Source organism: Vanellus vanellus (assembly GCF_965231255.1).
Source record: "Vanellus vanellus genome assembly, chromosome: 3".
Lineage (NCBI taxonomy): Eukaryota > Metazoa > Chordata > Aves > Charadriiformes > Charadriidae > Vanellus > Vanellus vanellus.
Window position 1 is genome coordinate 87854106 of NC_138907.1, and position 116454 is coordinate 87970559.

Below are 116454 nucleotides of genomic sequence, written 5' to 3' on the forward strand. Positions count from 1 at the left end.
GCAGTGATTTTTAAAAGAAATTTTAAAGAACCTATAAACTCCATCCATTTTTATATACATCATATTAATTTCAAGAAGTAAAGAAAATAATTCAAACAGGTCATCATACACAGTAGCAATTGCTTGTTTTAATGACGTGTTTGCTGTCCCTGTCATTTGCAATAGTCAATGCAGAATATTTTTTTCTTAAATTGAACATTGAGGTTTTTCCATTTTTGTACTGAATGATGTGCATGACATCAGTACATAGAGATTTTTATTGCTGCAGCTTTATCTGTGTCCTGTTTGATGGGGAAATCAGGTCATTAACAATAAAATTTCTTCTTCAGATTCTAAATATTTATCGATAGCCAAAATTGAATTTACTCAAATACAGACAAACACATCAACTTCACCCATTTCAGCTATGTGGAAACTGAGAAATAAGTTTGGTTGGGAAATTCTTTTGGGCTCCTCTGATACGTTGGCATATGGTTGGCATCCCACTTGATTTCCCACTGTATTAATATTTGCACATTAGCTCATACACTTATCTTCAAATGGCTACATTTAACTCTAACAGACTGTTTCTTTTCATTTGTTTTCTCTGTGATATCTTCTGTGTTACCTTTCTCATTTTGCTCTCTCTGTATAGATGTTTCATCATAAGCAGGTCAGATACCCAGTCTCCTTGGTTCCTGCCAGCTTATTCTCTTTGGCTTATAAGCATTATGAGCTATGGGCTAGGTCTTGAGAAAAAAGCTACTGAAAAAATACTGAGTGCAAAAATATCTGAATTGTATAAAAACCATTACATGCTACTAACACCCTTAAAAAGATATGACATATTTCTGTAATCTTGGTATGTATGTACACCATAAAATACGTGTTCATATTCAAGTTATAGTTTATACCGGCAGTCAGATTTTAAACATTTCTTATTAATCTCTAGAATATATTTTAAAAGAAAAGTTTCATATAGATAAATAAGTTTAGGGGAAAAAATTATTTAATGCAGCAGTTTCACAATGTCTCTTGGACTAAACTAACGTATTCTTGATAAGGTAAAAGATTTTCAGGAGACTATTAAAAGATGATACTCTACTGAATATTTTCCCTAGTCATACCAGGAGCTGCTACAAGAAGGAAGGATTATTGTGGAATACCAGAAGGTAGAGAAAAAAACACTGCTGTCCTTTTTAAAAAAACACAACAAACCAACAACTAAACATGGCCTAAATTGAGAAGGGTTAGGATTAAGTACCTTATAGATAAGTGAAAATGTGAGAGAGAAAAAAAAAAAAAAAGACCCAGAATGGCCTAGTGTGTAGGCCAGAACATTTCGTAGTGTGTTCCAAGCTGCTGCCTTTTACGAAATGCAAGGCAAGAATGACAAGGGGCTTATCACAAGATGCTCTCATGTACGTTGATCCATGGTGAGGTGGTCTGGTTGAGCTCAGTTGCAACAAGGTCCTCAAAGGCCCACGCAGCAGTGCCCTGGCAGTGACTTACAGGACAGTATCAGAGCCACCTTTGCTATTATGGCAGGATTGACCCTTTATATAGGTTTTAATCTCCACTCTGTGTGAACTAAAAGCCACTCTGGACTCTGCTGAACTGAAGGACAGTGTTCGTACAAATAGTATAAACCAGGCATGAATACATTCACATTGGAAATCAGAAATGGATTTCTAAAGCAAGAGAGCGGTGATGTTCTGCAGCCTCTGCTCAGCACAGGGAGGGCAATCACCCTCACTATGTCCAAGACGAACCTCAGCTTGTCAATGAAAAGGGATGTAAGTTGTGGTGAGCACGCCAATTACCTGAGAGTGCTAACATCAGGGAATGCTGTAGTCCTAACTCACTGTTTCATCAGCACTGCGAGTTTCTGACCCAGATGAACTCATGTTTGCATGTAGGTGTTTATATGGCAGGTGGCTGTCCACTCCGCCAGTACCAATCCATTCATCACTGCAACTTTATGTTCTTGGTCCTCCTAATTAGGCTGCCTCCTTCCTCCTTCCCACACAAAACCCACGTCTTTTTCCTAAATGTCCTGGTTTGAGGACACTGGCACAAACCACTCCACTGCCCATACCAACACACTAGTGTGTGCTTCCTCAATAGGACTGCTCTAGTCCTTCCTCAGTTTTCTGTTATTCCAGATAAAACAACCACCCAGCAGTTTGGGAGCCAGTAATGCTTTCAGAGTCCTTCTACCCAATGCTGCGAGTTCTGTTCTGCAGCTGGGGTTCCTCTAATGATGCTGATAAAACTGCCTGACCGGATGGAGTGGTGGATGTCCAAGCAATAAAGTTAAAATCTTTAACCAGCACTTCTGGGGTTTCTAGAAGCCCCACCATCCACTTTACAGTTGTATCATTCAAGGGGTCTGACACCTTTGATATAATTCCTACTTGTTCTGTGGTTAAATCAACTCATTGCATTTTCCCCTGTTGTTCATGCACATCCACATCAGTTTTGGGGACTACTTTGATAACAACCAGAGCCTTCTGAGCCGTGGGAAATGTAATCTGTTTCAATTCCTTTTGCAAAGCAGTAGACGGAGAGAACAGGGGTGTCCCTTCTGGCAAATGCAGTAGAGCCAAATCAAAAGGATTCAGCCAAATCCAAAGGTCACAGGGGCCAACACCTTTGTCTTTAAACCCTGCACTGACAGGTGGAACCATACTCTGCTTTTCCGCACCGCAGTGCCCTTTTCAGAACCTGAATCATCCTCTGGCGAGGCAAATGGTCTGATCCACAAATTGCTTTTCTTTCAATACTCCCTTCACAGCTGCTCAAACTTCTTTTCACTGCCAATATGCCGTTCATCATGCTGTCTGGTCTCAGATCCTAAGTGCTGAATGCAAGCTCTGCAGCAGAGGCACATGAATCGTCTCTCCCACCAGTCCTGTTCCCCTTGCTCAGCCCAGTTTCCAGTCCTGTTCCTTCAGCGATTTCATTTCATATTTCAATTCCACATTTTCTATCTATAAAGCAGCAGCAGTCATCATTCCAAGTTCTGCAATTCTTCATAAAGCCTGTTAGGCAGAAACTTGAGCATCGGCTTTAAATTTAGTGTTCCTTTGACAGACTGTAAATACCTTTCCTGCTTTTCTCAGTGCACCCTTTCCCATGAAAGCTTCCTGCTCCCGTGAACTAAGTGCATCCTTGAAAGTTCCTTAGGATGGGAGAAGTTTGTTCCCTTCTTCTCGCCCCTTTTTATATAGCTACCATTAATAGTCCACATAAAATCCAGGCTATAAATCTCTAATTTGAATAGTTATGACACCACCAGACTGCACAATTGTTTTCAGCTTTTGTTATTCCTCTTTCAAAGTAACAGAATTCCTCTGCAGCCTGCACCCCCTGCTAATCAGCACCCCTCACGCGTCACTTAGCTAGACACCTTCCACCATCTGCAAAAAAAACCTGCAAGCAGATACACACAATTTAAAAGTGTAAATTAATAATTTATTGATTAATACAGGTGGCTATGACTAGCAAGCTACTAGACTAAGCATTAACATGCTCACCTCCCCCTGCAAGACACCAGATGAGGCTTCACTGGCCAACGTCACCAAACTGCCATTTTCTGCCTCTCCACTTTTCCCTTCCAGCATTTTATACCTTTTCACATCAGTGTTTTTTTTCTGGACCTCATCTCAACAACCCTACCTCCATCTCTGGTTCTGCCTCACCTTGCCTGGCTCTGCTGCGCAGCCCGTTCTCAGGGTGCAGAGATCCCTTGAGCATGCTCAACCAAGGTGATGGGGCTGGGCCCTGCCAGGGCTGGGCTGTGGAGCCCAACCAGCTGAAGCTGCACAGGAAGGTGACTTGCTAGCAGTGGAGAGTAGGTTAATATAGTCAACTGGAGCCCAGAGAGCAACACAGTTTGCTAGAGGGTAGACATGTTCAGTCAGCAGAGCCATGCCCTGGGGTCTCCTGACTGTCATGATTAGGGGTTTAGTCCAGTTGCCCACATGGGTCCCTCATGTCATTGAAGGTGCTCTAGGCACTCCACCTGGCCTTCCTCTACTGCTTTGTTCAGAACAGCACCAGTATCCCGTATCATACCTTTCTGCTCCATATGGCTGTCTGGCATACCTTAGGATCCCTCGTATGGCATCAGATGCTCTTGTGTGTGCAACTGCATCAAGCTCTAGATTTCCACTAAACAATCTGAGAAACTCCTCGGTGTCCCAGATATCTACTGTCCCATTGCTGAGTCAGTAGGAGCTGTATGCAAGCAGCTGTACGCACCCAGGTACGCGCAAGTTCACATTAGAGTCGTGAGTAACATTTTTGGAATGGATGGGGTGGAAACAGTGCTTGATGGCAGTCCGACAGACGTAATCCCAACTGCTTTTCCTCTGGTTGCCGTGTAATTGTGAAGACAGTCTCCTTTCCCAGAAGGAAGCTTATGGGAGTAAGTTCAAGCAAAGGGGCGTGGGGAGCAACTCACATAAGGAAAAAGTGACAAAAAGAAAACCTGGGGCTTGAAGCCCTGAAGAGGGAGGATCATGAAAAACTGGCTGCATGAGTCAAAGGCTATGCCTGGCATTTTCTCCCTAAATAGTGGCACAGGAGAAAAATAATTTTTTATCAGAGTAGTTCATAATTACTCTCCAACTATCTAGCACGCTCTGCAATTTACACAGTAAAGAACATGCACCAGAGAAAATTTCTGCCATTATCCGTAGTTGCTAAAGATAGAGTAACGGGATCAGGGAAGCGCAGAGACACAAACAGCTGTCACTCACACAGCAGCTTCAGCTTTGATTTGTGCCTTTGCACGTTTCTTCTGAACCAGGGAACCTTCTGAACTATTAAAACGATGATGCCTAGAGGGGTGTGAGTCAAGTGACTGGCGTGACTCTTACCATTCTTCAGGTGGAAAAAAAAAAAGGTGAAAAATACGTACCTTTATTTTGACTTCATGTAGTGTGGACCACTGTAAGGTGTTCCACAAACTCTGCACTGATGCTGCAGATCAGGCACTCGCTTGCTTGGGCAGTTACAGCAATCTGGTAACTTCTTCCCTTATTCTCTTTCTCCCATTTCTGAAATAACGCTAATTAAAAGTCAGCTGGCAAAGCCGCCCATTTTGTAAGACAGGTTGCTTTAGAACTAAGCTTGAAAAAAAGACAGTCATCGCTTTCCTGAGAAGCACCATACATCTCTGCAATTGCTACAGGGCATTGGTTACACAATGCTGCGCTTGTTTGTATCAGCGAGGAGGAGGTGCACTTGTTGAATCCAGATTTACCAGGTCTGAATTCACATAAAGGATTTTAAAAGCTGAGACTGTGTTAGTCACCAAAGAGCACAATAATGATTTCTATTCCAAGTGAGTCATATCTGTTCCCACAGATAATACAGGCATATTAATAGTAGATTCCTTAATTCCATTAGAGTTCAATTCTGCAGCCAACTGTCTGTACTGAAAGGGTAGCATTATAAATGAAGCAAACCACTCTTCATTTTGTGAATTGGTGAAAGCAGGGTGTGAATGTTTTGTACAAAGAACTATTATATTTTCATAAGCTTTTATGATCGCAAACCTTCTTCAGAAGAAATTATTTGCAGCTGAATTTATGAGACAGCCTACAAAGCATACAAACCCCACTCCAATCTGACCTTAGGTAATCGCTTAACGTATAGTATACACTGTTGAAATGTACTTTACCTCACACAATTACATGACCTGCACAGAGAAATAAATAATAGTTCAACATCACCTTACCTAGCTTAATTCCCCAAGAACAGCAAGAATATACACTGATGCACCAGACCCAAATGCAAAACCCAAACCCCTGTGCCACACAGGTGTCCTGCCTCCAAGGGAAAGGGGAGGTTTCGGGAGTAACTCCCTCTTCGGGCGCTCCTGCTGGAGGCCTCCTGGTGTCCATCCCCCCAACTCCGCAGGCTGAACTCTGTCATTCCCGTTCCTACCTGCTGAATCTCCCCTCTTGCACCTTTAAAGTCAGTTCATCAAGAGTCTTACTGTTAAAATAAGAGGGTCTATCGACTGAAATGTTTGTAATTCTTTTAAACTGAGGGGAAATGCGTGATACATATGTATCAGATATAGAGAGCTATATATATCAGATGTAGCTATACATACATATGAAAATACCTAATTAGGACCGTCTAGAACATAGATGACTTAGCGTAATACCCCTTTGCAGCTGATAGAGAAATCCAGTAACTTCTAAAGCTTGATTTGTTGGATCTACAGCTAACGTTTATTCCAGGCAAGATGAACTCTGCTGTAAAAGCTCCTGTTTCTCTCCATTAGCTACAAAGTGAGCCCCTGGTAATCAGCTCAGAAATGTATATCCATAATGTGCAGTTGTCCAGCGGAATTCTGCCCCCATGTTTGTGCTGATTTGGCCTTTCTTTCACAGTAGAAATGGCTGCAACTGAAGAATTATGCATTTTATCAGACCTTATGATTGTCATTAATTTTGTAATAATTTTTGCAAGGGAGAGGCCAATATGCTCCTTTGCTCGGAAGCTAGGTGGCCGTCTCTGTTTTCATCCAAAAGAAAAAAAATCAGTATTCCACAACTGCAGAAAAGTACATAGAAACATGAGCAAAAACATCTTCTCGGAAACTAGAAATTAAAAAAAAAAATAAATTAGAAATTATTAGTGATTTTTTGGGGGGTCAATCTGAAGCCTTACTTCAGTATAAAGCAATTAGTAAAGCCACACAATTTTTAATATTTTGAGTTGTCAAAATTGATGATTCTTGCTGTCCTGCAACCAATTTGGTGATGTTGTAAAAAATCTTTCTGCAAGGATTCAGCATGGTATTAAATAATGAAATCTTTGTTGCAGCAGTGTACAGGCAAACTTTCAGTTTCTATATGTTTCAGCTGAGCATGTTTATTTTTTCACCAAGTTAGATCATATGACAGGATACACAAGCTACACGAAGTGCTGCCAGCATGTAGGATTTGACTGCAATTTTGCTACTATATTTGGTTTGGTTTTAAAAAAACAGAAGTTCTAGCACAAAATGGCTTCTCTGTGCAAAAGTCTAAACAAAAGGCAGATGGAAACACAAATCCAAAGGGCATTTTTGACTGGAGGCAGGAAAAGGAGGGAGGCCCCTGCTCCAAACTGGCAACACTGACTATGCAAGAGCTCTGCAGTACCTGCTCCTCGATGGCCGCAAGCAGCTGCTGACGTGCGGGGCTGGGATTTAATCCCCAGATTTCGACCGGTATGCTGAGCACCTCACGGGAATCGGCAGTTTCATCTGGCAGCATTCACCTCCTGCAGCTCTGACTTTTAACTAATCATATAGCTGAAAATCAAAGCGGTTTCGTACTGCTAGCTCTGCACAATTTCATGTGGTGATGACCCCAGCACCCAGCCAGGCCACGATGCAGCTTCCTTAAATGGGGAGAATGTACATGTCCTATCAGTGAATTTCTGTTACTTAAAAATTTAAGTCTATTCAGCTTATTTTCAGTAGTGCTTAGCTGTCATGTAGTTACAGTGACTGTGTATTTCTTTTTTTAGCTAAAAGCCCAAGTTTCACATTAACTGCAGGTGCTTCCTCCTTGAACTATATAAAATGACATTGTAAGCGTGGCCAGGGTCAAAGGCCAGAGCCCAGAAGGGAAAGCTGAACTCCACGTTACTCTTAACTAGTTCATAATAACTATCACTTCTCGAGTCATGCCATTATTCACATTATAATAGTATTTTTAAAATTATCTTCCACCAAAATAGATCCCAGATTTTTTTACACAGATATCCAAATTTCCAAATGCAAAATACTGCTCTCCTACTTCAGGGAAGGGCAAGATTTGGTCACAGATGTTCCCAGAGCCCTTCTCCCACTGCACATCAAGATGGCTCCGGCAAATGAGGAAAGATGGGACGTACCTGCTAAGAACAACCAAAATAGTTTGTAAACATGACACCCAGTGTCTGCAGTTCACCATCTCCAGTGGTCAGATCAGCCATTGTTAGCCAGAAATGCTGAGATGTCATCAAGAGTTGTTGGCCATTAAATGTACCCTGGGGTGCTTTTGGTGTAAGAGGGAACCCCAAGGTCTGATGCTGTCTCTTCCCTTCTGCTATGTACATTATGCATTATTTGTAGTGCTTTGTCCTGTAAAAAGATCACTTTGCTCCTTCAAAAATTCAGCCACTTTTTAAAGTGGAGTAAAGTTGCTTTATTTATTTATTGCTGTTACCACAACATCACCATGCAACAGAACAGGAAAGGGAAGAGTAATGCCTGGTTTTGCAATTCTGAGAATGAGGAGGTGAAAAAAATATACCTACTCAAATGTTTTTGTTTACAACTGTTTTCCATTGCTGTTCAATCAAAGAAGGAAAGAGAAAAAGAGAACTAACACATCAAAACATTACTTATTTTTTTTAAAGATGATTAGGAAGAATATAAAAATAACATAGATGAAATTAAGGACAATTCATGAACAACAGTTTCAAGCTTATGCTGTTGAAGACAAGCACATAAAAGCTCAGACATTTCCTATTTTATAGCTTGTAGTGAATTAAAGGAAACTGAGACTGCCAAGAATATGACCTCTTTTTTATGTATTTCCAAAGCTATAAATTGTTAAAAGTGCTATTCCAAGTGTACTGTGGCTGTAACTAGGCGGCAGAGAAACCAAAGTTGCAGATGTAAACAACAATTCCTCTGGCACTGTGGGATGGACGAGGGGATCTGCCCATCAAGTCAAGCTCTTGCTGATTAATTCTTGCCTGAACTAATAGTCCTGGGTGTATGACACCATTTCAGTCTGTCATGATCCTGAAAAACCAACAAACTAAGTTTTACAGCATGCTGCAGTCTTTTGGGTGGGGTGTCGGCAGGTCTGTGGGGTCCTGGAAGCCCCTCTTCTCATCCCCCAGTTTTCAAACCGATCTCCTTGTGCTATGATGTCTGGAGGCACCTCATCCCATCACCTCTGCAGTTCGAGGCAGAGACGAGACAGGGACGTGGGGGCATTTCCACTATCAGCGGCCATCAAGCAAAACTGTGGCCTACTGCTTGTAGCATGGTGTCCCGTCCCGGCTGCTGTGCCTGGAGTGATGGCTCTGCTGTGGGGCCTGAGCATCGCCCATGGCTGCTGGAAAGTGGCTTCTTCTTCCACGCCACGACAAAGAAGCAGGGGCAGCTCGTGAATTTTACTTCGTGCCACCCAACCATACCGATATTCACTCGCCGCCCTGCCTCGCCCTGGCCTGCCGTGCCCCGGCCGCCCCCCCACCCCGGGGCTGCGCGGCCTGCTCCGGGCCCTGCCTGGGCGGGCCCTGCCGATGGGGGCCAGGCCGCGGGGCGGGGACGGCGCGGCAGGTGCCTCCCTCCGCGGTCACGGCGGGGCCGCCGCTGCCGCTGCCACGTCAGGGGAGTTTCCCGAGGCGAGGCGGGCTGGGCCGAGTACGGCCTTCCTCCTCCTCCGCCCCCTCCTCCGGCCCCCGCTGCCAGAGACGCTGCGGAGGGCGAGAGCGAGCGGTGCCCGCTGCCATGGAAGCCCGCTACAACCTCAAGAGCCCGGGTAGGCGGCGCGGCAGGCCCCGGCCAGCGCCAGGGAGGCGGCCGCCGGTCTCGCCTGCAGGCCTCGGCCGGGCGTGGGGCGGCGGGGCCGGGCAGGGGCGGGGGGATGCGCGGCTGTGCCTTGCGGGCTGCCCGAGCCGCTGCCTTCGGCGCGGTGTGCCCGCCCCGGGGCTGCCGCGGTTCGCGGAGGTCCGGTGGGCCGCTGCCGGGGCGGTGGCGGCGGGGCCGGCGGTCGCCCGCCGGGGCGCGGCGGGACAGGTGCAGCGGCCGGGGACAGGCCGCGGTGGGGAGGAGGGAAGGATGGGGGCCCCGGGCCGCGGCTGTGCCCGCGGGTGCGGGTCAGCTGCGCGCCGGGGAGGTGGCAGCGTTCAGGCGGAGGCCGGCTGGGTGGCTTCAGCTTCCCAGTGCCATGGCGTTTGAAAACTGGCTCGGAGCTGTGCTTCGGTTCAAAACAGCCTGGCTGCCGGGTGTGTGTGTGCCCGTGCCCGCCCACGCGGTTTTGCTGGTCCGTGGAAGCGTACCTTTGAACTTTTCTGTCTGGTGGCTGTGTCCTGTTTCCCCGGGTGTCGCCTCCTTTCCAAGTAGGTGCGTGTGAGGGGACAGATTGCCAACGATGGCTTAGTCTGTTTGTTCTACAGAAGCGTCACTGTACGTGCTGTATTGACAGGCATGTGTGTGTGGTTTTTCATGGCATTCTGTGTTAAAATTCATGCCTTACAACTTCTAGACTTTCTTTTGAACCCTTGAAGCAAGAGGGATGCCTCAAGAGATGTGGGAGATGTCTTGAGAAACAGCATGTCTTGAGAAACAGCGCTGGAAGGGAAGGTTTTGCTCCCTGGGAAGGGAAACTGAGGACAGGTCGGTTCCCTCCCATACAGCTGCGTTGGAGCAGCGGTCCCTCACCACCCGTGCCAGGCGTCACCTCCTGGGAGCTGCACGCTCAGCTGGAGGCCCCTCGCTGCTGAAGCAAAACTTCTTCCACAGTTTGTGAGGGCTGGTTGGGTTTGTGTGTTGGTTGCTGTCCTGCCCCTGCTTTCCCCTAATCCGGTTTTGGGAAGTAGGTATTATCAGCTTCATGTTATTATGATGAATAGTGGCTTTATTCTTTAATCATACTGTCCTATTACCAGCATGGGAGGTGGGGAGAAACTTAACGTTATGATGACTTGTGCCTTACAAAGGTAAATGACAGGCTTATTTACAAAACATGCCTCCTGTGGATGATGTGTCTATTGCTAAATTATGTCCTTCACCCTCCACCCAAGTTGCATAACTGAAAGATAAGAAGGATCATAATGCAAATGATGTACTTGTTATAGTTTAAAATATCAGGAAGGATGATTTAATGTTTTAGGGACATATGCTGGATATGTTGCATATATGAATTCACAAGGCCACATGAACATGCTCACTAGTTGTGGTTTGCCACGTCACTGGAATGGTGGTGTGCTGTATGATGTGCCTCTGGGATCAGGGTGGAGAGAGCAAATATTTGTGGTTTAATTTAGAAATAGTCTTCCCCTGTGTTGTTACTAGTCCCCTTTGTTTTCAAGAGAAAATTATCTTTACTGGAATTGATTTTCAGTACCTGTGCTGTTCCATAGCAAAAAGAGCCTTACTTGGCAAAGATTAATGGTTCATACAATGGCTCAATATTGCTTCCCAAAATTAAACATGCTCTATAGCCTGTTAACATGTTAAATTATTTCTTTCCACATGGCTGCTGAAATTCTATAAATTATTTAAATCACTTTATAAACCTCTGTAATATGATATAAAACACTTATTTCAATAGTAACTTAATATGGATGAAATCTTTCATTAAAAATGATGGGCAAAAAGGTATTGAATAAACAGGCTGCCCAGGGAGGTTGTGGAGTCCCCTTCTCTGGAGATTTTCAAGACCCGCCTGGATGCAGTCCTGAGTAATGTGCTCTAGGCGATCCTGCTTTAGCAGGGGAGTTGGACTAGATGATCCCTAGAGGCCCCTTCCAACTCTGAGAATTCCATGATTCTGTGAAATACTAAAAAAATTGAAAATAAATATTTTTTCTTCAACAGTTGTTGTCCATTAAAATGAGTTAACTGCAGTTATGTCTAGCCACTGCTTTTAGTCTGGCACTTTTCTTGCTAATCAGGTAGATAAGCATATGAAATTATTTAATATTTTTTTGTATATTTTACAAATTCCTGTCTTGTTGCCATCACACGTGCACTTTAATGATGGTATCTTACACTTCCTATTCAACTCAAGGCTTAAGATGGAAGTGTAGAGTGTTCTAATACTAAGGTGGTTTTAACTAATGTAAATGCACTGAAATACCTAAAAAACAAGTCCGCCATATTCCCTATTTCAAACAGTTGTGTCATCTGTGGACTGAAGATATTTTGGTAACTGAGCCCCCTAAGGCTTTAGAACTAGTAGCTGTCCTCGTGCCTGTTGCTCTTGTTGTTCTGACTTGAATAGAGGAAAAATCCAGCTGCTAACCTTTACGTCCTGGTCAGCTTTAGGGATTTGGAATGTGCTGTCTTGAAACAGAGTGAAGAAAATAATAATTTTGTACCTGCGCAAGAGGCTTCTTCTGTTGAAACCTGCATTTGGACTTGTGCAAACTCTGTTTGCAGATGGTGACTTCCATCTGCTCGGTACTTTTAAAGACTGCAAATACTATTTACAGCTTTAATATAAGTTATTTTAATGATTATAGTAGGGTATATCAGAAATATAAAGGAAAACACATTTTAGATAGGAAAATGTCATTAGAAGAGACCTGCGCTTTTACTGATCTTCCTTTTAAGCTAAATTCTGCTGAAAAGCTATGACGGGAGCTGCAGTTCTTTTATGGTGATACATGGCTACATGGATCTCTCTTCTGTGAGTAGGTGTGCTAGACCACATTGATCAATACGGCTCTCTAGTGCCTTTCTTTTTTGTGTGCTTTTGTATAGACCATGTAAAGAGCATTATTGCTACACAGCTTTGTCCTGCTGCTAATTGCTGCTCGTCAATATATTCATCTTCCTCCTTATCTCAGTTTCTTCAGCTACTGTTAGTTCATTGCAATGTATCTAAAAGACAGTAACTCTCCACAATGTGAAACAAATTGTTTCCCTGTACGCTGTGTCTCTGTCGATGGGAGGCAGTGCAGCTGGTGCTCTGGCAGCTCTTGATTTACCATAGGTACGTGTCATGGCTGACTCAGGTCTGGGCTTGGTGATGTGTTAAGCTGCTGCTGGCTCCTGGCAGTTACGCTCTATAAGAGCAGGGAGGTATGGGGGCGTTTACCTGAAGCTGTCTCCTTACACCATGTATGAACATGGTTGTCTTTTGTTGTTTGGTTGTTTTTTTTTTTTTTATTTCTTCCCAAAAGACCATTAATTTTGGAAGGGAAGAAATTTCATACTCCTCACTTCAGGCTTCTTTGTATTGCTTCAATAAGGCAAAGCCTTTTAAGATGTTGCTTCATATTTTTATGTCTGGTCTCGTCACTTGTAAAAGGGCAAGCTATTTTCTATCTTAGGATTTCAAAATGGATTAGTCAATGTATATCAGCCTGCTACCATATGGCTGATAAACCTCTTCCATCAATATTAAAGCTCAGCTGACTAAAGCACAGACTTCATCCTCTTCATGCTTCAGGAACATCCCTATTTTCTAAAATTTATAAGACAGCTACTTGGAATAATCTCTTTACTTTTTTTTTCCCCAAGAGCTGTGACCCATAGCCTGCTGCAGGATCAGACACCAAATCTTGTAGTCACTGTTTTTGTAGTGACAGTCTCCCTCTTTCATGTAGAATGTTGTTAACAGTCTGCTGAGCGGGTATTAGCACAGACACACTTGAAGAATTATGAACAGCTACTTACAGTGACTCACATAGAGTCCACAAACAACAGTGCTTTTTTGTTTTATTTTGAGTGGGTTTTTTTGTTTGTTTTCAGCAGACCTCCTCATCTAGAATTTGACTAGTGAGGGCACTGGAGGACAGGGGAGAGCACATGGAGGGAAACATGGCGCATGTGTCCTGCATTTGCTGCCCGGGACAGTGCTTTTGGGTCTTGCTTTTGGATCTTAGACACACAGGGAATGTAACGTTCTGAGATTGTGATCCTCTTAGCTGTCATCTTCAATATATTTACTGCTTTTCCGAAAAACTATACTTCTATTTCTGATGCATACTTTTTACAAGAAAGAAGTATTCCTTGTCAACAAGCATGTATCAGTTCATTGTTAATAAAAAACAGTTAATAGAAAATAGCCAGTAGGTACTGTGCTGCTTAGTACCTTCCATGTATGAAATAAAGATAGAATATTTAAAAATAAAAAGTTGATGGATGTTAAAAGTTGATTAAAGCTGAAGACACTGCTTGATCTTACTGTGTTTAACAAGCACCTTACGTTTGGTAAGTTTTGTCTCCCTTTGTGTTGCCTGAACAGTTTTGAATTGTAACTACAGAAAGTCCTGTACTTCTGCTGCTCTGAGGGAAATGAAGACTAAAGGTCTGTCATTCCTAACAGTGAGAGGAAAGAGAGAATAGATTAATTAAAAATATTCTTGTTTTGGTTTTTGTTTGTTTGTTTGTTTGTTTGTTTGTTTGTTTGTTTGTTTTTTCAATACTTATATGAGTACAGCAGGCTTGTGGGCCTTGCTGAAGGATATATGTGAGGCTGTGAAGATGTAAAGCAGCTATTCAGGAGGCTTGTGGGTCTTGGGAAAGGATGTATCTGAGACCCTGAGGATGCAAAGCAGCTGTCCTGTCTCTTGGCAAATGGTATTTCCATTTGTTATTGTAGCAGAAGTCAAAGGAACCATCAAACTGAATTTTAAAATAAAAGCAGTTTTGGAACATATAGCTGCCCCAGACAGTTGTTAGAGTTCTGCAACTGCACATTTCCGTTTTGTAAGAACAATTGTTCTGTCTTGTTACATGAGATCAGCACAAAATGGGAACTTGACTAGTGGAGAACATCACAGAAGCAGTGAATGATCAGTAGTGTCATTGTCTCCATTTGCTTTTATTTAGACAGAGAAGTGTGCTTTCTCTAGTATGGAGAAATAGTGTTCCGCAGATTACCATGTTTAGAACAATGTTGAAACTAGAGTAGATTTCAGTAGAGATGACTTTAAAGTGGTGATGGTGCTCACCTGAGATTGAAGTTTTAACTCTTCTTCATTTTGCCCATTCCTCTAGCACTGGAGGATGTATGTTTCATAAGGTGGTCACTGGCAGTATGGGAAGGATCATTAGCATTATGGGTTGCTTCCACTGCTGGCTTTCTAGTTCCAGAGACAAAAATCTGGAAATCTTTGCATGGTCTGTTGCAAGTATGCCTGTTTCTGCATACTTTTGGTTGCTGAGTTGCCGGAGCAAAGATTTGTGTAGTTCACTGTCCCATCATAGACAGAGGCAGTAGGCAGTGCTTTGGAAAAGAGCTTGAAAGAAACAGAATATGTAGTACGTTTTCCTCATCAGTGGTTTAAGTACTTGTCCAACTGAAAGTTTCATGTGTCTTCCAGGAATTTTAATTTGGATAGATGTGACCGGGACGTGTGGGTGTGTGTGTGTGTTTTTTGTTTTGTTTTGTTTTTTTTTTTTTTATTAAGAAAGATCAGGTGTCTCAGTCCTAATGAAACTGTAAATGGGGTCTTGATTCAAAATTAAGTGACTATAAACTGCTATGCAGATTTTCATGAAAATATAGTCACGTTTTGGTAAAATGACATATATGCAGGAACTGAAAATTTATTTAAAGACAGATGTGAACTCTGAATGGTTAAGAAAGGTGGGGGCAAAATTAATAAACACAAGAAATGTAGAGGCTGAGGAGAAGAGTATTAGTAATGTGGAGCTCACTTGAAAGTGTGGTAACATGGATTTATTTCTTGAGTAGATACCATTTGACATTCTATCCTGCAAAACGATAGTAATTAATATTTCAGGGTACTTTTGTCTCAAGCCCCCTTTTTCCCCCCTTTTATTGTTTTTAATTCAGTAATGATCACATATCATTCACTGGTTCTAAACTGTCAGGGAAAATCACATCCACAGTGGAGTAGGTAACACATAGTTACCTAGTGACATGCGCGGGTCACTGTGAACCTCTTAGAGTCACTGTATTTTTTTAGATTTAATAAACCATTCTCTAGTGAGTACAACAATACTTAAATACCATTCAGCATATCAAAGAGCTGTAGTAAAAATATTTCATAAGTCTCCAGTCTGCTGTGACTCTTTGCTTTAAGTATGTTTTCTTGCATGCTTTAGTGACCACATCATTTAAAGTGATTTTTTTTTTGACTTAACACGTCAAAGTTTGTCGAGTGTGGTTGTCTTATGAAAAATCCTACGTACTTTACACGGAAATTTAATCCTGACCTTTTTTTTTTTAATAGCATGATGCAGTCTTTGTGCAGTTGAACTACTGACTGACTGATTCACTGTTATTTTTTCCCTTATGTGAAATTTAAACTTACCTTTAGTAAGCAGGGTTTTCTTTTGAATGCGAATACAGGCAGTTTGGGTGCTGTGAGCTCTGAAGTCGCTTGGTGGTTACAACAGCCATGGGTTGGGCGCTCTTGGCTCAGTGGTTGGGTATTGAGCAGAGGGGGGAAAAACCAGACAACTGGATTTAAAAAGACTTTCCCAAATGTCATCCATGATGTATGCATCGTCTAATTGAAAGGCCTTGATGCTTGTCTCAAATTGATTGTGCAGTTTCAGTGTTTTTATTTTTCTAATATTATCATCTAATATTTTTGCTAAATGACAATAGTAGCATCATTAATAGGCAAACATGTAATAAAGATAACTTGTATTTTACTAATAGTTTAAGTGGGGTGAGTAGTTATAAAACCCTTCATCCCAGAGAAACTTTGAGTTTTACTAATTCATTGGAAAACCTGGATTTGATAAGTCAATTACACCCTTACTAACTCTGCCTTGGTCAGCAGAACCATGGGGAAGAATGAGTACTTTTTCTCTATTTCTCCTGAGTAAACCTCTAAATCTTACTTAAAATAAAGGAAAAAAAAATAATAGCATCCATTAAAAAAAAAAAAAAGTAGAAAGCATTTGCTGAAGCACTAAAAGCTGTCAGATTGTTTTATTCCTTTTTTTCCGGATCAGATAAGTCAACTTGAAAGATGAGGTCTCTAGCTTTATGCCTGCTGTTTCAGGTTCCTTTATTTCTTTATTACGTACTTTCTTTTTCAAACAGAAGAACTGAAAATTGGCAGAATGAAAAGGTTTCTATCCATTTGAGGAAGATACTGTCACGTACAACCCATATCCCTTAAATATGAATTTGTTTCATTTATCGTGCAATCATGTTTGTGTGCACAAAGTGCTGTCTCTTCATGTGACGAACTACTAGGGGCTGAGCCTTGCTGAACTGAGACCACCCTCCTCGTGCTTCCTGACTCGGGTTTGATTACAGGGTCACCCACCTCACCTCTACCACCGCCCTCACCTGGGTCTGTTTCTCCTGTTGAGCTCTTGGACCTGAGTACTGTTGCCTTTTGTAGACAAGTTGTGGCAGATCTTCAGGAAGCTTGTAACGGTGTCTGGGTTTTTGGTTTTTGATTGTTGGAGGGAGTTAGAACTTGTATCAGATTTTCTGAACTTCCAGTGAGCAAAAGGTACGCAACTTTGTTACGCTGAAATAATGCACAACATTGCCAACAGGATTTATGTTTACATTAATTAAACCTTGATCAGCTCATTTGATTGTCACATGCACTGTTCACTGATAATGTAAAAATGAACTAAAATCCTTCCTTATTAATAGAGAAGATTACTAACAAAACAAAGCTCTACAAGGCTAGATATAATTGCTTTATTTTAAGACTCTTTATTTTCACAGTAACAGATTCTTTTGTTAAAATAAGGCATAATATTTTACAAAGAGAACACCATTGATGTTCAAATTCTGTCATTTCTTTAAGCAGTAATTTTGACATTTATGAAGACTGCTCACTTGCATTTTCTGTACACAGAAGGGTTTCCTGAGCCGTGAGGTGCAAACTTGTCTCGTTGGGTGTGATAGCAGGAGTACTTAAATGTGACTTCAAGACATATCCAAGAGAAGCAATTATGTTGAACAGATAGTTTAAAGTAAATGCATTTAAGAAGTAGAATTTGACCAGGACATAGTTTTTGATAGAAATAAATCTACAAATTATACATGCATGCATTACACAAATTTTGCTCATTAATTGTTATTCAACCACTGCTGAGTCTTAAAGCAAGCTGGTGGCTTTAAATTTGATTCTCGGATTTTTAAAATCCATGTTTTGTTTTTCAGAAAAATTTGGTAAGTTCAGTGTAATACAAGAAGCAGGTTATCAGGCAGAGCCTCTGGCCCGTAGCACCGCTCTTTCCTTTCCTTCCCTGAGCAGTGGAGAGAGCTCCCGTGCCTCCTGCCGGGGCAGGAACTCTCCTGTGCTCTCTAGAGTTAGACCAGAAACTTCATTTCCTCAGTATTTAATGTCAATGAGCATTATGATAAATTGTAGCCAAGTGTGCCTGTGAAAGCATGGTTATTTTTCATGCTGACAGTCATGCCACATTAAAAAATACCTTGATTATTTTTTCTCTAAAACTTGACTTCGACAAATTGAATGTCTCGATTAGAATTTTTGTTTTGGCTGAATTAGTGATACTTTTTGGTTTTATTGATGGTTTGCAATTCTTTATTTTGAATGGGCCCAAACTGTTCTCATTTTTCAGAATTGCCATTGCCAAACATTCACTCGGATGATTCAGTGTGATTTAAAGTGGGTTGAAATACCATATTTTGCATCAAAACTCTCTTAATTAAGTTTGGATAAGAATGTCGTGTACTTGTTGCAGGCAGACTTTGTGAATTATGTTTGTTTCTTCCATTGCGGTTTTCAGTAGCCAAAGGAAGGACTGTGCTCATGAATACCGCAGCCATGCTTAAAGAAGGAACAATTTAATGCTTTCTTCACTGGATCACACGTTCTCAGAATGAACCTTTATCGGTCCAGGCTGTTCTTTGTAGCTTGTCAGTTGGCAATTTTCATCAATGTGGAAATAGAACCACAGAATGGTTTGGTCTGGGGAGGCACCTGCGAAAGATCATCTAGTCCAACCCCCCTGCCATGGGCAGGGACACTTCCCTCTAGACCAGGTTGCTCAAAGCCCCATCCAACCTGGCCTGGAACGCTACCAAGGATGGGGCATCCACAATTTCTCTGGGCAACCTGTTCCAGTGCCTCGCTACCCTCGTTGTAAAAAATTTATTTTATGTCAAATATAAACCTACCCTCTTTCAGTTTAAAAACATTGCCCCATGTCCTGTCACTACAGGCCTTGGTAAAGTCTTTCTCCATCTTTCTTATAAGCTCCCCTGAAGTACTGGAAGGCTGCAATAGGGTCTGCCCGGAGCCTTCTCTTCTCCGGGCTGAACGACCCCAACTCTCTCAGCGTGTCTTCATATACATGCGTTTCTTTTTCTTAAGATACCCTTTTCTGTAGTCTGGCTTCTTGTTAATAAAGTAATTCTATGAAAAAATACATATAGTGTCACTATTAATTAAATACAAAAACATGTTAAAAAAAAAAAAAATCATGCTTTAAACTGCTTCTGTTTTAATTTCTACTAAACAGGGGCTTACCTGCTTGTCGTCCCCATCTGGCTGCTGTCTTGGTTACTTCTAAGGGCAAACCCTTGGTTTTTCTGTTTCTGCCTGTCAGCTGCTGGCACTCTGCGGCCAGGGAAGAGCTTTGGAGCTAAAGCGGTCAAAAGGTTGTTCCTTTCAGGTCAAATCTGAAGTGCTGATGTGTGCTGCCAAAGACACTGTGCCCGGTTTTAGGCTGGTAGGCTGAGTGTCAGTAGACTTTTGTACAACAGTCTTAAACTATTTTTTTTTCTCTCATAGCTTTCCCTCAGTTAGCATGGGTAACCGCACATGATGGTGATGTAGGGGGACTGTATTTCTTTTCTGTCTTGGTCCCTGGTCTAGGAAATCTCAGTAACACAGTTGTCTTTGTCCATCACTACTCTGTCTTTGTTAGGCTTTGTTCTATACGTTCTCAGTTTGCTCATGGTTACCCTTTTGCTTCATGGGGTGTGCACTCCTGAATTAGCTCATCTTGGTGCATGCCACTCTCCTGAAAAGGCAAGTGTCCAGGCTTGTTGGCTGTGAAGCAATGCTGGGTCTGAAGCCTTTACTGGTCCAGGCTGCTTTTCTCATTATTCCTTGCTAATGAACTGGTAAAACTTAACGCAGATGAAAGAGGGGAGCCTGGATGCTGCTGTCTGTGACGTGACCTCATGGGCTCTGCAGGGTGTTTTAATTGACACCTCCCCCTGGCAGCAGCAGAATTGGGACAACTGGCAATGGCAAATTTCCGCATAGTCTGATTGCTTTTTGGGTTGTAAGAAGTGAAGTTCTCAAACTTTGAGCTGTTGTTTATAGCTGTCAAGAAGTGCGAAGGTGCAAAATAACTTTTCACAGTAGATTGAAATAAAAATCGTGCTGCAGGAAGGTTAAGAGTAGTTTACGTCACAGCCTCATGAAAGTGAGTAAAGCCCTGGAGTCTGAGCATGCTACAGAGCCTACAGTCAGCTGGTGTTGCCAGGCTTTGTAAATCGAGGAACTACGGTTCACTTGCACCATATCTTTGTGCTTACACTGTAAGGGAATTTGGGCATTGTTTCTCCTTCTTTATAGTTAGAGAATTACATGAGTGGGAGGGACATCCATGGTTTGAACTGAATGCGCAGGATGGATTGATGGATCCTGTTCCTATGTAATTGCTTGAAGAGGTAACTGGTATTTACACTTTTTCCACTAAGTAGGAGGGAGTAAGAACTTTCTACCTAATCTTACTCGTGAGGCGGCATCCTTGAATTTCTTGTCTATAGTTCTTATGTTTAGTCTGTTCTTCAGTTTGGCTGAGTTCTTTATTAGGCATTAATAATGCATGATAGGCCTGAGGGCACCTGGCAGGACCAGTGATGTAACAGAACTTACTAAAGGGTAAGGAAGAAGAAGATGCAGAAAATACAGAAGAGGCTGGTGGTTCTGAAGTAGAAGATTGGAGAGGGTAACTAATGACTATCCTGAATTTGAGATAGAAAAATACCTGTGTACCCACACTCAGGTTCATTTACTGGGTAAATTTTTCTGGGTGGGCATATGCGTTTTCAAATCTGGTATAAAACTTCGTCTCCTTGTACTATTGGTGTGTTGGTTTCTCTCAAATGGTATTGTGACCCTTTGGAATAATTAAGGGAGTAGTCATGTAATAGTCATGGGAGCTGTCAAGATAACACTTTTCAGCAGTTGTTTAGAGATGCACATGATGTCCTTTATGATAAAATATTGAGGATATTAGTCTTGTACATCTTGTATTTAAAGTCTGAAACTCCATTAATGACACCTTTGGTTTTTGTTGTCTTTGGTGCAATTAATTATGTAAAACTACTTTAGCCCCCGTGTTTAGTGTTGAGAAACTCTGACCATATAACGTATTTTTCATAACTTTGTGCTTGTATAAATCATTTAAGATTTATTCAGCATGAGTAATTTATATTGTGTCTTGGATTATTAACTCCAGTGAAGAATCTGGGGCGTGTTGAAAAGATTAGTTAGCTGAAAGGAGGTCTTCAAGAAATGTTCATGTATTTTTGTATGCGACACATACTATTTTTTTTACTTTATTTTCATGTCTTACACTTTCTCTTTTTCAGCTGTCAAACGTTTGATGAAAGAGGCTGCAGAACTGAAGGATCCTACAGATCATTATCATGCACAGCCTTTGGAGGTTTGTTTCTCTATATGTTTGCAAGAGCTTGTAATTAGGCTGTGTTATTACTATATACTCTAAGTTCTCTGTATGCTTATGTATTTAAAAAATACATATTTAGATACTAGCAGACCTTTAAGAATTGATTCAGTTCTTTTTTTCCTATCACGGAAATCAGCAGAATTCCACTTTAATGGTATTGTAGTTCCAGGTTGTTAGTGAAAGTACATAATACTGGTTTTACATTGCACCTCAGTAATTTTATTGCACAGGTACAGTATGTTTATTCCTCCTCCTCCTCCCTGAGACTACATAAATGCATTATGTTGAACTTAAGCTTTTTCCACCCAAACCTGACATCTGGTTCAGTTGCTGAGTTGCTCAACAAAACACTTAAGCCTAGGTGATCTATGATGATTCACTATTTTGCATACAAAAAACTGTGAAAAATGTAAATGCGTGCAATTCTGGAAACCCCCTTCTGATTTCACTGGAATAATAAAAAAGGCAACGTTCTGTGGTATTCAATTTGGGGATTTGATTTAGCCATTCACAGAAACGCGTAGCATGCTTAACATGCTTACAGAAAATAGCATGTTCCTTGGTGCTATAAAATATACCTTGTTATCGACTAATTTCAGTCTATACCTTGTGTTTACCCTTGTGGTGAAATGTGAGGTTTAATTCATGCTATTACTTGTAACTTACATGAAGGTCTCATTTCTGGGTTAGAACAGTGAGTCACTGGGAAGAAAGCGGTGGCAGATGAAAGGAAATGCTGGAAATGTTGGCAATTACCTCCCATTCTTGAAAAAATTGTAACTAGGTGGGCAGTCACAGCCCTGTGATACCAGTGTTCAGCATTAGGTGAGAGATCTCATTCACTGACAGCAAGCCTCATTTGGACTCCTGTCCTAACAGTAGGAGTTGTTCTGCTTGTAAATATTGAGGAAGTTGTGGGCATCATGAGATCTGATATACAAAGCCAAACACAGAACCCCAAAGAAATAATGCTTGAACAGAAGTTATTTGTATGTCTAATGAAAATGATATTCCAAATTTCAAAGTGTACCTGTTGTGCAGTAAGGCACAGTAGCTATTTCAAAATTGTTTATTATGCTGGTTTGACCCTGAATGGGTGCCGAGTATCCACCAAAGCTGCTTTGTGACTCCCCTCCTCAGCTGAACAGAGGAGAGAAAATATAACAAAAGGCTTGTGGGTCAAGATAAGGACAGGGAGATCACTCAGCAATTACCGTCACAGGCAAAACAGACTCTAATTGGCGAAATTAATGTTATTATCAATCAAAATCACAGTAGGCTAATGAGAAATAAAACCTAAATCTTAAAATGCATTCTCCCCACCCCTCTCCCTCCTTCCTGGGATTAATTTCACTCCAGAATTCTCTACCTCCTCCACCTGAGCTGGCACAGGGGGATGGGGAATGAAAGTTGCAATCAGTTATCACGCGTTGTCTCTGCTGTTCCTTCCTCCTCAGGAGGAGGACTCCTCACACTCTTCCCCTGCTTGACTGTGGGGTCCCTGTCATGGGAGACAGTCTTCCACAAACTTCTCCAACGTGAATCCTTCCCATGGGCTGCAGTTCTTCACCAACTGTTCTAGCATGGGTCCCTTCCACAGGGTGCAGCCCTTCAGGAACAGACTGCTCCAGTGTGGGTCCCCCATGAAGTCACAAGTCCTGTAAGAAAACCTGCTGTAGCGTGGGCTCCTCTCTCCATGGGGCCACAAGTTCCTGCCAGGAGCCTGCTCCAGCATGGGTTTCCCACAGGGTCACAGCCTCTTTCAGGCATCCACCTGCTCTGTTGTGGTATCCTCCATGGGCTGTAGGTGGATATCTGCTCCACCGTTAACCTCCATGGGCTGCAGGGGGACGGCCTGCCTCACCATGGTCTTCACCGTGGGCTGCAGGGGAATATCTGCTCTGGTGCCTGGAACACCTCCTCTCCTTCTTCACTGACCTTGGTGCTTGTGGAGTTGTTTCTGCACATATTGTCACTCCTCTCTTCTGGCTGCCACATGCGGGTTTTTCCTCCCCTTCTTAAATTTGTTGACCCAGAGGAGCTACCACTGTCACTGATGGGCTCGGCCTTGGCCAGTGGTGGGTCCATCTTGGAGCCAGCTGGCATTGGCTCTATTGAACATGGGGGAGCTTCTTGCAGCATCTCACAGAAGCCACTGCTGTAGCCCCCCTGCTGTGAAAACCACACAAACCCAATACGTTTATGGAGAAGCAAAAGAGGATGGGAAGTTTCTTGGGTGTGAGTCAAGTCCTTGTGTTAGCTTGTGCATGGAAGGGGCTTTGGGGAGGTTGTCATTAATGCTCTTTCTTGGGGTGGGTCTCCCCTCTGTTTTCAAAAAAATATTATTCACTGGAGCAAAGACCCAGTTTTCCCTAGTTGACTCAGTTTTCCATCTCTCGGGTAATAAAACTTGTCATAATTGATACAACTCGAGTGAAGAGGTTGAATAATGAATTTGAGGGATTCAACAAGACCATTGTGTAAGAAAAATACTGGACAGCTACACTATTTTATTCTTTTAACCAGAATCTTAGTAATGTGTTTGTTGTCTTACTCTGTTTCTTTAGCCTGTCCCTGTTCAAGAAAATGGTGTTTAGTTGTCTACTTCTTTGACATGTTCTTTTTTTTTTTTCTTTTTTTTTCCTTCTCCCTTTGGTGGGGGCATTTTAGGATAACCTTTTTGAATGGCACTTTACCGTTAGGGGCCCTCCAGATTCAGATTTCGATGGAGGGATTTATCACGGGCGAATAGTACTACCACCGGAATATCCCATGAAACCACCCAGCATTATTTTGCTGACGGTAAGCATGTTTACTAATTTTTCCTTTTCAAGTGATCAATTTAACCGTGGGTGTCAGAGAGACATTCTTGGCATTTAAGGTAATGTTATTTTTGTAAGAAAGGTGGCATAGTACAGTTAATGCTGCCAATAGAAGACCAGAAGTTTTCCAAGGTGACTTTGGTGTTCTGTAACTACATGAAGCTTTGCACCTGATAAATGGAAGTTTTCTCCAGGAGTAGTCACATTGCTGATGTGATTGTCTAATCTGTTTTCTCCATGGGCCCTCTTGGTCTCTGTTGGAGACATTGGTCGCATATAGGAAGGCAGACCTATGGTTTGGGACAAAGGCCACATCTGTGCATAGTTTCATAAAGCTATAGCTTTTCAGGCTCTGCATGTGGTGTGTGGGTTACAGGAGCAACAGGTAAGCCACCACGTCACACTGGGGAATGTGAGGTATCAGTTAAGGGTTTCTTCATGCATGAATAGAGCCAGAGGGCAGACTACTTTGTTCAGAAAGCTGAATGCCAATTCTGTGAGGTTAGCATTAATATAATGATCAAGTATTGTTTGCATATAGATTTGTTTGGGTTTTTTACAACTTGTATCAAAAACCAAGCGTTAACTTCCAGTATGTTTTATTCTATCCTCCTCCTTTCTTTGAAGGCCAATGGCAGGTTTGAAGTGGGGAAGAAAATTTGTTTAAGCATCTCAGGGCATCATCCTGAAACATGGCAGCCTTCATGGAGTAGTAAGTAACAATTATTTAGAAAATGTTACCCTCATCAAGCAATTAGATTTTTACACTGAAAAATATCTCATAAAGAATGTTTATAGTGGAAAAGGAGACAGATTTTGAGGGTGTAAAAGTATGGGAGAATCTGAGAAATGTAAAGTCATGGAAGAATGACATAGAAGGGAATTGGGAGTGGTATTAAATAAATGCGGGGGGAAATGGTTGAGAAATTGAGGGGTTGATCATAGAATCATAGACTGGTTTAGGCTGAAAAGGACCCTGAAGATCATAGAGTTCCAACCCCCCTGCCATACGCAGGGACACCTTCCACGAGACCAGGTTGCCCAAGGCCACATCCAGCCTGGCCTTAAACACTTCCAGGGATGGGGCCTCAACAACTTCTCTGGGCAACCTGTTCCAGTGCCTCACCACCCTCAAAGTAAAAAATTTCTTTCTAATGTTTAATCTAAACCTGCCCTCTTGCAGTTTGATGTTAAGCTCTTATTTATTTGGATGCACAAACATAAAGAATTTTCAGACTACTTAGAATGTTCTTTGGGTTTGTGGTGTTTTTTTTTTTAATAATTAAAATATGAAAATACTTTAAATCATATTACTTTACCCTGGTTTTGTATAACCACTGAAACCAGCTTGAATATTGATAGAGGGGTGTGTGTTTAGCTTTTAATTCTGATGCTGTACTTCTGAACGCTCAAGAGAAAAGACAACATGGTCTGAGTTCAGAATAATTGAATGTTTTCTACCTTTTTTTTTTTACATTTCAGTATGACAGAAATTGAGAGTTGGCACAATTCATCCAAGGCAATATTTCTGCATTTATATAATTTTAGTTTTGCGGAGTACAATATTTCTTTGGATATCAGCTGCACTTTTAAAATATGTTGATAAGATCTTAGGAGTTTTCTAGCAGACCACTCTTCAAATTTTGTGAAATCTCTTATGTTTTTTTCAAGAGTAGAAAATACTGTCTTCTAAGTAGGAGGTGTAAATATCCTATCTCTATTTTCTGGTATTTAGCTTCATGTGATACTTATTTACCAAATCTACTAGCAAAGTGTCTTGAATTCTTAAATTTCATAACTATGTAAAACAAAATTGAAGGATAGATATTGTCAAAAGAGGTGTTTTAGATGACAGTGCTGTTATGAGCTGTTATTAGTATTTAAGCAAGCTCCTTCCCCAGCATGATGACACAAAAGGAACAAATTCTGCAGTATATTGCATGAAAGAAAACCGCTGAGCTTGCGTGCAGTAAGTTGCAGAATTCATGTCTCATAGAAAACACGCACAAAAGGAAGAATGCCTTATGAATCCTCCTCTTCTTTTTGTCCCCATTTATATGTTAATTCTGCCTTACCTTTATTTTTTCAGAAACCATTTTTAAAGTCTGGAACTCTAATCTTTATATTGATGCAACATTTTTGTGACAGCTTATCTTTTCTTCTGTGTGTTGGCTGATGGAAGAGCAAGGGCTTGCCTTTCATTTATAATGTGATGTTTAAAAAATGAAGAAAGCCTCGCTGTGTACAAAAAAACCCCCAGTGCTGCTTGTATGAAATTCAGACTACTCCTTTGGACAAAATGAAGTTTTACAGGCAGAACTGTAACTTTTCTGTACCAAGTGTAGAGTGAGATGAAATAAGTTGTTTCTGCAACCTTGTTTGTATCTCTGTTTTCCTGTTTCAGTAAGAACAGCTTTACTAGCCATTATTGGATTTATGCCAACCAAAGGTGAAGGAGCAATAGGATCTCTAGATTATACACCAGAAGAAAGAAGAGCTCTTGCAAAGAAGTAAGCACTATGTTACTGTAGGTACCAATATATGTACTCTCTTTTAGGGTGAGGCATTGAGTAGAAAGTAAGTCACTTCAGTCTGTTCTCTGGCATTTATTCCAAATATAAAAAAAGTTCTATGCCTTGTGTGTATGTATATATTATTTTTTTTTTCCTGAACATCATGCAAACTCAGAACTTATGGTCAAATAAAATACTTTGAGAGGGCTATATTCCTTCCAGTATTGTGTGGTCAAATTAGAAGTTCGTCTGAAATTCAGGCTTAGAGATACAATTAACATTGCGATACAGTGGTAATTGCAGTGTGGAGGAAAATGAGTATGATGGAATTGGTAGTAAGTGTAAGTGGGGGAGAAAACAACCAAAAAATGCTTCATCATTTCTCTTACGTAAATAATAATGAAACAATGACAAAAAATCTGAAGCAATGGGTTCTGAATGATTTTTAGGAAATTAACTTAAAATTAGATTTGTGACTATGATGAAACAATTAGCTTAGTGGATAAGGAGAAGGCAATGGATGTTGTTTTTCTAGACTTTAGCAAGGCTTGTGGTGCTGTCTTCCTTACCATCCTCAAAGAAACTCATGAAGTACAGCCTAGGTAAGTGGGGACAGTAAGGTGCATTAAGAACAGGCTGAGCTGCCGGGCTCAAAGGATTTTGTTAAGCAGCAAGAAGTCCAGCTGCAGGCTGGTCACTACTGATGTACTCCAGGGGTCGATACTGAGGCCAGCGCTATTCAGTGTCATTAACGATCTGGATGATGGGGCAAAGTGCACCCTCATCAAGTTTGCAGGTGATACAGAACTGGGAGGAGTGGCTGTTACACCACAAAGTTGTGCTGCAATCCAGAGGAACCTCAACGGGCTGGAGGAATCTCATCAAGTTCAACAAAGAGAAAAGCAAAGTCCTGCCCCTGGGGAGGATTAACGCCAGCCGACCAGCTGGAAAGGAGCATGGAAAAGGAGGACCTGGGGGTCCTGGTGGACACCAACCTGATCATGAGGCAGCAATGTGCCCTTGCAGCAAAGAAGGCTAATGGTATTCTGAGCTGCATTAGGAAGAATATTGCCAGCAGGTCGAGGGAAGTGATCCTTCCTTTGTACTCAGCGCTGGTCAGACATGTGGAGTGCTGGGTCCAGGTTTGAGCTGTGTCGAGGTCAGAGTACAAGAAAGATACAGACTTACTGGAGCAAATCCAATGCAGTGCCACGAAGGTGATTGAGGGGCTGGAATATGTTTTATAGCAGTAGAGGCTAAGAGAGCTGGGAGCATTCATCCTTGAGAAGAGAAGGCTCAAGGGATCTTCTCTGTGCATACAAATATCTGAAAGGAAGATCTAAAGAAGCCAGAGCCAGGCTCTTCTCAGTGGCATCCAGTGACAGGACAGGAGGCAATGGGCACAAACTGAAGCCCACAAAATTCGGTCTGAATGCAAGAAAACACTTTTTTACTGTGAAGATGGTCAAAGCAATAGCACAGGTTGTCCAGAGAGGGGGTGGAGTCTCTGTCCTCGGAGGTATTAAAAATGTGACTGGACCTGAGCAATGTGTTCTGCTTGACCCTGCTTTGAGTAAGGAGGCTGGACTAAATGATCTCCAGAGGTCCCTCCCAACCTCAACTATACTGTGATCATCTGTAAATGAAATCTTACATGTGTGGGGTTTTTTTGGTATTTCTCCTTTCTCCATCTGGGGAGAAGAAAGTACTTGAAAGATCTGGAAGTGTTCAAGGCCAGGCTGGATGGGGCTTTGAGCAACCTGGTCTAGTGGGAGGTGTCCCTGCTTATGGCAGGGGGGTTGGAACTAGATGATCTTGAAGGTTCCTTCCAACCTAAACCGTTCGATGATTCTATGACCATATCCCTGTCTTATAAGCAAAGTTACTGTATTCCAAATTGTAACTAGTATCTTATTTTGAAGGCAGCTGTGAGCTTTCGCTGCTTGTACTCTGAGCCAGTCAGAAGCTGAAACTTTCCTGTTAGCATGGCACTGAGTCAAAACTAATAAACCCTGTTGAGAGGTAGGGTTTAGTGGGTTGGTCTTGATAGTGTACTGTCAAGGCGGTGTGGTTTCTCATTGGCTTGGAGAGCTGCCTGTGGTGTGCCCTATAGGCAAATTATGTGTGCAAGGGGGGAAAGGTAATGCTCTCGTAGAAGATGAAATTCCTGGATTTGAGGTGCAAGCTCCTGGGTCCAATTTAGGATTTTTAATAATAGTTAGATCTTTATAATTTACAGTTTTAATTTGCTGCAGATATAAATTAAGTTTTAAAATGGTAACAAATTATTAATAAAGTATAGATAATAACAATATGTAAGTCAGTTGTTAATATTTTCCTAAATGACGTGAGAGAATATGTGTTTGTAGCGTACATAATTCTCAATGTTTTTTCAAGATAGTGTGGTTTGGGGCGGGGAGAAGTACTTTTCAGCTACTGGTCTTGACACCACTTCTCTTTCTGTGGATTGTTTTGCAAATAGTTTGTTTAAACAAGCACGCAAGAACATTATGAGAACATGCTATTCTGAGCTATGTCATTTGTGGCCAGGTCACAAGACTTCTGTTGTGAAATGTGTGGCACATCTATGAAGACAGCCCTCTTACCACTAACATCCGGACGTGTGTCAAGCCAGGCAGACAAGGAAGCTAAAGAACTTGCCAGACAAATTAGCTTCAAGGTGAAGTCACTGTTTCAACTTTTATCTCTGTTGTATAGAATTAAAAAAAAAAAAAGAGGAAAAACTTGTAAATTGTAGAAACATTTATCATCTCATAAAACTTTATCAATCACTACATGGAAACCTGTTTTTTGTAGGACAGTCTGCAAGAGAAAAATAGGAGAGGTTCTCTTGCAATGTGCCAATTAATAAACTGTGCATCTCAAGCACTGGTCAATTAGCTTTAATTTCAGTGGTGAGCACTGTGGTAAGAACTGCCTAACTATGTTGCTTTTACTTCCATATTTTCAGTCACTAATAACTTGATTAAATTCTCCAGAATTAGTCTTATCATAAAAGTGTTAGGAAAGTTTAGGCAAAGCTAACCTAATTTTTTTTTTCCTTTGTGATTTTTTTTTTTTTCTCCTTTTGGCTTATGGAAGGAATAAAATTTTCCTACTGGAAAATGGTTGCAAATTCTTTTGAACTACTCTGCAGCTGAAGATACTGAAAGTTGAACTCTGGTATGGAAGTTGCTGTTACCCAAAAATGTGTTCTCTAGCTTGTGTTTCAGTGAAAGTAAGGTTTGTTTAGCCAAATATGTGCCTTAGAAAATTGCATGTCTTGCATGCACACTGTTGTTTTTCACTGGGTTTTTCACTAAACTCTTAAATCAGCCACTAAGGAAGACTGCTGTGTATGAGACGGGGAACTACAGTCAAATATATCATGACAATGTGACATTGGTGCAGAGTACATCCTCACTAAGGTCAGGGATGCAGTCAGGGATGTCACCTTTTATCACCAATGTTCTCCTCCTTGTCCCAAAGACTACTTTTTTTGTGTGTGTGCCATGAGAGTAAAGATTTCCTCCTACTGAGCCTCCTACTGCCCGTTCTGCAGGACTCGTGTATTCCTGTGCAATCTCACATCTAGACATGTTTACATGGTTGGGTCTGTGTGTAATAATGCTTATGATAAAAACATCTCAAAATATTTTACAAAGATGGGGAGGTACAGGGACAGAGTTTCAAAGCTGAGCTACTCAAAGAAGCAATGGACTGCCTGCTCCTGGCTTTTTTACAATATATAAGGGTTAAAAAGGGTAGGATTGATTTTTACTAAAGAACTGCTAATCTTCATCACAGAAATTTTAGAAATATCAGATTATATTTTTTTTTTTTTTGAAAACTCTTAATTTACATTTCATACCTTTTTCAGTTTTAAAATGAAAGACTTAGGGACATCAATATCTAAAGAATATTGGTGCGTTCCATGTAACTCCACCTCCTAAGAGCGAGCACTCAGCAAGGGAAAAATGAACAAAAGCCTCAGGTTTCTACAGCCTTTTACAATCCATTGTGGGTTTTTTATAAGGTAAATAATTTCTCTCCTCTGGTTGTGCCTTCCCTCCCTTTCTTAAATCAAACTTTAGGGACTTTTTTTTTAAGCTTCACGCTTCTCTGCTTTCTATTGTTTGTTTGATTGATGTTAGACTGAGGCATTCGATTGATGTGTTTGTAGTAAACTAGTAGCACGAATTACTAGCAGGGAATACAAAAGTTTTTAATTATTTGGATATATTCCATGTCAATTTACAGGGAAAGATTTAACATCAGATTGATGATTGAGTGTGTAATTTGAGAGAGCCTCTACTAGCAAGCATACTAGCAATCTCTACATTATCTTGATCCTTAAAGAAGAGATTTCATAACTTTTTCTAGATGATCCTGGGATTATGAGAAATTATTTAATACCAGTCTTGAGCAAAATGTTAACTTTTAAACAAAAAACAAACCCAAACCCATATGTGGTATTGAGACAGGAATATGAAATCCAGGAGAAAAAAATAACAAATCATATTTTCACATTACAATTTTCCTGCTTCTGTGGGCCTCCACCCTTGTTTCTGTCTGTTTGAATAGAAAATTACATTTTTTTAATCAGCTTTACATTGACCTGCAAATTGTTTTGTGCATTTTAGGTGCTATATGCCATAAATTCAATTCCACTTGAAAAAAGAAAAGATAGATGACTAATAGCATATGCATTACTGTAAAACAATGTGTTGTCTACATGTTGCCATCATAAGGCATATTTTGCAGTAAAATTAATTTTGCACTCACCCTCATTAGTATTTTTAAATATGTTGATCTTCTGTGTTCTCTCCAGCTTTTCTGGAAGGAGAGGTAAGGGTTGGAGAAAAGAGAGACTAGGTGACAAAAATGATATTTCATTTTTGGGAATTTTCAAGTGTTTTATTTTTTTGAATATTAGTCTTACTTCATTCTAGCATACTAGACTTAGTACTTTCATAAACTAAAATAAATCAAATGCACATTTTGTAGAGTATGTGCTTTGTAGAGATTAACAGTAAAGATGAAATGAGCTCTTACTGGAAAAAGCAGAAGTATGAAAAGGAGTGGTCGCAGATTCCAGGGAAGGAACTTATAACTGGATATGGGAAAGGAAAATTCACCCTGCGGATTGTGAAATGCTGGAGCAGGCTGCTTAGAGAGGCTGTTGAATCTCCAGCTTTGTAGATGCTCAAAAGTTGACTGACCATGACTCTACTTTGAGGAGGGAGTTGGACCAGTTCACATCTAGAGGTCCATTCCAGCATAAATTATTCATAACTCTGTGTTGCTTTGTTGCTTGTCCGTATTTGAGTCAGAACTTGTCCTATCTAATATTAGAGTTCATAATAGTCAAGTGCAAAAAGAAAGCAGCGTTATCAGATTATAAGTGTTTTTGAATCTTTAAGTTCATCTTCAGGTTGTTTCAGTGATATATTTTTCAGATTCTCCTGAGATAATACACATCAAGAAACAGGGAATTTAATTTCCTTACACAAAAATAGTATAATGAAAAGGGATATTGTTATCTTTTGATCTTATCAGCTTATTATTACTGTAACTGGTTGGTTTCTAATATAGTGTTTGTATTTCTTACTACTACTACCACTACTTATATCTGCATTTGAAGACAGGTACTAGATTTGGAATTGTCATCTTTACAGTAAATTGAGATCTAGATACATGACTTGGGAGGTGACTTGCTTGCTGATAAAAATTGATCTGGTCATGACTTTTTTGGTTTTTTGATATGTATAAATTTTAAAGTGTTTCAATTCAGGACTATGATGCTATTTCTTTTTCTATTCCCAAGGGATTATTGCAGGCACATAATATAACTGTTTTAACAAGAGGTTTGTTTATGATCTTCTACATGTCAGTACTGATCTCTTGTCTAAAACGTCCAAAAGCGTGAAACCTAAATTCTGGGAATTGATGCTTATTAGACATTTTATAAATGCGTACAAAAGACAAGACTTGTATTTTTCCTTTTGCTCTGCTTGTGCTGAAATTTAAATACGGGAAACTGAGGCTCTTGTGCCTGACACAGTGTAGCGCTGTGCATATATGTCCACTCTGGCTGTGAGGCAGCTTCACTACTAGGACAAGCATAGCCACATTAAATTAGCACGTACTGGAGGCTCGTTCACCCTGCTGAGAAATGGGCTATATTAGTTCACTTGTAACAACAGTAGTCAGCATTCACTTAAAGACATGAGGAACAGAAGTTTTAAAAAATGGTGTTATTTCTGGCATAATGTCGTCCTGGATCTTCTAAAGAATTTTCTTTTTTGCTCTGTATATTTGTCCATTTTTTGAACGTTATACCTGTTGTTATGCGCAAACAAACTTAAAATTGGTTTTAAAATGATATTTGCACATCTCTACTCTTCTAAGAATTTCTTAAACCTGTTGATATGTAATTGAAATGCAGTTGGCATACTTGATTTTACATTACATTTCAGTAAGTATATTCATATTCTCCATATATTAAAATACACATTCCAAAAAAAGCCAAGTCTCCTTGGAGCAGTTTTGATCTCGTCTCTCAAGCATACATGTGTACTCCCTGTAGGCAGAAGTCAATTCGTCCAGGAAGTCTGATGCTGGACCCTCACACGCGTCAGGATTGAACCACTCTGCCGCTTCACGTGAGCCCCAGCAGGATGGCGCAGCTAGAGCGTTCCAGGATCCAACAAATGCAACGGTATGGTCCGTCTTTGAGCTTTATCAGGCATAGTCTGAACACGAAGTCAGCACTATTAAGCCGATTGGAGGCTTCATTAAGAATATGTAGTTCATACATTTCTTCTAGAGCTTCTGCATACTTTTATATAAAATCTATATATAAACTTCAGCAAATAGTATGCTGAATCACTTTTAGAAAAAGCAGTCTGCTTTCACTTCCTTCTCTTAAAAACAATAAATAATGTTCTTTTAGCAGTTCTTCTTCCTAGTAGTTCCTTTAATGTATGGGTTAACAGGCCATTAAAATATTATGGTGTCTGAAGTACTACAATTTACCATCTGCATAATATATCACAGGTTTTTGCAATAAATTCTTAGTCAGAGGCAAAAAATGATTCAGTGATAATTTGCAGCTTTGAAGTATTAATTAAGTGTATCTTCCTGGTTTTTATAACCTCTTCAGTAAATCTGAATAAAATATTCTTACCATTTGAAGTATGACACTTACGTTTTTAATACTGCTAGGTGTAGGGCTTACATAATGGTTTCAGAAGTGACCGGGGCCTGGTGGTGGGCCAAGGCAGCTGCTGTTATGACTGTGGCAAATGCAATCTAAATTCACTGATAAATTGCAGGCAAATCCCAGCTAAGCTGTCTTTTTTAGAGAGGATGGGGCTGCAGATCAGTTAAAACACCTAAACCACGTCAAATAACGTCAGACCATCTGTTGCGTGTTTGCAACATATTTTCGAGCTATGTAGAAATATAAACATGCTAATAGCATACTTTTTTCCCACAATAAGGATTTTTCCAGATTGTTCAGGATTTAATAAATCATTTTATTTTATTCTTCTTATAACAAATCCTGGCTAATACAGAACTATTCAAAATACCAAGGCATCGCTAGCATTTTCTTGAGGAAGAAGAGACTGGGTTTTTTTTTTTGTATTAATCCCATTTCTAAGGGATTTGTTTTAATCAATTATGCTGATTTAATAAGTAATGGTTAACTTAATTTTCAACAGAACAGTCCTATGTGAAATGAGACCTTTAAACTTATAAATGTATGTACAATTTTATGTATGTAATAAACTGTAAATGATGAAAAGTGGATTCATGTCTTAAGGGATCAGACTGTCACACTCATGATTGTTTAAAGTTTGAAGCAGTACCTGTGTTTTTGAGCTGTCACATTTAGAGTGTTAGGAATTTTCTGGAGCTGTTGGGGAGTGAAAACATACAGCCACAAGAAATGTGTAACAGGAAAGACTATTGTAAAGAATTTGAGCTTGCTATTTTTGTGTTCTTATTCATGCAAAAGTTAATAGAAATCTTCCCAAAGTAGGAGGCCAGAGGCCTTGAACTGCTAATAGGCGTGAAAGAGTATCCATGCAAACCTCAAGCCCTTTCTACTCAGCTGTGCTTCTTGCAAGTGTAAAATTGGTTTGTGGGGTTAGTTCTTGTTGTGTAATTCTACCTTACTAAGTTGTAAGTGTTAGATGTAGGCAACATCAAAACTATGTTTTTTTTTTCTCTTCTTGGATAAAATGTTTCCCCACTTACTTTACAAATGTGTGTTTAATTAAAGGTTATTGTAGAAAATTTGCTGTTGTGAACTTGAAATTTTATGCCCTTTGAGAGCGAAAAGGGCAGAGGTAGACCCAGTGCTGAGTCCTTGTATTAGCTTGCATAATTCCTTCTGGTATAGTAGATTTAATGTGCCTAAATCTGAAGTCATGGGACCTGGTATCCTGTTACACAATACAGAGACAAAAACATAGCAGTAATCATGCAGGAAGAAGGGAGTGTTACCTTTCTTCTGCTCTTGGAACAGGTGCAACCAGTCTTCATTAAAAACATGATGGTAAATAGGTGCTAAGGAAAGGGTCTACCTGTAGGTGGATAAGGAATCTGTAGGCTGTTTTACTATGGGAAAACCAATCTACAGAGTGCTTCATGGGGAATTTTGTTCTTTCCAGCAACAGTTGTCTATTCCATAATTTTTACCTTTAAGCTGCTTGAAAGAACAGAGATTTTTTGCAATGAATTAATGGCAGGACAGTTGTGAGTATAGTGATGCCCTTCTTGGGATAGGTTGAACTGAATTCTTATGTGAAGAGCTGGTGCAGAATGGTCTTACAAAACACCTATGAGGTAGACTCTCCCTCTCTGTCTCCCAGTGTATTTATTTTTTAAATTTGTAGTAGCTGTTGATGTCTACTCAGGGCATAGTAATGGTACATTACTCCTGTTTGAGTATTCGAATTGCAAACAAGGTACTGCTGAAAGTTGGCTTGATTAAAAGTAATTGCCCTTAGCATTAAGAAAATGAGGTTCTTCCACATCTGAGCGAAAAAATGTTGTTGAATGAATATATTGTACATGCTCAGGTTGGACGCAGGTCCAAATTAAGTCACCTGCAATGCCATTGGTCACCTAAATGTTGGTACCAAAGCTGTCATCACAGTCCATGGGACTAGTTAGTGGAGGCTGGAGAGCACTGCAGCTCACTGAGGAGCGGAGGCGGGTAGGCGGCATTGCTCTGTCCATCCCCCTGATTGCACTGACTAAATCCACATGGACTATTATGGGAGTCTGAACTCCTACCACGCCTTTAGCAACCTACATTTGGCATATTGATGTGGAATGATGCCCCACCTTGGTGTTTATAGTTGATGAATAGAATTATAATTCTTATCAAGTATCAAAATGACAAGCTAAAAACTGTGGTTAGACTTTTTTCTGATAAACTGGGAGTATATTAAACCTCAGTACACCTGGTATTAAACAGTATACTATAGTAGTGTCCTCAACTAATGTACTGGCCGGATGAAGTGTTGTAATGCGGAGTGATGAAATAAACAGTGTAACTGAAGTCAACTAATCGTGAACTAATGAAGGAATCTTCCTTGAGAAAATGAGGCTATGTTCTGATACATGAGATTTATAGAAGCCCTTATTTTTAATCATATGTTCTGAATGGTATATTGTTAAAAAAGTATTTCTGTTTATCACTATTAAGTGGTGTCTTAAGTTTTGTAATACTACAGCAACAATTTTAAATGTGTTGGCGATCAGGAGTACTTGGCTGACTTTGATTCATTAAAAACTAGACATATTTCTTATTAGCCGTTAGCCACGCTGTGTCAAACTTAAGCTGTTCTTCGGTTGGAAGTTACGTGGACAAACAAGTATTTTACCTATCCTTATATCTTCTTATTTCTGTATATCTCTGAGATCATGAGTATAACTGAAAGAGGCTTCAGTAACCCAGAGCATTTATATGGTTCTGAGTTCCTAGAGTTTGCTATATTTTTAAAACATTCCTTCCAAGGTGATTGTTTAATACTTCCAGCATTCTGATAAAAAATTTTAAAATAACAGCCTGGAGACATAAGTGATACAGTGAATGCTACCTACCATTCTTCAGTAGACTGAACGTAGTGTAGGTTTCCTTACTTGCATTTTGTTATACGATAGACTGTTTTGTTAATTCTAATATATGTACATTTTACTAAACTAGCCTTATTTATCAAACTCAGACGTCCTTGGAGCAAAGTTTTCTACCAGTCCTAACAGTTTCAGAAGCTTCAGAAATAATATGACACAGAAACTGCATATTTAATGACTGTAAAGATCAGATGCTAAAGGTGGCTACAATGTAGGTCTTATTAAATATTTTCATTTTTAGTCTATTAAGCCCTCATTCCCAACATTGCCAGTATGGTTTGACAGAAAATGACTTAAAATGGGATGTAAATTGTGTCATGTGAGGTGTTGCATTTATCTAAAAATTTTGACATTTTTGCTTAAGAATTTAAAAACCTGCTGTAAGTGAAGACAAGAAGATTGTGATTTTTTTTTTTTATTTATTTATTTATAATACAGCCCATCTGCCATTTTGGGGATTCTTAATTGTTAAGTCTTCAAACAAAAAAAATATCTTTTTCTAGATGTATATATTATTTAAGATACAGTAGCATTTGGTACCATTGCTTCCTGAATTCACTTTTCTTCCTCTCCTGTTCTGAAAGATGGGAGTGTAGATGAATCTAGGAACTTCATGTTCAAAGGCTCAACTTCCCTAAGTATTTTCTTTGGCATGAGGAGCTTTCAAGTAGGTTCGGTATGAAGCAGAATGACTTTCTTCTGCAGTGTAATGGAAGTCATGCCAAGCTGCTCGTGGTGTTCTTGGCTGTCTCTGCTGATAAAATAAATCTTTTAAAAACATTTTTCTTTGAAGGTACCCAAGCTGCTTGCTTGCTTGCTTAGGCAAGAAACCTACGCAAACAGGCAAGTTGTCAAATGTGGTGAGTAATTGCATCAGTACTTCCTTGCTGATAAAAACCAGTGGGAAATACTAATGATGAGGAGGTAGTCAAATCATGATGGGCTAGTCAAATCACTGACTAGATGAAAATTTGGAGATTGTTCTCCCACATACAGAATATGTGGCCAAAGAGTGATGGGACCAAGTACTACTTACTGTCTTGTGGATCATCATACTTTACTAATACACAGTTGAGGACATTCCCTATTGGGCCATGTGGAAAGAATATCTTTTGTGGATATAGGACCTGGCCAAAACAGTGCTTAGAGTTATGGATATTGTGTTCATTAACAGGCTTTTGCTTGGAAGCAAATGTAAAATGTCCAGAATTCTAGTTTTGTCTGCTGTAACGATGCTCAATCTTTTAGAAGAAGGGAGGAGGTGGGGAAAGCTAACTCTGGAAAAACTCTGGAAAGTAGCTGCAGGTTGCAGTGGGAATACCTGCAGACTGTTCTGAGAGGTAAAAAGATGACTTACAAAAAAGTAATTTTTTGTCAGAGCTACTTTTTCTTTTAAATGCTTCAAAATTGAGCCTTGTCAAAATGTTTATTTCCAACAACTGTGCTGTGTCACTGTTTTTAATATTGAAATGTTGAAAGTTGGACCTTTTAGTATTGCAAGCAGGATTAGGCCAGCAAAATATCAGAACCCAATGCTTCAGTCTTACAAACTGAAAAATTCTTTTCTTTAGAATACTCTCCCGAGCTGAAGATCAGTTACTAACGTTTATTTTTTTATTGCATATAATGGTAGACCAACGTTTGACCAGTAGAGGGCAATGGGTACGCGCATGCATAGGTACAGTGCTCAATAATTTGTGCTGGAATAGCTTGGATGTTTCGTGCTTGGGGGGTTTGTTTTGTTTTTTTCCAGTGTTGTTGTTGGTGATGAGGGCTGAATGTTGGATCCAGCTGTCCACAGGAAGCAGTGCAGCATTGCTTAATTGGAGTTACCTGCACTTCTGTCCCTTTTTTGCCCTTGCCCTTGTTTCCCCTTCAGTATAGGTGACATTACAAATCCTCAGAGACATAATTATCTGGAGGATTATTAAAGATTTCTTGAACTGAAAAGAGTTAAGCAAATCCTAGACAAAGGTATTTGAAATATCTTGATTTGGAATGCATCTAGAATTCAAATGTTGTTTGACAGACTTTCTTCAGACTTTTTGTGTCCTTAGAACTGCTGATTTGCAGCTTGAAATAGACTTCTCAAGGTAGTGTATGGACAAAAATGATAGCTATAACAATCTGGTAACTACTAGTGATATGTTTGATTAGGCTTTCAAGTATTAACAATTATCTGAAGCGTACATTTTAGTCCTAATGATTTTATGCCTTGCTAATTGTGTGTAGTCTTGCCTCACAACTCTTTGTGTTTCCTTTTTAGTCTGAAACTGAGAATAACAGTGCAGCGGCCAGTCAAGAGCATACTCCGCCTGTGTCCAGCAACACATCTATGAGTCCTCGGCAGCGCCGTGCCCAGCAGCAGAGTCAGAGACGGGCTCCATCTTCAACTGACTTTAATCGGGTACAGCAGCCAAGAGTCAACATGAACCACACTGGATCAACTGTTCTGATTGTCCTTCTGACTTTTGCATTGGCAGCTCTTATATTTCGTAGAATATGTTTGGCTAACGAATATGTATTTGAGTTATAAGGTTGTTTCTGTCGTAACAGCAGTGACTTGACTGCTTCATTGAACATTCTGTATTGGGTATGACATGAGAACTGTTTACAAAGGTTACTTTTTGTATTAACGCTTAAATCCTTATGAATGTTAATGTACCTACAGATACATTACTTGTAAGAAACGCGAAGTTGGACATTTAACTACAACAAGTGTTAATTGTGTGCCCACTAGATACTTGGAGAAACAGTGCAGTGGAATAGTAACATTAAGGCATGTGGGAGGGGAGTCATTTTGAGTGATTTATCAACTAGAAAAAGACAATTTAAAAATTAAGTGGTTGATTCACTTTTTTTATTGAACATAAATGCAATTACCCCGTCTAAGTTAGTACAAGATTTGACATTGGGGAAGGAATTCTAAAATGAAACAGAACTAAGCGAGTGTGTCCAGTCACCCCTTAATTTAGAGGGGATACAGTTTTGTAACCACTTTTATTTACCATGACACATTTCTAGAGGGACAACACATACAAATTGGCTGTGATGCTGCTTTGTGTGTGTGAAGGGGGGAAAGGAGTAGGGGAGGAAAGAAGGGGCCAGTAAACTACTTGCATTATTTTGATTTTATTTTTTGGAAGAAAGATTGGATAATCTTTTTGCAAGATTTGAATATCCTCTTCTAATACTCTCAATTGTATATCTTGTTTTTTTAGAGTTGAAGATTTATATAAAACATGTCTATTCTTGCAATAGTTATAAATATGTAATATAATTATTTACCCAGAGCTATTGTCTTTTAATTATACCAGGAATACACATAATGTGTTGAACTGACTGTTTCATATGTGGTTTTATTTCCTAAAGAAAATTTAAACCTTATTATACTTAAACTCTCATATATATGAACATGCTTAAGAGAAATATTTATTAAAACCTTGGTAGTAATAAAGAGTTTCAAGCCAGTCTTCCGTTATGTTTCAAGTATCACATGGCCTTTTGTTTGGTTGTTTGATTATTATTTTTTTTTCAGTTTCTTTTAAACCTAAAATCAATATTAGACCTGGAGGCTTTCTGCATTATTATTTTATTAAAAAAAAATAAACAGTTGGTAATACTCATGAATGCTGTAAAATCACATATACGAGCAATAGACCTACAACTGTTAGGGTTTTGAGAGGTTTTGTCTGTGAATGCTTAAGTATTGCAGTTGAGTAGAAGAAAGCAATCAGTGGGATAATATTCTTGTATTATTGTTCAGATTTAAATGTATTCTAGCATGTTTATTTCAAAGGCAATGAAATTTAGCTAAATTTCATTTCGTTGCTGTTGAACATGGTAGCACTGACTTAAGTGAGATTCTCATCCTGTTTTTCGGCAAGTATTCATCAGGCTACCTACAGCTTTCCTAAATTTTGTTAAATATAGTATGTATTAATGTTTTAAAGTAGGTATAACAACTTCTGAAAGAAGGAAAGCCCATTGTGTGTCTGAGGGGGATGTGGAAATTAAAAACAACAATCAAACAAACAAAACAACAAAAAACCAACCAAGACCCGAGTTCTTTTTTAGCATTTCTTCTGGATTGTTGATAATCTTGTTTGCAGGTACAACGGAACAGAGATCAAAAAATAGTTTTCTTGAGAAGTTCAGACAAAAGTGTATAGTTTGATCAGCTGGTTCAGCAGTTACTTCCACATTCTGCTGCAGAACAATCTGGTGTCAATATATTAATTGATGTGGGTTTACCTAATTTGTGTGTTTATTTCATTAGAAATTTTTTAAAAAACCCACAACAACGGGAAAAACCCACACCAAAAGCCAAAAAAGCCCCTCTCCAGATCCTGTAGCCACTAAAATAAAAGTACTGTGTTTCCGAGTTGGTATGTTGCTTGAATGCCTGTTCTGTTCAAGTATTGCAAACCTGGGCTCACAGAAGAGAGAGTTCTGGAAGAGGTCTGACCCACAAGACAGCTTTGCTGGGTTTTGACTCGCTCGCTCCTCCAGAAGCTTTGCTCTGAATGTGCGGTTCTTTTCCTAGAGACTCACCGCTGTGCCCAGCAAACTTTTGCTCTCGCACCTGTACCACACAGTGGCTGTTAAAGCAGCTCAGTCCTCTGCGGAGAGATCCTCTTTGAGTGGGCTATGAGAAAATAAGCTTTGAACGGTGTGTGAAAACAGCGTCTTCCTTGTGATTAAAGAAATAGCTGCTTTGTGGCTTCTCATTTTTATTTCCGACTTTTAAAATGAAACTTAAAATGCCTGGTTGTGCAAATGTCTGTTTGAAAAAGTAATTATTAATGGTGACTCGATTTATGTAAAGAGTCTATTGCATGTAGAGATGCTTTGGAGATTACTGTGTTTTAATTTTCCTTTAAAAGTTAACAGTCAATAAAATCATCATTTTCAGAGGAAATAGCTCATCTTTTATCTTCAACTGCATAAAGAGCCAGACTAAACTGGAAAATAAGATCTCAGCTGCTATAAAACAATCGAAATATGTACATTTTACAGTGATACGTGTGTCTGAAACATGGCATGGGCAGTTTCCAGTTGAAGACTATGCCATGCGAAGGAACAGAAAATCTGGAAAGTGTAATGAAAGGGGACAGCCTGGTTTTGCAGTCTGGCAGGAGGATAGCGCTGTCCTGAGATTAGGGGATTGAGCAAAAAGCCGGCGTGCAGAATTGCGGGTTTTTATATAATGGCTTTAGTCAATATCCTTTAGGACCCAGTGGAAATGTTTGGTGAGGGAAACTTCGTGAGTAATGGCCAATCGTTAAGCGGGGATGAGGGAAAAGCTTTGAGTGAGAAGCCCCCGAAAGCCTGTCAAAAGCATCACGTCGGGAAAGCAGCGTTTCTACCACCCATCGCCGACCAACATGCGACGCCGGAATTAGAGTTGATTCAATGTTTAAACCCAGGGGGACTTGTACTGCAGGAGGTCACTGGAGTGCAGAGAGCCTGGCTCCCGCTTCCAGCAGGATGCCTTATTTTGCAAAACTCCTTTTATTCATCTTTTGCTTAGTTCTTCTTGTGGAAAGCAGAAAGCACAGGAGGAGGAGGTGGACAAGCCAGCTGGAGGTGCAGAGGGCAAGGTAAGGGCTGATAAAACACACAGGTTTCTCCTCCTGGAGCGTACAAATACATAGACAGAAAGATCTGCCTTGTCAGTGTCTTTGTGTATATTGTACGTGCAAACAGCTTTATAGATAATGTTTTTTGAATAGTGTCTGATACTATATACTAAATGGAAACGTTTCGCGATAACTGTTAACGAGGCAGGTTTTGCAGACAGGTTCAGCTTGGTAAAAATATTTTTAGCCTTATATGTGAATTACAGAAAGAATTCAGAGAAGTTGCAATTAATAGAGATGTTCAAATCTGCGTGTTGTTCTGGCACTGGTTCAAGAGCAGGTTATTTACTCTGCTTGCTGCAATGTCTGTGATACTTACATTCATGTGAAATTACATGTTATTTTATAACAATTTGGGGTGGGGGTGTTGGATAGCATACGCCGTATTAATTGGTAACATATAAATCCCTGGAGGTTACCCAGGGATTCTAAAATGAAAAATAAATTTTGAAGAAATACATGGAAACTTTACAAAAAACGTATTTTAAAGTCAAGTAAAGGCACAAGAAAGAGTTAAAGGTCTCAGTAAAGTTTATTAGATTTACTGTTGCTAAGATTTGACCAGAGGTTTACATTAGAAAAGATAATCTTCCAAACCTGTCAGACAGTCCAAAGTATGTTATCCTTTTTTGTGGTTATGTCATCCTGTGGCAATTATGCCTTACAAGATTGTTCATTGTTTGAGGGGCTCAAAAATAAAATTGGGTTAATCCATCTTATTAAATGGCTTGACCACGGCTGTAAACCTTCATCTTTTCATTTATTTTGTTGCGGGTTTGGTTTAACACTCAAGGCTTCTACAGGGAGTGTTGTTACTTGAAAATTTTACAAAGAAATATACAATTGAAAGCAAAGAATACCTAATGTGCTCTCGGATTTATGCTACTTATTGGAAAATACAGTAGCATATGCTTTTAGTGACATAAATGTTATAAAGCTGAAGCAGGTGGGGCCTGATTGTGAAATCCTAAAGCCAGCTGAAGCTTTCCCATTGATTTCCACAGAATCTCCATTATTTCATTTAACTCAGAAATTTTTTCCAAGTCTGTTTCTGGGAAATATGGGGGATTCAACAGTAGCATTTTCTTGCAAACTGTTCACGTGTAGTAGAGGTTATCTTCTCTGAAGTGATGAAATAGTATAAATCCTTCTTTTAAACATGACTTTGCCCCAAAGTAGTGACATTCTCTGGGTTAAAAGTTGTTTGAATGTTTTGTGCTTAATTTAAACGTTGTGAAAATAATTTACAGTTTCTACAGTGTTGTTATATTTCTGAAGCCGTGATAGAGTGGAAGTCAAAGCACTGCTAAAATTATTTATATAAATGAGTTAACTGTAAAGAATAAAGTGATACTGTTTGGTTTCCTGTGGAATAATGGTTTTAATAAACAGTTTTCCAGCCAGGTAGAACCTGAGGAACTACATGCCTTTTATATATATATACATATACACAGACATGCACACACACGTTTCCTATGCATTGTACTTATTTAAAAGTATATAAGCTCAAGTTTTAGGGACTACCAAATGTGAATGATGTTTTAAACACAGAGAATTCTGCAATACTGGAAAAAGAAAAAGTGTATGGAGCTGTGACATTTTAAATTGTTTTAAATTTCCAGTTACACAGAAAAAATATAATTGACTCTAAACTAGGGATGAATATTGGACACTTGTAGTAAAAGGAAATTAAAACCGGTTCCAATGCTGGTTTGTAATCATGGAAGAGAAATGAAAACAGTGTCCTTTTTAATAATTTATTCACGTTTTCTGCTTAGTATTTCTTTTGCTGATTTATCATAAAAATACAGTAAATTTTACAGTAAATGTATTAGCCAAGAAAATCTGTTCCTGTGTTTGGAAATCTAAATTTGATAAGTTTGATATTTTGTGTCCGTTAAGGCGATACATCAACCTGATCAAGAGTTCTTTATGTTGATTTCAAGCAGGTAGCTTGGGTTGGGCAAGTGCAGAACATCTTCAGTTCTATTGTTCATGACTTGGACGTTGTATAGAGGTTCTTACCCACGGAGCTCTGAGGGATTGGGGTAACCGGTCCTGCTGGCGCCGAGGCAGCTCTCTGCCAAGCCTGTGCAGAGAAGTGGAGCCTGTGCCTTCATGGGAAAGGAAAATGCTAAAGCCAAGTGAGGGCTGTGGTCGTAGGAACCCAAATTAAGAAATGCCAGGTTAAGGATTGCCTGTGCATCCTTAATTACTCCCCTTGTTTTATGTTCATTTCGGATGTAACGTATCCAGTTGTGGATGTCCCATCCCTGGGAGTGTTCAAGGCCAGGCTGGATGGGGCTTTGAGCAACCTGGTCTAGTGGGAGGTGTCCCTGCCCATGGCAGGGGGGTTGGAACTAGACGGTCTTTAAGGTCCCTTCTGACCTAAACCATTCTGTGATTCTGTGATTTTTTCCAAGTGGTACCTCACTCAGCATGCTGAATGGATAACACTTGCTTAATTAGAAACTGTGTTGGGTTTAATTTTGCTCTACTCCTGCATCCCCCACCTCACTGATAATGCCGTCTCTTCTACAAATTGAGGTATGACTTAAAGAAGCAACTGTCTCTGTGCAGCACGGGTGTGACCATTGCCTGGTGCAGCTTCGTGTTATGCTCTGGAGAGCCCGGGCTTTGCGTAGGAAATTGGTGTGTGCTCACCAAGCAACAGCCTCTGGCTTGGTATGTCAATGGTAGGTCTTTTACATTTTCCAGGGGTACAGTCTCCATCATTTATATTGAGAAACTGGGAGAAAGATATTGGTGATACCTATTTGCGTGAAGTTGAGAGTGTTCTTGCTGATGTGCAAGCTGACAAATGGTGCACAAAACCAAGGGCTCATAACTAGCAGAATTGTTGGTTAAAATACTTTATGTTTCATTCTGTTTGAAGAAATCAAGTCATAAATGAACGGCAAAGTAAAACTTTTTGTCGGATTTACCTGGGTGACTGCTGGGCAGGGGATGTCGGCCCTGGCCTTACCTGTGCACCAGGGAATAAATTTCCAGGTGGGAAGAAAAGACGGGTGCTGAAGGAGAGGGTGGAAGTGTGGAAGGGTGCAGGTGTATGCGTTGGATGGGCCATGGTCTGTGCTGCTGTGTTGCTAGCCGGCATTTTCCAGAGAGCTGTGTACGTGGTCCAGGCTACTGCTGCTGGGGCACGTCAGACTTGCTGTGCATCGTACTGACTGTACAGTGCACGTGTATGTGTGCTTGTAGCTTCCTCAGAGCATCAGCCTTACTGTAAGTGCCAAGCAAGTGCTGTTGATGTGGCCAACACTGAGGTTCTCACACAGTTTGGGGGTACTCTTCAGTAGCTCTGCAGTGGCTGCATCTCAGGAATCACAAACAAATGCTGGCAGTCCTCCCGGGCTGTCCAGCTGGACAGAATTTCCGCACAGAAAAAGAAAAACTGAAAAATAGTGCTTTTTTTATTATTTATTGCTCTATAAAAGTTGTTGATAATGCTTCTGGTAATTTTTATTGCTCTGCATAAATTGTCTTAGAAGAGAGGGCTCAGGAGACGTTTGCCATCTCAATTGTGCTGGTGAATGCTGTGTTTCCAGTGGCCTCTGCCCATCCGGCTCTGAGTCTCCGAGCCTATTCCTCTCTCCTGCCAGTTGTGTGAAGCCTCTTGCTTCAACCAGCAGTAACAATGTGCTTTTAAAACAGAAGTGGCTTTGAGCTTCTGTTAGCTAAAGACTTCCTGCCAAGGTTTTTTGGAAGTGGTCAGTGATTTGGAGTATCTCGTTAGAGATGTAATTTTCAGGGCATGCTACGTGTCAGCCTTAGGTTGGGACCCAGAAGCAGGAGGCAACCATCAGGGCATGGCAGCACAAGGCTCTTTTTCGAAACAGTGGGCCACAGGGGCAAGTATCACAGAATCACAGAATGGTCAGGGTTGGAAGGAATGTCTGGAGATCATCTAGTCCAACCCCCCACCAGAGCAGGGTCACCTACAGCAGGTTGCACAGGACGGCGTCGAGGCAGGTTTTGAATGTCTCCAGAGTGGGAGACTCCACCACCTCTCTGGGCAGCCTGTTCCAGTGCTCTGCCACCCTCAAAGTAAAGAAGTTCCTCCTCATGTTAAGATGGAACTTCCTATGTTCAGGTTTGTGCCCGTTACCTCTTGTCCTGTCACTGGACACCACTGAAAAAAGTCTGTTCCCATCCCCCTGGCACCCTGCCTTTAAGTATTTATAGGTATTGACCAGTTCCCCCCTCAGTCTTATTTTCTCTAGACTAAAGAGACCCAAGTCCCTCAGTCTTTCCTCATAAGAAAGATGCTCCAGTCCCTAATCATCTCTGTAGCCCTTTGCTGTACTTTGCTGATCCCTGGCGGGTGTGCCCCATCCGTTGCCTTGCAGGGCTGCATTATTTTTCCCCCCACTTCTGGCCAGGTGCTGCAGACATGTCTTCTGGCCTGTGCTGCTTCCCAGCCCCTACTGAACCCTTCTGCTCTGTGGTGTTTTCTCAGAAAATTTGATATTGGTAAGTGGATCAGTGGTTAAAATGTTGAGAACCGCTTTTTTACAGGTGTGTGGCTTGCCTGCATTTCAAGTCAGGCATTTAAGGCATTGCACAGCCTGTAGTTGTGCAAGGTTTGATGTCTCCTCAGATATTTTTTTTTCGCCAACACTGCAGCGTCACAGCAGGGCCAAACAGTGGTGTGAAACAAAAGCAGGGAGAGATGTGCACACATGCAAATGGCAACAGCAGATGTGGGAAGTAAATCTCATGCCTTACCTTGGCTGTGTGCTCCGTGTCCTCGTGTCTGCCGCTATGACTTCTCTGCTGTTGTTAATGTTGTCCCCTCTGGCTTTGTAGTAGTTTTGTAGTTGTCGGTGTAGGCTGTGAGACGTTTAGAGCCTCCACACAGCTTCCTCACCAGCCCGCGCGCATTCAGCGCTGTCTCTGCAGCAGTTGGGGCTTCTCCTGCCTCTTCAGCAGAGCTGCAGCCTCTGGTCCCCTTCGCTACACCTGTTACCCTCTGCTGATGTTACTGCTGTTGGCTTTGGGCTGGCTGGCTGGATGTAGGAAGAAGCAAGGAGTGCAGGGTTCGGGGTATGGTTGCTAAATAAGTGGTTCCATTTATTGCTGTGAACAAATGTATTCTCCATTCATCTTTAATAAGCTGAAAACATGAACAACCATGGAACAGGTTGGGTTTTTTTTTCTGGTTAAAAACCTTACTTTATAAAAAACAAGCAAAAATGAGGGGTCCTAAGCAACAGGTGATAAGGTGTATTGGGTATATGACCATGAAATATTCCTAATCTGTGCGATAACAGTGATCGTGTGCATCCTCTGAGTTTGTGTCCATCGTTTCCCAGAATCTGATTATTTTTATTTTTTTTTCTAGAAATCTGGCAAGGAAATCACTTTCCTTTCTTTCCTGCTGCAGGCATAAAAGCACAGATGTACCCGTGGAGCATGTTACAGCCAGAGGAAGAGCAACAGGGTCTTTCTCCCCTGAGGCTCTGGGAACAATAGGGACTGGTGTGGCCACCCATGTAAACCAGGACAGACCCATCTTCTTGTAGAGCTACCAGGGCCTCTTGGGCAACTGGGACTTGTCAAACCCTTGAAATGGTGGCCCTAACAGGCAATGAAAGGAGACCTCCCCAAAATTGAGGACCTTGAGGTTCATAGCCTTGTCAGAAAATTCTCAATCATATTTGATCCCATGTGATCTGTGTACATTAATATTAAAGATATAGAACTATGTGGGATACACTCATAGAGTAATGGAGAGAATAGATATGGAATGCTCATCTAGGAGTGAGTTAATTGTTACAGCAGTCATAAACTGTATGTTATTGCACTTTCTCTTTTTTATTTATCTTCTTGGGCATCTTTGCAGAAGTTGTATACTTTGCTGGTTAGAAAAGCAGGAGGTTTTGAACCTTTCTTGGTGCTAGGTTTAGACAGTGTGCATCTCCTCCAGCTTGCTGTGGCTGCTACACAAAGTAAATGACACCTTCAACTAATGTGCTTTGGGTTTTTCCCCCAGAGAATATACTGAAGTGCAGTAAGATTCTCACTGAAACTGTAGAAATATTTTCCAAATCCCAGTAGGAAATGGGATAATAGCAGCCAATGTCCTATGACTATGAGATACCATCTTGTTGTGACCAAAGTCAATGCTGAATTCTCTAGAGGGAAGTGCAGAAACCTCCTGGACCCTGGTTGCCAGCAGCTGCGCTGTGCTCCGGCTGGGGATCACGTGTCCTTTCAGGCTCACCACTGAGCCATTGCCTTATGCCCTACAGCACGAGGATGGTTTCCAATTTTATAAGTTCTTTATCTTTCTCTGGAAAAGTCTGAAAGTCTGCATAGATACCCACTGCTTTTTTCAGTCCTGCTGAGCTGTTATCTGTGATTTCTTATGCCATCAGAATTTAATTTTCTTTGATATATTTGGCACTATTAAAAAAAATCTTATGCAATTGAGAACAATTCTGACTAAAAGCGGCTGGAAAGAAAAGTTAGGGCAATAATGAAGAAGCCTTTACAGAAACTTAATGTGGTACCTGTCCCCTTCTTTCCTCTGTACGTAGGAACAAATCATCACAAAAGATGGTTTTATCAAAATCATCCCACATGAGCAAAGTGTAAACAGCAATACATATATATGAAAAACATGGCAAAAAAAAAGAGATGCGTGGCATTAAATGAATAGTGGTGAATTGCAGAAAGTACATAAAGCTGATAGGAACCCTGGCAAATCTATGATCAGAACTGCTAAAGACCCTAAGTACATCAGGGAGGATTTACGAGATACCGGTGATCAGATTGTCAGTAAAGGCGCCCGATGGGCAGGAGTGGTCAGTGCATCCTTCAGCTCTGCAAAGGCACTGGCGGCTGTATTCACCTTTGCTGCAGATAATGACATAATTCCTATGCCAAAGAGTGGTGGGGGTGGCATTGGAAACCTGCCGGAGAGGATCAGAAGGTACAAGCACAGGCTGTTGTCACGCACTGTTATAAAGAACGGTGTTTTTTTTCAAACAGACTTGGTCTTGCTTTTGGATTAAATTGACAAAAATAGCTATTATACATTTCAAAGGCTGTGTAGACTGCCTGTTATTAAAAATAGCTCCATACAAAAATCTTTGTAAATGGATTAAATTGGTTAAAAATTAAATGACAGGCCTCTGTAAATTTGGAATTGTCTGTCATGTACCTGAAGGACTGGGCATGAACTGATGATTAAATTCTGGCTATTAAATGCACCCCCTGTTTCAGGAAGATCCCAAAACCCTCTATTTTCTCCCTGAGGCAGTGTTGGTGTCCCCCACCAGCCCCGTGAAGCCTCCGCAGCCACAGACTTGTTCTTAGCAGCTCTCTTGTGTGCTATTTGCTATTTGATGATTTTTAAATTGATTGATCAGAGCTTGGCGTTTCAGCGAGGCTGTGCCATCGATTTACAAGATGGTGCTGTAATACCATCAGCGTTTTCCATACTATTCCCTCAGACAGCATGCAATCCATAGTTTTATTGGGCAATCCCAAGCACAAATACAGGCTTGGTGGGGAATGGCTGGATAGCAGCCCTGAGGAGAAGGACCTGGGGGTGCTGATTGACGAGAAGCTCAAGATGAGCCAGTGACGTGTGATCACAGCCCAGAAGGCCAACCGTATCCTGGGCTGCATCAAAAGAAGTGTGGCCAGCAGGTCAAAGGAGGTGATTCTGCCCCTCTACTCCACTCTCGTGAGACCCCACCTGGAGTACTGCATCCAGCTCTGGAGTCCCCAACATAAGAAGGACATGGATCTGCTGGAGCGTGTCCAGAGGAGAGCCACGAGGATGATCTGAGGGCTGGAGCACCTCTCCTGTGAGGAGAGGCTGAAAGAGTTGGGGCTGTTGAGCCTGGAGAAGAGAAGGCTCCGGGGAGATCTTATTGTGGCCTTCCAGTACCTAAAGGGGGCCTACAGGAGAGCTGGGGAAGGACGTTTTACTAGGGCATGTAGTGGAGGGACGAGGGGAAATGGCTTTAAACTAGAAGAGGGCAGGTTCAGATTGAACATTTTCACTTTGAGGGTGGTAAGGCACTGGAACAGGTTGCCCAGAGAGGTTGTTGGAGGCCCCATCCCTGGAGGTGTTCAAGGCCAGGCTGGACGTACTAGACCCACCTGGTCTAGTGGGAGGTGTCCCTGCCTATGGCAGGGGGGTTGGAACTCGATGATCTTCAAGGTCCTTTCCAACCTAAACCATTTTATGATTCTATGATTATTGGATTTTTAATTTGATTTCCGCCCCCCCCCCCCCATTTTTTGAGTAGAGAGATTTGATTGAACATTCATTGGCACTTAGGCCTTTCCCTCATGGGTGAAGCCAAGAAGACACAGTAAGATCATTCTTCTCCAATTCCAGCTTTTGGGGAGCAGAGGCAATACTGTGGACTGCAAAGCAGACTGCTTTGTCAGCAGCCCCAACCTGTGCAACCTCCCCCTGCAGCCAGCGGTTATAAGCTAAACTTTTGCCTCCAACCATTCCCCTTACTGGCTGTGCTTGGGTTTATCCCCCTGTTTTTAGGTGATGGTTAATGCAGCTGTGTTGGGAGTGCGCCTGCTCCAGCTGGCTCTTTTTTGCAGCCAGCAGGGAGAGAGATGCTCCGACATCCCAATTTAAACAGGAGCCCAAAGTGAGGGGAGAGAGATCCAAATTTTCCTATGTAGTATGGGCCCTGGAGCATCAGGGCTTATACTCCTTCAAAACATCCATTTAATACAACTTCTTAAATTCTGTTGCTTCTTTTTCACCTCCTTATTAAAGTAAGCAGGTTATCCATGTCAGTAGCAGCTATCAACGCCCCTTAGCTTTTGTCATTTCTTTTCTGAATTGAACGCTCTGACGGGAAACTTCTCTTCTGATTTGCGATTTATGCTCCCTTTGCTCATACTCATCATGGTTTGTGTTTTTCATGACCCTAAAGCACATCCATGGCCCTTCCACAGCCACACTTATGTGTGTGATGACGGTTTTGTAAGCTCTGAATTTTTCACCAAGATTTCACCCTCATTTTTGTATCTACTAGAGTAGTCCCTTCATTTTTCCTCCAAGACTTTTGTTCTTTACTATCAGTAATATTTCTCCCACACAGGCAAATGAATCCAAACCCTTTTGAATAAAGTTCTTTCTGTTTATTATTATTCTTTTTAGTAAGTTGCTGACAAACAGCTAATTGCAGCTGTACTCACAACTTTGTCAGTTCTTGTGCTCAGAGCAAAGGAGTTGAGGAATATTAATGGTCCAAGTCCTCCTTCCTGCACTGCTGGGGAATGCCAGGGATGCTGATCTGGATTTCCTTTTCTGAAAGTCTATGCAGTATCTGTCTGTCTGCTGCTTAGTTACCCACACATGCCATTTTAGTGACTTTCTTACACTTTTCTCAGGTGTTTGTTGTCATCCTTGTTCTACTGTTCTGTATCTCTCAAATAAAAAGTTAGGACTTTTTCCCCCTTAATATTCAGAAAAGTGAAGGATTGCAGATCTTGCTGATTTCTTTAAATAAAACGCCTCTTTTCCTACTGCTGTGGAGGGGAATGGGTGATTTTGTCATTATTAAAAGTCAAAAGGCAAAGCGAGTCCACACAAACTGGTGTGGTACTCAACTGATGTTCGTGGCGCAGATAGTCTCAGAATAGCGTATGACATTGCGTGACCACCATCGGAAAGAGCTTTCCCATGATAAAGTCACCTTGGTACCCAGCCAAATCCTGGCTGGGTGACATGTGGGACAGTCAACTGCTTCTCCTGTTGCCTGTTCTGTCACATTTGCCGCATCCTGGCTCCTCCATGAGATGCTGTGCTCTCGGCCTCGTGCCTCCCTGGGAGCTGCGGTGTCCAAGGTGGAGAGAGCACCGTGTCCACCTTGGAGCTGGCTGAGATAGCAGGGCTGCCTGCAGTGGAGGCCAGGTCTGAGGTAACACTGCAGAGAGGCAGCGCTGGGGATGCCGTGCTGGCGTATGCCATGGTGCTGGCAGCAACCCCGCTTCCCTCCATGGGGCTGTGCCCACAAAGCTGCTGCTCCTGCGGCTCTGAAATTGGGCAGGCAGAAGTCAGCTGCAAAGTGTCACTTGGGCCACAGAGATGTCAGACCAATGCTGCTGTTGTTTTTTGCAGTCACATCTATAAGAAGAATCATGACGTGACCAAAACTTGGAAAGGAAAGACGGAGCAGCTTCTCAGGGTTGATGACCATGACTTCACCATGCGGCCGGCTTTTGGAGGTAAGAATAAAACAGTTCTCTTGATTTCATTCTCATCTAATTAAAAATTACCTAATTACCTAATTAATCATGTAATTAAAAAAACACAATCCTCTGTGCAGATGCACCAGTGTGAAGGGAAAGACTTGGGTGGTTTCAGGAAATATTCAAGGGAATTCAGAGAGCCCTCATCCTCACCTCATAGTCCTCTGTGCAGCTCCTACAGTCCTTCCTGTTGCTGAAGCTGGCGCTTTTTTTGGCCAGTGTTCCCCAGACTTCAGGATGGACCCTCCCAGTAAGTATTTCACTGCTGAGAAGATGAACAAACTACAGGTTTTAACGTTCAGTTGTAGTTGTGATGTTGCAATGACCTTTTCAGCTGATGTGATCAAATTGCACCTCATCAGGTGGAACACATCTCATCCTTGCTAGGAGAAAATGGAGTATTTTTGTCCAGATAAAATGTTGTCTTGAACTCTCTAAAGCAACCAAAAGAGCAGGAGGGGAGGCCTCTGTCACCTTCACTTCTGTCTTCTGTAGTACCTAGTTACAGGAACACGCTTGCCTGGTCTTTCTAAGCTCACTGCTGCAGAGGTAAAAGAGTACTTGAATAAAAAACATGCTGGTGTACCAGCATGGAAATCCCTCTTCTGATTAGATCCATAACCAAGCCCCTTCAGATCTAAGGACAGAGTTTTCTGCAGCTTTTGCTGAAAATATAATACTGCATCCTTTGTCAATTGGCCTTCTAGGATGAAGTGCAACATCTCCCTGTCCAGTGGGTCACGGGTATTTCGTATTTTGCACCTAGTCCGTAGAACAGAGCTCCTCTGACCTGCCCTCTCCTGGTGTGACTGCAAAGATGTTTCTGACCCCACAGTGCAGATGTGCTGATCTGACAGCACAGTGCTGTCCCTGTGCTCACAATTTATATACCTCCAAACTCCAGAGTCCAAAATGCATCATCACCAGTGTGTCTTCCACCCCCCCACTGCCCTCCCTCCACCCCCCATCCCACCTTGTAATTTACTAACAAGTTGGAGTCCAGCCTGCCTTTTGGAGGTAACTCTTGATAACTTGATCTGCTAATTCTAAGCTTGAAGAGTTTGCCTCAAATTGTCCTCTGGGTGGAACATAGGCAAATCTTCCTGGGGTTGGTGTGAGCACATCTGACAAGCCCAGGCATGAAGCTGACGTTCAGGGCTGAAGTCTGGGAGCTGGCTCTGGAGGCACAGGGCATGCCAGCTCCTTTTTGAACCAGCTGTAAAAGTGATGCTGAATCAGCTGCCCTTGGGCCCCTCACCAGTTCCAGGTGGGTATATTGTTGACAATGATACTGCTGCTCCACCTTCTGCTTAGGGAAAGGGAGATTATGGCTTATCGCTGGTATTTCCTCTCGTGCCATGTTGCTTGTTTTGGAAGGTAAGCCTTTCAGCAGGGTGGATTTGGGAAGGAACCTGTCCCCTGAAAGATGAGAAGACCAGGGAGTCGTGGCATTGGTTTAATGGACTGACCTAAATCCTTTTGGCTCCAGGAGGAGATGGTCACTGTCAGGATTGTCCAACCAGACACCTCATTGGCTCAGTCTCCCATTTGTTTGTTTATTTATTGGTCTTGGTTTTCTTTACCTGACTTTTTACGTTTCTTTTTTCCATTCTTCTGCTCTGTCTGCAAAGCCTGGATCTGTGAGGTGTTGGCTGGATGTCCACTGCCTGCAGTCTGGTTTTGTTTTGTTGGCGCACTGCTCTGTCATGGATATTGGTGATCGTGTACCATCCCACATGGCTTGTTCAGCACAGCAGTGCTTTATCACAGAATCACAGAATGATTTGGGTTGGAAAGGTCCTTAAAGATCATCTAGTTCCATGGGCAGGGACATCTTTCACTAAATCAGGTTGCTCAAAACTCTATCCAACCTGACCTTGAACACTTTCAACAATGGGATCAACATTTCATTGATTTTGATCAACACTTCATTGATTTGTGTCACTAGATTTTATGTTGTCTTCTGAAGGGGGATAGGAGGTTGCATGGTTTCACATATGTGAAGGTGGATTGCTGATTTGGAACGCTTCATCTTTCCTAACAGAAGACTAGACATTAAGAAGTAGATATTACGCTCTGTTGAGTGCGTTCACTAAAGTATACATACATCCCTAAATACCGTGTATGCCCTGTACTGCTATAAGCTCAGAGGGTCCCCCCCTACTTCCCACCCTGTAGGTCCTCTGTCCTTCTCTTCTTCCCTCCCCAAGGCCTTAATAGAGAGCAGTGTGGAAAGCTCCTGTGGCTGCTTCTGAACCAGCAACTTTTTCTTGACTTTATTCTTCTCCTATGTTCAGGTAGGAACCACTGTCCTATAATAATCTGGCTGCAAATACATTTTCCTCTGTCCATTTCCACATCTTACTGCAAGGCTGTTGCCTGTGCTGGAATTGTTCCTTTCGTCTCAGAGAAGAGAAGATGGTGTTTCTGGTGCTGAAGGTCATCCCTGCTCGCCTCCCATCAAGTCGGGAGGTGAGCTTGCTCATTCCGGTTGCTCTCCTGGAAAAAGTGAGAGGGAAGAAGCAAAGTGTAGAGTCAGGCTTAGATTTGAAAGCACGCAGGACCCCAGGTTGGTAGCCCCTAGGGCAGACACAGTATGCATCGTATACAGTTTCAGGCACTGAGTGGACAGGACCATGCCCAGCTTGCACATTATGGCAGTGAAAAGGAGGAGAATCCCAAACGCTTGCCTTTTGCCAGCTCATGAGACAGCAGTCACCACTAAACTGGTCTCACTGAGGGTGGCCATCCAAGGCATATTTAATCACATTAAAATGCGAGGGAATAGAACAAGCAGGGAAAAATAGTCAGCTCAGAGACTGAGTGCAGCTACGACGTTCTTATTTGGCTTGGTGACTCTAGGTTGAATAGAGTGGGTTTTAACAGTAAATGGTTTTCCCAGCCAGTGAAGTCGGTGACAAACTCTGCTGGTCCCAAAGGGAAGGGATCAAGCTTTCCCTTCAGTAGGCAAAAATCAGTGTCAGTGTCAGAGAAGGAATTTTACTAATCTTCTAGGTATCAGAGAAAAGCCTCAAAGCATATGTGTCAAAACCTTAGAAACCCAAATCATTAAAAATTGGGGTGACACATTGGGCTTTCAGATTATTTTTTTTTTAAGCCAACCTCTGTTTTTGCAGTTTGGCTGATGACTTCTGAATGTCTGATGTGGACAGACTGGAAGCGCCGCTCTCTCCTCGCTGTCACCACTCCGGCCAAAAGACCTGCTGGCTCCTGGGGTTGATGGGGTGGGATGCCAAGGCTTCTCTGGGAGGACATCTGGACTCCTTCCCTTGACTCAGTTGGAGATAGCTGGGGAGCCACTGGGATTTTTTTTTCCCCCTAGTTGGAAGTATGTCAGAGACATGATGCTTGTGCTTTTTGGGGAAGCTGAGGGGTTTTGTTCTGTTGTGCTGATGGTTTAGGTTTTGATGTCCAGTGTCACCACTGCGCTGTATTTCTGTAAACAGACCGAATTTTTGCTATTTTTGTCAATGTTGCAGAGCCCGTGAGGAACACCTCTGTGCGCAGTTCCCACCAGATAGTCACACAGTTACTCTTCCAGTGCTAATGTAACTCCATTTCAGTCTCCTTCTTGTCTTGCTTTTCCTCCCATCACAGGCATTAGGATACTGCTAGAGCCTAAAAACTTGGAGTAACATTTATAAAATAGAGAAATATCCTAACAGACTTTGGTGAGAAGGTGACTTTTTTGTAAAGGAAAAACACAGTGTTTCGGTAATTTTTGCTCAAAACCTCCTTATCTTGCAGTGATACCTGGGACAAAGGTGGGGTGTTAGGAAAGCTGCACTAAAGTTGCATATGATAAGTAACAAAGCACGGCAACAGCTTTGTTGAGGCTCCAGCCTTGGAAAGCATGATTCACATGCACGGAGATAGCTCAGGTGCTACCGGTTCTTGCACAGCTGCAGAATTATGCAGCGTATTTTTAGTGACAGATGATAAGCCTGATGGAAAAAAAAAGAAAAAGGAAAGAAAACAAAAGCTTGGTAAGAGGCGATCCTTATATTTTCTTCTGTAATGTTATTTGTCAGGCAGTCACAGTGATTTGCTATGCCCTGTGAGTCCTTCCAGTTTTTTGCTGTGGGAATGCCAGTCAAACTGATGTCATCTGACCTGCGTAGGATAAAAAGGCTTTTGTATTGCTGAAGCGGAGTAGAGGAGCCTGTGGGACACATGTGACTAACTGGTCACTGCCCTAAGATCCTCTCTGGTCTGTGAGAGCAGCTCAAGGACCATAGTCTAATGGAGAGTCCAGCCCCATGGCATTGCGTTGGCCCTGTGATGTTATGGTGCAGGTGGGAAAGGCAACTCATCTCTGGAAAGCATAAATAATGTCATAAGGAGATTGTGAGTGACACTAGACTATAAAGAAACCCAGTACCATAAAAAGGATGGTTCTCAAGCTTGGTGGAATAATGAGCAGCTGTTAACCTTCAGCATGTTTGGCGGACCAGTCTAAAACTTTAAGCTAAAAAGGGGATGAGCTCTGTAGCTGCTTTATTGTGGCCACAATGACTTTTGCTGGTCTGCAGAGGACAGTTAGCAACCTGCCAGCCCAACGCATCTGTGACCACTGGACAGAGCGGGCTGGGGTTATGCAAGGTGAAATGGAAGGAAAACATTAGAGAAAGGGGAAGGTTTTTTTCAAGTAAAAGTATCTTTGTAAAAAGCAAGCAAGCAAGCAAACGTTGTGTAAGTGGTGTTATTAACAGCCCAATAAGCATAGTTGTCTTGCCTGCTCTCAGCCCAGCAGAGACAGGCTATTGGCTACGGTGGTAAGGACAAAGAATTTTGCTTTGCTGATGTTCAAAGTAGCCTACATAAGCTAAAATAGACTGTGTTTGTTTTGACCCTTAGGGAGTTATCTCCATGTCAGTGACCTTGTTCTAGCTAGCAGATGTTCAGGTATTATTTACAAATATTAATATTTAAAGATTATGAAAATGTTTGTTTTGCTGCCTTCCTTCAACATCCGTTTTAAGCATTTCATCTTTGACATCTCATATTTTACAGGGAGCCTGTGAATAAGCAGCTTTAGCTGATACCTAAAATAGCTGTATCTTCTTTGCCGAGGAACAAGTTAGTACTGTACTTTTATTATATTTCTTCATAACCTAATAGCCTAACGTCAGCCAGTCCTCGTTGCCCTTTCTGGGCAGTATTTTTGTCAGGAGGGATGAATGGTGGGGTCAATGAAGCATAAGTGGTTCACTTAGGGTTAGTATCAAGGGCTTCTCCCTGGATGACCAGCCGTCAGTGAGATACAGAGGAATGAAGATCTCTGCAGTCGGGTGGCAACTGATGAGCACATCCTGGTGGTGGCTGCCTGGAAGTTGCCCACACCTCAGAGCTCCCAAACATATACATATACATTCATTAAAAAAAATTAAATATATATATACACACACACATATATGCAGAAACACTGAAGACTGTTTTGCAGCTTGCAGACGATAGGCTCTCGTACGGACATTTGGAAGCCTGTCTGGGTGTGCACAAAATATCTGGTAGCAAGGAAGTCTGAAACCTGCTTGTTTGCTATGTAGATATTTTTATCTCAGGGCCTACGTCTACCTCCCTCCTTCAAAGAGAGATGAGGGGACAGAGAAACTGTCTCGGAGAAAAACAATGAGCCTTTGAAATCTCTGCCAAACAGAAAAATTAAAGAGATGTCACAAAGCTTTAGTCTCAGAGCTGGAATGGAAAACTGGCTCCAGGCATTTTCACGGTAGCACGCTCTTCCCTATCTTCCAAAGCCTGCTGCAGTGTTAAAAAATATAAACCACGTTTGTATTCAGTCTCTGTTTCTGGCTGGGAACTGACTTGCCCTCTGCAGCTTTCCTGGCTGCTCCTCAGTGGGTGGTTTTAGGTGCTGAGACGCGCTGGCCTGTGACAGGCTTTAATGTTGGGCACCTTCTGAAGTCATTCCTGACTGGGGCTTGTGGAAGTCTTCTGGGTTCCCTGGACAGGTTAGCCCCAGACCAGATGTCCAATTCAACCTGGGACAGAGTTTAGTATTCAAACTGGAGGTTTTGCAAGGTGAAACAAGCTACAAGGTCTTCTTGGTGTCAGAACTCACCCAAAATGGAGACTTGTTGGGTTCATCTGTTCTACTTGTACAACCGCTGAATGCAGATGTGAAGTAAGGCTTCTCTAAAGGTAGTCTGTACAGCATCTTTTCAATATGCAGCATCTAACTCAAACATGTAATGGCTTTCACCGAAGAGCAGATCACAAGACAGACCAGCTCACTGCAGAGGAAAGAGAAACGTGAGACCGCTCTCACCACTGATTCTCAGGACACCGGGTTGTGAACTTGGAGAAGGAATAAAGACCTATAAAGCCACAAACACCTTGAAGGGCTGGTCCCTGAGAATCTTTTTAAGACCCAAGTTTGATTTGAGGCAAAACCACCAACATGCAAGAATTTACAGAGATAAAGTGTTGCTGACGCTTTTTCGGAAGGTAGTACCTTTTCAGTGAGAAGGTCCAAGGGTGCTTTATCGTATCAGTTGTAGATCCTATACAGAAATTGTGGGGCTAACTGACCAATACAAGAGAGAAAGTAGAAGTGCTCTCATCAGCCTCGGGTTGTGCTTCATGTCAATTAAATCCTCTCTTATCATGCAAATATCAATATATCCCTCAAAACGAAAAACTCCTACTTTCCATTTCCAATTTTTATACTGTCAAATCTGCCAATGACTTTGTGAGTGTCTTGAGCTTGCTGTGCTGTGTCTGAGATGCAAGGGGAATAGTTTATTGATAAGTTCGTTTCTGTGTTTGAAGTGGAAGTGTGTGGCTTTTATGAAGTTTTTTAAGAGTCCAGGTTTTGCTTTCTGGTTGCATCAGTCCTGCTGAATTAGGATTTGTGTTCTGCAAGATACTGCTGTGGACAGTGATGGAGATAATGGATGTTGACATGTTTGCTGTTTCTGGAAGAAATGCTTCAGTTGAAGGTTATACAGTTTCTCTCTAGACCTTGATCTATAAATACTTGAGCTCATGTTTAATTTGAATAATTCCATGAATTTGGCTGACACTTTTCAGACACCCGAAAGTATGAGCTGAAAAGCTTTGCTGGCCTGCAGTCTTTGAGCAAAGCAGCACTGCTTCCTCTTCTTAGCCAAATCCACAGCTTTCACATGGATCCATTTCATTTCCTGTCCAGCAGTGAACAACCTCGAGAGGAGCCTGAGCTTTGAGATTTCTCCAGTGTTACAGTATTCAGGTCTTTTCCTGCTGATCCTTCTGCAGTTCCTCTCTCTGAAGAAAAAAATGAATATTGATAAAATATTGTTTATGCCAAGGAAAAGCTAGCTGATGTAGACTTTTTTACATTTAATGCTATAATCTAAGTTACTTGTTCTCTATCTACCCGCTCAGTATGTCGGATACCACCTCAGCTGTTCTTTTCCCTTCCCTTTTACACCTTCCTCATTCTCTGCTCCCTCTCAATAAAGAGAATTTTTTCTGTTTGCTCATTCCTAGTGGCATTTGATGGGGAACTTGGCAAAGCATCTGGAGTCCCAGTGGTTGAACAGTTTAGTTTCTAGAGGAACAGGATTAAAAACCTAGCAGTTCCCAACTGACTCCAAGAATTCGTAAGACCAAAGATCTCTTGACAACTTTCTGTGACTGATCAACAACCATTTAATTCAATGGTATGTGCTGCAGACAAGATGACATTTAAGGAAACCCAGGGTTTTTTTCTGTGGTTTAAAGAGGGCATTTCTTTACAGGGTTTCTGTTTTGCTTCAAACACTGCATGCATTTACAATGCTGCTCGCATCAAGTGCCTCTGCCAAGCTGCATCTTAGTAGAAGTTTCGAAGAGTAATGGGCCAAGCGAATATACAATTACCATTATCAGTTATGAACATTGCCTAAAGCAGGACTTGGAGATTGTTGCATTCCGGCCACTAGCTACCAGGTAGCAACGTTTGGGCTGGTCCCACTAGCCCTTCACTCACTCTCCCCTGCTCAGCCCAACCTCTTGTCCAAGCCTCCTCCAAAGGGTCTCGGTGTCTCAATGTGCCCTCATTCCCATTTGAGTGCTTTCTCATTGCCTCAGCCCCAGGTGCTGAATGAGGAGCAGGGAGAAGGGAAAAGCAGTGATTGCTCCTGCTGATTGCAGTAGGATTTTGCCTGGGAAAGGCAGGGTAAATATTTCCACTGATAAGTAAGTTTTACAATCTCATCTTCACACTGTCTGTATTAAGAACTTCATGTTTAAGTCCAGAGTTCAAGTGATTTCTCCCTCTCTATATTATACTCACTGTTTTATCATCCCTCAAATTTGTGATTAACTGCAGAAAAGAAAAAAAAGTAAAAGCATTTTCAGGGATTTACAAGACACCTAACCCAACCTCTTTTCTCCAGGGCCTTCCAGACCATCCAGCTTTACACTGAACACCCTTTATTTTGAGTTTAATAAAGCTTCACGGCAGCTCCAGACTGAACCTTAGACTTTGTCCTTGCAATGAGGTACCTGCTGGTTATCTGGGAGCCAAACTGAGTGTTTGGTGCAGGAACATAAAATACAATGTCCATACTCTTTTCTTTTTCATCTTCAAGAGCAGATATGGAAGGAATAGGAGAGAGGGACAAATACCAATTTGGCAGTGATCTTCTGTTTGTAGTTTTGGGTTTTTGTGTTTCGGTTTTGCCTTTTTTTTTTTTTAATCTGCGATTAGCGTTCAGACAAGTGTGGAAATTGCAGCAGTAAATAGACTTTGGATGGCTTTTGATTTCCTGAATCAAGGCTAAATTAAGCGTTCATACACAGAGTGTGTCTCTTGCAGTCTGGAAGTTGAGGGGGACTGCCCAGCATGTGCTGGGCACGCAGCCCCTTGGCACCAGCGAGGCCCAGTGGGAAGTCCCATGGCTGACCTTCTTCTGGCACAACCTGATTGCTCTGTGAAGCTGTCCTGGCAGAGATCGTGTCTTCTCTGTTAGCATTGTGCCTACCACAACATGGCTGTTTGGAAGCACTGTGGGCACTACTGCAATGTCAACAGCTGCATGTGACAACAAATAGTATGAATTACAAATGTGTTGTCTGGCAAGAGCCAGAGGCAGTGCTGAGGCCAGCCTTGTGCCTGCCCTGACGTGGGCTGTGTTGGACCATGGAGCCTTTCTGAAGTGACTTTTACTCTGAGCATTGAGCCTTGCTGTAGCAGAGGCCTAAGTCAAGTGTCACAAACACAAGAACACTGAAGAGCTATTAGGTGTTTAAAAGCATTAGGAATAGGTAAGTATTTGAATCATTCCCCAGGCTCTTCTTGATGACCATGTATGACTTCATGAGGTATCTGAGCAAAGAAAGGCTAATTGGCTACCAACAGGGCACTGCTTATAAGCAGGCTTGTGTTGTCTCCCTGTTGATTATACTGCACATCAAAATGCTTGTTATCACTGCAGATACAGTGCCTTTTGCTACCTTGTTTAAAAAAAACCAAAGCATGTTTTACTGGGCTGAAGGAATGTCGTACAGAAATTCTTTCTCGTGGTGTTGTTTTTAACTTTTGTCTACTCAATGTCCTAAGTAATTAAAGAGAGTAGAAGGAAGGGTGGCTGCAACCAAGGCGTAAACTCAGAGTGATTTCAGATTGAAAAGGACTGCATTAAAATACTGTATGTAACACAGGCAGGGTATGTCATGAGATGTAGCATCACTTGTTAGGTCAACTGAAAGAACCATAAGTAACAAACCACCTCCTTAAAAACAGCACTCTATAAGCTAATTTTCTTGTTAGATCTTGTCATATTCCACAACTACTCAACTGATGAGGATGAAGGGGAGCAGAATACTGCAAAGCCATTGCCACGGTATTTCCACTTAATGAAGCCACTATTTCCTCTGGTCAAACCAGAAGATGATGCATTTGTGGGGTGACAGAAGGGCCACGTGCTTGTCATTGTCTGCTGGATGCTGGATTGCGCATTAGGAAGGAGACATCTGCCTTGGACATCAGCAATGTCTCCTCCCATAGCAAGGAGCCAGTCAAAAGAAAGGATGCATGACAAGGGTGACAAGGAAAAGATATCTGTGATTTTGCCATGGCTTTGCCTCTCTTTGATGAGTTACAATGGTCTGAGTAGGAATCTACTGCCTGATGAATGGTTGCGTCCTGTGGCCAAATCAGTAGGGACCATGTTTCCTGGCCTTGCAGGCAGGGACTGGATCATGAGGAGCTGAGCTTGTGCTACCAAAAACAGCGGGCCCTCAGATCTGCCATCCTCCTCCCGCCTGTTTCCTCTGGCCCCAGTGACAAACTTGGCCACCTGACAGGTTTCTCTCTGGGCTGATTCAAGCCACTGATATGGAAGAAAATAGTCCAATTGCTGCTGCTGCTGTTGGTTTTGGCTGGGTTAATTTTCTGTGGGTCAGTGAGCTGAACAGTCTTACAGAAGGTCCCATCATGAGCTCAGTCTACTCCTCTATGCAGCTTCACCCTTTGCTGAAAGTTATTGCCTGTGTAATTTGGGGAGGGGGCTGAGGACTGTTCTCACCTGCTGAATGAGCACACCTGTGTTGTGAAGCACTCTGTGCAAGAGGAAAAAATCTTTAGCACTTCTCAGCCCCATTGCTGGATGTGGTTGTGGCAGCATGTCTGCATTTCATCAGTGGGTGCAGACTGGGGATTTGTGGGTTTTCCCAGTTTCAGGGAATACCTGGGAGAAGGGGAACTGAACACCAACAGGGTGAGAATTTCCTTGGCCTCCTCAGAGTACACAAGCAACTGAAAGGGAGCAAGATGGGTTCATGTCGTTGGAGTGAAAAATCTTACTGGGGTCTCTGGCCTCCTGAGAAACATGCCCATGCTGATTAATTGGAATATCTCCCCCAGTAAATCTTCCTTTTGGCTTGGACAGACACCACCAAGACACAAATAGGAGTGAGCAAATGTTTGCTGGCATTTTTTTTAAGCATGAAATGCACAGCTGTGTGTCTGAATGTGACATGTAGGTGTCTGTAAGCATCTAGGAGTTGTCTAAAAGTGCCGGGTTAGCCATGTTTCAGCTTCATTGCTGGGGGCAACAGTCACTTAAATTGGAATTGGTGGTGCCAAGCAGCCTGGTCCTGCTCCACAGGGCTTGCTTCAGGGTGGTTGTACCCAGCACAGCCGCTGATGGACAGCATAAGTGCAACAGGCTGGAGCTGTGCATGCGGAAGGAGGACAGTGTCACCGTCAGCACTCTCTGATGTATTTTGGGGAGGCTGGCTTATCAAAGCCCTGGCAGAACCTGTATCAGGGTCAGTCGCAGTTAATCAGCTTGTCTCATGGGCTTTGCGATTACCCTTTCCCTACCGAAGCCGGGTTGGTGCTTCTTTCTCCTCCAGCAGAGGAAAATGTAAGGCTGTGTTCAAAAGCCCTAAAGATCTGTGTGAGACTGTGTGTGCTGCTGCAGGTACAGGAGCAGGATGGACGGCATCTTCCAAGACAGTTCTGCTGTCTTGTTAGGCTTACAGTGTATTCAGAGTTGGATGTGGTCTTGAGGAAGATGCTGCGGCAGCTAAATATGTGCATGCAGCAGGCCCTGCTGTGCATGGCACGGCACAAATACGGATCTGGATCTACAAAGGGATTGTGATGCCTCTTAAATATCATCCAACTGCCAGTCAGGTTCAAAATCTAGGTGCTAAAAATCTTTGTAAACCTTCATGAAGGCCACTATGGTGCTCAGAAAATTAATTTCTGCTGGGCAAGTCCCAGACATGTCTGCAGAGCTACTGCTTCCTTCGCCACAGTCTCTCACTGACGGTGCCCGGGCTGGAGATATCCTCTAGATACGCACATTGGCATGAGCCCTGTGGCATCCACTGCCAGACATTGAGCTAATACTCAAGGTAACAGTGGATCCACCTAGACTGTTCCTCAGCATTTCCTGCTGGCCTGTCTTGGTGGGTCGTGCTTGGTGTGCACATCTCTGTAGGCACTTACCTCATCAGTGCACTGGAAAAGGGAAAAAAGCTGCGTGAGGACACACTATGTGGAACTTGAATAGCCTGAGGAGGTCCTGATCATTAACAAGCAGCAGTCTACAGTGAAATTTTGATACAGGGTTTCTAGTAATAGAAGAGTATGCATTTCTTACGGAACGTGTTTTGCTTATTTATTCTTTGTGAATTCTCTCGTTGTTAATTTTAAAACTACTGTGGAAAACTAGTAACATCATCCATGAGTCATATGAATGAAAATGGTGATGGGCTCTTGAGAGTTTAATGCAGCTTGTCTTATTGATAAGAAATGAGAAACCCATAAGGAAGGCTTCATTGCTTGCAGTTTCTTCTTCTCGGTCACCTGTTCTTGGGGCCAAATTTGTTCATAAAGGCCTAAAATTCATGATGGGATGGCTCAGCTTTTAAAAACATATGCAAATGTTTCATCCAAGCTCTGGATTAGCTGGGCAGTGTCAACATTGCAGTATATGCCAAGAGGAAGATAATTCAGTGTTTCAAAAGGGGCCTTACATGGTCATTCACAGACTATTCCACCAGCCCCCTCGTGAAGAATCATGGACAGAAAAGTATAACATAAGCTCAGAAATGTTTTGCATGCTACCTTATAGTGCTAGTTAGATGCAGATGATATAAAAGAACAGTTATTTACATATCTAAATCTCATTCTCCTACAGGCCCTGCAATTCCTGTTGGGGTGGATGTGCAAGTTGAAAGCTTGGACAGTATTTCTGAAGTTGACATGGTATGTAATCCTCTTTTAAGCCTCAATTATTCCTAGTCATAAAAAGTCCCTCCCACTTGAAACCTATGGATTTCAAATGATTCGTCAGATGAAAGTAATTTGGGAAATTCAAAGAAGCTGATACTCAGAACTAGAGACTTGACAAAACCAGGTGATCAAAGGCTTATCTCTGTATCTTCAGATAAAGATTAAAAGTATGAAGGAAAAGGGGACCTTAAATGGGAGAATAATCAGTGCTATGAAAGATCTATCACAACCAAAAACATAAACAGCTGCTAAGAAAGGTTTGAAGGTATATGGTGAAGTTCACATAAGCCGTGCTTACTGCAAGAGTTTTCTTCTTTAGGGAACCGTTGAGTCCATTTGTTTTAAAAGCTTGATTCCGGGAGGCAGATTAGAAAATTAAGTTGGCAACGTAAATGAGAAGGAGTGACTGCTGCTTCTTTACCACCACTGGGAGTAACCTCACTGAGGTGCATGAGTGGGAGCGGCCGGGGGGAGCCTGAACTGCCCCTGCCAAAGTGGTGCGTGGGAATAATCTTTCGGTCACTGATGATGCTGTTCAGGAAATTTGCACCGCGTTCAATTGTGATTTAGTATCTTTATTTTTTCATTGATTAAAAAACAGGAAGAAATACAGGCCGTCGTTAACCCTCAACAGGTTTCAAGGTGTTCCCAGCGAAAGCGTGTTCACAAGCATTTTCTTGTTTGTTTTTCTGGTTTGTTTTGTGTTATTTTTGTTTTGTTTTGTTTTGTTTTTTAACTATATGAAATGGAATAAGAACACTAGAAAGAGAAGTGGAAAGGGGAACATAGAGGAGAAGAGGGATTCTTGATTCCTTCCTCCTTCTGCCCTTTTTTCCCTGTTTTTGGGCACCTTTTCTGATCTAGGCAAAACATGAAGACTTAAAGGAAGAGTTTTAGGCCAATTAGGGCAATCGGCTTTTATTCTGGTGCAATTACATATTCATTAAAAGAAGGGAGCTTGCCTCCCTGGGTATCAAAAGAGAGGGTTTGGGGGGATGTGTGCAATGAAGCACGTGGGAACTTTCAGCACAGGAAATGGCTGTTGCGGGGAGACTTGTGGTTCTAATATATCAAGATAATGTCGCAGCAGCAAAAAGACCTAATTAGTCCAAGTGGATAACTTGCAATGCTTTCTGTCAGGAGCATTTGATTTCAAGAAAAATCTTGCCCATCAGCTGTCTCTCCCTTCGCTGTAGACAGCTCCACAGTCCTATTTTCCCAGCACAGGACAAGTACTTTCCACAGCAGTTGCTGATTTGTGTTTGGGGTGGAAGGATGGTCTTCCAGTTCCGTCTGGGTTACGCTGGTTTGGTTTTCCAGCATTTTGTCTCAGCGTGGGTGTTGGCGGAGAGGAGAGCGGGCAGTAAGCACGGCCAGGGGAGCCAGGCTGGCTGTGCCTGCACCAGGCTGCCCTCCTGGGCTCCCCGCTGCAGGCAGGGCAGAGCGGCAGGCAGGGCAGAGCTGCAGGCAGGACTTCTTTCAAACTGCTCTGAAGGATTAGTGGCCTTGGAAATGGGTATCCTTGGTCGGGAAGCCTTTGCCTACCGCTGCTTGAACAGGCATCTGGTACCCCAAAGGAGCACCGGACTGGAGACGGCTGCTTCTGTGTGCACGGGTGGGGGATGCTCTCAAGGCTGCCCGGAGCGTGGCACAAATGTGAAATGTGCTGCCAGAAGTGAACCACTTGTCTATGCTCCTTCGCTGTGCCTCCAGCGGGTACTATTGTTCTCTCACTCATAAAACTTTTTTCCTAAGGGATTTTCCTACTCATCAATGGTGAAATAAACGCCTTTTCTTGGTTTGTAACTAGTGCATGTGCTGGTGAGAAAGGAACAAGTTGTCAGTGATTGCAAACCACCTCATTTGACTCACGCCGTGAGAAAACATCCATAATTAGGTTTTTGTACTTAGAAGCTGTCTTCAGCTGCCACTCGGGCTTGATGTTGGCAGCACTTGGTGCCTGTGTATTGGCCATTGGAGCCCTTTTTGGAGGAAGAAGGGTGCTGAAGGTGAGAGAGGAGAGGGCACCTGCTTGGTGAGGTGGGGAAAGGTGCGGCCCTTCCCAAGCTGTCCCCACCGGCAGTCTCTGTGCCCCCCTGTGGTGGCTGTAAGTCATGCTGGGGGTGCCTGGCTGATGACACATCCGTCCCAGTTGCCCTGTGGTCCCAAGTGTTGGGTCCTGCACTTGGGTCACAACAACCCCATGCAGCGCTACAGACTGGGGGCGGAGTGGCTTGAAAGCTGCCTGGCAGAAAAGGACCTGGGGGTGTTGGTGGACAGCCAGCTGAGCATGAGCCAGCAGTGTGCCCAGGCAGCCAAGAAGGCCAACACCATCCTGGCCTGCATCAGGAATAGTGTGGTGAGCCGGACTAGGGAAGTAATCATCCCCCTGTACTCGGCACTGGTGAGGCCTCACCTCGAGTACTGTGTTCAGTTTTGGGCCCCTCACTACAAGAAGGACATTGAGGTGTTGGAGCGTGTCCAGAGAAGGGCTACAAAGCTGGTGAAGGGTCTGGAGGACAAACTTTATGAGGAACGACTGAGGGATCTGGGGTTGTTTAGCCTGGAGAAGAGGAGGCTGAGGGGAGACCTTATCACCCTCTACAACTACCTGAAAGGAGGTTGTAGAGAGATGGGAGCTGACCTCTTCTCCCTGGTGACAAGTGATAGGACAAGAGGAAACGGGTTCAAGTTATGTCAGGGCAGGTTTAGATTGGATATTAGGAAGCATTTTTTCCCTGAAAAGGTTATTAAACATTGGAATAAGCTGCCCAGAGAGGTGGTGGATTCACCATCCCTGGAGGTGTTTAAGAAAAGGGTAGATGAGGTGCTTAGGGACATGGTTTAGAAGTGGTGGTGTTTTTATCAGGGTAGGTTAATGGTTGGACTTGATGATCTTAAAGGTCCCTTCCAACCTCACTGATTCTATGATTCTATGATTCTATGATGGAGCTACCCAGAGGCATTCTGCAACTGCGGCCTCAGGCTGCCTGGCCCTCCTCTCGCATCATGGCTGGAGGGCTGGTCAGGGCTGGTCACCCTGAATAGCCAGGCTCATTTTTTATCCCTTTTTTTCCTTCTGGTGTGAATGGCGCTGCCTCCTAAGAAATCACCAGTTATGCCTCTTCCTTGTTTTTCTTTTTCCCAGCTCTGATCAAGGTGATGTGCTTTCCTCATCCAGCCCCTGAGGTTGGCTTCTCCAGCCAGGTTGCAACCTAAGCCCTGTTGGTAGCATCAGTTGCTGGAAGAGTTTCTTTGGGACTGTAGCTGGAAAGGGAAGGTGGCCAGTGGCCAGTAGGGAACAGGAGCTGGCAGAATCCCTGGGGGGAGCAGGAACGGAGGCTGGGACCAGTCTGCCAAGGTGGCGACCTGCAGGTGGGTGAGGACAAGTGTCCCTCTGGCAGGTCTCTGCCATGGCCAGAGAGGGAGGTGTCCAGCCAGGTCTGCCTCATGCAGGGCAGCAAGGCGAGGGCTGGCACTGGAGGCTTCTTTGACAAATTCATGAAAAACCTATTGGCCATATGAGACTGTTGCCAGAGCTGCCCTTTGAAATGGAGAGTTGAGTTAACCAATGGTTTATCATTGGCAAAGCAAAATGAGGTTGTGGTAGTGGTTTTAGGAAGCAGTTGCCGAGAGGTTAGGAAGAGATCCCAGCCTGTGTTCCTGCCTGCCTGGGCTTGGCAGCTGCAGTTCCCGTAACCACTGGCTTAATTGGGAATATGAAGAAAACAAGTGTATTTGATCTCTCAGCACAGGAGAGTAGATTCAACTCTGAAAGCAGCAGCTGCCAGGTTGGGATCAACAAACATCTGTTTTCCTTTGTGTGACTGAAGCTCCTGCCCTCTCAATGAACTTAAAAGAGAGCTTTATTTATACACTTGTACAGTAGGAAGAACAGTTTTCTCACTTGGTTGTTGTGTGCAACAATTTAGTTCTTTTGCAGATAAATTGCTTTGTTTTTAGCCTGACCATTAAGCTAATTCTGAAAGTTTTTCCTCTTGAACATGTTATATATACCACAGCCCTTCAAGATAATTTTGACAGGATTGAAGAATCATTTCTGCAGGGCAGTGCTTGTGTTGGGGCATATTTATATCCCTTTTAGGGCTGAACATTACTGAGTACTGTAATACATTGATTGGGGTTTTATGTTTTATTTTGGCTGAAATTATTTTGTCAGGAAAATCTGTTCACGAAGAGCACTGGTCTAGGGAAGAAACGGGAGTTGCGAGGGGAGAGATTTCATTGGCCTGGTAGGAATGAGTTTTCTGTCTGGTGTTTCCTAGGTGTAGAAAGCATCACTGACAGACCTCTCTCTGGATCTCTTCCTTTTTTGTGAAGGATTTCACCATGACTCTGTACTTAAGGCACTACTGGAGGGATGAGCGTCTCTCATTTCCCAGCACCACCAACAAGAGCATGACCTTCGATGGCAGGCTGGTGAAGAAGATCTGGGTCCCTGATGTCTTCTTTGTGCACTCCAAAAGGTCCTTCATTCACGACACCACCACGGACAACATCATGCTGCGAGTGTTCCCCGATGGTCATGTACTCTACAGCATGAGGTAACGGCGCTGCTCCTAAACACCCCCCAGGGCTTCATTGTCAATGTTGCTCCCAGTGTGGCTTTGGACTACTACTGCCAACCCTCCTACTCTCACCACTGAAACAGAGCCCTGTTTCCAGCATGTCCAGTACAAGATGCTTTACAGGAAGCTGCAAGAAATCATGCTGTGGGCAGTAACAGGATAATCTTCTCCTGGGGGGAAATATTCCCCTAATTCTTTGCAGTCAGAGGAGGGCTTAGTTGAGCGGGAATGTTCATTACGGGGTCAGTGTGTGATTAAACTGGAAGCTGCTGATGTACCAGATGGTGACCTCTATAATTATCCTATTTTGCTTCCTGTTTGTCTAGAAAAACTTTTTTTTTTTCTTTTGTCATTTTAATGTTGCTGTAAAGGTTTCAGTTTAGTTTATTGAAGCTGAAATGGCAGCATTAAAGACACCCTGTAGTCCCTGATTTTCTAGCAGGTTTGTTGGCTGGAAGAATCCTGAGGCATGTCTGTCATGACCGAAAGGGTTACCCAGCCTGCGGGTGTACAGAGATTGTGACTGTGGGTTTGCAGGATTCTGTAATACACAAGGACATGGAGGCTTTATTCTCTAAACTTCTCTACCTTATTACAGATTCCAAAAATACTGCAAAAATCACCACTAGCAAGAAGTAAGCTACCACAAAATCACCACTAGCCAGTACACCTATCATTAATAATGTGAATATATGTGCAAATTGCTATCAGCGATCAACAATTTAGCATCAATAAATCATATAGTGACAGCCAATAACTGCAATAACCAAGTAGGTATATATTATTACATGTTACTACAAATTTATCATTAGTGGAGCAACTCATAAACAACATAACAGCAGATATACTTATGATAGATTGCTTATATAGATATATAATACTGGTATTAAGCTGTCATGGTTTAGGCCAAATCGGCTACTGGGGACCTGAGGGACCCCAGATGGGACCGACAGATGCTCCCCTCTACCCCTCTTCAAAGAGAGAGGCAGAGGAGGAAAAAGAGACCTATGAGTTTAGAAGGAACTAAACTACTTTAATGAAATATTAATAATAAAATAAAAAGAAATAATGAAAAATATATACAAAACAGTATCAAGCTCCCGAGATGACAATCACTTCACCAGCTGGCACTGGGGCAGTCCCAGGCTGGACTCAGTGATGGACAGGAACTGGATTCCGGATCTGGATTCCGGATCAGGATCACAGGCAGATGAACAGAATCCTCCTCAGACATCGGCCATTGAAGGAAGAGCGCTGACCCTTTGATGCCTTAGTTTTTATACTGAGCATGAGGCAGATGGGATGGAATACCCCATTGGTCAGTTTTGGGTCATCTGTCCTGTCCGGTCCTCCCTGCAGGTGGGACCCCTCTATGCTTTTCCGCTTCCAACCCTCCAACGTGGCAACTAACAAAGTTGGTTGGCCTTGGCTGTTATGGCAATAAGTATAAGCAGGAGCCTCTCTGCACACCATGCCTGGGCATCAGCTATAAACAATTGGTCTTATCACTCTGAGAGAGCGAACACTGTCTGCACAATATGCAGTTAATTTCAGTAGTGAGAAGAGGCCCAGCTAAGAAGCGAAGTTACTGAACAAAATTGGTTCTGTTTTACCTCAAACCAGGACATAAGAGATGATAGTGTCATCAGGTGAACCGCATCATGCCACAGGTGGTAGGACAAACCAAAACAACCCCAAAAGTGGGCCAAGAGAGGGACCAATGAGACAATAGACAGAGCCTCACTTCAGAGATGGTCCGCATCACTGAGTCTGGAGGCAGCCGGGTGTCCTCAGTGAGAGTCCACAAGCTAGCAGAAAGTTCATGCAGCAAATTCAGCCTGTTTAGGACTGGAAAAGTACATGCAGCATGGGAAGTTCTCAGAGAGAGAGGTTCCATTTTGGCTAAAAATTAAGTTCTCATTAATTACAGACACATAAGAGGGTATAGGACACCACCACTTCAAGAAGGCATTAGGTACTGTTCATTTCTGGTTTTCACCTGGAACGGGTAATAGATGATGGTGTTTTTTGTTCTTTCAGACCAATTTTTATTTTCCAGGCTGTTTTCCACTTTTTCAGACAGTAAGTTGCTATTACAGTCTCTTGGTTTTGCACTTATCGATGGTACCTTGGGATGTCTCAGGTTTCTAGGTACACAGCTTCACTTCAAAGAGTTTGGCTGCGCTTCTCAAGGATGCTGCAGGTTCCCAGGCTGGCAGGCCTTTCTCTCTCAGTATTTTTCAGCAGATATTTTCTTTTGCTCAGTGATTTTCCCCTTGTAAGCAGACCACCTTTATGGCTGCTCACATGGGCATTCCAGCAGATTTCATTTCCTTCAGAAGAACGCCAAAAGAGATGCAGAGAAAAATACACGACCAGAGGAGAAAAACTTGAGAGCTCAGACAGAAGAACATTTCCCCAGGACAGAAAACATGCTCTCAGTGCACAGTGACCTTTGAATGTTTTGTAACACAAAGATTTCTGTTCTAGGCTCTTTCTGGAACTTATTCACCTCAGCTACGGTAAAATAATTTTCAAAAACAAGGAAAGGTTTTTTTATAAAGTTTGATTCATGAGGCTATTTCTCTTTGAAGAATGAGCGTAGTGGGCGATGTTCCAAGTAGGACAGTATCCCACTGAAGCTGGGGGGTCTAAAGTTCACTGGTTTCATAGTCCAAATATAATTCTACTGAATTTGTTTAAAAAACCCAGGACAAATTATTAAAATCACAAAGAAACATGTGTGTGTGTAACAAAGAGAGTATGCACCATGTGGCCGCTTCATTTTGTGTCGTCTTAATGATGAAAATCCCTTCTTGACCAAACACTTAGGAACACTTTCCCTATTCTGAACGCATTTAATATATCCATTTATTGCATGAAAGGTCTGATTACTCACACCTTAACTGAGCACCTAAAGGCACTGTCTGTTTTATGAGAACTGCATGAGGAGGAAGGTGCCATGCAACAGGAGAGACAAGAAAGAGAAAGAAAAATGAAGAAGGAGGTTAGATGTAAGCTTGGGTCAGCATCAAGGGGAGAAGAGGAGGAGAAAGGTAGGCACCTTCTCTACAGATTGTAATTTAATATCAGTTTCCATTGCTTACATCCCAGCGTTCTCATGCGCTGAAGCCAGCATCATGCCACTAGTTACCAGTGCTCAACAGCCAAAATGAAGGAACAAGTATTTTTAATGGAAAACATTAGCACTGCTCAGGTCTCCTCATTTGCCCACATGCAGAGTTTTTACTTTCAAAGTTTTCTGTCAGCTGTTGAGGAGGTGATGTGACTTCCTAATGTTACCCCATGAGAGAGAAGGATGTGAGTACCCGCAGCTGACTGCACAAGAGTTAAATGGATAATTTGATTCATAAAATCCAAGGACAACAAGAATCTGCATGATATTGGGGCCTGGTGGTGTTTAGGACACTCAGAATGTGATCTGGCTGCCCGAGCGTGGGTGTCCAGTGGTGCTGGAAATGTCCTCCACAACATGTCAAGATGTCTTGAGATATCTGCATGGGATAGGCACTGGGCTTTGGTTGAGGAATATCTTATTGCTGAGCTGAGTTTCTGTGCTGCCCCCAACTAACAAATTGTTAATGACCACAGGTTGTGCCACCGTTTAAGTGACCTCAAGGAAAGAAAATAGCACATTGTAATGAGACTGAGTTATGCAATGTTTAAATGTTACACTACAACTACACATTGTAATGAGACTGAGTTATGCAATGTTTAAATGTTACACACAACTATGGGAGGTCATTGCTACAATACGCCTTCTGGACCATATCCCCCAAAAGTTTCTTTAAGTTTAGCTCATATGGCAAAATTCTGCTCTAGTTTTCTAGTCAAAATGAACAGCATGTGCTTTTCAGGGGCAATGAGTGTGTAGGTCAGAGTAGGATTTGAATCACAATCCCTTGAACAGAAGAAAAATTCTTTACCAACATCTGCAACGAATCTAGAAAATGGTCACGGCCAACGTAAGTCGGCCTCTGAAATGATGACTCACAGCTGATTTACCCCTACTAAATCAGGAGCTCCACGGCAAATTTGTCCACAAGAGAAAAGTTCAGTCACCCACTGGAAGACTTGTTATGTAATGTGCAAAACTGGACTCGTTTAAAACCAGGAGCTGTGATTGCTGCAGCTCTTTAGCTAAGACATGAACTTAAGAGAGGCAAATCTCACTTGTTGACAAACAGCTGCACCCATTTTACACCCCCTGTCCCAGAAAACCACCCCCCAGATTAAAAGAATTTGATCGAGGACTGCAAGAAACTGCTTTCGCCTAAATAATGTATATACTGGAGGAATTTTGTGGCTTGTAATAAGGTTGGTCATGTTCCTCAGGCTTGGGTCATGGTTGGGGTGACTGTGGAGGGAACTGAGCAATGGGGAAAATGAAGAAACCTTAATCAAACTGGACATAAGGAAATCTTCAAATGTAAATGGTGAAGTTATCTTATGTCATTTTCTTGTAGGGAAATGGTTGGATATAAACCACAGTGGAAGTATCCGTACAGACACTAGTATTACTGCAATATCCAAGATAGAACTTTAGTTCCCTAATAGGTATTGAAATTATAGCTTCCTTTGGAGTGTCTGTGTATCCATCTCACTTGGACTTGGAGAATTGGTAGGCATTTTCCTGGGGATTTTATGCTAACATTATGTATAATTGCTGGCTTTAAAGTTGCAGAATGATTTATCTGTGTTAATGTTCTCCCTTCATTGCTCCTCATAGAAACCAACTTTTCTCATTCTCAACTTCTAGGGTCACAGTGACAGCAATGTGTAACATGGACTTCAGCCGCTTCCCCCTGGACTCCCAGACGTGTTCTCTGGAGCTGGAAAGCTGTACGTTGTGTCTATGTTTCTAGCTAGACATGCTCCATGCCTGGCTGCACACACATAGACTAGACACATTTCAGATTACGGTCTATTTTAAAGCCCGAAAAAAATTTCACCAAAGTTACTGGGAGTCTTTCTATTGACTTACTGTGTTGTATATCTAGCCCTTATGCTGCAAGACAGGGGAATTTGCAAGGAAAGCATCCTTGTATGAATTTTAGTAGATGGCATTTTCAAAAAAAAACCACCGACAGAAATATTCAACGTATACTAGTTCTCAGTAGCTTGCTGATGAAAAATCTGGGGGAGAAGTTTTGCTCTGCTCATTGCTTCTGACAGAAAGGTGGTACTTTCAAGTGTCACAATAAAAAGCTCAGTATAATGATCATTAATTTTCTCTAAATTTCATCACCAATGTGGCTTATGTATGATATAATCCTGATCCTGCAAACACTGTGACTTGGGCTCAGCTTCTTTGGGAAGGAGTTACTCTGCAGAGAAATTGATTGCATCAGTAAGATTTTCATGGCTGTTCTGTCAACTTTCTCTAGAGTGTGCCAAGACTAACATCTAATTGTTTTGAAGTCCTCCCAGCTATTTAACTGAAATTTTCCTCTACAAACAACAGAATCATAGGGTAATTTAGATTGGGAGGAGAGTTTTAGGTTGGTCTTGAGGTCAGCTGCTCCAACACCCTGCTCAGAATAGGGAGCTTTAGATTGTGTCGTTCAGGGCTGTGTCCAGTTGGGTTTTGAACAGCTCCAAGATAATGGCAGCTCCACAACTTTTCTGTGCAACCCGTTGAAATGTTTGACAGCCCTCATCCTGAAAAAGGTTCCCTGTTACTTGCTTGGAAAAAAAATCCCTTGCTACAGCTTGCATCCCTTTCCTCTTGTCCTTTCACTCTACATCTCAGAGAAAAGCCTGAGAAAAGCCTGTCTCCATCTTCTGTATGACCCCCAGCAGGGCAGCAGTTGAACCCCATCACAGACTGCTCTTCTTCCAGCTGAACAAACCCAGCTTCCTCAGCTTCTCATCGTATGCCATGTGCTCCAGTCCCATGGCCATCTTGATAACCCTTTTTTCATTCCCCATTCCTGCTACCTAGTGTGCTAATTAATTCTTTAAGTTTTTCATTTACTGTCTTCAAATATTTCTAGATTTCTGCTTCAAATCACACTTGTCACTTTTGCTTCTATCATTCTAAGACAGTTTGAGGTCTCTGTGTTTCCTCCTTCCTCTGAATTCAGTCATTTTACCCACGAGTATTTCCTGAGTTATTCTTATCAGTTAGCAATTACTTGTCTATGATTTTTGATAAGTGATGCTCAAAAGAGTACTGTTCTAGCTGTCATTTCATCAGTGTGGAGTAAAAAGAGGGTGTGTTTCCCTGAATCGACCTGGATTTTTGCTGTTGTTGTTGTCATGGTATGTCATACGGCAAGATCTTTTCAACTCACTATTGTTAGCAATCTTATTTGTGGCATTACATCACATTTGTGTTTGTTAATTTTGTCTGGATCTATTAACTTTTGCTTCCCCTCCAAGTTCAAGTCACATCACATCGTGTTTCTTCTTTCGCTAAGATGCTTACACCGATGAAGATCTGATGCTATATTGGAAAAATGGGAATGAATCTCTGAAAACTGATGAAAAGATTTCTTTGTCTCAGTTTTTGATACAAAAATTCCACACTACATCGAGACTGGCTTTCTACAGTAGCACGGGTATGATCTTTTCTGATTTAATGCTATTGCTAAAGCTAATGCTGTATTAACTACTTGTGAGAGAACTCTTGGGATTATATGTCACTGAAATGTAGTCTCCATGGTCTGGAAAATACATGTTTTGAAAGATCAGTTTCTCTTTTCACTACCCTTTAGAAATAAAAAAAAAACAACAACAACCCAAACCCAAAAGAAAGATGTTGTCTCTCTGTGCCTACCATCCAGGCTTTTCTCACTAATTCTGGCTTTCCTCCTCTCTCAAAGGTTGGTACAATCGCCTCTACATAAATTTCACTTTACGCCGACACATCTTCTTCTTCTTGCTCCAAACCTACTTCCCTGCTACCCTCATGGTTATGTTGTCCTGGGTGTCCTTCTGGATTGATCGACGAGCAGTTCCTGCCAGAGTCTCTTTGGGTGAGAGCAACTGCAACAAGCCATGATTGCATGAAAAATCTTTGAACGTGAAAGTTTTGGCAGGAAAGGGAACTGTTCATTTTGATGGTTAAAGATACTGGGCAAGCAAATGTTTGTTTTATCTGACGATTAATATAATGTAAAACTTGCAGTTTGTTTTAAGCCCTTCATCACTAAGCAGTCCTCCTGATCTGTACTTACCTCAGGACAGAAGGGGCTTTGGTTTTAGAAATAAAATTGGGCAGAGAAGAGAGGTTTCAGTAATTATGAGTAAATGAATCAAGATTTTTCCCTGTTGTCCAGTCCTGAAGTTCTGAGACATGCATTGCCATCGGAGATGGCAGAGTTTCACAGAAGTGTAGTCACCTACAGGGAGCTGAAGGCTCTGTTAGAATTTTCACAAGTGCTTTTCATGAGCAGGATCCTGCCATGTCACAGCAGGTGCCCCAGCTCAGGCATGTGTCTTCCCAACCAGCTGGCACTGATGCTGTGGTTGATGGCTTTCACCAGGCTGCCTGGAGGGTGCCAATGTGGTACATCTTCACAAAGTTGGGAAAGAAAGGCAGCAAGTCCTAGCGGCACCTGCAGACTTAGGTGTCCCTCCATCTGGTGTGCCCCTGTGGACACCCAGGGCATCTCTGTAACATCAGGCCTCAGACAACAGCAGGGCAGTGAAGGCAATGTGGCTTTTCGCTTACATCTGCAGTGCTGTGGATGAGAGGCCACCAGCCCCGAGCTGAGTTGGAGGCTGGGTATCTCCTCACTGAGGGTCCAACGTTTCTGGGGTAGGGAGGTCTCTCATTTGAGGGAGTGGGAAAGTGAAGAAGGAGCTGTTTGAATGTCCTGCACACACAAATTTGCTGCTCTGAACACCTAACACCCATCAGGAGGAGCTTTGTCTACATCAGGACTGGAGGAAATTCTTTCAACTGAGCATAAAAATGGGATGCGGTTTAGTGGTGAACTTGGTAGTACTAGGTTAATGGTTGGACTTGATGATCATAAAGGTCTTTTCCAACCTGAATGATTCTATGATTCTAAGGAGAGCTGATTTGTTTATCACTCCATGCATAGCTTAGAGGAAGGCAAAAATGTAATAGAAAAAATCTCTGAATGTTAATATGTAAGGATTCCAATACTAAAAGCATAAAAACAATATTTTAGCCCACAAGCTTGTCTTGCTTAGAGAGCTATGCACTGCAGCAAACCCATGAGAAGAGGCATTCTGGAGCCTGCTCCACTGAAAGAAATGTGTTCAGTGGATATTATTTAAAAAAAAAAAAAATCCTGATGAAAAGTGAACAACAGTAGCAGTGTTTACAGTGGTCACTGTTTTGAAATGGCTGTAGTAGCTATGTACGCTTTTTGGCTCTGTTTTCTCTGTTTAACTGGCTTTGGGAACTAGTAAATATTTTTCTCTCTGTGATGATCCAAAGTATATATTCTTTTGCAGGAATTTATCTATATATGTCTAAATATAATATATATACACATGCATACATATGTCTTTATATATGCATATTCACACACATGTATGTGTATAAAAACATAAATGCATACATATAAGTTTATAAACACACATGCACACGTCTATATATATAATACAACGGTTGTTGTTCAAAACTTTTTGGTTCACACAGCTTGAACTGGAGACAAATATTCCTAGAGGTAAAAACATAATGCTTTGCTTTTGCATGGTTTCATGCAAAACTTTTTATCATTATTGCACGTCCCTTTTAAGATCAGTGATTCAGATCAAATCTTCTCTAGCTGTGACCAGAAGTCAACACTAGATTGCTTTCTGGCAGTGCCTGTAACACAGATTGGTACAGCTAGGAAACAGGAGTCCTTGTCACCGCTGGTCTTAGCAGACCTGACTCTAAGCGGTGTGCTAAAAGCCTAGAGGTTAAGGAGAGAGTTAGATGCTGTTCCTAGCAAAATGATGACTGCTCTGTTGCTCCTCAAAACTAAACCCATCATGCGCACAAAAGCACAGACAGTGGAACAGTTCTGCATTGGCAGGAGGGATACTTATCACAAATTTATTTCATCTCTAACATCTCTTAGAATATCACGTAGAGCATAATTTCTGTTTTTCTTGAGGCAAAAGCCTTGTGGGCCGTATCATTTAATAACATTTATTTCTCTTGGTTCTTTCCAGGGATAACCACTGTGCTGACCATGTCTACGATCATCACTGGGGTGAACGCTTCCATGCCTCGTGTTTCCTACATCAAAGCAGTGGACATTTACTTGTGGGTCAGTTTTGTGTTTGTCTTCCTCTCAGTGCTGGAATACGCAGCAGTGAATTACCTGACTACAGTGCAAGAGCGGAAGGAGAGGAAACTGCGGGAGAGGGTGAGAAAAACTTTCATTTTGTTCATCCATTTATTCCTTTTTTTTCTTACAGCTGATCTGGTCTTTATATTGACTGGTTTGTGTCTATAAATGGGAAAACTCTGACATTCATGTGGGTATAATTAGATATGTTTGGATTGCTCCACCTCAGGCTGAATTGCTAACACCAGAAAAACAGGAGATGGACTCATGTGTCTTCGCAGAAACATCAGAGAAGAGGAGAGTGTGATCTGAACTGGGGAAGTCTGCAACCTGGGACTGTGTGGGGATCACAAGAGGGGAAAGTATCAAACCTGATACTTCACTGCGGCTGCCATAATTGCTATATTTTTAAGCTAAAGGTGTTATTTGGAGAAAATTCATTTCCCCCCTCTACAGTCAGCTTTACTGTGGAAACTGGATTCAATGGATGTAATAGTGTTGTTCCCTACTACCAAACAGAAACAACAGTCAGCCAAGTTTATGCTTGTACTGTTTAATGTGCTATGAAGGGTCTTACCCTGCATCCTTGGAGGTTTTCAAGACCTGACCAGATACAGTCCTGAGCACCCCATTCCTGCTGTGAGCAGGAGATAGGACTAGAGAGCTCCTGAGGTCCCTTCCAGCCTGAATTACCCTACAGGTCTGTGATCCCTTCTTCTTTGTCATTAAACAAAACACCATCACCTTTTCAATATTAAGGCTTGGGACCAAATTTTTTCAGTCCGCCCACATCCAGAACATCACCATGTTTTACAGTTTCTTTCTTCTCATTAGGAACTCCCAACATTAGTTGACAGGTAACCATTGGTCACCTGCTGCCTCTGACTCCTGGAGAAATTTGTATCAGCCTTTCAGAAATGCCAATGCAGACATCATCTTTCATGTCATTTGACCATGACGTTTCCCTCTGTGAACTGCTCTCTCGGCATTGCATGTCCTTCTCTTCCCCTTGCACTAATTCCTATGACTTCATTGAAGTACAGAATAGACCATCTATCAGCCCAGTACCTTTCCATTTGACACCTCATCAAAAATTTAGTTACATACATTTTAAAAAGCAATTGGAATAAATTCAACAGACCCTTGTGACAAAATTTTACCTCTTTTCGAGGCCTTCTTAAAAATAGTGTGACTCTGGAAAGCTACTTGAACAGATCCTGGGTGTCTTGATTTATCTATGCCCCCATTCTAGGGCCCAGCAATTCTCTGCAACACAAGTCAGAGATGCTCTGTGCATGCACAGAGTGTGTCTGTGGCCTTTTAGCCAGCCCTGCTCAGGCTTCCCATGTCCAAAGACGACAGCATTTGTATAAAGTGCATCTTGACAGTACTCAGGAAATAACAAAAATCGTCCTTTCTAGGTTCAACCTGTCTAGAGTAATCCTCTTTGTTTGTTTGTTTGTTTGTTTGTTTGTTTTTAATGGCAAGAGAACTCTCCTTCTGTATCAGAGGGAATAAATGAAATTGAGAGGGTTTGTTACTGTTCTGCTAAGTTTTCAGGAAAGTTTTCCCCCACCCAGTGGTGGCATAGTTTGTTATTTATATCACAAATCTGCCCTTTATCTAGCCTTGTGCATTGGATTCTATATTCAGCAAATGCCTTTTTACTACACAAGGTAAAATATTCTATACAGTCTTCAGCACGTGACAATATTAGTCCTCAACAGTGGTAATAGGAACAGAGATAATAAGCAGCATTACTTGAGAGGATTGTGGCAAAACATAGGTGAATGCTCTTGAAGAAGCAGAAGAGACATTTCTCACTGTAAAGGTACACCTTGCCAGTCAATGCTGCTCCCCTATGAAAGACCTAAAGAATCTTAATACCATAGAATCATAGAATCACAGACTGGTTTAGGTTGGAAGCAACCTTAAAGATCATCTAGTTCCAGGCCCCCTGCCATGGGCAGGGACACCTTCCACTAAATAGGTTGCTCAAAGCCCCATCCAACCTGGCTTTGAACACTCCCAGGGATGGGGCATCCACAACTTCCCTGGGCAGTTCGTTCCAGTGCCTCACCACCCTCATAGTGAAAAATTTCTTCCTAATATCTATTCTAAATCCACTCTCTTCCGGTTTGAAACCATTCCCCCTCGTGCTATCATGCCATGCCCTTGTAAAAAGTCCCTCCCCAGCCTTCTTGTAGGCCCCCTTCAGATACTGGAAGGCTGCTATAAGATCTCCTTGGAGCCTTCTCTTCTCCAGGCTGAACAACCCCAACTCTCATAGGAGAGGTGCTCCAGCCCTCTTGTCATCTTCATGGCCCTCCTCTGGACCCACTTCAACAGGTCCGTGTCCTTCTTATGTTGCGGGTTCCAGAGCTGGATGCCCTACTCCAGGTGGGGTCTCATGAGACCAGAGTAGAGGGGCAGAATCACCTCCCTCAACTTGCTGGCCATGCTTCTTTTGATGCAGCCTAGGATGTGGTTGGCCTTCTTGGGCTGCAAGCATACATTGCCAGCTCATGTTGAGCTTCTCATCAATCAACACCCCCAAGTCCTTCTCCTCAGGGCTGCTCTCAATCCATTCTCTGCCCAGCCTTTATTTGTGCATGGAATTGTCCCAGTGCATGCGCAGGACCTTGCACTTGGCCTTGTGGAACTTCATGAGGTTTGCACAGGCCCACCTCTCGAGCCTGTCCAGGTCCCTCTGGATGGCATCCCTCCCCTCCAGTGTGTTGACTGCTCCACACAGCTTGGTGTCGTCGGCAAACTTGCTGAGGGTATACTCAATCCCAACACCCATGTGACCAACAAAGATGTTAGACAGCACAGGTCCCAGTACCGACCCCTGAGGAACACCACTTGTATCAGGCTTCCCAGAAAAGAGCTCTATGTTATGTCTACATTAAGAAATTAAATGTGCCTGGGACCAAGGCTGATGGACACAGACTATCCAAAACTAAACTTTCTTATCCTCAAAATCAGAGTAGTTGTTGTGAACTGCCTGTGCCAAATGGTCCATGGCTCATGCTAATTCTCGAACCATATGTGGGAACTTTTGGTGCCAGTTGGCTTGGACAAAAGTCAGGCCAGAGTAGTTTCTGACACTCTAATGGTATTGTCAGCTGAGTTCCCGTGCCCAGGGAGGCTGTTTGGCTTATTACTGTAGACATAGGCTAAAATTGCTGCAGGGTGAAATCGTGTAGCATATTTCTACATGTATGTGCCTATGTGAAGACGGGTGTAATTTAAGACTCCTTGCAGGTGGGTTTCTAGTACATTAGGCTCCCTTGTCCATAGAGGTGACTTTCATCACATGTACATGAAGCAACAGAACTGTAATTTGACCTGGGGACTGCAGAGTAAATCTGCAGAATTTCTTTCTCTGCTGGGTCCTGCAGCAATTAGCTTACTGACATTATCTGCTTTCCCTTCCACCCACACACCATCTCCTGGACCTGTCATCAGTTGATGATAAAAAGCTTGATGTAATTCTTCCCTGTGTTTTTTTTGGTGGTGGTTGTTTTTGTGGTTGGGTTTTGTTTTTGTTTTTTTTTTGATACACCTGATTAGTATAAAATATGCCTTAAAACCCAACTGATGTTCAGCTATACCCATGGAGTGCTCCAAAAAATTCCTGGAGTGATGGGTCTAACAAGTAAAGCAAATGGGCTACAAATTTGTCATTTTTGTCTGCACACAATCTGCTGATACCAAATCATTTGGTTATGACTAGAACACAGAAAACAATTCCTAAATTGATTTTCAGGTTTTCAGTAAGCAATGTGACCTGTTAGTTAAATAATTTGAAGAAAAAGCTTTGAGTGCAGAGTTTTTCAGTGGCAACCTGAATATGACATATTCAGGTATATGTACATTTTATATATTTTTATATCTAAGTATTCAGAATATATACATTTCTGTGTATACACACGTAATTATTTTAACTGAACTTATCCTTGAAAACACGTCCTTGGAAAACCCACACATCAAAGTTGGTGGAGGAGAGAATTGGGGGCAAAGTGTTATTGGGTAAGGAAAGCAGTCTGTGGGGAATCAGAGGCAGGAACTCCTAGCAGAAAGGAGGTTTTGGAGTTCATTTTCATTACATACAAATCACGGAATTTTCAGAGTTGGAAGGGACCTCTAGAGATCATCTAGTCCAACTCCCCTGCCAAAGCAGGATTGCCCAGAGCACATTACTCAGGACTGCATCCAGGCGGGTCTTGAAAATCTCCAGAGAAGGCGACTCCACAACCTCCCTGGGCAGCCTGTTCCAGTGCTCTGTCACCCTCACCGTAAAGAAGTTTTTCTGTGTATTTGAACGGAACTTCCTATGTTCTAACTTGTGCCCATTGCCCCTCGTCCTGTCACTGGGAACCATTGAAAAGAGCCTGGCTCCATCCTCCTTCAACCCACCCTTTAGATACTTGTACACCATAATAAGGTCTCCCCTCAGCCTTCTCTTCTCCAGGCTAAAGAGTCCCAGCTCTCTCAGCCTTTCCTCATAAGGGAGATGCTCCAATCCCTTAATCATCTTAGTTGCTCTGATATATAATCTGTATTTCTGAGACAGAAAACCTGCAGAATTTAAAAAGTAGAAGAAAGTATTTACTGTTCAAAATTCTACCTGTATTCATTGGTTTTCTTAGACTTGTGGGATGCATGCTGGTGCTGCTGAAGTCAATGCAAGTTTGGATATCAACTTCAACAGAGCTGGTATTTTACATTAGACTTTTAACTGGTCCTCTCCTTTGTTTAAAATCAGATTTACAAAGAAAATGTGCACCTCTGAAACCAGAACTTGGCCTTTTTTTTCCATAACATGTACTGGATAAGCCATTTCCACAAATAAAACTGTATCTTGTCCTTGAATATTTATATACACAAAGACTGCAAAATAAGGAATCTCAAGATAACAAGGCTGAACAGAGCTAGCTAAGGAAACATTTTGGTTAGTTTTCATGTCTGCTAAAGCACTGTTCTAATCTTTTCTGAAGCTGCTTGTCCAAGCATCATAGGTAAACTATGTCTTTCCCTTTTTGGAACACAAGAAAAAGCAAGTGACTTTTTTGTTCAAAGAGAAACTTACAGTATCTCAGCTAAAATTTCAAGCTCAACTGTTTACAGGCTGTCTGTTAGTAGAAAGGCATCATTTCTGTTGCTAATATGTTCTTCCAGTGTTCAGCTATATTTCTTGTTTATGTTCCTAGTTTCCATGTACATGTGGAATGCCTCATTCGAAAACGATGATGCTGGATGGAAACTACAGCGAATCTGATGCCAACAGCCTGGCAGAATATACAAGAAACCAGATGGTCCCAGAGGAAGAAAAACAAGAAAAGATGGTTGTGCACTTAGCTATGAGCAATGAGTCTAATTCATCAAGGAAGAGAGGCCTGAAGGGCCATGTGGGCTTGCGCATCATCCAGAACACTCATGCAATTGATAAATACTCAAGATTAATATTTCCAGGCACCTATATATTTTTTAATTTGATATATTGGTCTGTCTTCAGCTAAGTGTGCTGGTACAGCAGTGACTGAAGCAGAAGGCATTTACAAAACTCTCTTTTGTTGATTCTTTTTCAGTCTAATCTGGATGCAAAGCCAGAAAATGGATTATTTTATTGCTTCTTTGGAGGGTAAAGGGGAGGACACATCCTCCAGTGGGCAACTCCGTGCACAGGCATCATGGAGGAACCTGCTGTGCTGGTTGCTTTCCAACTCACACCCCAGCTCCTGTTTGCTTTATGACACATGTCGTTTCTCATACTTGAAAATATGTGCTCACCGCTCACCCAAAAGGTGCTGTATGTTCACCTGGGGCCGGCTATGCTAGTGGTGCCTCCTGTGCAGTGGACAACCAGACATAATGCTCATGTAGGCTGTCCTGAGGGATTAGACAGATGCAACTTGCAAGGAGGGGTCTGGACAGTGCATCTGCTGTAAGGGAACTAAATGGGGCCTTTCCTTTTCAAAATCTCTGGGTTTGAGCAAATTCTTTTATTTTTGTTTGGTGTGTGAACATCATGTTTCTTTCCATTGGTTTATGAACACAATCTCCTTTTAGGGTCCAAATTCTGCTTTCTCTGGACAGGACCTTCATCGATACTGGTAGGACAGCTGACTGGCCAGGACCAACAGTGTTGGTTACAGAGTGTGGGTGATATGTTTGGTCATTTTTTTCTAGATTAGAAGTAAGGAGTGATGATGAAGCAGAGCAAAGAAGCCCACAGACTCACAGAAGGTGGGTCCCAGGGTACATGAGTAACGAAAACAGGGAGGTTAAGGCATGCGTTCTCCATATAACTTGAGCACAGCATGTGATATGTAGCACCTGCCCTCTAAAATGAGAGGGAAGACAGTGCGTAGCAAGTACAGTCAGCACATGGTGAATGGGCAGCACCTCTGGGACTATCACTTTCTCCCTCCAGAAGCAGAAAACAGTGTTAAGGGCAGCACTGGTGGCCTTCAAGGATTTTCCTCACCCCCGTGAGGAAAATGCAGCCCACAGAGAAACTATATAACCCAATGTGCCTCTCCCAATCAACACATTGTCTTTCTGTTCAGATATTTTGGATCAAGAGGGAGACGCATTTGCCAGATCCTCTCTCTGCAGAAACACAGGCATGTTGGAGATAAAATGGCCAAGAATAATACTGTGGGATTCAATGAGACCCTGTCCTCTGGCTCCAAGGGCCATGTAAGTCTTTTGAAGCTGCTGGAGAGCATTGTAACAAGCTTCTGTGCTTGGCATTTCATTTTTCATCCTGTGATACCTCCGTTTCCTTTGCTAACAATGCTGACAGCAAAACCTGAATGAAGAAACATGATAGCAGCAAGAGAACGGTGTCCAGGTTGGTGTGCTTCTTATTTTTACAAAACACCATGACTTTTTGGTTGTGGTGGAGATTATGCTCAATGAAACATTTGGTTACCAAGCTGAAACTCAGTAGGGTGGGCAGAGCCTGAAATGTGAAGACCCAGGATTGAGGTTAGAAGCTGATTCAATGATAAGATTAAGTTATACATCTGACTGGGGTTGGGCCATGCAGCTTCAGTTAAATCACATGAATGAAGAAAAAAGCAAACAAAATTACTAATAAAACCATAACTATTTGTTGGCATGTGAAATTTTCTGCTTAGCGTAGCAGCAATTCTTATGTCTTAAGTCTCAAGGGATGCAGAAGATGGCAGGGGGGTGTCAACTCCAGGCTGTCAACAATACCCAGAATTTTTCTTGTGCCTCAAATATTGCTAAGTCACACTGATTTACTGGAAAGAAAAATTATAAGAGAAACTAAAAATAACAACTCTGTTCTGCTTTCATCAGCCATGCTAATAACTGACATTACCAGGGTTCCGTGTGGTCATACAACTAAGAAAATACAGCCCTGAAATCACTGGTGAGAAGGGGAGCCATGGGAGGGCAGTGCCTGAAAGGGAGGATTGCCCTGTATTCCAACCTGCCACTTCTCTCCTGGGCTACCCGGTCAGTGCGTTTACCACACATAGCTCTTCTTGGAGCTGAAACCTGTATACTTCTTACATGGACAGGCAGACATCACTGCAATAAAGAGGCAAAAAATATTAAAGAAATAGCCCACTCATCTTTTGAGAGGCTACGCCTGGACATAACAGTGTGCATTCTTCAGCATTAGCAGTTTTGAGTGTGAAAAGGGAGCCAATGCCGTGGCTGGCAGCAGGGCAGTGCAGCGAAGGGACCTTGGCTGGGGGAAGGCAGCAGAACTGCGCCACGAAGGCACCAGTGCGGGGAGTGAGAAAGCCAGTTCCCGTACCCCCCGTTTTGCCAGTCTTTCTATGTTACCCGTGGCACGTGCCATTTAACCTGTCAGTGCCTCATCTCCTCTGTCTGGAAAGTGGGGAGCAATAACATTTACCTACCTCATGAGGTGCTGAGGGGCTTAACTTGCTTAATTAGCATGTGTGTGGGGCACGGTTATGTTTTCTGAGCAGGTCACCCAGTGGGAATCCAAAGGATTTTGTCTCAGCTACCAGTGAGTGGTTCAAATGTGTCCTCTAAATCACTCCAGCTGGAAGAAAGCGGGTATCTCCCCCGCCTTACAATGATATTAAGCCAGATAACTCCCCCACATCATAATGATATTAAACCAGAGATAAATGTAGCCCAACAGCCAAAAAGTGAACATTGACAATGAATAATGCCTCCTGGCACAGAAAAAAAAAAAAAAAAAGAAGTCCTAGTGCTTTACTTTGCCAGTTGTTTTTATTAAAGCTCTTCTTCCCTTAGAAGTTATGTGGTGACAGAGTCTGTTAGATCTTATCATCTTTGCACTAGTGCTGCCTGTAATTTAAATAGTAGCTAATAAACATCTTTTGGAGAGGCTACCTAACTGTTATTTTATATGCATGTGTACATAACTGATAGACATTGACGTCTGTTTCTACCAGACACGATTACACAGCTTATAAAACCATCAAGGAGGCTGTTTTTCCATTAAAGGGAAAAAAAAAAAAATCTCTATCTTGGGCACTACTTACACTCATTATTCATTAAAACAATAGATGAAAAATATATATGCAAATAAAACCAAGACATCTCCTTCAGCGTATGAATTGTATTTTTGTGCTTATTAAGAGAAGAGTGGCTAGGCATGAAGCTAGAAGAAATCAAATATTTGAAGTGTGGTCTTGAGAATGTATTTCACCTTTCATCTCCCCTGGGATACAAGACACTTCATGAGCACTGCCTAACTTCTAGCTGCAAGATCCCACCAACATTTTGAGAAATAATGCCTGAAGCTAGGCTCTGAATTCTGTTTGATGGATAGGGTCCAATTCTGTGAAGGACTAAGCATCTGGACAATTAACCTACCGAAGGACGGGATTTTCATAAGGCAAATGAAGCCCACTGATGAATATGCCTTCTCCAAGTAACCTGATCCAACGACAAAGAGAGAAAATGTCAGCCCCGCTCATTCCGCATCTGGCTCCATTGTCCTGTTACTTACTTCTAACCAAATCATGTCTTTGAAAGAAAGTAACTCTCTCTACATATGTATAACGTGTATGTGGGTAGCATATAATAAAGGAAGATGCTGGAATGTGTACCGATGTTAAATAATGTACATACATGAAATTGTAATATATTGTATGTAAATTACCATTTATTATGCCCAGAAAACTTACTATTTTGAATTGAACAAAGGCTTTTATTGGCAGGCAAGGGCCAAGAAACGTGGTACAAGTTATTCCATAAATACAAATTATGGATTCCCTCACATTTTCCTTCTGAAAAAGGAAGTGTTGAGAAGTTTGCAAGAAAGGCTGATGCTAAACTGGTTGTACAATGGGTACAGTCCACTGTGCTGCTCGCTGTATTCAAACCTGGTAATAAAATAACAGATGGAAAGAGTGGAAAAGAGTCCATTTCATGGTGTGAACTTTAAAATGTGATTTTAATTCTGTTGGAGATCTGTTACCTATGAGCTAACGCCCAGTGGTAAAGGATTTGGCTAAAGACCTTATTTGTAATTGATTTTAAATAAAAAACATCTCAAAAGGTAGAAGAAATGTAGTGGAAGTGTGCAAGTATTTGGAAGTATGCAAAGCTCCTTGGGAAAACCGTGCCTTTAATTACAGCTATAAGCTACAGAGACCTTTTGTGAAAACTGGAGCCCACAACCGAAGAAATTTTAATAATTTACATTCAAAGGCACATTTTCAGAAGCCTAAATGGCAGGTATATTTCTCTATCTCCATTTGTCTACAAATGAGAACCTGTCATTTAATTCCTCCTTTGTGCCTTTGAAAAGATTGTCTCCACACTTACCAAGGGAAGATAAAACCCCTCTGAGGTCCCGGCTGCCCAATCTCAGCTATTATCCTTAATGCAGAGAATGGGACTAAATGAAATGCGCGCAGGCGAGGCTGATACTGGGACCACTGAATAATGGCTATTGTCTGTCAGATTTCCACAATGGAGAGATTACAGCAAGGTACAGTCTAACTAAGTGAGATCCTGCCCTGCTGAAATTTAAAGAACAGGAAAATGTATTTAAAAAACAGCAAGACTTCAGCACTATTAAAATTAAAATGTAATCCAGTCTCACACTAAGCTGATTAATTCCTTTGCAAAAATGATATTTGAAATAATGTATCGGAGTCATTACTTTCCTGGTCAGAGGAATTACCATTGCAGATGAAGTGAGAAAGGTGGGGAGGGAAATCGTGCACAAGCAGGGGGCAAGGTGCTGCCCTTGGCATTTGGCTCTTACTGCGGTGCAGGGGCGACCCCAGGCTGAGCAGAGCCACTGTGGAGGTGAGGATCGGAGGACCCAACCTTCCCAAGCACTTTGTGCCTGGGCATCACACGCCACCATGTGGTACTCCTTGATTCGGGCAAGAAAAAGCTATCTTCTGCTGGGAGTTAGGCTTAGGCTGGCTATGGGCTAGTGCCTGAGATAGGGAGACCTCGAAAGAAGACAAGAAATATCTACACCCACAGCTGTCCACAAAATTTTCTCTGAATGCCTCATGCCAGTGACTTTTGACACTAGCCTGCGTTGCACCCATGGAAGGAGACCCTTGAACCAGGACAGCCCTGCATTGCCTGCTCCCAGAGCAGGCAGCAAAGCCCTTAGCAGATAATTTGAAGAGGCATTTTTAAGATTTCCTGCCTTTGAGAAAATGCACAAGACTTATGGCCAGTTGGCCAAACTGGACTTCTCCCACAAGTCTTTTAGGGGGTCTCCGAGTGTGGCTATGTGCACTTGCAACCATAGAAATTAGCTTGGGAAAGTGCTTGGCAACTCAATCCGTGGAAAATGCATATAAATGATGTGAAAAAAAAAAATAAAAGATTTTACTGCTCTACTTGTCACGCAGATTTATAGAAGAAAATTGTGTGTTTAGCTTAGAGGGAATTCGGAGAGGGAAATGAAAGGACAAGTTAATTGTAATGACAGTTTGAATTACTTGAACAAATATATTTTGGGAAATGGGACAGAACATTAGACCTGTAAAACTCTCTAGCCTCCTGGCTCTTTCCATTTTATCTGGATTTTTACTAGGATCCAAATTTATTTCAACCATGAAATTTTAAACCTTTCTTATTAAGGTGCATAATGACCACATTTTATAGGTACAGTTGGGAGGAGACATTCAGTGCTGTGCACAGATTGTAATTGCAGGAGCCTCCAAGTAAAAATACTGCTCCTTTTTTTCACCTAGAGTTTCAGGACAGACAGCTGCCATTCCACAAAACAGGAAAGGCAGAGTTATTCAGCCATTTGTCAGGGAGACAAGACACTTTCCAAGGAGCTGGACAAGAAAAAAACCATATTATTTGCACAGATAGTAGCCTTGGAATTTGGCACGTATTGCTAGGTGCTTGGGTGTGGTGTTGAGTAGGACTTCGTAAGACTGCACGGGGAGGAAAGAAAACTCTTGCTTGGGCCAGATTTGGAAACACTAACCACCTCAGACGGTCATCACCCTAACCATCACCGCCAGCCATAATGGTGACATGGAGGCAAACATCCACCCCAGGGAAGGTGACAAAGGATGTTTTCTCAGGGCTTGGTCCCAAGTGCTGTGCTTCTGTGAGACCTTTTCTTTGCAGGGTCAGCGTCCACCTGCCCCAAACAGCTCTGATTTGGCCCCAGGATGGCACACTGAAGGAAACATTTCTTTTCCTCTGGGGTGGCGTGGGGGCTCTCCGTGTGTGTTTTGTTCATGAGGGAGGTTGGTGCCCCGTTCTGCAGATGTGACTGTTTGCAGGATTTTCCTGCAACATTCCTGCCACATCAGACCTCCCTTTCATCCCAGCAGTGGCCCAGGAGAGGAGGAGGACCCCTTGCTTCAAAGGGCTGGTTTGTTTGGAGAAGGGCTGGTGTATGGCACAGAAAGCAGAGGAAATGATTGATATGGGAGGCCCTGCTGATTACTTGGGGTCAAATGGCCTGTCCCAAGCTCTTGGGCACTCTGTGCCCTAAATAACAGATGATATGAAAACTGTGCAACTCAGGTTTGAACTGAGCTGCTAAATGGAAATGGCACTTGCTGACCTGCCCAGAGCCCTCACCGCCACTCACACAGAGTAAGGCTGGGGCTTAGTGGGTGTCATTCTTTACTTCACCAACATGCACAGGAATGCCTGGTGCCCAGCAGCGATGCTGCCTGGTGGTGATGGTACCCAGCAGTGATGCTGCCCAGGAGAGATGCTGCTCATCAGCTCACCCTTCCCCAAGCTCAGCCTCCCACAGAAGGGGTCTCCCCATCTACTGCCCACCCTCATGCAGGCCCAGCCATAAGGCATTTAGCAGGACATGGCTTCCTTAAAAAAGAGAAAAAAAGTAGGGGAAGGGAAAGAGGAAAGAAGAGGAAAAAAGTCCACCCACAAATGAATGAAAGTATTTTTGTGACTGTGCCAAAGGCAGTATTTTGCCCAGCCATTAATTGCTCCTCACTTCTCCAGCTTTTCTTTAATCATGGCTGTAATGTATGCGCTTTCTCTTCCTTAGTCCTCTGGCAGCTGACGTAAACATTACAGCATGTCAATATTCTTCCCACGTCTCAGCTGGTGACAAAACCTATGAAAATATGTGACTAACAGTTCCAGTGCAAACCACCTTTGTGCTGGTGCTCTGCCAAGGGAAGAAACCATCGAGGCTGTTTTACAAGTACAAACCCTGTCCGTAAGGCCTTTTCCTTACCATGTGAATCCAATAAAACAATTCTTTGAAGCAGTTTAATTAGGAAGAGGTAAAACAGCCTGGTACAAATTAAAAAAAAATAAAAATAATCCGTTTGATCTCACAGAGGAGGAAGCAGCCCCAGAAAGAAGTCCAAGACTTACCTGGACTTCAGCTGTCAAGCAACATGGTGCAGATGCATGGCATGCAGCCGTGAGAGGCCTGGCCCGGCCGGCCAGCGGGTGCAGGTCCAGGAGGCAGCCCATAAGAGGACCCACCAGTGCACCCAGCAAGCACTTTGGATCCAGAGTTTCATTTCTCAGTTTCTCCATGCCATGATGCTGGGCTGCCACCTAAGCCCTAAAATGCTCACACGATTCCAGGCACATCCGTTCCTGGTACGGAGGCTGCTCTGAAGCCTCACGGTCGCCCCAAGGCATGCCCCTGGTCCCTGCTTCAGCCTGGATGGAGCTGAATGCTCTGGCGATCATTCCTCCTAAGTCTTCAGGCTTGTCCACCCTGCTTAGCCCTGTGGTGTTAAACTGCCCCTGATGCCATTTCGCAGCTGCCTCCCTGAACCTGGATGTGCCTCAACACCTTGAGCACCTTGCCCATATCTCAGCCTAGCCTCCCTGCTTTCTGCTGTCATTAGAGCAGGTAACGGACTTGAAGACTTCATGTTCATTTGCTGCCAAGCAGACACCTCTCCAGCCATCTTCTGGTGTTTACCGCAATCCTTGTTTCTGCTCCCCATGAGGCTGTGAGAAGAGATCAGGAACCACCCAGAAACAAGTTGATGGCAGCCACAGAAGAGGGGAGGCTGAAAAATGTTTCTCAAGGGATGGGAATGCTGGAGAGGGTGAAGCTGCCGAGCTTGGTCCCCAGGTGCTTGGGCACACGCATGGTGCAGTCTCAGTGGGCACCAGGGTTCTGCCATGGTGTGGTGAAGCCCAGCCAGGCTCCCACACTGACACCTTGCTGGCCAAGGAATGGTAGACTCAGGGTGTGTCCCCACCACCGGGATGAGGTTGCCATACCAAGTGCTGCCACAGCAGCCAGGCGAAACCAGCTCAGTGGGGCCATGGGGAGGCCAGCCAGCCGGCTCCCGTGACCAAAGGCAGCATTGACTGCACTTAAATAATTTCTGACAGATGCTCGTGCAGCCTGCTCTTAAAAACCTGCAATCTCACAGCCTCCCTGGGTAGTTTATACCAGTGGTTAACCAGCCTCAACATTACAAAGTGTTTACTGGTAGCCAGGCTGAATGTCCCTTGCTGTAACTTGGGCCTCTTACGCCCTGTGCTACCTGCAGTGGGTATGATAGAAAGTTTATGTACCTAAGTTTGTGCAGATATCTATTGGGTTTCCTCTGCTCTTCATTTCTTTGGACTAGGTGACCTTCACTCTGTCTGTGACACTCCTTGAAGCCCCCCCAGTTTGTTTACAAAGAAGCCTCACAGCAGCCTTGCTGAGATCAAGCTGTATGAGCCCTGCTTCCCCCCACCATTTCCTTCTGCGGAAGAAATGGCGTGGTTTGAGGTTGGAATTTGATTTTTTTTTTTTTATTGTATATGTTTTTCAGCTATTTCATTATATGTCTTATTATACCACATAGAGGTAATAGCTCATCCATGAACAACAACCTCATCCGGTAAGCAGGACCAGTCATGTGATCATCATCCTGTACTCAGTGCTGGTAAGGTTCCACCTTGAACACTGTGTTCAGTTTTGGACTTTTGAGGTGCTGGAGCATGTCCAGAGAAAGGCAACAAAGCTGGTGAGGGGTCTGAAGAACAAGTCTTATGAGTAGCTGCTGAGGGAACTGGGGTTGTTCAGCCTGGAGTAAAGGATGCTGAGGGGAGACCTTATCACTCTCTACAACTACCGGAAAGTAGGTTGTAGTGAGGTGGGGGTTGACCTCTTCTTCCAAGTAACAAGTGATAAGACAAGAGGAAACGGCCTCAAGTTGCACCAGAGGAGGTTTAGGGTAGATATTAGGAAAAATTTCTTCACAGAAAGAGTTATCAAAAATTGGAACAGGCTGCCCAGGGAAGCGGCTATCCCTGGAGGTATTTAAAAGGCAGGTAGATGTGGTGCTGAGGGACACGGTTTAGTGGTGCTTTTGGCAGTGTTAGGTTTACAGTTGGACTTGATAATCATCAAGGTCCCTTCCAACCTAGACGATTCCATGATTCTATGATCTTTACCATAACACCCGCTAAGATTACCTGGCCGCCCAGAAGTGATGAGTTTTGAACATTTACAAAAACTCTACCATGCAGAATAAAACCCTCTCCTGCCTTAATCTTCAATAAACTCATGCATCCCATAAATGTATAGAAGTGGTCTTCCATGCCTTCTGCACTGCTGCAAGCTTTGGTTTCTTCCATGGTGGCAAATACCGCCCCCAGTATAATCTGAAGCAGGACTTTCACAGGATGGGTCTCATTTATCAGCTCTACTCTCCGGCAGGGAGGCCCTGAGGAGCTGAGGCCACGTCCCGCAGCTGGCCAGCAGAGATTTAGGAGGAAGGCTGAGCCCTTGCCCTGCCGTGCCCGGCTGCCCTCGCTCCCCTGCCCCAGCAGACGCGTGGGCAGGCAGGCAGAAAGCTGGGCCCTGTGCGTGCTTGGGATATGGATAAGTGCATTTTCATATTACATCTAATGTAATAAGTCAGTTAAATGCCCCTAGTCTGGGGAGAGCAGCATGTTAATAAATGGTTGTTACCAGCAGTTGACAGTTGGTTAGCACAGATTAATTCCTAATGAAGAAAAAAACTCTTTATGTAATGTAATGCTTCTGGCTGGGGATCAAGGGTTGCAATCATCCACCCACGGCAGACCTTTAAATCCGGCTTTGTTCCACTGCAGGAAAAATAGACCAAAAAAAAAAAAATCTTCTATTTTTTAAAGGTTATGATTCAGCCAGCGTCACTCAGATCCTAATTCCAGGAGTGCTGAGCTTGTTTCCTAAAGAGTACAATATGTTGCACCATGGCCTGGTGATGCAGATGTGGCGGAGGAGGCACTGTGAGGCGGGAGGGGTATACCACATGGACCCCATGCCCCAGGGGTGCAGGAGATGGCCTCCTGCAGCCCCGGCCGTGCTAGGGCTCTCACATCTGGAGGGATGATACTGGCTCCCTGGCCACAGCCACGGGTGCTTGGGGCTGGCTGGTGGGTGTCAGGGCACACTGGGTTGTACAGAGTCGCCCTGGGAAGTTGCAAGGAGCAGGGGTGCAGCTTTATGGGGCTGTGCTTGCACGTGGAGCTGGGGTAGCCAGCCCTCATTCCAGCAACTGTGGGGAAACCACCTGTGAAAAGCAGGAGGTCAAACCCAGCTTAAGCAGCAGCAGTTTTGTCAGGGGACTGTGCAGCCGCCCAGACCCTGGTGGCCGGTGTCATGGTACACACACACACATGTGCTTTCACCCTTGGAGCCATGAGAAGGCTCCTGGGACCTTCATTTCCACTTGCAAGAGAGCAATGCATTTCACACTGACTCTCTTACTTTCCTCCCCCTTCCTTAAGACATTCCTTGAGATGAGGGTTTAGGAGCTGGTTCCGGGCTCCTCTGCAGGTGACACCATCTCTTCAGGTTGTGCCAGTGTCAGCCTTGCAGGGCGGACTTTCAGAGGGACTTGCACCCACCCTGGCAGAGGGTCTGAGATATTCTCCCAAAGCCATAAGATCAAAAGCAAAACTCACTGGAAAGCCAAATCCATCGGAACATCAATAAATAGTGTCAATAATTATCAGTGAAGATGAAAAATTGCTATGATAATCCTGCAACCTAAGGATACCGATATAATAAAAGTGATTATAATTAAACTGATTCAGGTACAGGAAAGCTATTTGTATTTGTGAGGACTGTTTTTTTACTATATTTAATTTTACTGATGATCTGATAGGAATCTTCCTATTGATTTAGTGATGATCACTCAGGAAAACTCTATAAGGAATTTTACAATAATGGCTTAAAGTAAGAATTATTCTGTTTTACCTGAGCATTTTATATTTTACTGTACCTTGACTTACACAAAAAAGACGTGCATAAAGTAGGAGAAGCCCCACAAGCCGTGACATGTGAAGACCAATGAGACTTGCATCTCCCGAGCAGCATGGGTCTTCAGCAGGTAAAATGGCATCTCTCAGATGTTGGGGTTTTCTTTTCTCTCCTTTCCGTTTCGCCTTGCTTTTCCACAGTGATGCCAAGCTGCGGAAAACAGATTAAATCTGTAAGAAGTGTGAGAACAAAGTAAATTCTGTGCAGGCAAAGGACTTCAAATGTGGAGAAAAGCTGCTGGTGGAGATACTGTCATAGGCAGAGACTTCAAAAGAGGCGCAGCAGGTGATTAACTTTGCAACTAATCGGTGCAGTCAGAGCGAGGCGAGGCTGAACACTGCAAATTTCTATTTACGTCATTCCTTTGAGATTTTGTCGTTTTACCTGTGCTCACGTTAAGGGGATATGGAAGAGCCCCGTGCTTGTGTCTGGGAGCACGGCGTTGCCCCTAAGGGCTTCCCATCTCCCCAGGCCCTAGGGATGGGAGGGCAGAGGCACCACCACTGAGGCATTGTGCTGCCAATACAACAGCCCGGCCAGCAGCACCCTGAAACCACTCCACGGCTTAAACTGGACACTGTGGCAGATGACAGAGGCAAAAGGAAACACCATGCGGCTGCTGCCCAGGCTAACGCTGCCCAGGGAAGACATCTCTAGAAGACCCCAGCCACCAAAGAGACATCAGCTGATGCCACTTGGGTGTGCAAACGAGGCTTCCTGACAGCCTGCTATGCGAGTAATGAGCGTTGGGTACTGATGTGAGCAGAGAAAATGGTCATCGCCCCCTCTCTGAGCCTTTTTCACGCAGGTTTTTACCAGCAAAGTCCATCAGCAGCTTTATGCTTCTCAGGCACAAAGCAAAATACAACTTCTTTTTACCCATGGGTGACTCTGCACGTACTGTAATGGAAATTACAGGCCCCATTTATAACTATCAGAAAATCTTGTGACATCAATACAAAGTGAGCAAGGAGATGAAACCATCTGGTTATTGACATCAGCGATGGAACAGCCCCATTAGATTGTCTTAATCATCTTTCAAAAATGCTGAATATTTTCTAATACTTTGTCTGGGCTACGAAATAAGTTACTGTTAAAGGGATGCCTGACTGGAGATTGTTAATGGCCTTTTTGGCTCTGGCACACTGAATGCTTTAATGCAAAATGGAGAGACGAGCTCTTCTAAGGAGCTGCAGAAGCCATGTGCAAAAAGCATGTACATATTAACAACAACCATTTTGTTATTTGATCTGGTACTACAGAAAGACAAAAAAGAACAGGCAAAGTTTTGCAGAAATGCCAATATGTTCTTGGGCTTCGGGGTTTTAAAAGAATCAAGTCTTAAAAGAAATCCATCAACGTTTTCTGTCTCAAAACATTCTGCTTTAGAAACGCTTGCTTTGTAGTTTTTCTGGGTTGATTTCATTTCCTTGGTCAGTCTTGCTGTCAAAAGAAGCTAGGGAAATGAAGGAAGTGAACAAAAGGAAAAAGTTTGAAAGGCTTCCAGAAATATTTTAATGGAGAGAGGAAGATGATTCTGGGTTTTTTTTCTCTGTTTTTGTTTGTTTGTTTGTTTGTTTGTTTGTTTTCCAAACGGTGGAGATGCAGCATTCTCAGGGCTCAGCTCTGGGTGGTAGCGCAGGATACTGTGCGCTGATGGCTGATGTGTGCTGGGGCTTTGTGGGCACACAGGGCAGTTCTTCTACATCTCCCTCTGCTGCACAGGGCTCACAGATAGTTCTCTACCATTCCTTTTTTTCTCCGCCAGAACTATAGTGATCCTACCTGGGGCCCACTGTAGACAGGGGAAAGCAGGTTTGTCTCACAGAGAGTCTCCTCTTACACAGGGAATTCTTCAGTGCAGTGGCCAAAAAGAAACATATCTCCTTCCTCTGACACAGAGGAGTGGAATATCACCATAAAGGACTACTCACTCAACCATGGGTATGCTCAGTAACCCAATGAGACATCCCAAGTCTCTTGGTCACACTTTGAAAGACTTTTTCCAAGTATTTGGAAAAAAACGTGCAGTTCCATTTTTCTACAGTGATTGCAGGTATATAATCCATGGATGAGTGTAATCATGTCGTATTCACATTTTTGGTCATGGAAAACCAACTTTTTATTCCTGTTAAAACCAAAACTTCAGTCTGATCTTAGAATATTTTTTCTTTTGGCAAGGACATGTTGTTTCTCCAGACATGTTACGCTTTATATATTCACCACAAAACTCAGCCATCATGCTCCTACATACAATGGGCTGAGTTTCCAGAGGGGATTTCTGCTTTTCCTGGACTATTTCTGGGCTGACATCAGCACGCCGTGCTGCAAAACCATAAACTTGCAACTACACATGCCCAGAGTCTGCCTTTTGGGTCCTTGCCCAGAGCATCTCAAACCACTGTCTCCCCTTCTATTAGCTCTGTTCTGGATTTCTATCTGACATAATTACATTATTTTCCTTTAAAAATAAACCATTCAAATGCTATTAGAATCAAGCCTCTGATAACAAATTCACTCTTGCCCGAGAGGGAGGGGAAAGGATTTGTCCTAAGAAATCAGAGCTCCTTTTCAAGTGCCTGAGAGTTCAGTTGAAACTGCCTTTCAAACCAAAGCCATAAACAAAACCACTAATGGCAGGCAGCTTTCCATAATTAGAGTGATGTCTTTTGAAGAGGGAGGGGGAAGAAAGGAGACATATATTTTATTTTAGGGTTTTTTTTTGCATCTTTGAGGGAGTTTTGCTGCTTGCAGGAGCTGCTCAGCTGGCTCCCCTGAAGTCTCCAGTTATCCACGCCTTAGGGCAGCTGTGGACTGTGTCAACCTGGATTTTTTTCAGACTTTCCCCACCCTAGGCAGTTTTATGGCCTGTGAGGGACCCCCCCCAGTCCTCTCCCTTCCCCAGAGGGTATGAGGAAAGTGTCATTTCCTTCCAGGTACAAATACATATCTGCTTACAGTCTCTTTTTCATGCTGGGGTAAACCTCCCTGATACAGCAAATTGTATGAGCGAGACTCTCAAAGGCAACATATATACTGAAGAAAAGTCTCCTGGTTGTGTTTTTTTTTTTTTTCATGAAAAAAATATTTCTTCCCTTAAGAAAAGTTTTTTTGCATTGCTTTTATGCCTTCTTCCCTTTCCACACCTTGCTCAGGGTGACCAACACACAACCAGCCCTAAGCTGCTCCCAAACACCCTTTATCTCCTCCCCGACCCACCTGGCCCCACGATGATGATGCTGGGGCTGCACGGTGGGGACATTCCTTCCAGGCCCCCATCCCCTGGGAACCCTCTTGCCAGGCAGCCGGGAAAAATAGCTGTGGAGCTGCTTGTCTCCAGCAGGTGGGAGCCTGCCCGCACTGCTGCTGCCTGCCTGCCTGCCTGCTGCCTGCCTGCTGCCTGCCTGCACCGCTGCCCACCCACCTGGCACTGCTACCTGCACTGCTGCCCACTTACCTTCTTGCTTGCCTGCACTGCTGCCTGCTCACCCACAACTACCTGCACTGCTTTCCTGCCTACCCACAATGCTGCCTGCCTGCTCTGCTGCCCACACCACTGCCTACCTACAATACTGCCTGCTCTGCTGCCTGCCTGCCTGCACCACCGCTAGCCTACATGCATGACTGCCTCCACCACAGTCCCTGGCACTGCCTACCTGCCTGCATGACTCTCAGCACCATCACCCCAGCTGCTGTCCCCCTGCCTGCACCGCTGCCCCCACTGTTTCCCGTGTCACTGCCTGCACTGCTGCCCACATTGGGCTCTGAGAGGCAGAGAGCCAGCCTGGGTCGGCGTCGCTTGCCAGCGCAGCTGCCTGATGCAGGACTTGTGACCCTGGCAAAGAAAAAGTACCAAGCTGGTATTCCAGATGGAAAAGCACAAGAAAAATAGAGTGAACAACAACAAAAATTCCCCTTCTTTTCCTTATCCTCTTTGTCCCTGCACCTCAATGGAAATAAAAATTGTGGATGATCCCATTCCCCTGGCTGCAATTACAGAAGCAGCCACAGATTTCAGTGCTGGGTGTAAGGCCCACCTCCCGTCCCATCTCATCTCCAAGGTCCCCAAGGCCAGTCCCAGGTGGAACACAAGCAAATGGCGCTGGTGTCAGAAGCAGGGCAGGCACGATGCAGACACATGTCCTGGGGGACAGGCAGCTGCTCAGGGCTGCGTTGTCCTGCTGCTGCTGTGGCTCATTGGCTTCTGCATACCTTGGCTTGAATGTGTAATGAAGAGAGAGCAAGAGATTGAATTAGGAAGGTAAGGTGTTGGCTGTGACAGGGTAAATAGGCCAAACGTGCAGGAAGAGGACAAATGCACAGAAAGCAATGATGTGAGAACCCAAAATGGTCATAGCAAAAACTATAGTAATTATGTTTGTGCTTTTGTCAAGGTTTTCCTCTTTTATGGGTATATCTAGTATGTTCTAAACTACCACTGTGCTAGTATGCTTGTGAGGAGGCGTACATCCACTTTTCTCTATTTTATTTGGAAATAGAGCCATGTAAGATAAACACTGCCTCTTCTATCTGTTCCCCCTCAGTGATCTTCTGAGACCTTTCTGATGGACCTTTTGTGCCCTGGTCCCCCCTGGCGCTGCGCCTCATGCTCGCTCATACACTTCAGTGGCTCTTTTCAATGGCTTCAGCATGTGACTGTTTTAGTGGGACGTGCACAGATTCATATAATCGTCATTGACCTGGTTTGGATGGGAAAAGAAGAAACAATGGTGAAACCACGTGGGGAAGTTAAAAAAAAAAAAAAAACAAACAACAAAACCCCTGGCTTTTTCTCTAACGCAGCTCACCTACCACATTACAATCCCAATGATGTACTCCTTCCCTTTCAACATCTGGTACTCTATTATTCCTATACAGCTTCTGCTTGCAGCAGGTCAAGGCCTCTCTGACCTTGCTGAGCTGGATGTCCCCTGCTTAATCACTGCTCCCAGGTCAGCGCAGGAAGCACTGCTTCGCCCAGTGACTGGTGACAGCATGTTCAGGAAGCTCTTACGTTTTCTGGAGGGCAGAGACCTGTTCTCAGTGATGCTTGGCAAACAGCAAGTGGCAATAGTCACAAGCTGCAGCAAGGTAGAAGGAGAAAGCTGCTCAGAGAGGCTGTGGAAACTTCACCCATGGAGGTATCCAAAATTCAACTGTATGGGGCCCTGAGAAGCCTGGTCTAAGTTGGATCTCCCAGGTTTAAGAGCAGAAAGTACCATCAAGACTTTTTTAGTAGATTGTACAGGAAAGCAAGCCTGTTCCTCGCTGTGTGCTCATTGGAAAAGAAACGTAAACATAAAGACTTCCTCTTAAGGCTCAGCTCATACTTGTATAAAGATTCAAATATCCTTGCAAACCAAAGGGAGAAATTAAAACCATGGCATGGGATAAATACATCAGCTCTAGGCCGTGGTTGTGTTAATAAAAAGTCTGGCTTCCAAACAATTTCTTTGAATAGCAAGAAACCAGATACCAAGGCTGAAGGTCTCACATCCAAGCCCCATTGCTTTATGACTTTGATGTGAAATGAGCCTATCAAATACTTCAATAAAGTCTCAAGAGATCAATGATAATTTGTGCTGCAAAAGGAACATCAAAACGACACTAATAAAAAATTATAAATGATACCAAGAATGAAATTAATAAAAGCTCTGTTCCAAACACAAAACTGTGACACCACTAAGACGTGACAGTTAATAGCTGCTTCTGGCCAGGCAGTCTGGGAAATGACAGGATTAAAAGTCACAGTATCACAGTATCACAGTATGCTAGGGATTGGAAGGGACCTCAAAAGATCATCTAGTCCAATCCCCCTGTCGGAGCAGGAACACCTAGATGAGGTTGCACAGGAAGGCGTCCAGGCGAGTTTTGAATGTCTCCAGAGAAGGAGACTCCACAACCTCCCTGGGCAGCCTGTTCCAGTGCTCTGTCACCCTCACTGAGAAGAAGTTTCTTCTCAAATTTAAGTGGAACCTCTTGTGTTCCAGCTTGAATCCATTACCCCTTGTCCTATCACTGGTCGCCACTGAGAAGAGCCTGGCTCCATCCTCATGACATTCCCCCTTTATATATTTATAAACGCTAATAAGATCACCCCTCAGTCTCCTCTTCTCCAAACTAAAGAGACCCAGCTCCCTCAGTCTTTCCTCATAAGGGAGATGCTCCACTCCCTTAATCATCTTAGTTGCCCTACGCTGGACTCTCTCCAGCAGCTCTCTGTCCTTCTTAAACTGAGGGGCCCAGAACTGGACACAATATTCCAGATGCGGTCTCACCAGGGCAGAGTAGAGGGGAAGGAGGACCTCTCTCGATCTGCTAACCACCCCCCTTCTAATACAGCCCAGGATGCCATTGGCCTTCTTGGCCACAAGGGCACAGTGCTGGCTCATGGTCATCCTGCTGTCCACCAGGACCCCCAGGTCCCTTTCCTCTACACTACTCTCTAACAGGTAGCTCCCCATCCTATACTGGAACCTGGGGTTGTTTCTGCCCAGATGTAGGACCCTACACTTTCCCTTGTTGTATTTCATTAAGTTATTCCCTGCCCAAATCTCCAGCCTGTCCAAGTCTCTCTGGATGGCAGCACAGCCCTCTGGCGTGTCAGCCACTCCTCCTAGCTTAGTGTCATCAGCAAACTTGCTGATAGTACACTCAATTCCCTCATCTAAATCATTGATGAATAGATTGAATAATATGGGCCCCAGTACCGACCCTTGAGGCACTCCACTGGTTACCGGCCTCCAACTGGACTCTGCGTCATGACTTGGTAGCTCTGCTGAGTCCCTGAGAAATCTCAGCAGCCTCTATGGAGGTACCACTAGGAGCAGAAGAAGCTTAGCTGGGCAAAGGAGCGCCTCCTAACTGTGAGCAAGCTACCCAACACCAGAAGGCCCACCCTGATGGAACACCTGTAAGGGATGGATAGCACTGTGCGCATCACCCTTACCTAGAGAGATGCCCCATAAGTGGAAACAGATGCTGCCATCCAGCCCTAGGGCTTTGCCACACAGTGTTTCATCAAAACTCTCTTGCCATTTGCAACATTTTGAGGTCCACTTAGAGCCCAGATGAGTTTCATTATGCAGCCATCCTCTTCTGCTAACAACATGTGGCATCAGGGAAAGATCTGTTGTTGCTGATGAAACTTGTGTGTCTGGGGAAACTACACGAAGTTTGGACTGTCGGATGCACTGCTCCTAAGTGCTGATGAGCTCATCAATTGTAAGGGGTTGAGGAGAGTGGTCTGACTGTGTTGGTCAATTGGAGGATCCCCACATTTAATAGGGATGTGACTTGCTCTCCCTTACTAGTAGGGAATTGAAAAAAGTAGATACTAAAGAGATGGCTAATGATGCTCTAGCAGGTGACTTCTTTGGTAAAGGCAAAAAATACTATCACCAGGTGTACAGTATTTGGTAAGACCTCGTTTTTAATATTTTGTACAGTTCTGGTTACCTATGTTGAAGAAATATGCACGTGACTAGGTGCAGGTGTAGGGAAGGACTCCCAGGATGGTTAGGGAAATAGAGAGGATATCTTACAAGGACAGAATTAAAGAGCTTGTCTTGTTGGTCCTTGCAAAATCACAACTGTGAAGGCATTTGATTGCAGTCTGTAGACACTTCAGTAAGAATAAATATCAGACAAGGAGAATTGCTGCTGTCAAAGGGTAACCCAGTCATGAATAGAACTGGTCATGAGTAATGTAAAACTGGAAACCAGAAGATTTCTGACTATCACTAATATTGAGAAACTGTGTTACTCACCATGCAGTGAGGTCAGAGAAGCTAAAGTGTTGCAAGATGGGGTTTGATGAGTTTATGGAGGTGAGTATATAGGCTTTGGGCACCGATTTTCTTGGTTTCTTTACAAGGGTGCTGCAAGAAGGCTAGTGGTAAGGGAAGCCGATGGTTGTCAATTGTTTGGATCATATGGATTTAAGACACATGCTTCAGTACTGAGCTGGTCACCCTCACAGGCTGGGACACTGTCACACTTGCTCTTGTTCATATGTCACTTGGGTGACAGAAAGGGCATGGGCGCTTTGGTTTTTCTTTTGATAGTGCGATGGAGCTTGGTGACAAATGGTGGCAGGACGCTGGGCACCGAGTTCTCCTCTTCAGACTTGTCCTGGAAAAGCTTTTAGGTGTCTGCTTGATGTGTTTTTCCTGTGTGCCCAAGATTAGCTGATCACCGGTTTTGTAATCTGAAAGGAAGTTTTCTTTTGGGCCAGACTGGCAGAGCAACTTGTTAGTTTCCTTGGGTGTTTTTTTTGGTTTTTGTTTCCCCTCAGTGATGTGAGCCACTTCCAAGAATGGCCTGTGCTGACACATACGGAACCCTCTCATTCTGCAGAGGGACAAGCAGGATGCTCTAATATTAAGAAGCTCTACAGACTTACTTGCTCATTTCCCTATGGCAGTGATTTCTATGCTACATAATCATCTGTTGATTCCTGTACACTAGCCATCTTTTGCTGCAAAACAGAATGTCTTATTAGTATTTTATTTCAGTTAATTATTCCAGTCAGACTTATGTTCTATTAGTTAGTCTTATGTCTTCCCATATTGCACCATATGGTATCTGCAGACAAGGGGCAGAAGCTACACAATGTGCTCCGCTGTGGATCTAGCCCACTATTTGTATAAAGACATTAACAACAGCAGTGAGACAAACTGGGCAAATGAATGTTTTGCTAAATTGAGATCTTGGGAGAAATAAAGCAGGCAATTGCTTCAGTTAGAATAAAATTTAAAAAAACAGTGCAAATCCAAGCTGTATCCAGTACAAGAATTTTTGACAGGAACTAATTTGTTGAGAAAATTATTTAAAATAACTCCATTTCTCTTACAAAAATCTGGAGGACAGAGCAATCACACACCAGTGGGGTTATACTTATTGGCAACAAACTAAAGGGAGACACAATGGGGAATATCTGCTGTGGGATTTCTGTTTTGTCACAGATCTGAAGAACTAGAAGGACGGCAGGCAGTTTGAGATCCAGAGACAGTAAACAGTACCAGGTAGTAAAACTGTGTCAGACAAGTTTATCTGTGCGATTTGGGTCATCTGCGATAACTCATCTAGCAGGTTTTAGAAGTTGGTCAGTGAAATCAGAATTGCATGTTAGAGATTTGTGGCTCCTACTTGCTGTTCTCTTCCCGCTGAGTTTCTGTGCAGTTCATAATACCTTTTCAGTTTGTTTTTTATTGCTGCTTTGAGGCATCAGTGTTCTAGTGATGAAGATCAGTAGCAGAGGAAAAGGAGCCAGCTGGTAATTTTCCAAATGACCGTGTATAATTCAGAGAGCTTCAGTACATCCAAATGTCAGACTAACATCATTTAGGATAGAAATTCAAGGAATATTGTTGTTAGAGCTGCCTGGATCTGCAGCCACGTTCCACTGTTTGTGCAAAACCATGAAATATCTCAGAACTGATGGAGCTGGAGATGCTGCAGCATATTCACAGAGGAAAATAAAAGCTTCCGGATTTCTTTGTGCCAAAAGGAAAAGGCTGCAGTGACTCCAGTGAGGGGGAACATGTAGGAAGACATTGGGACAGGATGACCATGGGCATTCAACATACGAGATTCTGTCAGAACAAAACAAGAATAAAAAGATGGAACTTGCTGACATTAATGACATCATTGACTCTGCACACTTAGAAAAATACTCTCACAAGCCCATGAGAAGGATCCCATGGTGCAGCTCTCTGTACACCAGCCACCTGCACCATGCTGCTGTCCTCCTCGGTAGCAAGAGATGGCCTCTTCTGGAAGGCAATGCACCTGACTGACTTAAGACAGTTGTCTCCTGATAAAAACATAGAATCATAGAATGGTTTAGGTTGGAAAGGACCTTGAAGATCATCAGGTTCCAACCCCCCTGCCATAGGCAAGGACACCTCTCACTAGACCAGGTTGCCCAAGGCTATGTCCAGCCTGGCCTTGAACACCTCCAGGGATGGGGCCTCAACAACCTCTCTTGGCAACCTGTTCCAGTGCCTTACCACCCTCAAAGTGAACAATTTCTTCCTAATGTTTAATCTGAACCTGCCCCCCTTCTAGTTTAAAGCCATTCCCCCTCGTCCTATTGCTACAGGCCCTAGTAAAAAGTAAAAATGTACTGTTTCCTAGAAACACTTCCCCAGCAGCCCCTGATGGCTGGCTCGGATGTAGCTGTCTATGCTGCAGGTAAGGAATTTGGACAGGCTAGCCCTCCCTGACTGCTCTAGCTGGGAGGTGCAGAGTGCTTTGGACACAGTCCAGACGCTGCCAGTAGACTATATAGCTTGAAAATGCTTCTCTCAGTTGTCCTGTTCATGCGTTCATCCCTGAATAAATCCAAGATAAGCCATGCAGATGCCTAGTGTTTGATTAAAAAAGTTAAAAGTGATGCTGAAGCCGTATTTGAAATATGTGAGTCCTGCGAGCGGTGGCCACACAGATCACCGGTGGCTGGTTGCTGGGTCCGTCAGATGGCCACCCAAAGAAGTGGGTGGTTCCAAGAAGCAACTGACTGAAAACTACTCTGTACCTCGGAGTACATCTACCAAGGCAGAATATTGTAATATTTGTTTCTCTTTATCTTAAAAAGTACAAATTGTTATTAATTTAAGAACCTCTTTTTGACCAATAATTATGTGAAACTTAACTGTTATAACATACTGTTATAACTCTGAAGTTAACGATCACTGCCAAATTTAGCAAAGGTTGTCAGATCTAAACAAATTTGTCTTTCAAAAACACTATCAGAATTTGCCACATTAGCTGGTGCCAATAACTGATGGCTCTGGGCCTGGCTCATTGATCATCTAATCAGCTCTTCTTTATGGCACTGGCTATCGGACTTCCCCAGATTTATCCGAGAACTAGCCCATATCGTTCAGAAAATCATACTATCTTCAGTTAAAAAATACACTAGTAGAGAAACAAACTTTATTGGATACTGTTAAAAAAAAAAACAAAAGTACTTCTATTTGAAATTTGTCTTCTGTGGTCTTCCAGCCACTAGAACTTGTAACAGTTTCAATAAAGCTATTTTAAAAAATGTAGCTTTCTGGAAAGACAACTCTTGCTTTCAAGATTCAGTTTCTAGCAGGTGTGTAAAAACGTAATATAACCTTAATACTCTCACGATATCCCCCTTTTTAAGCACACAAGCAAGCAAAAATGGAGATTTTTTTGGCCACTTTTTTGTATGGGAAGATACTGTGCAGTTACTTTTCCCAGAACATTCTGCATTGATGTCCAGAACTTCTCCCTGTCCCAAAATTATGACCTATGTTCTTGACTGTTAGATGGATAGTTTTCCAATAAGCAGTAGTAAAATGACACTAGTAGTTTCTGGATCTTTCCCTAAGTTATTCCATTTACTCTTTATCAGTGATCCTTCAGTTTTTCTGATCTGCTTCATGTCACTGAAGGCTTAATTGGGAAGCAGTTTGTGTTTCATTCTTGCTCATTGGCCAGAATAGAACAGGGTGAAGACCCAGTCTCTTTGGGGAGATATTTGCTTAATCTGATGAAGATTTGCCATTTACAGTACTATATCAACATGGGTTTTTTATCTGGTTTTTAAATATTGTCATTATTTTATCTTGATACTATATTGTTGCAGTTCCTTAATCAAAATGCCATGTGATACGACATCAAATGCCTTACAGAAGCACATCGCATAGCTTCATTCCTCCAGCAAACACATTTTAAATTAATCAAAAAAGGATTAGCTTGGAAAGATCTATTTTTCTTTAAAGCCATGCTAATTGACATTAATCAAATTACCCTCTAACTCTTTATTTATTGAGTGTCATATCAGCCATTCCAATGTTTTGCCTGGGATCAGTGTCAGGCTGAGGGCTGTAATTACTCCAGTCGTCCATTTAATCTTCTCTGAATATTGGCAGAACAACTCTCTTATTAAGCACCTCTGCCTTCTCTGAATTGCTATTGACAGTTCTGTAGCGTTATTCATACCTGCGTTAGCTTTTGCCTCAAGGTGGCCCTGTTGGAGTCTCGGTGTTTGTGTATAAGAATTTCTGACTCATCCTTTTTTTTTAATTCCATTTTGTTGCTGTCTTTTGAAAAGCATTTTGAATTATTCCTTGGTCAACAGGCAGGGGCCCTTAGTGTATTACCGATGAAATTATCCATGGGGCTGATACAGATGGACTGTGAGAAGAGTAGAGGAAACTGGGAAGCCCTTTTTAGTTAGGGTTGTATGTGTAAGAAATGTACTTATTGCAAAAAAGGGGAATGGTGTGGGCTGGATAGGAGGGCTGAGCGCCAGAATCTAGTAGTCAGAGTGAAACTAGTCCCTATCCAAGATGTGCAGAGTGTAGTTTCAATCCAGTCTGAATGCTCTCATACCTTTTAGCTCTGGATCTTCCAACAAAGCTAAACTCACAGCCTTTAAGAGAGTGGTCGCTCCTGGTAAATGAGTATACTGTGTGCTCTGGGGATTAGGACATGGGGGGGGGCATCAGGGAAACCTTTAACACCTGTAGCATCACACATCTGCCTCTTCTAGTATATCTGCTAGTAGCAGAAAAAAATACTTCCCAAAGGGCTTCACTTGGCACTAGTGTGCATGTTTCAACATTTTAATTCATCCGTCTTAAACTGCTAATAGTAGAGTATCCATCTAAAAGTGTCTTTTTATCTTTTATTTATCTTTTATTTTTTTAAGTATCTTTTTCCAGTTTTAGTAGCAGAATCTCCATGCAAAAAAGTCAGGCGCCCCATGGCCAAGTACACACAAAGCCGCCTAATCCAGCTAATGCAGCTCCAGGAAATTGCAGAACAGGCTGAAACAAAAGGACACAGCTCAGCACGCAATGCACATAATCTCTCAGACAGAGCGTAAGACCACGTAAAGACACTTGTGAACTTGAATATGTCTTCACCGACACAATGACACATCATGTGGGGAGAAAAGAAGCATTGGGTGGACAAAGACATCCTTGAGCAAAGACCTCTAATGAAACCAGAGTGGTATTAAAGATGCGCCTCGTTGGGGTGCTGTAGCATTGTTATTCATTTCAGCAGTGAGAAGCAGCAGCTGAATGCATTAGTCCTGACGCACTGCAATTCACTCAAGCACATTGTTTGCTGTAGCCTTTCAGGGTTCTGCCCAGTGCAGGCTTGACCTATTTCCCTTGCCTTTCATACAGTGCACAATCCATTTAGGGATTTATAGCGGCTTAGAGGCACATGTACAGTGCCTTGCTGCTATCTGACTTTTATTCTGTGATAAAAAGGCTTGGGGTCATGGGTTCATTGGCACTTGTCTCCTTCCTGCCATTCATGTTGCCTGGAAGCCTAATTATTCACTAGTGTTTACAATTTCTTGAGGTCCACTAATGTCCTTGCCACTACCTGGAGAAGTCCCAGAGGTTTCCACAAAGAGCATGTGAACCCACTCTGATGTGATGTTATAAGTGAGGGGTGCAAGAGAGACCAGAAAGGAGCAGGGCCATAAAGACAAATATGATAATAAAGCATAAAAGCTATTTGTGATTAAATTCTTGGCCAGTATAAAGAGACACAATTCCCGTCCTAGTGCACACTTACGCCACACTTATGCATTGGTCTTCAATGCTGAAAAGTAAAATCATCCTGTTTGGACATTCCTTCCCGCCCCGCTCTCGCCAGCAGCTCCTGGTCTCTGCTCCCCACAAACACAGTGTATTTGCCCCTCATGCCTGCAGAGGAAATATCTTCTTTCCCTTTTTGCAGGGGCTTTTTTAGTTTTAATCATCTCAGTGTAAGTACATGTATTCACACTTCTCTCATCCTCTCAACTTCCTGGAGAGTTTGATTTCTAGTTGTGCAAGACCAGAGCTACAAGTGCTATGAAGGGCCACCAGCTCTGCTGACACCACCATAGTGAAACTCAGTGGATATGCCGCTTATCCCCAGGTTGTTCAAATGCTGTTCATCATCTGTACTAATATCTTCCTCGGAGATGGTCCTATATCCAACAAACATGAAGGATCCAGTTGACGTATTTCACCTTACACAGAGCGAGCATGTCCCAAAGGATGGAAGTACACTTGCTAAAAAGATACACAAGTAATAGATTCAGAAACTCCACTAACTTCATATTATGCCTGATTTTTAAAGTCTCTGACAACACCTGTGGCTGAAGGCACTAAAGAATTAAAAAAACCAATACTCTAACCAGCGTGTCCTGGAGACACAGCATGCTGCTTCTGAAAGAAACAGAGCTGCACAGGGGAAATCACGTTCCAGAAGTCAATCAGCATCCTATCAGTTACACAGGTACCCTTGTGCTCCTCCAGCTCCTGCAAACATAAATCACAACAGAGATATGGTGGCACATTCATTCACGTTTGCATTAAAAGCTTTTAGATAAAGGCAGACACACATTAGGAAGAGGTTAGAAAATGTAAATACTACAGGGTCTTTTATGTGTGGCTGCTGCAGTCTGACTATAGCTCCAGGGGTATTTACAGGATCTACTGTCTATTACTGCACTATTTGAAGCTTTGGGTAATTAATTAAACAAGAGAAGGCTGGGTTCATGATTTCACTGGAGTTATCATTGTGGCAGACACTTACCTGGTGTTGGACCTTACCCTTTTGGGCACTTAAAGTACCTCTGGTTTCCTGTGGTGGCTGGTGGCTTGTGTTACTGTCCTCCAGACTGGATTTCTACTCCTGATGAGGTCAGCGTCTCAGTATATAGCTGACTTAAAGGCAAAATAAGTCTCAATTTTTTCTTCTGACTATGCTTTCATTTAGGAGAGAGGTTTTAAAGCGAATTAGGCAAATAGTTGACTATTCTGTGGTCAAATGGAAAAAGTGTATCTTTGGCTGGCTCTAAATTTGTTCATTTAACAAATTATATAACAAATTATAATAACATGGTTGGATCAAATGGAGTGAAATGTTTACTGTTGTGAAAATTCTTATCATCCTTTGTTAATGAAACCCCAGGAAATACAGGATTACAGTCCCAAGCAGCCTGGGAAACCTGCATTTAGATGGCCTCAGGAACTAAGTAAAAACTCATGGTCCCATTGAACTCCTCTGAGGAACAAAGCGACTGAAGTGCTAAAGCCATGAAGTGGGGACAGTGGTGACAGCTGGTAGGTGTTGAGCAGGCCCCTGAGCTCAGCAGGAGCTGGGGATGGCATCTCCCGGGAGCGGATAAGCCCCTGTGTGCGGGGTCAGCTGCTGGGGACTGCCCTTTGACATGAAGGATTCAAACTTAATTCATTTCTACTCGAGCACAAACTTCAAATTTCTTTGCCTCTCCTGTTTAATATAATTTGTTTCAGCTGCCTGAGATGCTTTTTTTCTCCTGGATTATCATTTGCATTCAGCTCCCACTCTAACCCAAATAAGCCTGGTATTCGGCTTCAAGCACAAAAACATTCCAGGAAAGATGGCTTCAGCTGTTAAAAGGAAATAGTTGTCCTTTCCTACTGTGAAAATCAACATTGCCCCGTTGACTGCAGATCTACAATCCATCCGCACTTCTTGATCCCTTCCTGGATTAGCTACTGACTATCTACAAGGGACTTGGCATGATAATTTCACATTTGGATGCCTGTCTCCTATCTGTAGAATTGGTGTTAAAGTCAGGAAAGTCAAGGGAAAGTTAGAAAAGTCAATGGTATTGTAGCTTTCAATTGTAATTTTAAAATTTGCTCTGAGATCTGGTGAATGTTGTCAGATGTGGGTGGAAGGTTAGTGCTTAGGTTATTACTAGTTGGGAATCTGGAAAACAGAGGTTATGTTTAATTTTATATTTGTGAACACTCATTTGATGGGTCAACAGGAAAAAAACCTTAAGGATTATCAAACTGTTATGGTTTGAGAAACCCACAAAAATTTATTGCTGTTTAGACAATTGTTCTATCACCCAATAACTCCTCCCCACCAGGGAAGGGGAATCAGGAAAAAACAAGGAAGCCTGGGGCTTGAAATATAAACAGATTTAATAGAATAAGACTAGATTATTAAAATTAATAACACTAAAGAACCAATATTGATTCCGATACCAATATAAAATATACAAGGATTATACTCAGCCTGTTATATCGGTAGGAAGCTGTGCACTCCCATCAGTGGATAGCAAATGTCGGATACTGCGAGTGCTATGGCTTCAGGACAAGGGAAGGCTTCAGGGTTCCGGCACCAAGGCAAGTTTCTCTGAATCGCAGACATTGAGGAAGAGACAGCACTTAGCAGCAAACTGTCTAATTTATATTGAATGTGACGTCCATCCTATGAAATAATCCTGTTGGCCAGCTTGGGTCAAGTGCCCGGGTCCTGCTCCTCCTCGTCCCTGCACCTGGTGAGCTCGAAAACACTGAGACCTTGAAACCCACATACCATAGCTGGCTATAAAGTAAATATTTTCACAAATGCAGACACTAGAGTCTTCTAAGAGTGCAGCTTTCCCAAGCGCTAGAAGAAAAATTAGTCCTGTGTTGCTTAAACCAAGTAAAACTAAATAATAATTCAAATTTAAAATATTTTGTCACAAATCCCTAGGACTCTCCTCACAAATAAATCAGCTGATAAGCTTAAATAATAAAGTCATTTGAGGAGACTGCAGTCAACTCACAAATAGTCTACAAACTGTAAAAACAGACAAACTTGTTGAAAATACTGTTCACAGCAAATTATTCATTTTTTTCTTGTTTGGTATCCACAGGGTTTTTATCTATTGAATGAAAACAGTGCTATATCTTTAATCTCTAGTTGTTCTCATGCAGAAAGAAGGCAAAATTAAGTCTCCATCTACTCAAGCTCGAGAATAAGCAAAATATGAGGACAGTATTTAAAAATATATTTTGTTCAATTTTTCTGTTTTATTTTTCATATGTAGGACACATCTTTTATCTTTTCCCTAGATATTTCAATTTTTCATATTTGTACTAATTTTTGTATGCTGACTTTCCACCATTTTTCCTCTGGGAAAATCAGAAAGAAATAGTGCTGAAGTGACCCCGAGAAGTCTAACCATTTGTCCTAAAACAGGATTAGCAATACCTCTCTTAATTACTTCTAATGATGGCAATTGCAAACTCTGCCCGAGTAATCTACCGCAATGCTTCACTGTCTTTATTGTTAGAAAATATTTCTAGTATCTTAGTATCTAATCTTGCATCTAACCTCATTTTTCCCTTACTAATCTCTCAGCCTGTTACTTTTTGTTCCGTATATCATGGCCATTTGGAACTCGGTATCTTCGTCTTTGAAGTCTTTTACATACCTCAAGACATATACTGTGCCATTTCTACTCTTTCAAGTCTTCACTTTGGGTTATGCACCCAGAAGGTTCACAGCTTCCTTGCAGATCGTTTGCAAAACTTGCTACTGTCTTGCATGTTGGTAGTGATTCATGGATAACGGCTCTTGAGGTACTGCAAGATAAACCAAGCTAAAGGTAGCAATGCTTTGCATCAGTCCTACAAATATTTCATCAAGACCATGCTTCCCTGTCTTGCTTATGAGAATGTCATGTGAGATGGCATTGAAAGCTTATCTAAATCTACTGCTTCTCCCCAGGCTATGAAGACTGTTGGACTGTCAGGGAAAGAAATCATGTTTGTTCAATGTATTTGTTCTTCATGAGATGTTTGTTCTTCATGAGATGTTTGTTCTTCATGAGCCCATGTCTATCCCTCACCCAGTAATTTTCTTCCAGGAGTTTAGAAGTTGTACGACGATTTGTTCCAGGACTATGAGGGTGGTAAGGCACTAGAACAGGTTGCCCAGGGAAGTTGTGGATGCCCCATCCCTGGAAGAGTTCAAGGCCAGGTTGGATGGGGCTTTGAGCAACCTGGTCTAGTGGGAGGTGTCCCTGCCTATGGCAGGTGGGTTGGGACTAGATGATCTTTAAGGTCCCTCCCAACCTAACCATTCTATGATTCTATGATTTTTCTATGAATTGCTCATATTTGAACTTTTCTATGAACAATGATCCAAAAAGGTGGAATCGAACACATTTTTTTGGCCTTCTCTGTGCCTTCTTTTAGTAAATTCCCTCTGTTATTGAGAGGATGAATGTTTCCCTCCTCTCCTGTGTACCAAGGGACCTCTAGTTTTTCCAGGGCAGCTAAATGAATTTATAGCTATCCCTCGCTTCTCAATCCCCATTGCTCCTCTGGTGCATAAGCAAGGGACTAGCATTTTTTTAAATGTGTATGAAGTAACAAAAATGTATCTCAAAGAGAAGACAAAGTTCCTTTGATAAAAGATGTCATAAAACTTCATATAGATTATTGCAAAGACTGAGGAGAGGTTATATAATATCACCATAGGTGGAAAGAAGAGTTATCAAGGTGCTTTTTGTCCTCCTTGAGAGCAATATGTGAATCAGTGGAAACTGAATGCAGATTATTTTCAAAGATAAGATAGGTACAACTTCTTTGAATAGCAACATCAATTAACCATTGCAACAAACTGCTGGTGACTGATTGCCCATCTCTTGAAGCCTGCATGACATCGTGTAGGAAATGTTTTAGCCCAGCAAATCATTAAATTGAATCTTGGTTGATGGATTGACGTTTCAGTGGGTTTCGATGTGTTGTTTTTGTGGATCCCAAGGCAGTGAAAATGCACACTGAAGTCAGTAAAGCTATGTCAGCTTAGACCGGGTAGAGATCTGCTCCCCAGGGTTTTTAGAAAGAGCTTTCTTGAAAAGAGATGGGTGACTTGATGAACTGGTCTAAAATAGAAATCCATGGGTAACAGGCAGAGGAAGAAGAGCCATGTCAGCAAAGGGGTGGGATGAGGCTGGTGGTGTCTGCAGAGCATGGGCAATGTCTCTGTGATAAGGTACAGGTGGGACCAGAGCTGTAAGGCCTTGTGGGGAGGCAAAGAGGAGGAGAGTAAACACAGCTGTGGGTTACGCAGGGAGGGAGGGTGAGCGCCAACAAGATGGGCATGTGGCTGCCTCAACCGTGTATTTCTGCCCATGCTGTTTTATTTTCTTTAGCACCAATACTAAATTTTGTCAGCCACATACGACCCAGCACACCAGCCCCTGAGCACTCCTGCAGCTCTGGCATTTGCTGCTCTGCTTCAGCAGGGACCTTCCATACAGCCCTGTGCAGAGAGGAGAGCTATATCCCCCATGCTGTGCTCCCCCCATCCCTCGGTAAACCAGGACACTTTCCGGAGACTCTGCTCAGCGGAGCAGTGGGGTACGTGACAGAAGACCTGAAAGCACAGACCACTCCAGCCACAGTACCACTGTGTATTAAAGTAATGTAGAAAAACACACAGGGTCAAAATACTGCCTTGTAGAGCTAAATGGAAATGAGTTTTCGCTCAAAACCGAGAGACTCATTATCACTTTTCAATCTATTGGGCTGCCTGTAACAAATATCATTGCTACACGCATAAGTTCAGTGATTAAAAAATAACTAATGACACCTGCCTAACCAAATGCACTACTTTGGTTAACTAGGCAGAAATATACATATGCCATTTCCCACAGGTACTTGAAAAGGGTTCAGTTTAAACTAATTAATAAAACAGCCAGTTTTGACAAAAATTAATTGTTCTCTGAGAATACGTGAATTCAACACTGCTAGAAAATCCCTGCCATCTGACGTAGAAGGATTTATAGGTTTAGTGGAAATTGCTTTCCCCACTGTCCAGATTAAATACTGCAGGATGATTTTTTGTATGAGTAAACATCCTTCCAATAACGATCAGACCGATAATGTCTTAAAAAGAGGAACAGGATCTTCATTTGGGTTTTCTTCTTCTTGTATGGACTATTTCTGGATACAGAACATTCAGGTAACATGTTGACTGTCCATAAAATGCATTTTAGCATCTTCCTGCTGTTGTGGGGATGGGTTTTATCCACGGAATGCAGAGCCCACCGACAAGGAAAAGAAATACATGAGGTATACAAGAAAGGCAGGTGAGTCTCTTCTTTTTTTACATTCAAATTGTTACGGTTTGGACAAATGTAATGTTTCAGGTGAAGATATAATGACTAACAGATAATTAGAGTTTGCATCTGCAGATTGTGATCTCTAAGTAAAAAATATTTTCTGTTGCTGTTTTTGCCAATTAATAAGTTTTAATGCATTTTCTACAGTGAAAATCATTTCTCCCCCCCAAAAAATAGGTTTGTGAGGTATCTCAAACTTTGAAAGGGTGCAAAAAAGAAACATTTGCTGATATTTATTGTAGTTAAAATGCAGTAGAGTATTTACATGAAAGTGGAGAAGAAATTTAGGTCCATAAGGACTGTTGTATTCACTGAAAATTAGACTGACTGGAGATCTCAAATTAAACCATTCGGAATTTATTTTATTATTCCCATACTATTT

General features: G+C 42.6%; 2 protein-coding genes across 2 annotated transcripts; both read left to right on the forward strand.

The window, feature by feature from the left end:
- The first annotated feature begins 9460 nt into the window (after positions 1 to 9460).
- On the forward strand, positions 9461 to 41228 carry UBE2J1 (ubiquitin conjugating enzyme E2 J1). The gene is made up of 8 exons (XM_082481315.1): positions 9461 to 9533; positions 21255 to 21328; positions 24023 to 24154; positions 24802 to 24886; positions 26579 to 26684; positions 29238 to 29367; positions 33277 to 33408; positions 39106 to 41228. Exons 1-8 carry the CDS (start codon positions 9503 to 9505, stop codon positions 39373 to 39375), a joined length of 960 nt encoding a protein of 319 aa, XP_082337441.1. The 5' UTR covers positions 9461 to 9502; the 3' UTR covers positions 39376 to 41228.
- A 1026-nt stretch (positions 41229 to 42254) lies between these two features.
- GABRR2 (gamma-aminobutyric acid type A receptor subunit rho2) lies at positions 42255 to 84896 on the forward strand (the record flags this gene model as incomplete). The annotated part of the gene is made up of 9 exons (XM_082481753.1): positions 42255 to 42442; positions 52614 to 52720; positions 65407 to 65474; positions 69843 to 70066; positions 74871 to 74953; positions 76534 to 76674; positions 76939 to 77091; positions 79253 to 79449; positions 84588 to 84896. The coding sequence occupies 9 exons, from the start codon at positions 42255 to 42257 to the stop codon at positions 84894 to 84896; spliced, it is 1470 nt and encodes a 489-aa protein (XP_082337879.1).
- Positions 84897 to 116454: the final 31558 nt, after the last annotated feature.

Bases quoted from the DNA above. Each gene is read 5' to 3' on its own strand.
- UBE2J1 (XM_082481315.1), top strand. From the start codon at position 9,503: ATGGAAGCCCGCTACAACCTCAAGAGCCCGG. The intron at 26,685-29,237 runs GTAAGCACTATG...ATTTGTGGCCAG, and splicing joins AGAAGAGCTCTTGCAAAGAA to GTCACAAGACTTCTGTTGTG. The intron at 29,368-33,276 runs GTGAAGTCACTG...TACTCCCTGTAG, and splicing joins CCAGACAAATTAGCTTCAAG to GCAGAAGTCAATTCGTCCAG.